This window comes from Pterocles gutturalis, unplaced genomic scaffold (genome assembly GCF_000699245.1).
Source record: "Pterocles gutturalis isolate BGI_N339 unplaced genomic scaffold, ASM69924v1 scaffold8387, whole genome shotgun sequence".
Classification (NCBI taxonomy): domain Eukaryota; kingdom Metazoa; phylum Chordata; class Aves; order Pterocliformes; family Pteroclidae; genus Pterocles; species Pterocles gutturalis.
This window is the reverse complement of record NW_010110209.1, coordinates 1-133,564: the sequence shown is the minus strand read 5'-3', so window position 1 is coordinate 133,564 and position 133,564 is coordinate 1. Positions and strand designations below refer to the sequence as shown.

Below are 133,564 nucleotides of genomic sequence, written 5' to 3'. Positions count from 1 at the left end.
AAGATTCTTTTCCCTCTCTCAGACAGATGAATCACATCAGCCCCCAGTAGACCAGGCTTCTTGAAGCAAGCCCCATAGTCTAAGTAGCCAAACCCCTGGTTGTGGCACCACTCCTGCAACCATTTGTTGATGTGATGTCATACCCTTTCCCTTCAAATGGGAGGATTGAAGAGAAAATCACCTGTGCATCTCATGTCCCTTTAAGTAGTTTTGGTTTTATTCCTTTCTGCTGACCTTTCATATCACCTGTTCCTTTTCTCCTCATATCATGATTCAGCTGCAATGGTAAATACCAATGAGAGAACCTGATGCAAACAAAGGTATTCATTTTAAGTTACAATAAAGTGGTTTTTGTGGATTTTCTGTGGGCGTGCAGGTATGAAGCTGTTAAACAAGACAGTGTTGAAGCATTTATGATTGCAGAGTTATTTTCCATCAAATTAGTTTTAATCTTTTACACTTTTCCCATCATCTAGAGTCTTTCAGACAAGAGCAAATTTACCATTAAACTAGGTAATGAAAACATTGTCTATGTTTCGTAAACAAGGTCTACGTAGACTCTTTTGTATCTAGAAGAGGTTGTGTAAAACCTTATTTTCCCTTAGTGGAAGGGAAATTACTACTTCAGATAGTTCAGATTTTTTACTGGATACCACAATTGATATTTAGAAGGGGTGACCTCTTAACTGAATACTCTCAGTGAACAGCTGGTACACAGTAACATTTTACATCATTGCAACTGTCTTCAGAGGGATTTTATGACTCAGCCTTACTTTGATACCAAGACTAGAAGCTGAAATTGTGTTTAATTTTTCTCCCTTCATACTTCAAAAAAATCTTTTCTTCAGAAATAAATGACCTGTAACTTAATCTCTTGATTTACATAATTCTTGACAATGTGTAAAATTCTAATAAATAATTGCTCTCTTTCAAGAAAATAAATTCCACTCCAATGGAATATGTAAAAATCAAGTTTCTTTCTAAACATTCAGGTGTCAATTTGGTAGGTCTTGAATGTTTTACTGTGAGAAAATCAACTGAACTACATTTTTATTCCAATACAAAATGGCTTCATATTGGTGAATGTAGCACAGTCATTATTATTCAGATAGTCCGTGTCACATGTGCAAAGATATCTTCCAAGAAAGCACCTTTGCATTCCCAAATTCTCAAGCAAAAGCAGTTGTTACCTTGAAAACTGCTCTTAAATTAAAATAGTGAAAATTTGACATGATGACAGATTTATGAGAGAAACACAGTGTACTTACTGACAGGTTTTCAGCATTCCCACTGAATGGACTCGATGATCTTAAAGGTCTTTTCCAACCTAAATGATTCCATGACTGTACTGTGTTGAGGATAAAGACAGAAATCTTTAAGCTGGAGACAGGATTATTAGAAGCAGCCGCTTGGAGGCCACTGTAGAGAGTGGTGCCTTTTATGCCAGATGTATCATTGGAGTGGAATATCAGAGAAGATGAACTACATCTAAAAAATTATTGTTGGTGTCTCTAATATCCCAGCTGTCATTTAAGTGGTCTTGATACTGTTGCGAGTGCTACAGTGCAGGCTCTACACGATATCCCTGTGTTAGTATTGTTTAGTCACATAGAGTGAGTGCAAGGAGCGATAGCTACATCTGGCACTCAGGGCTTATGCTTTCAAATCAATCATGGTGTTTATACATTAAATTAAGAAAGAAGTCTGCCTAGTTCACCAGTTTATTTTAAGACTATATGGGAGCCTAATTGAATTAACAGTCTTTGAAGTTGTACAGGAAACAGAACAAGAACAATCTCAAGCATAAGACTTCAAAACTTTTATTTTCCTCTGTCACAAGCATTGGACCTGCATATTGTCAGTGTTTCCATTTTCTGAAGAATGCAGCAGAGAGGGTGTGCAATTTCATAGTTCATCAAATAACCTTTTTGTCAAAAGGCTGAAGGGCATTGTGGAAAGGCTAAAATTCAGCCTTAGATTTTGTAATACTCTTTAGAGTGATACAATACAATGATTCCTTTACCTGATTAAACTATTTTCCCCTGTTCCCTCCACTCCTATCTGTTTCTTTGCTGTAACCTCCATGAATGCTTTTGTAGTCACATAAGAATGTAGGATGAAACTATATTTTAAGGCTGACTTTTTCTCTGTAAAGTTAGCATGAGGAAAAGTAGATTGTGTAAGTGTACACATGGTTATCTTCTAATTCACAAGAAAGGCATGAGTTCATGAAACAGGTCAAAAATGCCTTTGGTAAATTTCTTCCTTATATCTAGGCTGAATATACCCTTACTGAAAAGTCTGTCCCTATCTTTCTTATAAGCCCCCTGTAAGTGTTGAAAGGCTTCAATAAGGTCTCCCCAGATCTTTCTCTTCTCCAGGCTAAACAACCCCAACTCTCTCAGCTTTTCTTAATAGGAGAGGTGCTCCATCCCTCTGTTTACCTTTGTGGCCCTCCTCTGAACCAGCTCCAACAGGCCCATATCTTTCCTGTACTGAGGACTCCAGAGCTGGATGCAGTACTCCAGGTGGGGTCTCACCAGGGTGGAATAGAGGGGCAAAATCACCTCCCCACTATACACCTCTCACATCTTGATTTATAGTGATACTTCCATAGCCACTATGAAGATGAAATATTTTTACTTGCCCTGAGTCAGTCTCTCTAACTGTCAAGATAAATTAAGGAGAACTCATACCAGAAAAAGGAATTAGAGTTCTTACTTTTCAACAGGAATTCCTAGAGGGTTAGTTTTTAAAAAACATATTGGTCTGCAACTCTTCAACCTGAGATTGTGAAGTAAAGTTGTACAAGTGTGATGGTCTTTCTTTTTTAATAGTCTTTGTCAATTAATTGACTTCAAAAACTGGCAAAAAGTATCAGACCTTGGAAATGACTGATTCATGATGAATCTTTGTCTTTCAGGTGGTAACAAACATTGCTGTGTTGGCTTTAGTATAAGGTATAGTTTAACTGTAGTAGGATATTCCAATTTTAAGAAGCAGGCAGTTACTCTGATTCAGACTTCTGTGCTTCTCTGTGGTGATTACTGCATGTCTTGGGCTGCTATCAAATCATAAAAACAAAGTTCAAATTGATTAGAGATATTTTGAAACCACTTGTAAATTACAAACTTCTAGTCTTTATATTGACAGTCAGACTGTTAGGTGAACTTAAGTTTCACTTAAAATTTACTTTTAAACCTCACTGATCAGTGTTCATATCTGTGAAGTTAATTTTGGTTTGGAAACAATATGCTATATTTCCTCATGTATTTGTAGGTGTATGGGGCTTTTTTAATTTTTTTCTGACTTCTAATAGATATTCACAGAGAAGGTTGGAAGAAAGGAAGTTGCTTTCAAAAAAAAAAAAAAAAGCCTATATCCCTTTTTTCTCTCCACAGATTTGTTCTTTACTAGTACTGTAGCTATCCCAATTCCTTTAAATTTTGGCTTGCCCTTTATTCTTTGAGCAGAGGAGATTTTAATAGCTTAATGCCTGGTTTTTCATCAAAATACTTGAAGAAAATTTAATTCCCTGTTAACTGGGCTATAAAGAGGCCAGTATTCATGTCCCAGGTGGTAGTTCACTCCTTGTTCATTTAAGAACTCCTGTTATTCTCCTCGGAAACACACAATGCGTCTCAATTATTCCCACTGCCCTCATTAGCCTTCTTTCATTTAGGTTGGTACAGACAGGCAGAATAATTAAATAACATAAGCTGGAGTGCTAATAATACTATAGTGTTCAAGGTAGCCTATTCCAGGAGTGACGATCTCAACTTTTTCTGACTCTGCTTCTTTACTTTAGGTGCTTACCTGAAAATATTATGCTTTCAAGATGCAAGTATTGTCTAAATACTTCTTATTTCATCTTTATATCTTCATGAGATTTTTGAAAGCTAATAAAAAATAATAAAAACACTTTGCACATTAAAAAAGTCCTTTTAAGGACCAGTTGTATTTTGAAAATCTCCTCAGAAGTTTCTGGCTTTAGAATCTTTTGTCTTCAGGATGGCTCATTTCTTTTCCTCTTATTCGTACTCTCTTCTCTCTTCCTTTCTTCTTCCTGTCTTTTTTCTTTTCTATTGGTTACAAAAGGAGAGCAGCAAGTGTTTGTCCACTTTTAATTGGAAAAGTGATTAAAATGGTTCATTGTAATTTCTTGTTAAACAATAAAAGCTTTTAAAAAAATTTTTAAAAAAAGAAAGAAGAAAACATCTGCCAGGTTTTGTTCTGTTATCTGTTACAGTGCTGTGTGATATTTGGAGCTGCTAGTGATGCTTGTTTGCTTTTGTAAAGAGAGGAAAAAGTGACTTCTGTACATTTCTCAGGAGACTGTGATCATTTGATTTCAAATTTATTCCAAATTAAGAATATGCTAATTAAAACAATTGTAATATTGTTTCTGCAATTATTTGTTAATTATGATTGACTTAATGAACTACTTCTGCATACTCGGTTCTCCTGAGGGTGGTTGGTAGGTTAGACAATTTTCTGGAGCAGAATTTCATCAAAGAAAACACTGGAAGAATCAGTGTTTTTTCAAAACAGGTTGATCCTCAATGTACACACATCTGTATAGCAGCAACAGAGGCCTTGAGGCAATGGAAGGAATTGTCTTTTTCAGCAGCATAATGCATACCACTGTTAATTTTTCTACAGCTGTTGAAATATACAGTTGTTTTGCAATCCCCTGGAATCATGAAATATTGGAACAATTCGATTCTACTACGTGACTTCTCGGCAGAAGTAGAAATAGCAAAACAGTAATAATGTCATTGCCAGCACATGAAAGACCAGAACAGATTTTTTGGTAACTCTGAAGGCTTATTAAGAATGAATTTGTATGCCATGAATTGCCTTAAAAGTAACAGTGAGAACCAAAGCATGTAAGATGCTCAGTGCAATGGACCCAAAAGGTGACTCTTCTACAAGAGTTTTTGAATGGTACAAGAGCAGAGGGCCTGAACTTTAATAGATACAAGACAGTGGTTTGGGTAGCAATTTTTAGCTAGGCAGGCAGAGGCCACATTTTAGAAATACTCTGCAGGAAGATGTGTTGAGGCTTAAACATAGTATGAAAGTGTTAATCTAACACAGTATGAAAGTGTTAATCTATGGAAGTAAGAAACAATTTAGCACCCAAGTTACAGAACATTGCATATGAGAAAACAGTAGGTCTGCTCTTTCCTACTGTGTTTGTATGCCTGACTGGTGAAGAGCTTAGCCACTCTGTCAGTTTTAATAATTTCTCTTTTCTTTGGGTGTAAGAAGGGGAAAGAAGGAGAGAGTGGGGAAGGAGTGTGTGCAAGAAAACTGAGTCCAAGAGCTCAGACCTTTTTTATGTAGTGACTGAAAACAAATATTCCAGAAGGAACAGTTTGGAGCAGGCCACTCTCACCAAAATTAATGTGTACCTGCTGAGAGTAAGTCCCTTTTCAAAACAGAAACAACAAAAAGAGATATCCTAAAAGCCTAAAAGGAGAAATGTGAAGAGTTCAGCTTTTGACTCTGCCATCCAATACTGAGAAAGTGTTTGAAATCATTGTCTGGGAAGTACTTATATTATGAAAAACACAGAGGTTTGGAAGTTTTTTATCTTGTGAAATGAAAGAGCAATCTTTCTAAGTTTTCAGTGAGACGTGCTGAGAGAAATGTAGCACCTTCTTTCACCTTACCCACACAAACCTTACAGTCAGGACCCACACCATGAATGGAAAGAACCATCTACTTCCTGCCTGACTGCAGAGACCAGAACTAGAAGAATGGGGGACTTTTATACCTGAAAGGCAAATGGTGGCTCACATACCTTCATAGACAGTATTTGACATGCACAAAACTCTGGTGTGGCCAATAGACAAATGCATTGTTCTGAAGAGAACTTCATTGTTTGTTCTTTTTAGTACAAAGGAAGTCCAGGTATCTCCTGTGGATGTCCCCCTAGAGGAAGGTCCTAATTATCCACTGGATTAGGAATAAAATTATTGGTTCAAGGAGGTCCAAGAGATTATGACCTATCCAATGAAAAAAAGTGCCATCTCTGTAATTTCCATTCTCAGTTCCCCTGATCTTTGACGGAGGCAGGTGAGCTTGCCAAATTGTTTCAAATGCAAGTCTTCTAACTGTAGGTTCTTTCTACAAAGATTTTGAAGGGATTCTTCTAAAGAAGAATAAAAAACTTAGATGGTGGTGATCCCCTAATTATTTCTCTGCATTCATACAAGAGTCCATTTCGTAGTAGTCTCTCCGAATAGTAGTCATTACTGTACAAAGCTTTTAGGAAATCTGTACTACTTTTTTTGCCTCTCCTCTATCTCTGCCTTCTTAGATATACAGTCTTCTTTTAAAAATGCTATAATTTAAAACTGTTTCTTACTACAATTCATAAATATGGTTTATTCCATGCAATTTTTGAGCTTTCCTAGTTGCAATTCCCTGCCCTTTGTCTCTTGAGAATCTGTTATGGCATAAAATGAAATCTTCCTTAGCTCCATCTGATGTTTCCAATTGAAAATGGAAGTCCTATGAGATTGGTAAACCAAGATAGAATTCACAACTCCGTACACAGGAGGTATCCATTCATATATTGGCTCACTTGGTATTCATATGGGCCTTCCCTGTTGATGCAGATTCTGCCCATCTGTGTATCTACAAAACAGGATCACAGTGATCTGTTCTCTCCTCACCTGTTCCTCAGGTGAAATGTAAGCACACTTACTTAAACAGCAGAAATACATGTATGATAGGAAGATCAGATCTGGCTGATCTGAGTCCTTAGTTCTCAAGTCAACACAATTATTGATGTCTGTTCATCAGTCTTCCTCATACTGAGTGAAACATAAGCAAATCAGAGCAGAATGAAGTAATAATAACATTCTAGGCCTGTCTTGCTTCAGATATTTCTGATTTACATACCTGATTAATTTGTTATAACCTGTATTGAAGAATATCTTTCATCTGACACTGTAGATAATAACTAGTTATAACTCTGAAAATAAGCTGCTTTCTAAATCAAAAGTATCTAACTACATTGTAAGGAAGTTTTGTGTACTTGTTAAAGACATGCCAACTGGATGGAGCTCTCTGGTGGGGAAGGGTTTTCTACAACCTATTATTCCTGATATTCTAATCAGGCTGTTACCTGAGCAGAATCTGGGCTATTGATTATGAGCCTATAATGGGGTAATTCCTACCAATATTGGTGTGGTTTCTGATCACTTAGACTCACATTCTGTTTTCCTGTTTACAGTTCCTGGACTCTAATTATTTTATTCTTGTGTTTCTACCAGTCTGGAGAATATCTCTGAAAGCTGTACTACCTTAAATCCTTTTGTCTTGGTAAATTAGTCCTCTTCATCAGGAGTATTCATTAAATAGTATTCTCAGGAGATGTAACATTTTTGAAAAGCAGAACTTCTTGGTGCCTTAGGGAGGTACCTACCTGATGTATTTCAGAGAGGAAAGCTGACTCTTATATTGCAGAGAAGTAGAATCCTTCTGTGAATGGCAGAATTCTGTGGAAGTGGCTGAAGATGATACCAGCACCTCCTTGTCATTGCGCTTGTTTCATAGGTGGCCACCCCCAAATCTGGCTTCAGCTGAAGGGTTTCTGTGAGTGCTTTCTAATCCATCTCAAGCAAAATAAGACAGATGAACTCACCTGCCCTACCCAAATTGGGACAGCTGGTTTGTGCTAAGCAGATCAGAGGCCATCCTTATGAACAGCTCTGGCAGTGGAGCAGTTGAATGGTAACTTCTGGCTGAAGAGAAACAGAGTGCATAGTAATGTTTTCTGTTGCTACAGCTATTTACTAAATGAAGCTCTCTCCTCTAACTTTCACATGATCATAACACAAGATAAATAATTCAGGATTTCTATGTGTAGCGCTTATGTTGTGTGAATTTTCCACCAGTTCTGTAAGTAGGGCTTTAATTGGCTTAAACTGCGTCTCTCTGTATCAAACTCTGTAGTTCAGAAACATAGAAGGCAAACCCTCTGTTTCTAACCAAAAGAACTGACCTATATTTGGAAATATCAAATAAATATTTCTGTGGGAACTTGTGACCAGCAACTACTTGATGATTCATGCAGTTTTTCATAATTGTATTTTTTAAATTCACGTAAGTATACAAAACCGTCCAAGAAAAGTATTGAAATGAACTTTTCTTACCTATATCTGTTCTTTTAAGACAAGGAGAAAGTTTCTGTAAGTTTTGGTAAAATCCAGTTAACCAAGATGCTCTGAAAATAGCCTCAAAGAGGCTGATTTGGAACTTTGGCCTCCGGCAGCTGCAGACTAATCATTTCTTTTCCCTTTTTTCATCTGGTCCTTAGGTGCTTTTTGCTCTGTGTTAGTAAGAGATCTTAGTAAAGTGTCATTTGTGATAGAGCCTGAAAGTTGGTAATTGTCTTCCAAGTGCATTCACTGCTCTTCTGTGTCTGAACTGCTATAGTCTAATGCTTGTTTTTCCTATAACTAAATCTGAAATTGAGTTAGTGCTTTTCTGCATCCTGGTAGCTTAATAAAGCTACACATTGACTCTCCTAGCAGTCATAGTCAATTCATACCAGGTTAATTCCATGTTCCAAATGCACATATTTCCAAAATGTCTTGAGCTGATATCTGGGGTCAGACAACCTCTCATGCTCTGTGCCACTAAGGTGATCTGGCTTCTTAACTTGATGACTAGTTTGGTTGAACTATCCAACAATTATTACTTAAAAAGCTGACAAGCTTTCAGTTCCTATCTAAGGTAAGTGTATCTGAGTCATCTGAAGTGGGGTATATGCACAGAATCAGTTCAAGTGATTATTTATTTTGCAGTAATGGATTCTTTGAGATGTATTGCTTACATGGGTCCCACCATCAGTACTCATTGTCTGCTAGGATTTGACCTCTAAAAAACAATTAAAGTGCCTAAGTAGAGATGTCTAGACCAGTTTGGGCACTGCAGATACCATTTCTGGCCTCTAGCTACTTTCCCAGAAAGACCCAGTTTTCCAATAAGTTGTGTGTGACATCTGTCAGCCCTTGCAGTCACCTTGGGTACCCTATTGTGTCTAAAAGGGCCATATAGGTCTGTATTTAGTCACCTGAATCTCCTCCCTTTTTTTCACAGAATCTGCTTTTAAGCACCCTGCATGTGATGTTACTTTTTAAAGTAACTACAGTTATTTGGGAAAAGTAAACAACTTCTAGAGATTGTCAATCTGACTAGAAATTTAATATTCTTAGCTAAATTGTTTTGCACATAATTGTCTAGATTTTTTTTAAGATCATTTATGTTTTGTAAATACTTTTCAAAAGAATTTATATGGTTACCCTTTAAAATTGCAACTCCCCAAAAAAATCATTAGGGGCAAATGAATATAGAGAATCTATTTTTTATTCCTTCATTTTCCCCACCCAGTATTTGTAACAAAAAATATGTAGTGAACTGCAAGCTTGCTAAAAGACTATGATTTTTAGTGATATGGTTTCAAAACAATTACATGCTAGTAATTATATACAATTTCAGTAAATGTCCAACATAGAATTGAAAATCTTTGCAATTCTGGATGTAGTCTTTGACTGCATGTATCTACGTCTAAAACAGGACTGTAATTCTACAGCCAGAGGTATTTTCTAGACGTTTTTAATACTTATACACTTTCTACCCTTGCAGCTTTGTTTCTACTACCTAACAGGAAATTTTGCAAAAATTAATGAGGCCGTTTGGTCTTTATTTTAAATTATTTCTTATTATATCACTGATTCAGTTCTTCCTGGCTTTGGAACATAAGATGAAACAGAGCATAAATGAGCTTGTATGTGGAATGAGAGGAGAGGCAAATGACTTTGTATCACATCTTAGGTATCTTAAAAATACTGCTCAGATCACAAATATATTCTTTATCAAGGTTAGGAAAGATGGAAGTGTACGATGAGTGCAAATGCCAGAACATATATTTTGTATTTTTTCTGCTTTTTTCTCATGCTTGGGGAAACTGTATTGTTACTTAGGCAAATTCTTCCTTCCAAATACATGTTGAAATTCTTGAGCAACATCTCCTTTTAGAAACAGCATTCTAAAAATTATCCATTATTTTTCCAGTCTCTTTTGCCTTGACAATTAGTAAGTTTTGTTCCCAGCTGGTGGAGGACTTTGTTATTCCTTCTTTGCATTTGACGTGTGAAATATCAGGAGTGGAACAATTAATGAGGTTTCATTAGAGTCTTCAACAAAAGGATATGGTTTCAAGAGATCATCTGTCACATTCATATTTCTTTGCACTGATTTTGGTTATTAATTGTCACCAAATTTTCCTCTTCTTTTACTCCTCCCTGCTGTACTACATTGTCAAACTAACATGTGCTTTTTGAGCACAGCCACAGCCCACTCAACTGCTAGCTTTCTCCTGCAAGAAGAGATTACCACAGAATTTCTCAATGTAATTATGTGTGATCTTTCTGCAAAATTACGTTTTGCATCAATTTCCATTCATTTCTCAGAATTTCTTCTAAAAGATTACTTGAGTGTTACAAAGAAATTATGTGTTTTTTTTTTCTTTTTGCTGCATGGTAGAGCTGAAATATTCTAATAGAATTTTAGCTTGAACATGGATGTTGAATTAGTCTAGTGTTCCACCTGGGGGATGTTGAACATTATTTTATCTGCCTGAAATTTGTAGTCCATAAACATGTTAACATGTTAGTTTTCTGAAGGATTCTTGTTTTGATGAGCATGTATACAGCAGACACTTGTGCTGTAAAATGTGATGGTTCATGAGAGGCTGTCTGTCATTAGGACGTCTAGGAACCATGCCTTACATAGTCACATGGAAAGAAATTCTCATGGAAACAGAATTATGGAGGTGGCAGCTGCAGCTCTATATTTTTGTCTAGGTTGAATTTTGCAGTTAAAGTTTAACCCTTCAAGTGATCTACATAGAAGTTATATTTATGTCTGCCTCAAATACAGAATATACTCTACAAATATAAAAACAAATTTCTGGAAATTTATAAGAGAGTCAATACATCTTTATAAGAGTTAAAATTAACTGTTTGCACCAGATTACACTCCTATTGCTGAAATTTCAGGCAAGAAGTGTATTTAGATATTATAATGTGCTTAGAATTAGCAGTAATTGCCAGCCAATATCCTTCCTCACTGAAAGTTTTTTTTCTTCATTAGAGGCTGGCAAGCAATGTTCAGAAAATTCCATACTGAGCTATCTTTCCTCTGAAATCTTTCTCATCTTTTGTAGTTCCTGATGAGTCATTGTGAAACAGATGAGTGAAATGTGGATGGTGAAACTACCAAGAAGGCAGCGATAGTGAGGCATTAAAATCCTTCATTACACAATCAAGTGCTGACTGTGATGTTAAGGGATTGAACTGGCATTTATGAAGCTAGTGAAAGCAAATGCATAAGCCACAGAGACTTCTACTGTGATTTCTAAGGATTATGTGGCTTTGAGAAGCTGTTAATGTTGGAACTTGGGCACAGAGCCTGGAGATCACCAACACCAACATTGCAAACTACCTTCTGATGATTTCTTTAGATGTAGGAGGAAGCAGAAGGAGAAACAGTGATCTGACTGGACACTGTTGCTCCTTTTCTGTGTTGTTGCTGGTGACAGTAGAAGCTCACATTCTTCATTAGTTGCTTAGTAATTGTGTTGTTATATCTCCCACACAGGTTCATGGTACCTTGCTATAGCATTTACTAGAGTGAGAAAACATACACTGCCTCATCAAAGATATCTGCAGCCAACGTACTGTCATCAAAGAGCTGGAGCTTGGTCAGAGCACCATGTTGTTTGCTGTGTGAAATAATGCCTTCTTGAATATTGTAACTTCAGTTTTTAAACACTATGAATTTTCTGTCTTACAACTTTTCTTGATGATCATCTCATTTTACGATATCACTTTGGCAGTACAAAAAATTTCATTGCTACTGAAGGTGTTCTGGTGTGTCCAAAGCAATCTTTACCATGCAAATAAGATGACTTCTTTGCTTACCATCCTTCTGTGAGAGGGTACTCTCCAAATATTACTCAGCTGTGACTGTTAGTTTTATCAGTCAACTGAGTGTGTAGAAAAGGGAATCGAGAGTACATGTGCAGAGTGTGCTACTAAAAACATCTTTCTGGATCAAATGGAAACAGAACTTGAATAGATTAATAACACAGGTGTCATGATACGGTTGTTACCATAGCTATAGAACAAATTTCTAGTGGATTTTTATTTTACTTTAGAAACTTGTGCCATGGCAACAGCAATGCCTGTTAAAGATGTAATTCTCTTTACAATTTATCTATTACAGCTCTTTTCATTACTATTATTAACAACTGTTATTCTTCTGAATGTACTTCAGTTTTGAACATGGAATCTCTTGAGATACAAATGTGAATAAGCTGATTTCCAACTTTACATGAATGCAAAATTCACAGTATTTAGTATGCTCTTAATTTTCTTAATGTGCTCTGTAGTCTTTGAGTCAGATTCAGAAAATAGATAGGAGTTTGATGAAGCATCTGTAAATTATAACTCTCAAATACTGAAAGTGAGAAATGGTATTCCACAGAGTTCTATATATGTACCACAAGCAACTGTGATGGGGTGCATCAGTGTGTAAATAAATAGCTGACTGAATTGCAATCTGCTGCCTAAATGCCAGTTTGGTTCTATATAAACTGATGATAATAGCAATATCTATCTGTGGCTTTGAGATTATGGCAGAACTGAATTTATTTGTAGTTCCAAATGTAAATGTTTTCCATGCAACACAGATAGGGCAGTATCACAGTGATTTTCAGAAGTAATCCTCTCAGATGGGTAAACTGTTTGTGCACTTGTAATAACACTAAAGATCTGTGAAAATTACATCTGTTTATGTTTTTGGTGTTTAGGAAACTATTTAAAAGTAAAAAGATAAGGTGGTAAGAAAAGCAGTATCTGGTAAGGAAGTAAGATCTTCTGTTGGCTTTTTTATTAAGATTACAAAAATAAATGTTCTTGCAAAAAGAAAAAAAATTATCATAAGCAGAAAACTTTTCTCCACTGGGATTTAATCCAAGAACTTGAACTTCTCTACTTATTTTCTCTTCCTGGTATCCTTACGCTCTTTCTTAAATCCATTCTCAGAAGACTTATTCAAAAGCCCTTGAGCAATGGAAGCTTGTATCATTAATTTACTGTTCACTGAGTACAGAACTATGCAATATAATTGCATATCATATCACTTCTTACTGGCAGTTAAATTAGTTGAAACAAATAAAAATAAAGCATCTAATGAGAAGGTTCAATAGTATATGATGAAGTTAGGGGACAGAACAAAACAGGAATGTAGAGTCTGAATTTCTCAGATATATCAGTAGATTTAAGATTAATTCTAACCACACAGGACATTGATCATCAGTACAGACAACTTAATGAAAGTATTTTTTTCAATGCACAGTGGTATTGAAAAGAACAAGAATAATTTTGATATGTTTAAAAACAGACAGAAAATAATACATAAAATATCACATTTTATGCGTCACTACTAAGCCTCAGAAAGAATATCAATTTTAGTATCAGTTGTCTTAAAATTTGTGGCAGAATATGCAACAATTAAAAGACACCCATCTCAGATATGGGTAATTATTAAAAGCTAAGGAAGGATTTTTTTTTTTTTTTTAAGTAAAGTTGCCTATTTTTGCAAGGATACAGAAAAGTGTTATATTGTCCTGTTTAGAGTTTTTCATGCTTTAAGTTTTTGAGACTGAGATCTTGGACATTCATATGAGCAGTGAAGACATGTAGTTGCAGTTTTAGATACGGTGCAGTTTGAAGAGGTTACTTAATGTGTCATACTTCAGGTCTTAGGTCAACAAATACTGACTTGGAATAAGAAAGAACAGTGTACTCTTGCAAATTATTTTATGACTATCTATTGCAGGGATTATTTTTTTCCTCCTCCGATTTCTTTAGAACAATATAGTGAGTGGTAGGCTACTATACTATTTGGAGCAGTGGTATGGTCCATCTCTGTACTCTCATTATTCTTTCAACATAGAAGTACTAAGCATTAACTGCCTTAGGAAACTAAAATAAGTATTAAAGGAGCGTTAAATTTAACAGTTATCAATTCAAAAGTCAAAAGATTCAGAATTACAATTGGGTCACTGAAGTGTTGGTTGGAATGGACATCTGGAGGTCACCTAGTTCATCTTCCTGTTTGGAGCAGGACTGTTATCATCAGATCAAACATGACTTTTCCTAGCCAGGTCTTGAAAACCTCCAAGGATGGAGATGCCATCTCTCTGGATAACCTGCTCTAGGGCTGCAGTGCAGCATGCACTGCTGCTTGCTTCTTAACCTTTGTTATGGCCACATACTACTTTTTCCTGATGAGCCCAGACTTTTTCATTGCTCAATATAGATGTGGTTTGCATTGCTCAAAATCATGTGGTGAAGAAGGCATAGCTATGAGATCTTTGCTTCCTTTTTCATGTAATTAACAAAGCTCTTAGTTAAAGCAAAAGGTATCAATGGAAAATTTTACTTAGCAGTATAGATGTAGCAAAGATATTAGTGAAGATAATACAGATATTAATGAAATCCTTGCAATCCAGATTTCTGTAAGCTTTTCTTTTTCCTGATTTATTTTTCTTTCTTTGCCCTGACAAAAACATTTATCTCTTAAGTAAGTTCTATAGACAACTGTTAAGACTCATCTCTGGAACAGCAGAATCGAATTAAGTTCATGATTAAGACATCTGAATGCATATTGGATGCCATCTCCCATTATAGTCATTGTCAGTCTAGACAATACAGTTAACAGAGTACAGGGAGTGATTCAGCTGACCAGTGACAACATACAGTGAGTGGCATCACTCTCTAGGATCTACTGACTTTATCAACCTTATCTCTGACTATTGTGGGAGCTTAAATACTTCTTACCTACATAGATATGTAAAATGAGATGTCTTAATCTGGAGCTGCATCCCAGCTACTGAATTTTTCATGTAAGGGAAAAACACCAAAGTAAAATATTATTTGCATAATTTATTTTTCATTTTAAGTTCACCTTCAAAACTGAAGACATACAATTAATTCAGCAACTTTCAGAAATCAAAGAAAGTGAGAATGCCCCATGTCCTCCTTTTCCCCTGCTTTTTCCCCCCAAGCCAACTTTTCTGGCATTATTGATTCCTTAAGCTCTGTCATGTCCCACATTCAACATTTCACCCACATGGCTGTAGTTGCAAAATGTCTTAAATATATATTCTAGTAAGTTTATATTCTAGACAGTTGTTTCCCAAAGAAGACAAGTAGATTTTCTTAGGTTGCACTCCTAATCCTGATTAGAATTTTATCCTGATATTTTAACAATTGAGAAAAACACATAATTTTACAGTTTTAAGCTGCTGACCTGTAAAAGAACTGATGGTGTTTTGAAGTACACACCAAAGTCTTTCTTCTATCATTCATATAATCAAATACTGCCCCCTTTTAGAATTTATATTTGGAGATTTGTGGAGTTTTTTTACAAACAGATATTTTAGCAAATAGGAGGAAATTGTTCCATTTCTTTGCAAATGATGACATGATGCTATGTTTGATTCCTCCTGATAGCTAGTGCTGTGCATGCTGTCCTGCGGTTAGAGTCTACATATGAACATACAATTTCTAGCAGGTTTGAGAAGAACATATTTATCTTTGATTAAGTAGTTATAGAGATGCAACTGTTAGTGGGGATGCAGTTATTCTGAGTAGAATATACAAAATTAATGCCCTGTGAATAGAGTGATGTTATCTACACCAACACTTGAAATTAGGCAGCACAGGTAGAAAAATGTTTCTCTTTTTTTTTTTTTTTTCTTCAAGTCATTACAGAAACTAGCATAAAAAGTGCTATAAATTTTTAGTAATCCATTCTGGATTGTGCCAAAGTGTATTTTTAATGTAGTTCCTTTTTTTTTTTTGTCTGTGCTAAACTGCACATAAAACTTCTTTCAAAATTACTTGATTTCCTATTATTTTTTTCAAAGGGTTACTGTTATGCAAAATCTATTCTCAAAAGTTCCCAGAAATAAAAACAACACTCAGGTCTGTTCTTTAGAGACTGTCAGCAAAAAGGCATCATAGTGTAAATTCACTATTATTATAATGACTATAAAAAGAAAAATTACAAACAATACTCCTGGCAATACTGGTTCTTCATGTGTTTTACTACCTATAAAGTAACTAGCTAATTAATCATGCTAAACTGTATAATTTGTACACATTTCAACTCAATAACAAATTAAAAGAGAAACCATCAAGTTGATGGAATAGCAATGACCTATTTTATTTTATAAATTTGCTTTTTTATCCTGGAATTTATTTGTAGTAGTGAGTGGTTTTGACTGTTTTTCAACCAGTCAGGATGCAATAGTCAAGTTTAAGACGAGAATTGTTTTTAATGAGACTCATAAATCAATTCACGGCATAAGTATCTTTTGTTTCTCTACTTAAGAAAGAACCAAGCAGCATACAAAAGTAATTTTGTGGAGAATAAGGGTTTTGTTGTTTGCAGCATTTTGTCACCTTAGTTTTTTTACAAGGTACTCTCTCATTTCAGAGCGGCTTTGCCAGGGAGAAACATCCACTGAAAGTGAGCTTCCTGAAGGACACCCCTCTGAACAGTTTGCAGGTTTACTTCATGGATCATCACCTGCATGTGACCCACCTGATAATCCACTCCAGCTGTACAGCAAAGCAAACCAGTGCAGTGGTCCACTAGAGAAAAGCATTTTGAGCAAGAGCACAGTGCAGCAGATACAGCTACGGAAAGAAAGCACCACTGATCCTCCTGTTAAGAAAAAAAAGCCACCAGTTGTAAACAGAACCATATTTCATACTAAAACTAAACCAGTAGAAAATCATACATTGGTTGGCACATCAAGGATAAGTGAACAATGGGTTATTACTACTGGGGGATTTGTGGAGCGAGCATGCACACTTGGGAGAATACGATCTTTACCAAAGACTTTGCTTGAAATGCATTTGTGCAAAAATGTTTCAAAATCTGATTCTAATCTTATCACCCATCCACCAAACGACAAAAAAGCAAGAAGCAACTGGAGTGAACCCACACCAAACCAGCAGTGCTCAAAAGGGAATTCAGAGAGAACACCTTCCTTCACATCAGAATGGGAAGAAGTAAGTTTTGTTCATTTTTAAGTACAAGCAAATATATGGTATTGTGAAAATGCTGTTGTTGTTTCCCGTTTCAGAGATGAAATAAAAAGTGAATCTTCCACACAGCAAATCCTCAAAGAGTATATCATAGTGTAATGCATGGTAGTTCATCAGCTGGCGCAAAATGCAATGCCTTTCTGTTCAGAATGCTGCACACTTGATGAAGTCTATTGTTTCCATAGTGAGTGAAGTTAACCAGAAGTAATTCTACAATTTTTTGTGAGATTGAGATTATTTTCTTCTAAAGCCCTCAGCACTGACACTAATAAAATTGGTAAAATCCTTTGTAGCTATCCCTATTATTTATATATTTGCTAATTATTTCCCACCATGCAAATGCTCGCCAGCAAGAGACAAGAGAAAATGGCAGAAAAGGAGAGTCTAGGATTTTTAGGTTGATTATGCATTCTGCAAACCCTCCCTATATAACATATCCTCTAACTGGTATGTAGCCTATGTACAGAATGCTTGGCATATGCCTGACTCTTGTGCGAAGTGGGGGTAAACTTATGGCTACAATGAATTTAGGACTATTAAAAGAAATATCCACAATGAGTTTGTAGTGCACAAGATTGCTCATACAAGAGACTTTAGTTTTAAAAATATATTTTAAATAATTTTTAGGCACCTTATTTTTAATTTTTTTTTTCTCCTGTGCTAAATTTCAAGACTGTAAATGGTTCTTCATAGACACAGAAATCTCCATCTTACTTAGGTAAACAAGAGTGGGAAATGTTTACATCTTTACTGCTATTAAAGAGAAGCAAGAATTTATCTTTAAAATTACTGCTATGGGGTAGCGTATGTATCTCCAGAATGCCATTTTATTTCAGAAAGAACCCAGAGCTTGTTTGTGCAATTGGTTATTTTTCTACAAAAAGGTTTCCAGCTCATCTAAATGTCTGATTTGATAGGGCATCTGAGGGTAGTTGTTGTTGTGAAGGAGGTACTATCTCAGTGGAAAGGTACTTAGGAACAGGTTTTGATCTTAATAAGTTGTATAAATTGTTATGAAATCGTGAAATGAGTCAAGTCCAAGTTTGCCTTTTCAGGGGGACATCAAGGTTTGATTGTTCTTAAGATCAAGAAAAATGTAGTGTGTGTGTATATATATATATAAAAGATATGAATTCTAAATCTGCAGATTCTGATATAATTCCTAGATTTTCTCCTGTCACCAGTGACTAATATGTAGTTCTTAAAAGCGAGACAGTTTTTCTCCTAGTCCTAATATTAAGCTCAGTAAAACCTTTTTCTCTATGTCTGCCTTCCTAGACAACACCAGTCTTTTGTTTTGTCCTGTTCTTATGAAAAATAAAATAGGTATAATAGTTTTGACATAGTAAGTCCAATGTAATTTAGAAATGTGCATATGATTTTTTGGATCAATGTAATGATTTTTCACTGTCATTCTGTGGTATGTGGGGCCACAGCTATGTTTCATACCTATTCAGTGGGGCACATGGAAAAAAGGGAGCTAGGAAATTCTCTGGAAACCTTAATTGAACAATTGCTTTAGTCCTTTATAATACACAAAGCAATACTCTTATGCATTAATATTAGTGCTTAAATAGACCTCCAGTGGTTCACAGTTAGCATCAAATGAAATGAGCCTATAAAATTAAAATCCATTCCGTCATATACTTTCATAAATGCATTTTTCTCCTTTGTATTTATATACTGAAATATGACAAAGTGGTTTCAAAGAATGGGATATACGTAGGTGACCAGAGTCCTCAGTATGAAAGGAACTGTACTGTAGAAAAAGTTCTCTCTATGTAGAAATAGTAGTCTCAAGCTTCAGCTTTTGATAGTGTACAAATGTTGCAAAGTAAAAATCAAAGTGGAGAAATTAGTTGCCTACCTTTGATTTTTGCGTTTTGCAATATTGACAGTTGTTTTCCTAATGAGAGTAATAATGCCATAAATTTATGCATGAAAACCTAAAATAAAATAACAAAGATGGGTCACATCAATTGTTTTCACTTTTCTCTCTTTTGTAGATTGATAAAATAATGAGTTCAATAGATGCTGGAATTAATACTGGACTGGGAGAGATGAAAGATCGCACTACAAGTAAGGAAAACAACTAACTATTGTTTAATTTTGACTTAATTGTCTATAGGAAAACTGCAGATAAGACATTGATAAGTAACCCAGGGTGCTGAAATAATTTGTAGATATTTGAATAACCATGGACAGAATCAATGTTGTTTACTGTTAGAGATGCATTAGGCCCAGTATCCTGGAGCTGTTACTTTAAATAGCATATTGGAGTCATTAATGTTGTTTTGAAATCTTCCTAGAAAAAATACTCCATTAATGTCTTCATACTGAAGCCTTTCTACCAGGGGAATATTTTCCAATCCTTTTCAGCTGAGTTTTTGTTTGGAATGATGGGACCCTGAGCATATATAACCCAATAGCTGCTGACAATTTTTAAAGAATTCTATCACCTAGTGCTGCTTCAAGCAAATATTTGGCACAGGGCTGAAAATGTTGCTGACAGCCAGTGACTGGTGTTAGCAATGATGGGAAAATTTGCAAACCTTCCCTACCACGGTGGATTCTAAGAACTCTAAGTTATGATTAGCCTGTTGGTGTGTCAGCATAAACCTATGCAACTGTGCTGATAAGAATTTTGAAAGTATTTTACTATGTCTTCTTCCTAACTTGTGGAAAGAAAACTGACTTGTGTGTCTGAATAATTTGGTCTTGATGCAAAGCTATGTTAACTCACCTGTACTGGTACATCCCTGCTAGCAATTGCATGCAATTACTTGGGCTTATGTGTTGGGAAGGAGACTACATACCTTATTGCTTGAAATTTAAAAGAAAAAAAAAAAGTTCTATTTCAGGGAGCACTGTATCTGTACGGGATGAAACTTTGTCTTATCAATTAAATAGGGTTGACATAATTATTAACAGTAGCTAGACAGTGAGAAGGGAATCTAGGAAAAAGAGAAAATAAGTGATTTGAATACAAATGCAAATGCAGGTGAAAAAAATTCGGATTTTTTTCTTTTCTAAGTGAATAAGGGGCTCATGAAAAGTGCTAGGCATGTTATCCTGGCAGGCTATTTTTTCCTTCTGAAACTTGCAGTGTTGGAAAGGAGAATTATTCATAGAGAAACTCTAAGTTATGATAGCTAATAATTTCTGTAGATATTATAAGTAATTCAGGATTTTCTGCTTATTATTTTTTATCATGGTAGTACACAGGTAGTACACAGCAAAATCAGGTGTCCATTAAGAATTTGTGCAGCAAGTAAGAGCTATGAAAAGGAGCCAAAAGCAACAGTATGCATATGCAAATTCGCATAACTTAGTGATGTTTAAATACTACTCTGTCCCTTACTATGGCTGGCCACTGCTTTTCTTTTTCTACTTTTTTTCTTTTAAAATCAGAAAATATTGCACAACTCTTGACATCAGCCATTTCGTGGCTTCTACTGCATGCACTGAGGTTTTTTGCCATTCAAATTTGGTTCTTCAGCTCTTTCAGTTGGCAGGAGATCTACTCTTTTCTTCACTTCATCTTTTCCAGAGGGGACTCCAATGTGCAGCTTCCTGCAAACCCACATTTTTTCTTTTCTGTCAACCCCTTAGTAGTCTTCAGCTAGTTTAGAACAATAATCTGATTTTGCTCTTAATGAAGAAATCAAGCTATGTACTATTAATCAAAATACAACCACTTTTCTCTAAATTTAATAAATTTTGCTGCACATGTAGACTTCAATAAAGACATTTCTTTCTGTTATAGAGCTGCCTGTATGCAGTTTCACATGTACATTTTCCACTTTTCATTCCATTTTGCCTTTTCCAGGTTCAGTCAAACAGAGTTTAGGCAGCAAAGGAAAGGGAACTATTACATCAAACACATTAAATGCATTATATCAAACATGTTATGTTTCAAGTATATTCTTATTTTTTATTGACAAAGCAATAGGGTTATCTAGCAGAAAATAAGGAGTCTTTATTTCTCACTGTTAGCAGACTGGAATAACATCAAATGGAGCCTTATTACAGTGATATTTATGTAGTTAACATCAGATTTTACTTGACTTAAAATTTTAGCTTGTGTTAATTACCGCTTATTAACTATCACAAGGCAATATACAGGCTTTTCTTACTGATAATACAACCTAAGAGATTTTTGATAGGTCTTTGGCCCCAGTGAATTGGTTCGTTTGAAGTTTTCTGCAGAAAGTCAGTTTTTTGTGTGTGTGGTTCTTCTATTTAAGCAGCTATGGTTTATTGGCAAGCATCTCAGGTGCCCCAGTGTTGCTCAGAGGTGTGTCACATAGCCCCTGTCTATTTACTTACAGATGGCTGCAGTGTCTGGATCTCTGTGTGTTTTACTTGGGGTTTTATCTGCCCAAGTGTTGTGGTACTGAGGACCTAAATTCAAAGAAAAAAAGCATACCACAGCCAAATGTAAAGATCTGGCCTATGCTTAGGAATAAAAATTAAGCAGTATGGTATCAGGTAATATAATTTTGAAATACTTCATCAGTTTATATATAAATATATGAGCTTTGTTAGTTTTATTTTAATATGTTTGCATCCAGCTCTGGAACCCTCAGCGCAGGGCCTGTAGCAATAGGACAAGGGGCACTGGTTTTAAACTAAAAGAGGGTAGATTCAGACTAGATACAAGGAAGAAATTTTTTACAATGAGGGTGGTGAAACACTGGAACAAGTTGCCCAGAGAGGTGGTAGATGCCTCATCATGAAAACATTCAAGGTCAGATTGGATGGGGCTCTGACCAACCTGATCTAGATGAAGGTGTCCCCCGTGGGAGGAAGGTTGTACTAGATGACTTAAAAAGGTCCCTTCCAACCCAAATTATTCTATGATTCAACATTTCTACAAGATTCTGTAATGTTCTAAAAAGATTATGCAGTAGAGATTAAAAGAATGTGTTCATTGTTCAGAGTGTACAAGTCAAAGAGATTTCTCTTAGTGTTGAACTGAAAGCATCTAGATAATTGAGCACTGTATTCAGGAAGCTTAACTTTTCTTGTCTAATAACTTTTTAGCAAACAGCTAAAGAGCAAATGTAGCTTGATGTGGAATCTTTCATTTTAGTATTTACTTAGTCCTGTGCTTCATATTATATTTCAGTGTCTTTATGAACTGTTAGTAAAAACAAAAATATATTAAATTCAAGTACAAATATTCTTAATTTACAAGGCGTGAAGAGCTTTTTATACTACAAAGTATCTCATTCTCAGTGAAAAATATTTGAGAGGAAATATGTCATACACTGATAATTCAATAGCTATACTTAAAATTAGACAACTATGACATCTTGTGATTAAATCCTTGAATGGATTTACAGGTACTTTGGCCTGTATTTTACTACTTGTGAAATCTGGAAAGATTTCTTTTGGATCTCCAGGAAAATGTCTTAAGAAGAAATTAGAGAAGCAGTGAAAGGAAAGATATCAAAACTGGCTGAGTATGGTCATGAGGACTTCATCCACAGCATGCATTTGGAAACAAAAAGTTATAGCAGAGCTTTCACTTTAGTAGCCAGTGCCAGTACTGGAGGAGTAAACTTGAAACCAGAGAGAGAAAGATTGCTGACGATGTTCTCTGAGGGCATGTGACATTCAACATATGAATATCTTACCACTGCAATAAAAAGCAGGAGTGCTGACCAAGGAGCAAGTAAGAACTGATTTCAATTATGACAAAAAAAAAAAAACCTACCCCAAGGAGTAGGTAAAGGAGTACAAAACTTCTGTTACCAAGAAGAAAAAAGATGGTGCTGGCTATTGACCTTCTGCTCTAGCTGGTGTGGAGACGTCTGCACCACCTGGCACTTCATTGTGGCTAGTGTGTTTCTTCACGAGTCCAAATTTGCCAAGTTGCAAAGGATTCTACCAATCACTAATGTGTGATAAAGAATGCTGATGATACTGCCAAGAATGATGCTAAGCAAATCAAAAGTCCTTAGAAGGCTCTGTGGCAAGGCATAAAGAGGTTGAAGATTCAAGAGATATTATTTTCTCTCCTTTCTTGTAAAAGGCAAGCATCAGTCAGATACACCCTAAATATAACTACATGGCTCCTATTCTGAGGGAGGAGAATTTTAAATCAAGAACCATGTGTCAAGGACAAAGATCTTTATCTTAAATAACGCAAATCGGACTGTTCTGCTTTTGGCTGGGACAGTTAGCTTTCTTCATAGTAGCTAGTGTGAGGCTATGTTTTGGATTTGTGCTGAGAGGAAGGCTGTTAACATCCTGATGTTTATAGTTGTTGCCAGGACAGTCAAGGACTTTTCAGCTTCTTTGTTGTGCCAGTGTCTGCAGGTGCAGGAGAAGCTGGGGGGGAGCATAGACCACAATTCCTGGCTTAGGATTTGACTTGGGGTCTAGGATTGAGACACAAATTGTCCAATGATATATTCCATATCATGCATGTCATGCCCAGTATATGGATGAAGTTCTGTCCAGAAGCTTGATCTCTCTTGTTTGGCTCTTGGACTCTAGGGCTCTTCTCCTTTCTGGGATTGCGGTTTTGGGACTCTCTGCTTCAAGATCATTAACTGGGAACAGGCTGAACCTCAGTCATGGGGTGGTCAGCAGTTGCACTGTGTATCACTCATTTTATATTTGTATATATTATTATTTTCCACTTTACTGTAGTTTAGAATTGTTCTTATCTCAACACATCTCTTTTCCCTTTGCCCCTTTAATTCTCTTCTCCATCCGGGGTGGGGGGGGATGGGGACGAGGGATGGGGGAAAGAGGGAACAGCTGTGTGGTGTTCACTGCTAGCTGCATGGGTTAAACCACAACGTGGCCATAGGTCTAACCCCTGAGAAAGACAGGATTCTTTAAAAACAGGATTAAAGAAGTGGCTAGACAAAGAGTCATGGGTAAGTTTGCCAGGTACTAATGGTAAAAGAAAGAGGAACAAAGAAGAATTAACAGAGGAATTAATGAAGATAAGAATTAATTTAAGATGACAAAATTGTCATTGTAGAGAAATTATCATATATATTACACTAGTAGTCCAGTCATGAAAATAACTTCTTCAGTAAGAAGGCAAGAAGAGACAAAATGTTGTCTTGTATTTCAAAAATACAATGGTTGCTTTGAGATCTCAAAAATAGGATTAGTTAGAGCTGTTAAGTATCTGTTGGTATCCAGAAAAGCAGAAAAGAACATGGTTGTTCTTGGTACGTATCCAAAGCCATTGGCCTTGATATTAATGGGAGATTTTAGTTACAACAGCACTTGTGGGGAAAGAAATTACATTAACAGACTGCCCAGGAGAAAAAAGTCTCAGGAAGGTAGATCTCAATAAATTCAGATAATTTATTTTAAAAAATCTCTAGGGTGCAAGTTAGAGAGAAATCTATGTGTTCTTCAACAGAACATTACTAAAGACCATAGTACAACCTTCACCAATGTGAAGAAAAGAAAGTATAAGAGACCAGCTTGGCTAAATTGTCTCCTTTTCTTTCACCTTAGATATAATGAGAAAAATATCTCTATTTACTAAGCATGATAGAATAATACACACGTGTAGATACAAGTCAAAAGTGCCCCAGCACTCAAAGTGATGCAACTGGAAAGAGAATGGAAGATTTAATGTAACATAATTATATTAGTACATTAACTGGGAGAAGAAAAAATAAATGTTTAGCACCTAAGAGAAGTACTGCAGGAAAAGAGGAGCTGCTCATAGTAGGTACAGAGAAGGCAAAAATGTACAATGACTTTTTATCACGTTTACTGAAAAGGCCATCAGTGAGCGTATGACATGCACAGCTAATCCTAGGGCTAGGGCCTCAATTGTATATAAGGAAAGAACAGGTTATATAGGTTAAGTATCTTAACATTGATTTAATGAACTTAATTTTGTGTTACATTAACTGTCTGAAGAAGTTTGACCTGTAAGTGGGTTTCTGTGAGAATTTTTGGAGGATGGATGAGGTAGCAACAGACTAAAAGAGAATGATGTAGAGTTTATCTTTAAAAGGGGAAAGAGAGGAGAATGTGGGGAATAATTTTCAATTCATAGAAAAGTAATTGAACAGATAAACTACTTAAAGTAGCTAGAAAATAGCAAAGAAATAAGAGACAACATGGATTTGCCAAGAGAAACCTATTAAAGCAATCTAAGTCCCTGCTAAGAGCAGATATCAGATTTTGTAGATAAGGAAAGAGTAGTAGATGCCCAGTATTTGGACTTCACTTTGTCTCCTGTGTTCTTCTTGTAAGCACATTAAGGAAACATGGAATTGATGAAAATAATGGTAGGTCAGATGAATCTTATTCTTAATGTCTAAATTCAGACTTCTGCAGTGTAGACTGCATTCAGTACGTCTGAGCCATTAATGAGTTAGACAAGCAGTCACTTCTTTGGTATCACTCATCCTATCTAAATGTCTGAAGCACTGCAAATGGCACTAGAGTTATCTACAAAGGGAGAGAGAAAACCTCCTCAGATGTAGCTGTCTAAACCTAGCTGAAATTAATCTACTCCTCTTCTCCACAGGATAAAAGTATAATAGCAATATAGTGTAGCATCCAAATAGATTAGTAGGGAGATTATAACCTCTGTTGCATTCAGCAGCATCTTAAAGACTTCGGGATATTTGACAGAATTAAAATAAGTAATGGTTGGGGTATAACTGACCTTGGCTTGAGTCAGTTTAATGGATTAGGCCACTGTTTTAAGTCACTTGGAGTCTATTTTGTAATTATTCTGTGACTACTGTGATAAGATGATGTAGATGGAACCTGTCTACAAGGTAGAGTTTAATAAATGGAACAGCTGTCTTTTTTTTTTGTTGTTTTTTGGCATATTAGATACTTACACTGATGAGTAACATACATTTTGCAAAGGATTTAGAAAAGCTAATATGTTTAAATATCAGCCATCTGCACTTCTCTGGTGAAAAGAAAAAACATTTCAATTTCATATTTTCTTTGTCTAATTATAAACAATTTTTTTCCACAGTAACAAGTCTTTCAAGGCACACATAGAAGTATTTCTGTGTTAATTGGAGCCCAGTAGCTGTTCACAGGTGTGTGATTCAGAGTTTACTTACACTTCCAAGTCACTTGAAAGGGAATAATCAAGAAATAATCTACTGCAGAGATAATTTTTTTAACATGGGTAATAGGTATCATGTCATCATGATTAAAGTAAGAATTGTTTCAAGTCAAAGCAGTTAAAATATTGACAAGGAAAATAATTGTTGAAGGTCATTCCATATCAAAATAATCTACAATCAGTTTAGGACTGAGATGGGTTTTTGAGAGAATCACTTCTGTCGAATATATTTTAGCACGTGGAGAGTGATTTACAGTTTTATAACTCAGACCTATCCTTGAGTGCCCTCATTTTTCCACCTAGAGGTATACAGGGTACAGTTTCCTGAATTATCCTTCAGTTTCTAGATCTAAAGCTTTGGCTTGGAACATGATATACTGACAAGCCTTCATACAGCTGAAATAAACTAATTTCTTATTACATTTAGCAAAGGATTTTACAAAGTTTATTTGTTGCCCCTTTGTGAGAACAGTGCTTTTCCCTATGCTTGGAGATAATCCCAGCATCACATTCAGCATCTATGCCTAAATATCAGTATCAAGGCTCCAAACTTTGCTCACTGAGTAGCCATTCAAAGATTAATGCTGCTTGAAAAAATCACTTTTAAGGAAGCTATGAAATCTTCTGAGGTATTTACTTTAGCAGTATGTATTATCATGACTACTACTTCAGAGACACCCATGAGTTGGCTCCTCTAGAGCTACTTTGAAACTAGAAGGACTCTGGAACACTGACAGCTATGCCTGGGTGGACTCCACAGGAGCCACAACTCATTTCAAAGTAACAGAGCTGCAGGAGGTTTTGCTGGATTCAGAATATACCCTACAACTCTGTGATTCTGTGAACTCAAGTTTACATCCATTTTCTACGCAAGCAACACTTTATTGCTTCTGGATGTGCCCACTACATATGCATGTTTCTATGTCATGTAGTACATATTTAATGCCAAGGATTAGGAGCACTGTATTAGGATACTTTTTATAGTGTACTTCATCTGATCTTTCATACTGGGATGCAACTTGTAGGCAGTTATCAGACAAAAGTTATTTTTGTTGTTTATTTTGCCTTCTCTACTGACATGACCGAGGCTATTGTTATCAATGACTCCTTCACAGTGTGGGGAAAATTGCAAGAAATTTTTCTCCTCAGATTTGTGAGGGACATGAGTTTGAGCACAAAGGTTGGGAAAGTAAAGCAGACATGACTTCAGCAGACTAAGAAAGGATGGAATCAGGTGGGGCCACAGCCAGAAAAGCTGAATGAGAGAAGTAAGAGTTCATGTTATGCCATGTACAGCTGTAACATATAATGGAAACTGTACAGACCCTTTGACTGACAGAAGCTACGTGCTCAGTTTCCTACCTTTCTTCCATCTGTTCCACTACCACTACTCAGACATGAAGCCTTCATCTTTCCTAGTATGGTCCTGCCTATAGTGACTAAAATTTCACTCAGAAAAAGTCAAACTTCCTTTTAAAAAAATGAAGCCTTGCTAGGCTGGCCCTTTGCTATTCGGGGCCATATGGTTGCAGTTTTGGCAAAGTGGTCTTCCTCCGAAGCTGTTGATATCCTCCCTCCTCCAAGGGCAGAAACTGGATAAAATATAAGTACTTAATTAATACAGAATTTTAATTAGATATGTGTAGGCATGTTGGCATAAGGCAGTTTTCACAGTGGTAAGTTATATACTTGAAAGTATATACTTTAATTGTAATTTAGTGTCTGTTTTGAAGCAGTTACTTCACCTTTTAAAATCTCTGTGTGGTTAAACTAAGCACTTTGATAAAGTGGATTTAATTCATAGATTTTAAGAAAATGAGCCATGCACCCTCTCACAAAGTGGGAGACCTCTTAAGTTTACAGTTTTGAACCCACAACTCTAATTTTTCAGCAGCCAGCTGCAACAACCAGACTGTAAAATAAGGATAACATGATTTCCTTCCCAACTCCCACCTTCCCATTGAAGCTGATACGCTGTGTAAAAAGAACAAAATATCTGTAACATCATTAAAAAAAAAAAAAAAAGAAAAAAAAAGAAAAAAAAAGAAAAGGGAGAGGGAACCTGACTCTGTAGTTGACAGAAGAGGGACCTGATGAGAGGAGGCAACTCCAGCACCTGGTCTCTGCTCCCAGTGCTGTTTGATGCCTCCTCAATAGGAAATGCATATGCAGTTTGAAATCTTTAAACTGCAAGTCTGTGAACTCTTTATCATCAATTATAGGACTGCACTGTAGGGAACAGAGCCACACATTTGGGTTTAATACTGCACTTCTTTGTATCTTATTAACAACTGCAAAGTGGTGCTCATTGGTTTTGATTCCTTATCTCGGATATTTTAGGGCTAGAGTCTGTCTTCATTTTGGAATAACAGGAAGATAAATATCACATGCAATGTGCTGTAATGTTGTTGCTGTCCTCGTATGTAGTGTAGAGTCTTCTGCTGATAAATCATCTGTGCCGTTGTTTTATCAGAGTACACTCCTCCTTTTCTTAAAAGAAACACATTCCTTAGTGTTTTACCACTGACAGCTGTGTCCTTAGTTGTCAATACAGACCACATATTTAACCGTTCATAGCACTGTTTCTTCTGGTGCTTTCACCCATGCATTTCTATTCATGCATTATTCGTACCAGTCTTCAAATTTCTTTTACAAATCTCTGCATTTCAAATTAATCCAATGGTAATTTAAGTGTATGTAATCAACTAGGTTATAAAATAGTGGAGAATAGAAGCCATATAGCTGTAAAATATGTAGAAGAAATATTTTCGGTATTTATTTACTGAGAACATAATAGTAATAATGCATTGTACACCACTGAACTTACCCAAAGATCATATAAATTCTACAGAAGAAATCACAAATAATTTGATTAATGTTTTGTTGCCTTCTACATTGTAACAGCCTAAACAAGAGATAAAGATGCATCTGCAAACCTTACAGAAGACTGGGCAAACTGCAGGATAACTGTAAAGCTTTTACCTATGTTTTATAATAAACACAATGGGAGTTGGATGCAAAAAGCTGCAAGCATTTATTTTATTTTCTGTTATTCATTTATTCTTATTATGTTGGAAATTTTACCCTGTAGTGTAATAAATGTGATATTCAGCTGTTCATATACCAATTAATCAGAGATGGTTTTGCAACAGCCTACTACAAATGAAGACAAACGAAATTGAAAATACAGTAAAGATGTAAGTCATCAAACCATATTTAGCCATGTAGTCTCTAACTCTGATGCATTTTCTTTTTACATTTCCACTCTCTCTATAAGTGCCTATCAACATATACCTTTTATGTCTGTCCATGCATTTAGTGTTCAATGTTAGGCTTCTTCTTCCAAAACTGTTTGTAAAAAAATTAAATCATTATATTCACAGACTTGAATATGTCTTCTAGAAGGAATAGAGAAGATTGACTGCAAACAGAGAAACTTAAGAAAATGGAACTATAGTGTCATATATATTGACCTTCTTCAGGGAGTAGATGTATAGCCTAATTCTTGTCAATTTTGTTTGTAGTCTACTTGTGACCATCAGATCTTGTCATGCTAAATTTAGATACTCTGCAATAGGACTGCTTCAACACAGAGATCTTCTACAAACTCTCTTTTAATTAACATGTAATTTTGACTGACTTAATACACTGAGACTTTTCAGAGGTATTTTGCCATATCAGATGTAACATTTTAGTGAAATAGTATAGGAGATTCAGACCTCATTCCAGTACTGATATTTTCTCCTTTGGAAAAAGTTTAAACCTTTGCAATCTGGTCAGTTGCACTGTTATTTCTGAGTAATCAAACTATTTTTTTTTTGCCACAGAATTAATACAGAAGATATATTCTTCCTTGGAGAGCACATAGTAAATGTTTGTCAGACCTAAAGATACTTTTTTTATGTAGTAGAAAGACTTAATCTCAGAAAGATGAGTAATACATACTATATCGCTACCATCTCTTTCATTTTTTTACTAAACTAATATCTGATCCTTGCACTCTACTGTTAAATATAAGAATATAAGTCTATATGACCACAGACACAAACAATTTATATGCAGCTTGAATATAGTACTCAAATCTATGAAAATTCAAGTAGTATTTGAATTTCTGTTCCATCACGGTTCTTAGAGCATTGTTTCAGTATTTTTAAAAATTCTCACATTAAATAATTTCTCTTCAGAAGGAGAGATACTGAGTTATAAAGAACACATGGATGTTAATAATTACATATGGCATGAGGTAGACCTATACCATATTCATACACAGTAATAATATTTGAGACTGAGTGCAGAATGGTATAAATACACAGAATGCAAAACTCAGAAAATCAGATGTGCATTGACTTCCAAGAATGTGAAGCTCAGAAATATTTACAACTAATAGTAAAATGGAAAGTGACATAGTATGATGTTTAAGCATGCTTGGGGACAATGCTAAGAACTGTGTACATGACTGTACAGAAAATAAAATTAAGTGAATAAAAGTTATTCTCAGTTTAAAAGTTTGGATATACTTTTTATAAGGCCTAGCCTTACGAAATTGCACTGATACAAACAAAACCAGCCAGAACTCAAATAAATTTGTTGTGAAAGTTGCTCAAAAATATTACTCACATTACCTCCTGGATTCTGTTGGTAGTAAATTTGTCCCTAAATCTCAAGTGGATTTGAAAACATTTCTGAGGATGATAATGTTCATGCTGCAGTCTACTTTTCCTGGTCAATTCTCCTCTGTCAGACCTATCCCTGAAGTCACTGAGCTGTACATTTTCACCATGGGGTTGAATATTGCTGAGCCATGCCCATCTAGATAGGAGATAAAGGGATCAACAAAGGTAGATTGCAGGCTTCAGAACTTGAAAAAATGGATTAAAATATTTTTCAAAGTTATTTTCAGTAGGGCTGAGGTTTTGCCTGTTTCTCCACTGAAAAACAACATTCCAGGGGGAATACTAGTAATCTAGGTCATCTCCACAAGGACAGTTTGGCTGTATTCCACAAAGTTAATGCCAGAGTGTTTCTTGGTGTGCCTAAAAAGTGTTGATCTATAATGCTCTCATAATCATCCTACTGTAATTCCAGAGGTTAAGATTTTTTTTTTTCAAGCCGTGATATATGACATGAAAAGAATGATCAGATTACTTGAGAGTTTTAGAATTCACCTGCTTAGGTTCAAGTTTTTCCTTGCAGCTTAATCTGAACCTTGCAACTACGTAATTATTTGCACCCATGTATATTAATATTTAATTCAATTGATGTCACTAAATTGAATAGTATTTATTCCTTAAAGCAGAATAAAGTTCAATACCAGGTTAAAAATGCATGCAGAATAGTAATTAGCACCTGAGTGGAGATAGAAGTATCTGATGAAAAATGAGGCTTTCACAACCTGTGGCCAGGAAATACTTTAAAGAGAACAGAATATTCCTAACTCCTCAAATAGACTATATGAAAACTATGAAGTGATTAATAAGGGCAAATCTCTAAAACTTTGTTCAGTATCATTGGTGGTCCTTTGTATGAGTATGAGGGTATTACTCTTTACAGACAAGTTAGGGTTAGAGATGTTGTGGCAAGTGAGACTATGATGAAGTTTATCTTTCATAAATTATATAGAGATCTAAATCTACTAAAACTGAATTAATAATGATTTCCTGAAAGTTCAGTTGATTAACTAATTTCCTTCTTAACCTAGTAGTCTTTAGATTTAAATAGATATGAATCCTTGGAAGCTCACATTTCTAGTAATCACAAGAACATCACATGCTAGTTAAAGATCTTTGGCTTATTATAGAATTTACAGCACACAGTTCTAGTTTTAGTTCCACCTACAGAAAATGAAGTAATTTAGAATTTTGAACTAACTAAAGTGTATTAATTTGCTTTCTAACCCAGACTGTTAAGCTGAGTTCATGATTGTAACTCCAGAATCAGTATTTTCTTATTTCATTGCCCTATATTCAGGAAGATATTGTATTTGAAAGCTTTCAAATGCTTCAAGAATTATTTTCTATTTACTGCTTACCACCCTTACATCATAACCAATGATACCAGGAACTTCCCAAAACTGTTTTTCTACTTTTATTCGCTGCTGCCTTGGGCTCTTTATTTTAGGTTATTGCATTATTACAAAACCGAGAAGGCTGTGGTTAAATTGTTGATTGAGAATATGAATTTGCTTTATGTGCTAATAATAGCTTTTAGTGTAAAGTTGTGAATTGTTTTGGTATCTATTTCTAAAGTATAGTTATTACTCATGCAGGAATTTAGATAAATATTTTTTGTGAACTTTGCAATTTGACTGTTTTTCTATTTATGGGATGTGATGGACCACCTCAGTTACTTAGTGCTACTTCTGTTTTCTGGTAGGCTATTTGAAATGTTTTATAGAGCAATTATCTTGTCAGTACACAAATCCCCCTATTTGCATATGAATATGGCATTCATATAGACCAGCCATTCTTCTCAAATTTATGCAAGCAAAATCCATGTTCATTAAAGTTTTCAAACAGCAAATAGCAAGGAATGTAGCTAAACAGCTCTAGAGCAGAATTTAAAAGAATAAGTGTAGGTGTTCTTTTTGTTTATTAAACCAGCTCTAGTTTTGATCTGGTTTGTGGTATAGGAAATAATTGTGAACATGTTACAAAACATTAGCAAAACCAGTCTGATGAGTACATTTTCAGCTAACCTGTACCTGTAGGACCACTTGTGCTCTTGCTGAGGTCAATTAGTCTTGACAAAGGAGTGATGCCTGGAGTACAGTTTATTAAACTTGTCTGGAAAGTTGCATTTCTGACATTCCAATTTCTAAAACAAAAAGCCCTGCCGGACCAAGTACAGTCCTACAGGTACCATGAGAGGTGTTTGTACTGTCTGTAGGCATCAACATAGATTCCTGAAAGAGGAGCCTAAGCTCCATTTGTGGGTAGGGGAGGCAAGTTGAGAGTTCCTACTCCAGAGGTGGGAGAGTGAGAGTTGAGCAGCCGGCATGGGGGAGCCCACAGACAGGATGAACAGGTTTTATATAACCTCATCCATATGCAAACAGTCCAGTGAGTTGCCAGAGCTGTGCCAGCATGCCACCCACTCAAGTAACATCTTTATTATTCATTGAAAGATGCTGCAGTTTTCTTTTGGTGTTGCAGAGCCTGTGTTAGCAGGGCATAAATATTACAGAAGGTGGTTATAGAGTTTTTATGTAATTAAGCAAGTTACTATTGAGAACCTGACTTTTTGTCAGGGAGCAGAGAGAGCCAGTTGTTCCCTTATGGCAGTGAGCTGTGCCCTCACCCTTGGGGTTAAGTTACGATTGCCTCAAATACCTAAATCCAACGTAGTCTCAACTCTAGACAAATCTCAGGGGGTAATTTAATCTCAGATAAGTAATCTAATTTTAAAATGAACATTTTTTACCTGTTTTAAAAGGCTTGAAAGGGGAAGTGGGAGAAATAAATAAGTAAAAGGAAAAAGCTGGATGTGAAACAAAACAGATTGTTGTAGCTGCAGATGAAGGATGACAAAAGAGCAAATGATCATAATTTACAGGGAGAATAAGTCGGACTGAGATAAATAAGGTGTGTAGAAAAGGAATTTTAAAATTAAGCTAGAAAGAAGAGGAAGGAGAGAAGGGAATTCAGCTGATCAGATGTTCAAAGGAGGAGATCACTCTAAAATCTAGTGCATTGGGGGCAAGGGAGCCTCTGAGCCCAGCTAGGCAAAAGAAAACGGAAGACAAAAGTGGCACAGTCTCAGGTTGAATCTGATTTGTAAAATAACCCCAGGAGAAATCCTTAACCTTCCATCATGTACACTTTCAAGATTCATAATTTCAAAGATATGATAGTTTACTGCAGTGACAGTACAGGTGTCTCGTTTCCACAGCTCTCCACAGAACCTTGCAGCAGTTACCAAATCTATGGAATTATGGTTGATCTTTATTTAACAGCTGTATTTAACTTCTTGAGATATCTCTGTGCAGTGAGTGTTCTGTCAAACCTTTTTTGAACAGTTTCTCCAAATATTTCTCTGTTACCCAGTTCTGCTTGCTTGTTAGTCCAGTGTTGCTTAGATTCCTCAAAATTTCCTCAAATTTGAAATTACATAAATTTGGTTTTGTGGTGCCAGGAATTACAGCATAAAGGGTTGGGCTTGCATAGTATTTTTAGCAAGACTATGTAGAATACATTTTTTATATATATACACACACACAGAGTATACTAGTTTTTAACAGTAGTCTAAAATCTTTACTGAATTAAATAAAATATTTTGATTGTTCATGGAGTTAAATACATTTTCAAGGTTTTTTTTTTCTTACTAGACAGAAATAGTGAAAATGATTACTCATAGGTGGTGAGTGTAGTGTTACTATTATCCTGTAAAAGTTCCCGAGGCAAGCACAGAAATTGCTTTTGAAAAACTTAACTCCTCTTTTCAGAAAATGTTAGTAAATTTAATTGAAGCCAGAATAAGGATGTACACATTTACCCCTTGGATGTGAATATGATCCCTGGAAAAATGACAGGCAACTGAAAGCTCTTTGTCCTACCAAAGGGATTTGTATTAAATAGAATAATTTCATAGTATAGTGGGGATCCACTGAGATGTTGATTCATAGCACCTGCTCACCACTGCCTCCAGCAGTAGGAGCCCCTTCAGTGCTCATGAAGAGGGGGTAAAAAGCAGCTTAATTCTGATTACATCTTAACTGTATCTTTCCTGAGTGCAATACAAGGTTACAGGAACTTTCTGCTCTTGTGGTGGCACCCAAAAGACAGAGCGTCACATTCACTCCATTTCCTCCATTTCCTATGGAACAGAGTTACAGAGGGGGGGTGGAAAATGAATCCAGCTCTTCCTGCAACCCTCTTACTCCCACCATATTTTATCAACCACAAAACTGTCTAGTTTTTCTCTAAAATTAGACAAAATTATGGCAGAAAAATCCATGAAGGACTATTAAGCATAAAGACACTACTTCTCTTTCAGGAAGGCATTGAGGTGCAAATTTTTGGAAACTTGGAAAATGCTAGGAAAGGATCACTGCATGTCCATCTTACGCTCCTCTGTACACATCTAATAGTAGCCAATGTGAATGAAGTTGGTGAATGGCTGAAGCTAGATGAAGCTATGGTGTGATCGAATGCATTTGATCCTTTGGTCTCACAGTGAAACAACCATCTGTTCTTAACTAACTCTTGCAATTCAGTAGGTTGCATCTTGTATTTGTTTTCTGTAGCCCAAGGATATAAATCTGACTGAAGTAATGTCTATTACAATTCTGTATAATACCGTTTGATTTTTTTGTTGTGTGTAGAAAAAAATTATCCCCCCAAACGTATTATTTTAAAATACAAAGTCAGAATCTAGAAAGACTTACTGTATCTCAAGCAATCTTGCTGTATGGTGATATATGTTACCATATATCACAAATATATTGCTCAGCATCATAGTAATGTCAGTCTTGAATAGAACAAGGTGCCCAGAGTCCTAGTCCAGTGGCTGTGCTCTAGAAAACAGATCTTTTGGTTTTCCAGTAAGATCTGACCCTCATTCACTGAACAGGATGGGTTCTGAAGGAGATTAAATCGAAGTTGCCAAAGCAATCAGCTGAACATGAAAAATATCCTAACTTTGAAGTGGCTGTAATAAATACATGTTTCATGATGGAGTGGAGTACTTCGACTGAGCTGTTCCTGGGTAAATAATACATCAACAGGCAGAAACACAAACTCATAGAAAGGCCAATGGGGTTCACAAAGTACAATTCACTGCTGACAAATCATCTGTCAAGTAAAATGAATTGCCTTTGCTGACTTCGTAGCTATAGTTCTTATAGATACAGTTATTGTACTTACATAGTGGTAACATAGAGTTATAATATATATTGATATAAAAATCAGAAAAGAACTGTGAGGATGATTTTCCTAGTCAATGAGGGTTGTTACATTAGTTTGCATTAGCTGTGGTCTGAGAGTTATTTTTATGCTTTCTGAGCCACACATAGGCAATGGAATGTAACCTTTAGCTTACAGACATTAGACAGTGTTATTTAAATTCAAGCTGTTGCTATTGTTTTGTTTTGTTTTTCTATATGCCATTAAAAATGTATTTAAAAGCATTTTTGGGAAAATATTCCACATCACCAAACATGATCCTCCAAAGTGGCGTCATCAACCAAAGAGCTAGGCTGCTGACAAAAGTTACAGATTTTGTGTAAGGCATCCAGGTTTTTCAGAATTTAATGGAAAAGATTATTTAAAATGTAAGCATTCTGAGTAGCCTAACAGTATAATAGAAATGCATAAGATAAAGCAGAACCTTGCATACACTTCTCGGAACCTACTATACCTCTCCATAATAAACTTTATTTGATTGTATTGGTCTGCTTCATGTTAGGCATATCAGGACCATACAAAATCCTGCTCCTAGCTATTTTTAGCTTCTCTTCAGGATTACATGTTGTTAGATTAGTTTATTCACTAAAACACCCAGTCACGCTAACTCTGCTGTAATGCAAGTTCTGTCGCAATGTCGAGGGATAACATTTTTATCTCTCTGAAATCATAAATACAAAAAGGAAAATGATATCCCATTTAGTGTTGGACAAGGCTTAAAACTTTAATTGAAAAAAGAAATTTACAGTACTTACTCTAGAATCAATTTCTTCTCCAGCTCTACTAAACTGGCTGCCAACTTAAAAGATTCGTCCTCTCATCCTGTGGTATAGTCTTCACTCAGAAATTTCTTGGTCAGCAACTACTAAAATTCTCCAGTTTTTGATTCCTTAACACCAGAAGTGTTTATCATTGTTCAGCACATATTGACCTACCTAAGAAAATGGTTTATAATAATCTATTCATGGGGAGCACCTCCTCTATAAATAATCACTACATTTCTTTCTTTTACTCACTCGAAAAATAGAATCATAGAATCATAGAATCATTAAGGTTGGAAAAGACCTCAAGGATCAAGTCCAACCGTAAACCCAACACCACCTAACTCACTAAACCATGTCCCTAAGCACCACATCCACACATTTCTTGAACACCTCCAGGGATGGTGGCTCCACTACTTCCCTGGGCAGCCTGTTCCAGTGGCTGATTACTCTTTCCGTGAAGAGATTTTTTCTAATATCTAGCCTAAACCTCCCCTGGCACCACTTGAGGCTGTTTCCTCTTGTCCTATCACTTGTTACTTTAGAGAAGAGGCCAGCACCCACCTCTCTACAACCTCTGTTTAGGTAGCTGTAGAGAGTGATAAAGTCTCCTCTCAGGCTTCTCTTCTCTAGACTAAACAATCCCAGAAAAATCCACATTAGTAACAGTAGAGACAATAAAATAGAGGAGACCTTAAATTCCTTTGCCTTTAGAGCAAATCTGCCATATAACATGTTTGAAATCATATGTTCTCTAATATCCCAGATTCAGTCAATTCCAAACCCTACAATAAAGATATTCTGAGTCTCATTGGGAACGAGACGTCTTGTAGAAATTATCATATAGCATACCAGATGGCATCTTTCTTGCAGACATCACTTCAATGTGCTTTTTCTATTGCCTTAGAGAAGAACAAACCAAGTATTGCTATCCCTCTAAGAGACTTATGTGTCAGTTTTCCCATGCAGGAATGGGTACATCTTTTTTGATTGTGGTATTACAGAAGGTTTATCATGGGATTTATGTTCCTTGAAATCAGAGGAAAGCATGGTAGTATGTAAATGTGTTGCAGGTGAGACCATCTGATACAGGCTGTATGACATTTTTCAATATCGGCACCAGCTTTAGTCATAGGCAAAGTAGGCACTGCCTGCAGCAGCACACTGGTGGGGCTAACATTGCATCATAGACTAGCAAAATGAAGATATAGCCTTCTAGTCCCAAAGCAATAGCACCTGCTCCAGGTGCCACCTGCACTGGCTCAGAAAAACTGTCCAAGCAGCCCCCTAAGTCACCTGGACTAGCAAAGAACAAGATCTAAAGAGCTGCAAGTCCCCATAACAAAAGACTTGACCCTAATCCCCACATTCTTGGCTCTGCTCTGTGCCTTTCTTTGCCTTTACTTTACTACTGCCTTTGGTGGAAGAAGGAGGGGAAAAAAAAGTCTTTCAGATAAGAGGATACTATAGCAATGAGACGATAGTAAGGGATGAGGACAAGGCAGCAAGCTGACTCTGTTTCTCCTCACTTTCTTTCCTTTCGTGAGCAACCTTATGTTGTGTTGATGGGCTCAGTCATGTAGTTACACTGGCAGGGGACAGAGTTGGAGGAGAGTGCGCAGTGGGACCAGCAGTGCTATAATCATCCAGTGCTGAGGCCATGGAGATAGTTAGACATAGTACCAACAGCTACATGAGGAAGTGTGTCTGAGGAGCCACTCAGACACTGAATTTTGCCTACACTGTTGCTAGGCATTGAGCCAAGAACTTCCCATCACTGGCAGCATAACTTCCATGCTGTTTATAGTAAGATAAAGAAAAAGCAGTTTGACAATGAAACTGGTATATTGATTATTGTCTGTGCCTTATTGTGGGCAGAACATTTTTGTTGGTGGGGGACACGAGATGCAGACACATTTGTATCTATGCATGTATGGGAAATACAGGAGTCAATCATGCATGATCCTTTCAAAGAGTGGGATTATGCTTTGCTAGGTCTCTTTCCAATATCAGTTTTTCTGCTTATGGGGGAAAGGGGAAGACAAAGTCAGGAATCTTTTGCAAAGGAATTAATGATTTCTCAATCAACTAAGAAAAATTCAGGAAGGATTTAATTCTCATCTTTATAAAGATAATTTTGTTCTCCATTTGTTGTCTGAAGAACAAAGCATTTCAAATTTGCTTACCCAAGGGAAATCCACTGTATTTCAACTCAACGTAGCCTGCCCTCCTCCTTATAGCCTTGCTACTGCCTGGGCACAACCCTGAAGGGATTATGCTCCATTTATGTAAAAAGATGTTGATTCACATTAGAAAAAAACTCTGCAAAATAAGGAAGATTTACAGACAGGTGTAAACAAATGCATTTGTACCTCCATGAGACCTAGATTTCTATCAATTTGGTGTATCTATTTTCTCTGAGAAAAATGAATTATCTGTCAATCTGTCTAATTGAAGTACATTTAGATATGTATGCACACTGTCATCTTACCAAAAACGTACGCTCTGTGTTGCACATATTCACATATTATTGCTACTAAATATTCGAGAAAACTCCTAAAAGCTTCTTCAGCAATTGGAGATTTATCATTACATGCCTTCAGTATTTTTTGGAGAGACATAGTGAACCTTTCATACTTCAGGTAGTAATGTGTCAAATCAGTAAAAAGATCTGGACTAATGTAAAAATATCGTAACAGACCTGTCTTAGGCAACTTTCCAACCTCTTGAAAGATCTTCTATGGCTCAACTAAAATTATTCTGCAAAATCATTATGGACTTCGGTTTTCATGAGATGTTCCGCAAATTGAAGCAGCAATATCAGAGTGAAAGGTCATCCAGTTTTAGTCCAAGGTCTAGTAAGGCTGGAATTGAAACTCTTACAATATTGTTAATTTTAAATATCTGACTAAGTTTAGAGTCTGTTCTGTGACTGCTCAGGTAGCCTCTGCATGTCACCTGGAGAGACTTTGTATTATAACATGTCAGTCAGACTGTAGGTTTGGATTTCTGTGAAACAGTTTTCTGACATAGTATCATCAATCCCAAATGATGCTCTTGATAGATATCTGTAATTTCTTTATGCCTGGAATCAAATTCCTCCTTAGAGATGGTCATTGTTTGAGATTCACAATGGACAAGAAAAACAAAGAAAAGTAAGTCATGTGTTCAATAAATGAAGTTCTACTGGACAGGAATCTTCGTAGAATTGTACCCTGAATATACCCATTTTCTGCCTTTTTTGCTAAGTCCTTTGATACTGTTATGAAAAGCTAAAGTTTAGTAAACATTCCTCTCAGAACAAAGGTGTGAAATATTTCCGTCTTGAGAGAAACTGTCTCAAAAATGGAACACTGATGGAAAATACATCATGAGGTACTTACTCTCTTGTGCAGAAAATGAACTTTGCTTTCATTTTAAATTCATCATCTTGTATTCAATTTTTTCCAGTTATAGTTGATAAAATATACATCCTCTCCAGAAATCATGCAAATCTGATATGTCTACTTGCTATCATTCGCATTTTTGTAAGAAAAGGATATACATTTATTTAGTAAAAATACTCTTTTAATTATTCATTTGAAGTGGTGACCTTTTCAAGTTGAATTTTTATATGTTGCCATGAAGGTTTTCTTATGTCTTATAATATTTTACGGCTGAAGAAATCATGCAGATAATCTAATTACTTTGACTAAAATTGTTGTGCTGTTTATGTCTTTTGCTGTACTACGGGAGAGAAACGGAGAAATGTATTCATTATCAATGCATTAAAGGGTTTTGCTATTATATAAGCAGAGATGCAGACCACTACATATCTTGTATGAAAAAAGGAAAGGGGAAGGCATAGTAAACCATGCCATAAGCTATGGTTTATGTATTGCATTTCTTAATGTCTTGTGAAACGTAAAAATCTACAACAAATAGATATGTAAAGCGTAACTGGTATGAAGATTCTATTCAGATTTAAGTGCTCTAGGTTGCTTTTGAATCTTGCTATTTTCTGCATTTGTTTTGACTGCTCTCATCATTCAAGATTGACGCTTGGATGGGTGTGTAGGAGGAAGCAGCAGCAGCAGGCTTACAGCTTGCAGACAAAAAAAAAAATCTGCCTTATCTGATGGCTATTATTGAAAATGCGAGGTGTAGCCTAGGCTGGGTAATGAAGGGGAGAGAGCGAGAGGGAGCAAGAAGCATGGAGCTGCATACTGATTAGTGTAGGAGTACTTGATAAAAAGAATTCTTGCTGCTGGCGGTGCATTGCTCATTGTGGAGTATTCCAACAATCTCATATAACGGAGAACAGCTTAGCTGACAGCTTGATATGCTTTTTTTTTTTTTTTTCCCCTACTGTATGACGTACTGGTCTGTAGTAAAGATTAATAACTAAGAAATGTAGAGCGAGGATCAGATCTTAAGCTATATACTGCCCTGTAAACTATGTTTTACTTCTGACTTTTCTGCTTGCTGAAAACATTAATCTATCAAGCTGGCGGGCTCTTTTGATACCAACTTTCCCAGGAACACAATGTGGCAATGCCACCTCTCAGCCCAGGACTACCGCTATTATCCAGTGGATGGGTATTCATTGCTTAAACGCCTCCCTCTTCACCCTCCTACAGGACCTCGATGCCCTGTCCAGACAGTGGGACAATGGTTGGAAAATATTGGGCTACCTCAGTATGAAAACCACTTGCTGGCTAATGGATTTGACAATGTGCAATTTATGGTAAGAAATCTTCCGTGCATAGCCGTGTGTATACACTGTAGCTGCCTTTTTTGTCTGTCTCTTATGTGCTCCTAAAAACCTTAGAGCTATTTTGCATTGCACTAAGATCTGTTTAGTGTTTCACTTTTCTATGTCTAGCTAAATTAATATATGCTGTCCTTGTATAAACTTCCAAACTGTACACGTTACAAAATATTCTATCCAGAAATATAGTGAAAGAAAAACTGAATATTAAGGTTGTCTCTCCCCCTTATGAATCTTCAGATTAAAAAAGAAAAATGCACAGTTCTAATCCATTGCAGGATTTTCACAGTATGTAAAAGCTGTAAACTCCCCTATCGGCAATACATCATGTTATTACCTTTATTTAAACATTAAAATCATTGTAATAATAATTAAATAACATGCAACACCATTCTTGCATTGAGAGGTATTTCAGTACCAGAAAATTATTTAATGAAATGTGCTCTCTCTGCAAGTGATTCTGGATGCCTCAGTTAAATGTTTTTGCATCTTAAATAGTCAGGCTATGGGATTCACTTGTTGAAACTTGTGCCCTGTGTGGAAAAGTAATGCATTTCTTTTAATAGTTCCATTTTCATGTTTTAACTCTAGGCATTTGTCAGGAACATATGAATGAAATAAAGTTTTATGTACTTCAGAATTTACAGTATTACCATGTGATGTAAAGTAACATAGACCTGTCAGACAGTAAAGAGAGAAGCTTACTTGTAAGGTTGTTATATAACGACTTTTCTACCTGCTTCAGTATTCCCATTACTTCTTGCAAAAATCCTGACCACATTTCTTATAAAGTATCAGAGCTTAAAATATTAATCACCCCCTTTTAAAGATATTTTTAGTAACCGGGTATATCTTGGAACAGTTCTAACTTTTCCTAACTTACACTTGACATATAAGAAACAGAAGTGAAACAGCATGAATATTATGACTATAAAATCATCACGAGTTGCGTTTTTCCTATTTATTTTGCCAACAGCATTATAAGCCTATGGGTTACTGATCAGAAAAAAAAAAAGGCACAGATCTCTGCCATTTCCACATTATAGTTATGTAGAGGTTTCTTACTGCTTTTACATGGCTGCCATGTGATCTTTTGCTTATATCAGTAAAAGTCATTAGAATTGTACCTTTAAATGTTCTTGAAAACAAAGCTGAGTGTGCTCTCAGCCCAGCAATGTAAAAAAAAAAAAAAAAAAAAAAATCCAAAATGTATTTCCAGCTACAGTTTCCCAAAGTGTAACCACATATTCTTATATATGTCGTAGTGTTAGTTACATAAGTAGATGATAATTTAGTCTTAAAGAGATTACAGAGGGAAATTGCTCACAAGAGGCAGTAGGTGGCATAACAAATGCAGAGGGGACACCTACCACAGGTAAATGATGAGCACCTGAGAAGGTGAAGAAACTACCCCAGAGGGCTTTCCAGACGTCCCCTGGCTCTGGAGGGGCCTGAACCATGTTCTGGGAGAATTTATAAGAGTTTAATTTCCTACATCTCTTATTAATATACTTAGGTAAACATACAAATTATTTAGGAGATTCTATTATTCAAGAGGCGATTCAAACTTTTCAGGTTATCAGGCAGATTAAGTTATGCCTGCATACTTGTGTGTTAGCTAATGTTTTCCAGTCATTTTAATTTAAACCTTTTCTGAAGTGGTTTTTTTTAAGTATATATCGTAGGTAAAATACATAGTTAATATTAGTTAGGGTAGTATGCATATGTGAATGGAAGATTAGACCCTTAAATCCAATGATAAGCAAAAAGCTGGAAAATTGACTAGTAATTAAAAATTTATAATTTCAGTAATTTAATAATTCCTAATTTATTGATTTCACACTGTTCATCATTCTTTTACATATTTCAGTTTTTATTTGTACCAGAAATTGAATAGTTCCCTTATTTTATTGGAAATAAAAATTATTAGAAAACTCCAATTTCTTTATATATTATTCATTTCAATATATCAGCATTACATAAGGAAAGCCTTTCCTGAAAATGTAAATGGGTATTTTAAAAAATTTTTTCTATTCTAGACAAAATATTAAAGATAAAATTAAACTTGGAAAGTACATAGGAAAATGAGAGAAGCCTGCTATGCTAAAAGAAGAATTGAGATTACTCCAAACTTAAATGTGTTGTAGTCTTCCTTAATATGAGAGAATTGCTTTACCTTTATTACAGTGGTTTGCATATAAAGCTATATTTTACAAGCATATTAAATTGTTTGAGATAGGTTAGCTACTTTACATTGAACAACTCTAACACTTCAGTGCAGTAAAAATCAGTTAGACATATTCATTTTTTTTTCCGTACCATATTCCTGCTTTTGTTTTTCTGGAAGCACATTCTGACCCGCATTTATTCATTCTGTTGCCTAAGCAACAACCATCACACTCCTATTAAGTATGATTTAGTAGTACAGGTCTTACTAGATGTTCAGAACAGGAGAGGGGATATCACAATGGTGTAATTAATGTCCATGGAATAACACACAGCTGAGAACAAATATATCCTATTTATACTGCTCTCAACAGCAAAATTCTATTAATTAAATTAGCATTCTAATAAAAAACTGCTTTTCAGATAAAAAGATTTCACAGTTAATCATTCATTAGATCATAGAAATTAACTCCTTGTGTTTAGCTTGGGCATTAGGAAAGTTATTGGCTAGACTATGCTTAGAACAAGATTTGTGTATGTTACCTGAAGTGTGTGGACTTTACAGTAAGAAACAGCCTGTTTCCTATTAACTTTACAGTATGCATATTTTTTCCATAGTTCCTCAATATATATGTTTTTAAAATAGGTTGAAACATAGTATTACAAAATTTGTTGTTTTTTCATGAACTATTTTATATCTACTTACAGCGTATTTGCACACGTAGCAAGTGCAATTCCTACCTACTATTAGTGTCATGCAGGAATGACACTTGCATAATATTTAGTAGGCCCAAGGCAGATTCAGTCCCAAGACTTGGTTCATGTGTGCTTGTAGTAGAGTCATACTTGAATACATACATATATATATGCAGTCATTATTAACTTTGATAATCTGTTGTGTCAGGCTACAGTCTCCTTCAGATTTAAAAATTTATAGTGACTTTATGCAGAGATACTCCATATTTGAAGATGTAGATGATACTACAGCTTCATAAAGCAAAAGCTAGCTTGCAGTTAAATTAATTCTAAAGTGCAAGAAAACAATTAGATCAGTTGCAAACTGCAGTAGATAAATTAGATATAAGCAATAAGGAAGCCTAATGAATCCTTGAACACTTTTTGATGCATAGGTCCCACAGATATCACTGGGACAAGCTGTAATCTTTATGCAGACTTGCAGGTCTACATGATTCAGTATACTGAGAAAAAAACTTAAAATTGCAGAGAAAAAGATGAAAATATACAAATGTGCGAGGTCACTTGATCCTTGCATGCAGCTTTCTACAACTCTGGAGCTTCATCAAAGACTCCATTCTGGATTCACAGAGATAAAAGCAGTTCAATCAAATCACTGCCCAGTGGGGACTAGTTCTGATTAGGAACTGCATATGACTATCTATTTATAGGTTGTTCTAATCGTTTAAGATATTCTGAAATTTTATCACTTGCTTAATATTGCAATTCAATGAAGATAGTATCTCTTAAAAAGATTTATGAAACACTATATGAGAGAAACAGGGATCAGGCAAACAAAATGAGTTAACAGAAAAATAGGAAGCATTATATTTTTGATATTCCAAAAAATTGTTCACCAGCAACAGTTAATAACCTGAATTGGCATTAGACACTAGAGTTTCATTGCTGCTGTGAACTTACAGACATGCACCTCTATCTCTTCAAGTACTTAAATGGCTTGCATTGCCTGAGGATCTAAGTATTTTTTTAAATTGTCTCTTTTTCACCGTTGGGAAACTGAGGCATAGAGTGACTGCAGGGTGTAATTTAAAACTGCTTATACTTTTGAGATAAAAAGCACTAGTTCTTAAAATAGCTACTAACATGTTTAACAGATGGGTTCAGTTGCTTAAATGTAGGTATCTAGTACCAGCTGAGGTACTGTGGGGAATCCAGGAGATCCAGACCATGTTGACAGATATGACTGAGTACCAGAGACAGCCAGACCCTTCATAATTAGTAGCTGGAGTACCACTGAGCATCTCAGATGGCTCTAGAGTCCTGAGGCTTATGCAGCTGAAATGTATCTTAAATGTTGTAGGTCACACAGAGCTTGTGACATTACTAGGAACTGAATATAGATGTTCTGAGTTTGCACCTAGTATCTGTTGCATATGCATTTATTTTCCTTCTAATAATTTTCTGTATTTGTATTCAGCCTGTGAACTTACCTGCACAGGTGATTTGCCTGGTTTCACAGTGCTAGGCATGGACTACCTTCTCAATTCCCCTCAAGGTGCCTGTTTTGGATTTAGTTTTGAGTTGAATTTTGATTATTTTTTTCTCCCATCCTCCCTCTCTTCCTTTCTTCCTTTCTTCCTTTCTTCCTTTCTTCCATTCTTATTTCCTTCTTTCCTTCTTTCTTTCCTTCTCTCTTCTCTTCTCTTCTCTTCTCTTCTCTTCTCTTCTCTTCTCTTTTTTCTTCTTCTTTTCTTTTCTTTTCTTTTCTTTTCTTTACTTTTCTTTTCTTTCATTTTTTACTAGGTCTGGAGGTTTATTAGTCAGCTGAAATTTATCTGGAGACTACTCTCTCTCAGGTATCATGCCTGGGATTTGCTGTCCTGGAATACCCAGTAATTCTTCTTGCCTTTAATCTCTCAGGAGGATCTTAAACTTTCTATCAAGTGTAAAGGACAGAAGGAATTTTATTTCTTCAGAGTGAAATGCACCTGAAAGAATTTTCTATGTATATGGTCTCCAGGTCCTGCACTTGTAGAAACCACCACAGCTTTTATCCAAAAATACCTGGTGCAGAGATTTATGATTTGGGCATTAGATGAAAGCTTGAAAGAGTGAGTCAGTGTGCCAACACCGTTCTTAAATTAGCCATGCTGCAGGTGATGAAAAAGAGGGTTTTGACAAGGGTTCTAGTCTCTAGTGACTTTTGTGATTTTCAGAAGCTAGTTAGGACTAGTTAGAGAGCAAATCAACCTTTGCAACATGCAGGCTCTGAGCTCTCCAGGCCCATAATGGCTACTGCAGAGACTCTTCAGGGCATTTATGAACCATCTGAAGATTTAGAGAGGATTGTGTGTGTATAGTTTACCCAGAAATAAAGAACTGTTTAAGGCAACCTTAAAACTGGCAGTCAGTGATATGCAGCAAGCCATATTTTTAGCAGAGTAGAAGGAATATGAATCCCACTGATGCTGGAATAAGCTGTGGTCTAAGATTTCCTGTACATCTAGTAAAATCCTGCAATATATGCCTGGAACCATGAGGTCCAGTCCCCTTATCTGGACCTCACTTGCAAACCCCAGGCCTTGCTTTTAGTTTCATGACAGATCTACAGAACTTGACGCTGAAACTGTGGAGCTCTTCTCAGCACAAGTGTGGTCCTGGCTTCTTCCCTGAGCAAAGTGACTCTTTGTTACTCTGCTCTCTTCTGAGACTCCCTCTCCTTCACCTCGGTAACCCTTTGCAAATGTTGCTCTTGAGACAGACCAACTCTTCCCTTAGTCCAACCTGTTAGCCAAACATAGAGTGGGGCAGAGTTAAAGTTCAAATATAGATATCTGCATGTGTGTGAGTCAGTAGATGTTTAGGACTCAGTTCAGTTGCCCACATATTAGGATCACTTGAGACTCATCTGAGACATCTGTGTAGGCCTGGAATATACGATGCAGGATCTGTGGAAAAACCATGCGCATCTGGAGCTTCAGTTGGATTCCAGGCAGTGTGCATTTGCAGCACCTCACATAACTCTAAATTCATATCTGTGGGCAACTAGGTGAAGCACCTAATCAGCTATTAAAGCCAATGGAGCATAGAATGCAATTAAGCTGACTGGCTAACTATTAGGGTACTTATTTTAGGATAAGTTAAAGTAGATTCATCTGGTCAGCTGAATCACTGTCTAGGCTGCATTGATTTTTTTTTACTAGGTCTCCTTAAGCTATCATGTAGACACAAAAATTTTGATGGCTCAATTTGGACTCAAATCCATCCAGGGTTCACCAGAAAGGAAACACAAAGTATTTTTATTAAAGCTTTTTCTCCTCCCTCGGAACATCCAGCCCTGAGGCTTCAAGATCTTCTTTTTCATCCTACTAGGGATTCTCACTATAAAACTTGCAAAGTAGAGCTCAGGTGGGTGCCGGAGATGAAGATTGTGCCTGTCACCCTGCAATAGCAGCAGGTCTAACAAATAAACCCATTCCACAAGCTCCAGTTAATGCTTCTGTCATGGTATTCCTCAGGCTGGTCAAGAGACAGAAGGGCTTATTAATGTACTCCTCAATATCACATGTGTAAATACTAGCTTGCAGTGTCTTTCTGTCTTGAGGTCTCAAACCATTCTTTGTCATCCTGTGTGAGTACATGCAGATCTGAAGAGGCAGTGCTCATTCCCCAGTGGAAAGGGATTTTAGAAGAATCTGCTTCATGTTTATATATCACTATATGTAGCACGCGTGTGTGTATGTAAAACACAGGTACTGTAGGATGGTGATGGATCCTGCACTTGACAAAGGATTTTATGAAAATTTTAGCAGTAATGACTTCTGAACAGAGGAAAGAAATAAAGGATAGAATTGTTGTGTATTTCACTTGAACGATTGATTCATAAGGAACTCATCTGCAAACGGACTATTGACTTCATTAAGGCATCCTGTGTATGGTGAGAGTTACTCCTCTGGTGTGCTTTCACCCAAACTTACCTTTACAGCTTGAAGGTATAATCAGGGATGGGTCCATCTGCCTGTCTGCTGTGTTCTGCTAAGTTAACCTTTAGGTGAGGGTTTCTCTGGTTTTTCTGGAGTATTTGGCCATATCTATTTAAATTTTGCTCCACACAAGATTGCACTTACAAGGCACGCAGGCAGGACTTCAGGCTGTTCACTTGGTAGACAACTGAGGTGCCAAGTATATGCAGTGGAATGCCCTGCCACTCACCTCTGCTATTCAGGTTAGTGACATACAGTGTGTATGTGCCTCTTTGGAAAGCTCACTCTACAGCAAAGAGCTTGCCCAATGTACATATCAATGTATTGGACTCAGTCTTACCCTCACTAAGAACAGAGGTCCAAATCCAGATGTTGAAAGCCACTGCATGTACAGTCACCACTAAAAGTGAAACTATTTCATGGTACATGTCTGTGAGTATGGTACTTAAGAACTGGAATTAGTACCATCTGTTCTAACAATATGTTAAATGTTAATGTGAAATGTTGTGCTTGAGCTAAAAGCCCTCCTAGTGCAGAGACTGGCCTTCAACTTGGTGTACAAGCACTGATGAACTGTATTCTGAGACTACATATATGAGGAGACTACATATATGAGGAATTTATCTATTGGCCCTAAATACAAGTTTATAAGAAACTAGTAGCAAATATTTCATCTGAAAGTTAGGTTGATAAAGCGGGTGAAAATTCTAATAATGATATAATAAAGCATGACATTTTAATAACTGATAAGAGATGTAATGCCAAAACCGTGTTCTTTCTATGTATTTATTTAAGGCCAAAACCTTTTATCTGATTTTGTTACCAAAAAGTACAATGCTAAATCTTCAAGTATTAGAAATGTTTGTCTATAGAATTATGTGTATAATGCTGTTCTTCATAACTTATGAAAGATATGGAAAACATTACAATATGTAAAGGTCATTAAAAGTAATAGAAAGTTTAAACTTTTGGAGAGGCAGAAAGTCTAAGAGTTTTTACTCTTCAGAGTGAAAAATGGAAGATTCAAAGGACAATTGTATTTACATTGTAGGTAAATAATGGAAAGCTTTGCAATGGAAGGCAATGGTAGACTTAAAACCAGTGACATGTATGTAATAGAAATTTACAGCTTTTTCTTAATTATTTCATGTGGGAATACTTCTTAATAAAATTTTTAAAAATACATAAAAGGATTTTTAAAAGAAACACAATGTACAGTTGTGCATATTACTGTTTTAGAACAATATTGTCCAACAAGAAACAATTAAATGGAATCTGGATCAATAGGTAAATAGGTAAATTAATCTCAAACATTGCCAGACTTCCCTGACTAAGTTAAAGATGTTTGAAGGACACAGCAGTACAGAGGAGCTTGATTACAGATAATTACATTGTGGGATCCTGAAGGAGTTATCAGATAAAGATTAATGGGTCGTAGCAGATAACTGGAAACAAGCATAAGAATCTTGGAGATGTTATCCTTTTTGAAGGAAGACTGGCTATTGTAACAAAAGCTCAGGTGTTTACATGAACAAGTGCTAATGCAGATGAATAAAACTGAAACAATCTAAAATAAAGAAAAAAGATAATACATGATGAAAGAATAGGTAAATAACCAAAATGCAATAAGGAAAACATTAGGAGAGAAAGTAATATTTCATTAACTGAGTAGAATACATTCAGAAAATGTTTTATCAATATACTGTAGCTAAAAGGAACATTGAGAAAGTTATGACCACCACTAGAAATCAAATAAGAGTAATATTGGGAAATGAATTAAATATTTAAGGGAAACCAGTAAAGAAACAGATGCTTTGTATGATGCATTGTGCCTCATCACAAAGATGAGAAGCTTTACTTCCATCAAAAATAATCAAAATTTTGACAAGGGAGGCAGGCTTAATTTTGCTAGTAAAGCTACAGCTACCTTTTAAAAGCTGTTCTAGAATATGGTGTGCCAGAATTGCCATGCAAGCAAGCCATTCCTGGTATAGAGTTTGCCTGACTGCTTCTAAATGTCCTGGGCACTTAAACTTTCTCTCCTTCAGTTTAGAGATCTTCCGTTTCCCCACACAACAGTGAAAATGTTTCCCTCTCCCATACCCCATCCCCATATATTTTTATGGTACCAACACCCCAGCATCAGTTTTAACCTTTCTAATGACAAAAGCAATGCAACCTGTGAAGCCTTTATCAACATGCTGTCCATTCTGCCTGCCCTTCACAATGTGCTGTCTCTTCTGCCTGTTAACATGTGCGCTCACACACACATGTATGCACACACATACATGCATTACACAAAAAAAGGTAATTCACTAAAATGAAAAGTTCCATGTGCTCAGAAATAAAGAACTGGAGAGTTACAGTACCTCTGCAACCTCAGTTCATCCCTCACATTCGTAGGCCTTATGATATAGTCTTCAATCACAGGTTTCTCTGCTAATTTTTTTCCCTTGAAATTCCTTCCTCATTCAGTGTACTGAGGTTTGAGTATGCACATGCACACATTTCAAAGAACTAGCAGTTAAAAGCAAAACTTGTTTTTATTTTTCTAGTGTTGCATTATTTAATGATTTTACAACTTTAAACCAATGGTTGCTTAAAACAATGAAGAGACCCCCAAACTGCCTTATCTTCTCATGCAGCAGTGATTTACACTTGTCTAGTATTGTTCATCTGGAACATTAGAATTGTGTTATCACTCTGAAGTATTCATAGATTCAAACATGCTTCTCGTTTGCATTTGTATTTAAAAAACTGGGTTATAGTTGGAAAAGATAAAAGGATAACACTTCATATGAACACTTTAGACAATTAATAATGAATATATTCAGTTAGAAACACTTTTGTAATTATTTTTCCGAAGCTGAGCACTGTGCATCAGAGGTCACCTCCAAAAACTTTGCCCAAGTATTTCACATGGGTCAAAGCACAGGTTCAGTTCTAAGAAAGTTTGATGTTCTTGATTGTCACTGGGAAAAAACATAAGTTCTTCAACTGCTGAAAATAAGGTAAAGGCCTGGTACAGACAAAGAAAACTGCCTTGTCTTAAACATAATTTTATTCCACATAAGCATAATTTATTGAATTAACTGCATGCTTTTATTGATCGTAAATACAAGGTCACACAGGTAAATTCACACCTGGTCTCTGGTCTTCTTGGTCCACACTCCGGACTGAAATGCATTTTCAGGAAACAAGTAATACAAATGCTACTTTGCTCCCCAAATTAATTTACTTCTGTAGACTTTAAAACACTGTGTTAAACATTTCAAACATTTTATTCACTGTGGAACATATTATATTCTGTATCTTTTGCTGTTCCTCATTAAGCTCCAATTACTGTGCATGTGGGATAAAATCTCCATGCAACAGTACACTGTATTGGTTTTAGACAGGCTGGTACTGATGAAACTGATGGTATATACACTTGTTGTAAGTACAACCCATGACTTAACTGAAATCTCATGTTTCAAATGTTTATTAGTATTATCTTATGCAGTATTTTATTTAATTATTGGAAACTGAATGATTTTATAGCATTACTGATGGGAACAAAAATGGGTTAAATTTGCAAGACGTACCATACCTGCTCTAGACTTGGGTTGAAGATCTTTGACTGGACAGTCATTCTTTGAAAATTTTTTGATTCAAGAACCAGATCTAGATGGAAGTTTTGAAATATAAAACCCAAAGTATTTTCACAGGTGGCAGATGTGGAGGAATAAGGTTACTATGGATACAAGTTCTAACAGTCAGTTTAAGTATTAAAAAATGGAGTACCATGAATAGAAGTATGCTGGATAAACACCTGTTAAATGACCTTTCTGATACAAAACCCAAACAGTATTTTCTCTGGCTGCCTAGTTAGCAGCCATGAATTGATAGAGTGGCCCTCTGCACGTAATCCCCATTTGCAATTTGGAAGAGGAGAGAAAAAATTCTGCATCTTACTCACTAGAACCTTACAGCTCATGCTAAAAACAAATATATGTGCAGCTGTTTACAGCTCTTAAAACCTCTGAAATGATTGATAGCTTCTGTTCTTCAGTAGCCACACTATTTAACAGCTTTTTCACTACTTCAGGTATGGTCTCTCCAAACAGCTCCCCTTTTAATCACATAGAAAGCCTACTTCTTGAAGTTAAGATGGCGTTTATAGAGAAATAATAGTTCCTAGCTGCTATGCTGCATTAGGATAAAAGATTGCACAATACTGAGTGGGTTTTTAGCCTTGATCCATTTTTAAATATAGTATGAATATTATAGTTCTGTTAGCTTCTATGAGCTCCCTAGGCATCCCTCTTGTTGCCAGAAAGGAATTATAAATTGGCAATGCAAGTTATTTTATTTCGTTTTCCATCTCTCTTGGAATTTGGAAATGTGTCTGCTATGTCCATGAACTTTTTATTTCCTGATGATCTGATTTTTTAAGTACTTGTTTTATTGCCTGTATAAATAGTAGGACTTCACTTTCTGCCCAGAAGAATAACTTCATGTAGCAAGAGTGGAATATTGTGCCAAAGAATACAGATACAGACAAATCTTTGATTCCCTGTAATATCAGCAAATTCTGCTGTTCCTGCTTGAATTGTTTGATTTCTCTCTGTCTCTTAACTCTGCTATGTGTATAACAGCATTTTGCTTCATATATGTATTTGTTTAAAGTGCATGCTGATTTTCTTCCATCTTGAAAAATAAGACTCAGGGGAAAACAGAACAAAGAAAACACTTGCTAGCACATGCAGAAGAAGCCTGGCATGTGGAGAATACATAGGACAATATACCTAAGGGTCTTTTCTGTAGTCAACCTTTGATTTGGATTATGAGTTTGTGGAAGATGCTTCTCTATTCCCTTAATTATCTGGCTACAAAGTTATGTAATATTGCTGGCCCAAATATAGGAAATCAAGAGGATCCTGAGACAGAAATATCTGTATATTAAGAGCTATCTAGTGGCCACTTATCTGCTTGTGTCTGTCCTTTGATAGTACAGGTTTCTAAGTACCTCCAGTTGGAAAGCACAGTTTCTCAGGAGGGAGCCAGAGGTAACCAGATCACGTGAGGAATCTCACTGGGTACCTTCAGTTGAGTTCTGAATAAATTCAGTGGCAATGATTGGACTCAAGCTAAAAATAGCACAAGAAAACAAAACAAATATTTAATACTTACTGATATTTTTATGCTCCAAACAAAATGAAGCAGGAACATTTTCTGTGTATGAGCTATGTTTTATGCAATTTATCATTTCTTTAATCTTAAAGTCATGCATTTTGTTGCTTCTATAAGCCAAACTCATGGCAGAAGCTGTTTCTTAGTGTTCCTCTTTTCTCTTCTGGAGCTACCTGGGTATAACTCTTTATTTCTCTTTATTTCTGAGGTTGTCTATGGCTGACTCTCTCCCCTAAAATGCATTTATGTTTCTGAGCTCTCTCCCTGCCACATTATCCCTGCAGGCTGGACTCTTCTTGTGCTTCCCACCTCCTCCTTTTCACCATTTCCTCTTTCCTCAGTAGAAATTACTGTGTGTCTTGTTTGTCTCCAAACAGAAGGAAGGAAGGGAAGAAGGGAGAAAGGGAGGAGGGGATGAAGGGTAGGAAGAAAGGGGAGAAATAAAATAAAACAAAGAGGGGCACGGAGGACATTGGCTTCACTTCTAAGTTCTTTTACTAACTTAAACCATTTTAGGGAGCCGGAACAAAAGCAGAGTGACATTTAACTGGAGGGTTTTCCCAGAGATCTTCTTGTCATTCTGTGATTGTCATGGTTTAACTCCAGCTGGCAACTACACCATACAGCCACTCATTCACCCTCCCCACCCAGCAAGATGGAGGAAAGAGAACTGGAAGGGTAAAAGTGATAAAATTCATGGGTTGAGATAAGAACAGCTTAATAATTGAAATATAATAATGATGATGAAAATAATAATAATAATAATAACAATAAAGGAAAATAACAGAGAGAAATAAAACCCAAGAAAGACAAGTGATGCAAATGAAAACAATGGCTCACCACCAATTGACTGATGCCCACCCAGTCTCCAAGAAGCGGCTCCCAGCCAACCTTCCCCTTAGTTTTATTGCTGAGCATTATGTCATATGGTATGGAATATCCCTTTGGTCAGTTGGGGTCAGCTGTCCTGGCTGTGTCTGCTCCCAGCTGTTTGTGCATCCCCCCAGCCTACTTGCTGGTGTAGCAGTATGAGGAGCAGAAAAGGCCTTGACTCTGTGTGAGCACTGCTCGACAATAACTAAAACATCTCTGTATTATCAACACTGTTTCCAGCACAAATAAAAAATATAGCCCCATACTTGCTACTATGAACAAAATTAACTCTACCTCAGACAGAACCAGCACAGGGAGACAGGTCTGGCCCAACAGAGCTGGTGCCCAGTGAGAACTATTTTCCTTGCCTGGGCTTAACCTGACTCCTTGCAGAAAGCTGGCCATGCCCTCCAACATGCTTTGTAGTAACATATTATTCAGATTTTTTCCATTTTCCAAGGTGTCTCAGGCTTATGATTTACCTGGACAGCTAGCTACAGATTGTGACAAGCTTTTCTGATAAAACTATTGCACTGAAAACCCTTTGATACACATGTGCAAGGGAAGGAACAGAATTTGGATGTGTTGAAGTAAGAGTGCTCACAGCTAAAACTGAATTTGACTACAGTTGTCCTTCAAATACATATGCAGATAGATACTAAGTACTCATTGAAATGGAAGAAAACAATCCCTGCATTTAGGCACTAAATAGATTATTTTTTTAATTCTGGCCCTAATTAATCCTACTTTAATTCTTTATCTGTATAAAGGGTATAAAAATGTCAGCTTGCCTTGAAGGAGTCTTATAAAATATATTAATTCCTATTTTGGAGCTGTCTAATGTTATTTCAGTGAATGTCTAAAAAAAGTCTGAAGAAAGTGAGTCATTCTTACGGTTGAGGTCTTCAATGGAAAAATACATATAAGACATGGACCCACACAGAGAATGATAAAGGCTAAAAAAAGAAATACTGGCTATCTTATTTTGTAAGTACTATCCATCCCCCTGCACTGAATTCATGGATTATTCATAAATATAATTATACCGTGTGTGTAATGCCATGTAGAATATGTATCCTGGGGTGAAGGGTGGTAAGCCAGTTTTGAACAGTCTTAGTTCTGGTGTTTTGTAGCTTTGTGACTTTGCAAAATTCCTTTAATGTGTAGTGGGGACCAGGAGCTCTTATTTTGTCTGTTTTATTTATTGCAGTAACTTTCCCTTTTAAGAAGGTGTACTGAAATATAGAAATTATATCAGGTGAAGCTACAATCTCTCACAATCTTGTGTCACTAGATCAGGAGCCCACAGTTTTATTATCTGATTTGTTGGTAGCGCTGGTCTGTTTTGGACCCAATATTAGAGGCAGAAGGGGCCAGTGAGACTCACAAGTGTTCATCAGGACTAGAAGGAGCATATCTTTATTGCAAAGAAAAGTTAAATTAGAAAAAGCTTGCTCACAGATAAATCTGCAAAGCATCAGTAAAAGACATGCTTGAATAGATAGGAGGAGGCCCCAAAGATTCCCTAAACATTAGTTGTCAAATGCAGTATCCTTGTATAGGAAATGGATTGGTGTGAACACTCATCACACTAGCATCAGGAAGGAGGCTGCTATACGAGGTGGACTGACTTGCACGTAGGTTTCCTGTGACTGAGGGAAATGAGGTACTAGTGTCAGATTGTTGGACTCTGACAGTAGGTATCCCAACATGCATACCTTGGAAAATCAGCTGTGTAGCAACATTGCAGAATCTTTCCACACTGTTTTGGGACTGTATCAGTCTGCATACAGTTAACAACTACCTTAAGAGTATATCAAGCTGTCCTCTCGTTAATTCTGAATGCTATAATTCAGATTTTTAATAAAAGTCAGCATGTCTATTGGAAGAATAATCAGCCCCTCAGATAAATAACAGAACAAGTTTACCTTTACATAGAAGATTCTTGAAACCAAATGCTATTTGCTAGGCAGGAAGAAGAGTTCAAAGAGCTATATTAAGATGCTAGGAGTGTCTGTACAAGACCAATGTGTGACTTTAAGCTTCACAGCTAGTACTTGCTTTGGCTGGAGACAAGTTACATAGTTCAATTTCTGAGAACAGACTTCTTCAAATGCATGGTTTTTTTCTTATAGTCACTGGTAATAAAAGATTATGCCTGTCATTATGTATGTAAGTAATTGATGGATTGGTATAAAAATGTCATGTTGTGTGAGTATTTGTAGCTTCTAACTACTCAGTTATAGGTAGAAAACATAACTATGGTAGTCACACTCATTACTGCTTTTGTGTTATATCTGAGATAAACAAGACAAGAATATTTGCAAAAGAGTGAAAAATATGTAAATAAAGCAGAGAATGTGAACAGTAAGAAAGGTCACAGTATTTGAACTATATCTGAATACAATGTGTGGATTATGAATAAGTTGCACAGGGAGAAAAAAACAGATATGAAGGGAGGAAGGGAACAGAAAGTAGGCAGCTTACTTCTGGCTCACGCAGCCAGAAATCTGATTTTGCATTTGTTTGTTTATTTATTGAAGGTGTTTGTTTATTTTTACATTTCAGAATTATAAATGTTATTGTTTAATGGCAAGATACTTAAAAATTGTGGGAAAACTCTTTTGATGCCTGTGGTAATTAATATTTTATACGGTATCCAGTCAATAGCTCCACAGGTTTTTTTTAATAGGTTCTGGGTGACAGTTGCTGTATTATTGGTGAGATAGCTAGACCATGCTACATGAAATGCTACTGTTTAGTATTAAAAATATGCTGTCATGGGTTGACAAAGAAATATTAAGACATGCAGTGATCAGTGAATCACTCCAGAGTGCACTGCTTATGTATCAGTGGCTACTCAGTTGCTTTCCAAAATGTAACCATCGATTTTTAGATGAAGTTAGCATAAATGGAATGTCTTTCCCTCACTCTTCAGACTCATTGTCCAGTTATACTTTGTTCAAGTGTTTTAGGGATCAGTAAAGGACAGAGAGTGAAATATCCCCTTCATGCATAGAAGGAATGCCATCAAGGGGCCTTGACAGGCTTGAGGAGTGGGCCCGTGTGAACCTCATTAAGTTGAACAAGACCAAGTGCAAGGTCCTGCACCTGGGTCAGGGGAATCCCCAATGTCAGTGCTGACTGAGGGATGAATTGATTAAGAGCAGCCCTGCAGAGAAGTACTTGGGGATACTGATGGAAGAAAAATTGGATATGAGCCAGCAACATGCACTTGCAGCCCGGAAAGAGAACCGTACCCTGGGCTGCATAAAAAGAAGCCTGGCCAGCAGGTCAATGGGCATGACTCTCCCCTTCTACTCTGCCCTGGTGAGATCCCATCTGGAGTAATGCGTCCAGCTCTGAGGTCCCCAGCACAAGGAAGACATGGACCTGTTGGAGCAGGTCCAGAGAAGGGCCACATAAATGATCACAGGCCTGGAACAACATGAAGAAAGGCTGACAGAGTTGGGGTTGTTCAGCCTGGAGAAGAGAAGGCTGCAGGGAGACCTTATTGCAGCCTTTCAATATGTAAAGGGGGTTTACAGGGAAGACGGAGACAGACTTTTTACCGAGGCCTGTAGTGACAGGATAAGGGGCAATGATTTTAAACTGAAACAGGGTAGATTCAGATTGGACATAAGGAAGAACTTTTTTTTATTATGAAGGTGGTGGTATGCTGGCACAGGTTGCCCAGAGAATTTGTGGATGCCCCATCTCTGGAAGTGCTCAAAGTCAGGTTGGATAGGGTTTTGTGTAACATGGTGGACAGCAGGATGACCATGAGCCAGCACTGTGCCCTCGTGGCCAAGAAGGCCAATGGCATCCTGGGGTGTATCAGAAGGGGGGTGGTCAGTAGGTCGAGAGAGGTTCTCCTCCCCCTCTACTCTGCCCTGGTGAGACCGCATCTGGAATATTGTGTCCAGTTCTGGGACCCTCAGTTCAAGAGGGACAGAGAACTGCTGGAGAGAGTCCAGCGCAGAGCCGCGGAGATGATGAAGGGAATGGAGCATCTCCCTTATGAGGAAAGGCTGAGGGAGCTGGGTGTCTTTAGCCTGGAAAAGAGGAGACTGAGGGGTGACCTAATCAATGTTTATAAATATGTAAAGGGTGAGTGTCAGGAGGATGGAGCCAGGCTCTTCTCTGTGACATCCAGTGATAGGACAAGGGGCAGTGGGTTCAAGCTGGAACATAGGAGGTTCCACTTGAATATGAGAAAAAACTTCTTCACGGTGAGGGTGACAGAGCACTGGAACAGGCTGCCCAGAGAGGTTATGGAGTCTCCTTCTCTGGAGACATTCAAAGCCCGCCTGGATGCGTTCCTGTGTGATCTGATCTAGGTGTTCCTGCTCCAGCAGGGGGATTGGACTGGATGGTCTTTCGAGGTCCCTTCCAATCTCTAACATTCTGTGATTCTGTGATTCTGTGGAAGATGTCCCTGCCTCTGGCAGGGGAGTTGGACTAGATGATCTTTGAAGATCCCTTCTGACCAAAACCATTCTGTGATTCTGATTCTGTGATTCTGGGTATCCTTTCTCCCATGCACTCTGTAAGTTCGGGCTTGTCATCATAGCACAGTTTTGAAGGGAATGCTCTTATTTTGATTCTTGTGGAATATATCATCCCAAAGTTAATTTATAAGGCTAGTCCAGGGCTTCTGCCATCTCTGCAACACATAAAAAGAAATAAGGTTTGCAGCACAGGGATGGTTTGCTGCAGTCTAGAGAAGGGATGGTAAACCAGCTTCTTCCAAATGCTAAAGAGCAGCTGTGCCTTATGTATCCATTAAAATCTATGGTGGATTTGTATTTAGCAAAATCAGGTCTTCTGCCTGCTATATATCTAGCACTCAGTCTCTAGTGTAGCTAAATGCCCATCTGCTTAACTTTAAATTAACGCAAAGATGAAAGTGAAAAAATTATATGACAAGTTATTTACGTATTTTGCTTTTCTGGGCAGTTTTGGCCACTAGCAGAGACACTGAACCAATGAGTTAGAGAGACCTTTGATTGCACTTAGTATGGTCACACTGATGACTCTTGAGAACTACAGCCTTGATTCAGATTCCTTAGTTTCTGAAGAGCAGCGTCTGCTTGGTGCTGGACGTAAGCTTCATGGTGCAAACCAGTCGTTCTTGAAGTCACTATATGTGAAGTGAAATGCATCCTAATATGATGCTATAGTCCATGTGTGACGTGCAGGATGACCATCCAGTGAAACGATAATTAATCCTCCTTCATGCGAATAGGGAAAGGCATCTCCCAGTTTGTTACTGGAGAACAATAGTACCATGTAGTGACACAAAGCACATGGGATCATATCACAGCGATCTGATGGTTGCCGTGGTGACAGGAGTGGGCCCACAAAGCCAGACGCCTGGCTTCTGAGTTGGATAAGAAAAACACAACCCACTTCCCGTGTGAAATGAATTACAAGAACAACCAAAGGAAGAAAATAAAATTGCCAACCCTTAATCAAATGTTCTCATATTTTTAGAAAGGGTTGGAAGAAAATGGAGGCCATCTCTGCTTACCTCTTGTGCTTCAGGGACCTGGCTAGTAATACCTCTGTACATAGCATGGAAATAAATCACAACAGTTTGTATAAGAAAAATCACATGTAAAAGAAATCTCATCTGTGTACCATGGCAGATGACAGTACCTTATTCAATTCTGATTTTCATTGTGCCTGCCTCAGCAAACGAAATATGTAGGAATGTCTTAAAATGGGTCTCAACATAACGACTGCATTTAGCAGGCAAACCTTATTGCATATTTCCCCCCACCCTTTTAATTTTCACCTAGAGAAAGTTAGTATATTCCAGTTCCTTATTAGCTTACCAGCTCTCGTTTTACCCCTGCTTCACCACTACAGGTCAGAAGCAGCATGGTGGAACATGAAATGCATTTAAGCATAGCAAATCAGTGATGCAAAGAAAACACTTTTCATTTTTCAGTATTTCTCATTTCTGGGAGCTGCTTCATATTTTATTATATGTTGTAATATAATATTGAACAAAATAACATCCTCCAATTACTAGCATCTAGGTCCTGAAAATTGTTTGAGCACCTGAAAGTTAGGCAGTGCCTTCATTTTGCAGTGCACAGAGTGGACTCCAGCCAGGTGAGGCCTTCATGACCATATTAAAAATGCAATTAGCTGCAGCAATGGTGAGCATCACCACGCTTGACTTCACAGTTCCTGTGTCTGGGAGCAGGATCCCTATGATTGAATTAGGCACATAAGACCCTGCATAACATAGTAGGAAGAGAAAAGCATTTAAGAAAGGGGTTTGCAACGCTAAGAAGAAGAAGCCAGTAGAGTACTCCAAAGCAGGAATTATATCTGAAAGTTTTGCCTCTCTTTGTAGCCCTGCATTAGACACCATTTAGAGGCTGGATTTCCCATGCTGCTCCCTGGATCTTGGCATCCAAGTCATCCCTTTGGATGAGGACAGCTAGCTCACTGTTTCTTTCAAGTTACAGTATGAACCAGAAGCATGAGTCTGTAGCTCAGAAATTACAATACTTGGTTGAAAGAAATTGAAAGTCCTGAATTTTTAGCTTTTTCTCTGCTTTTTATATTTGGCAGTCACTGGATGTAAACCAGAAACATTTCTAGCAACAGTCCAGGAAGATTGATTTACCCCAGCCAGCTGTCACTGATCTAAAGGATAATTTTCCTTTCTGGCTTACTGTCTAAACTTCACATCAGCAGGACCAGTGAATGATTCCTCCTCAATCCCAGAATGCCCTTTCCTATCTGCTGTTGCATAGCTTCCTCTCTTTTTAGGAAATTTGCATTTGAGATAGACACATGAATCTGATCTCCTGCATTCTGCATGAATCCTCTAATGGCAGGGCTGTGCTATGAGAAAGAAAGATAAAGTAATTCTTCCTCCTTGCGTTACGTTCGTCAGAAAGAGTAACTGCCAATTCACACCATGGTCCTGTGTTTCTGCCTTGGGCATGCTCTGAGACTGCCTACCAGATCAAGCTCTGATGGCATCTAAGAGGAGAACCTACTTTCTAGTCTCACCTGAAGGTCTGACATGGTTTCCAAGCTGCTCTGTCTGCTCAGAATGGACAACTTGAATACCAGGCAGCCCAAAGGTAAAGCTGCCAGTGTGAGCAGGATTCAGCTGCAGGCAGGAGACCTACAAGTGCTTCCAAGACCTCAGTCATAACTTTAGGCTGAAATTGTGTGAAGGCTTAAGTATTTTATTGGGTGTATGTTTTCCTTGCTGCTATTTCACAGACCCTTTCTATGAAACCTGTTTTTAAGACATGGATCCTGCCCAGAATTTTACAGTTGAAGTCTTTGACTCTCTGTTTTGTACTCTCCAGGCTGATTTGGGTGGCTCACATTTTAAACAACATGATGAGGGTTGATAAAAACATGAGGAAGTAAATACCTATGTGAAACATTCTTGGAGGTGAACAGAGTTTTTACATTACAAAGCACCAGTGTTAGCTCCAAGGTTAAGCAGTACTCCATGTTACGTACAGAGCAGGTATTCAGCATTTTTGTTATCTCTGAAAATATCATGTTTACCCCTTCCTGTACTCCACAAACTTACACTTGTATTGGAGAAAGGAATATTTTTCAGAGAGTTTAGAAGTCTGTTAATTAGCTCACAGTAATACTAATTTTAAAGTGGGTCCTTTGAGAAATTTAGCATCCAAGCTAACTAGCATTTATCTCAAGTAATCTGAATAATGGTACAATGTAGACTCTCTGGAATTTTCATTACTCAAATGAAGTGAAATTATCTTCACAGTATACATTCAAGACATTAAGATGTAATTTAGGTAAGTATTAATAATTATTTTATTGAATTGTTATGACTAAATAGGCAGACACAGTTGGGTCAACAGCATTAGTAATCAAGTGGGCCAAGTGTGACATTGGAGGTAATTTTTTCAATTGCCACCTTATCTGTGAAGCTAATTTGCATGTGACAATTGTGTTGGTTGTAATGAATCAGTGCTACAAGGAAGAGGGGATAAAAATAGCAGAAATTCTTCCTACAAGGATTCTTGTTCCAACTATCAGGATTGTTTAATTATCACTATTATTAACTATTACTGTTGTGTGAAAGGTCTGTGACTATATGTTCACTTGAATATCAGGTTCACTTCTGGAAGAGATGAATGTGAATCAGAGAGAGATCTTCAGAACACAGGTGGCATGGGACTGGGGGTCTATTGGGACTCCTTTTTAAACTGACCCTACTTTTAACTTTTTGACCCTACTGTTAAAACACCTTGTGTCTTTATGCATAGTTTGTAAATTAGGGCTCTGAGCTGCTATCACCTCAGTCTTAATGTATGAGTGAAATGGCCTTTTTTAGTTAACATTTCAATAGTAGTTTATTATTATTTCCTGGCAAAACTACAGTAAGATGGAAAACATGTCTCCAGTTTTCTCTTTGGTTTTATGGGCTTTTTAATTGCTAAGAAAGTCATAAATGTAAAGACCAACGATAGAGAAAGGTGAAGACTGAGAATGAGTATCAGTAGCAGCAGTTTAAAAGCAAAATAATTTTGGAAGAACGTTATCAAATGATTGTTTTGCAACATGCTCAGTCCTTTCTTCCTAACATATTTTATAATCAATCTCCTCTCCCCAGGGCAAAATTTAATACTTCTGCAGGAGATTTTTCTAACATAGTCTTGTGAGGTGTGTAGGTGAAATAACAATTTCTGCAGTATCTCCAGGAAACTGATAAATCTTTCTGACCTCAAAGTACAAGTTAAGCATTTCACTCAATAATCATTCTTACAGATCTTGTCTTCATGTTAACAGTGGCAATACTAGCGAGAGGCAACCTTTTCACTCATACTGAAGCTTGCTAAATTCTGGTCGTTTGCCAGTTCTTGTTTGGAAATGAAATGTGTGACATATTGCCTGATATTTTTGCACTAATAAGAAACAGTTTTCATTACTGAAAACTACATTTCTCTAGTGATTTCTTGCAAGTCTCTAAGAAATAAACTCTTTTACCTTGTGGAAAAAATTATGTTGTGATGAAACCTTATAGACCTTCTGGTGTATGATTTAGACCATCAAAAAGAAAAGTCCTGGTTATTCAATGTGTCCTTAAACATTTTGTGAGATGTCTTTAATTTGTTCCCAGCCAGAGGTCACTTTAGATGTCAACTTTTTCAAGGGGATGCAGTTTGGAAAGATAGTAGGATTAAGTGGGCAAGAAGCAAAGCAATCCAGAATTAAGAGGGGGCTGTTTTAAGTGAGCCATTGAGGATGTACTTCATAACAGTTCTTGGTCCCATTGGTACCAGATGCCTGCTCCCTTCCTTGCCAGTTATGCATTTGGGGTGGAAGGGGTAAGGAACAATAGAGCTCTTTAATGCTGTTGGTCTCAGTTTTCTATCTCTGACTTCAGTCTCCGACCATGTATGATGGAAGAACATTCCCATCTGGCCCTGCCCTGCTCCCACCTCTCTTATCTGAGTGGCAGGAGCAATGGTACTCTCATCAGATACGACAGCTAACTGTACCACCTCCTAAATTTTTTTTTTTTCCTTTCCGTGCCAAGTCATATTTTCAGCAACCCTGAAAACCCAAGTATGAGCCCTGTTGCCTCAACTCTATTTAGATCCCCAGGGCTGTGCTTGTGCAGTGTGAAGTCTCAGTCAGACAGAATGAGATTGAGTGCAAATACAAAATGTTGATGGTGCAGCAGATTACTACTTGGGCAGCTGGGAGAGGGCAAAGGAGAGCGTATAGTGCTCCCCAACCAACAAGACTAATGCAACTACCAGTGCTACCCCATCAATACTGTATTTACCTCAGAAGTCATCCTTCCCTTACCCACACCAACCCTGCTCTTGGGCAAACCAATTTCCAGTACACCAGAAGCACAAACATGTTACCAGAAGTTGTTGCCACTTCAAGTAGCACTTGGAATATCCAGTTGAACTTGATCTCAATAATGGCTGCTCAGCAAATGAATTCAACTCAGCCTCATGGGTAACAGCTCTTACACAGTGTTAGGTGCCAGATTCACTACTTTTCCTCCTCTAGCTGACGTAGTTGAGCATAGAAAAAGCTGGGTTAGTTAGTATTGACAGCCTATAGCCAGAACTCTCCCAAATCTTCCATTTCTTATATAACAATATTTTCTTTGTAAGAGAGAAAAAAAGGTTCAAATGCAAAACTAATTTTTTCTTTCTTTTTTTCAGCCAGTTTTACCCAGTTTACATAAAGTGATGCATACTCATTTACCTCCCCATAGAGGTTTTTTTTCCAGAACTTTGCTTGCAATGAAAATCTATGAAACCTGCCTCCAACCTTTCTCAGGCTTTCAATCTATTGGCCAAGGTGAAGAGCAAGAATAAGACCACAAAACATATGCAGGTGGTTTGTTCCCCACACCCCCACTCTTCTAACTTCAGTGGTTGAGTTTTCCGATAAGTCTAGTGGTACATCTTCCAGCTGTTTTAAAGCTTCTGTACCATTTTTATGTTACTTAGATGACAGAACAAGACACTGGAAATTTTCACCATAGGTCTCATACACAGAAAATACATAAAGAAAGATTAAAAACACAGGTACAAAAGGGGGGCAATGAGAAACATACAGTCATGCCTGCCATCCTAATATGTTCTTCTAATCACCATCTTTTATTACCTTCAGGGACAAATCTTCAAAGTGCTTTTGTTCCTGCAGGATGTAGAATGCATATTGGTCCTTTTTTTTTTAAAGAATCTTGAAAGTTTTTCTCTTTTGATAGTAAATGAAGTTGTCTACAAGTTTATGAATCTTTTGCTTTGATAGGATTTTAGAGGTTCTTTGAGCTGTTTAATGTATTCAAATTAGGTTATTTTTAATAGAGTAAATTTTTTTGCTATAAACCTGACAAATTCCAGATTAAATTGTTTTCTGAAGATTCTGTATATATAAATCTGTACTTACATACATTTGGAATCTGGTATAAAGGTCTAACCCAATATTTTTGGAAAAGGCTATATTAACTTCAGATGAAGAGTGCCAGAGGTGATTTTGTGTGGAACAACACAAATAAATGCCAGTAAAATCTTTATCTCATAGTGTACCATTATGTATTTTGTTCTGAACTTATTTATAGGAACTATCTCAGATTTTGGCAAAATTTCTGGGTTTTTAAAACTGTGTTGTTTTTCATATGCCTCCAGTCTCCCACATGCAGAGTCATTTTTCCTTCCTTCTTGAGCCCAACTGTTCTGTGAAACTGCTGCCTTCTTACTCAGGAGACCGGCTTCCTGTATGTGCTTACAGGGAAGAAGATTATATTCCTGAGAGTCGTGCAAAACCACAAACCCTGGGGCGGGGTCAGGAAGTTCCTAACTGGAACTTCAGAACCAGAATCTTTCTAATTCATAAGATTGTCTCTTATGCATTAAAAAGACAGGAACTTCAACAGTGCAAGCTCAAGTGAATGAGATCTGAATCTGTCCTAGTATAAGCAATTTTGATATATTCTTATTGCTTTAATTTCGAGAAGTTTTCCTTCCAACTAAGTTTTCCTATAAACTTAAGAAACTACAATATCACAAAGCCTCTTATGTTTTTATTACATAATAAAAGCATAATGACTCCAGTAGAGATTGCTGTCCCATATTTCCTGTTATAAGAAGCTGTTCTGTACATAAGTGTATCAAAGTTAAATCTTTGCACTCAAATTCTCTATGTGCCTACCTGAACAATTTCTTTTTGGTGAATGTTTCAGCTAACATAGCTTAGCTATTTTTAAGGCTGAAGTAATGTGAAAAGACATTCTTGCATTAATATTCATTTTAATTACATTTACCATGTCATGTCTGTAAAGTTAATTGAGGTTTAATTTGGCCCAGCTTGTAATAAATGTGTGCATAGCAGCTCAGAGCAGGGAGAAAATTTCTCCTCTTGTCTCTGATCTGCTGCAGAAGGAAGTGAGATTTTTCTCACTCTCAACGTAGGAGCCTATAGAAGGAGACTGGAGGAGTACAAGAAGAGGAATCAGGTAAAAACAGAATCAAGGATTGGGATTAAAGGGAGAATGGGAGCAGACACCAGGGAGCTAGGAATAAAGAGGATTGTTTCTTTCTCTTCACAAGTGTGGCTGCAAACCAGACATCAGCTTTCTATTACTGTCAGTTTACTTCTCTATGTTAAGCAATAGTGGGTACATACTGACTATCTAAAGTTTCCTGGTTTGCTCTTGTGGAACGATGAAGAGCTGGTTTAGCTCCATGGCAGGAGACAATGAAGTCTGTTTTACAGGAGGGATGTGCCATGGACGGTAACATGCAGGAAAAGATCCAAAACCCAAGCACACTGAAAGACCAGGTTGTTGCCTTCTCAGACAGGGGACAAGGAGGCAACATGAATTCCAGGCTTTCCTGAGTTTTAAATATTTGATTTTGTAACCTTCACATACTTAAAAAAATATATAGTACCAACTGCAAAGAAACAAAACATATGAACTAATATATAAGTAAAAAACAATAGTAAAAAAAATAATAAAATAATGCTTTCTCTGCTATGCAGCAACTTTGTGCAAACAGACAAGATTTCTTCTGTGCCTAAGTGTTAGTTGAAGCAGGTTTTAAACATTGCAATATTTGAAGCTGGATGACAAGGTCACTGACAGCAGTAAACAGTGCGTAGTATCTCAGCAATGAGTATACTGTGATTGTGTGTAAACATCACACAGTGATGAAAGGTGAAATATGAAAAACAGTGAAATGAAGTGAATGCAATAGCTGTAAACAAAATAGCTGCATTTAATAAAATTAACAATGGTCTTTGTTTTGGACTGGATCCTCAGTTGTCTCAGTTTGCTTAAATCCATTTATGCTAGATATTTCCAGCAGCTAGAGAATCCAGCCAAAATGCAGGGTTTTTTCCCTGGGTCTTCCTCTCCTTTAGGTTACTTATAGGAGAAAGGAGGAAAGGGGAAATTATATTTTATATGTGTCTTCCAGGGAGATGAAGGTGATATTAACCCCACCTCATCACTATCACGTTTCCACAGCCTGTGCTGCATGCACTCTTACAGCATGTGATCTACTTAAACCAGCATGAGCGTGCAGCTTCTCCGTTTAGAGCAGGTCTCTGCCTGCCCCTGTTCTGAATGATGCACACAAATTCTTTCAGGATATGATTTGCAGACTTGTAGTATTAAATCATACCACTTACTGTGAAATATAGTTTTAAATGTAATAGCTTTGCAAAGTTTCCATGATTGCCTTAAAAAGACCTCCCCTAGATTTTGCAGGATACTCTGCAGAGTAGCACTTGAGAGTCCTCAAGAGTACATCTGTAAACTAATCAGGCCATCTGAAAAGAGTGAAAATTTAGCAGCTGAACAGGGTGAAGCATTGCATATTCCAGTGTGCTTTTTGAAAGAAAGCTATGTTGCTTTGGGACAGGAGATTTGATATTCAGAAATAATTCATATCCATTATTAAGCCCTAATTCAGCAAAGTATTTAAGCATGTTCTGTTATGGAGCTATTAGCTTTTCATTTTGCCGCTGCTTAAGAGCTCTACTGAGTCAGAAGCAGCAAGCCAAATGGAAAGGTGGAGATTAAGTTTTTCATGGATTTACTCACATAAAGCCTATTTCTTGATGATGTTAAATGAGTACAAATAATAAGAATTTTTGCTTCTAGCAAATTAGTGTCATGAGACTCCAACAGGGGGAAGAGTTCAGCCAGGACATCTGGTTTTTTTTTGCAAGTTTTGTTCACAGCTGTAATAGTTGGAAGATTTTTAAAAATTGAAAAAATAAAACTGAGTTTTTATGTGCAATGAGGTAGTCTAAAAAAGCAATACAAGATTGCTAGCCTACTTAGAACCATCTTGATTTGACCCCTCTCTGCAATTCCCTTTTTGAGCTACTTTTGTGCCTCCTGTGATTCCCAGTAGTCACTGCCAGGTAATCAAGTCCCTTAACCTTCAAATTCTGAACTTACTATCTAGGTGGTGCCAGACTCCTTGAACTTAGGAGTTGTATTATCCTCTTTGCAGAGCTATAGGTCCTGCCCTACTGGTAGCAACTCCTAAGAACAGAGGTTTGAATTGTGAAATCTTATTGTATGGACTTTTGTGGGCACTTATTTTGTGTATTGTTTGAACAGATGGTCTTTTTCAGCTGTTTGCATGTTAGGAGTTATTTGACCTTCCCACAAGCAGCGAGATAAGAGCAGTGATGGGTAAAGTTAGGACTGCTCTGGTACAGTTAAATTCAGGGGTTTGGGTACTATGTGGGGTTTGTTGATAACACTCCCCCTCTTTGTGTTCTTCACCATTTTACTAACAAGGAACTAAATAATTTTATCCTCATCTGCTCTGTTCATCTTGTTCTGTGCTAAGTGTGGAGAAAGATTAACATCATATAAAGCTGGGTGAGGTAGGAGGGTAATGAAAAAATTAAGTTTCTGAATATTTCTCTAGTCATGTCCTTGGTTTCAATCAAATGAAAGAACATGCACATCTGGTATTTGGCTTGAGTGAGAACTTTAGTTTCTCCCCTGGCAGTGCTGTCAGCAGTATAAAAATTGTCCAGAGTTCAAGCGCCTTCCACCTTATTTTGTCATCATGAAAATGAATACAATCATCAGTAATTTATGATTCTTGTCAGATACTGTAAGTTAGGCAAAATGTTCCCTTCTAAACACGACAGAAGGGCTTGTTTCAGGCTATTGAGGGCATCTGCTGTTTTTTCATTTTTATTCTACCTTTTTTCCCATTTTCAGGGAAGCAATGTAATGGAGGACCAGGATCTCCTGGAAATAGGAATCCTTAACTCTGGACACAGACAGAGAATACTTCAAGCAATCCAGCTTCTCCCAAAGGTATAGTTGCTGTTATTATCCAGCCAAGGGAACTAACGCCTACAGCTTTCCCATTATTTAAACACTTCTTTGAATGAAGTTAAACAGAACTCTCTACTGGTTTTGCAGACATGTTTTTTGCATATGCAAGCGTGACGTAATTTAAAATCATTGCATTGGACTCACTTTGTATAAATGTAATTGACAAAGCAAAGGAGAGTAAAATCTGTAATTTGAAGTGATGACTGTTTAGAATTTATTTTAATTATTTTTGGTTTTTCAATCCGTTTATAGACTGTCATTACATATGTGTAACTGAGGCTGGCACTGAATCCCAGATGTTTGTCTTTACATAGCAGTTGGCCTCCAAATACTATTCTTAAAAGCCTTGGATGAAACATTGTTTTCTTAATACCTACCTTTCATGTAAGATGCAGAGACTTCCCGCAGGCTTCATATTTGATTTGCTGCTGTGTACATGAGTTTTGCTTCTCAGCAGTGGACAGAATAACTTGCAGTCATTTTTGCAATCATTTTTGGTGCTAGCTGATTTAAACTATAGATTTTTGAATCAGTGATAGAAAGGATTGTCCTTATATTTTGCATACCAGAATATATCAGTGGAGGCTTCTACTAGCATTCCAAATGAGAGGTAGTGGGCCTAGCATGAAAACTTACAGTTTTATTTTGGAAAGCTGTATAAGGAGAATGAATGAGAAGTAGACACCAGGAAGGCTCAGAAGGCTGCCTTATGTGATACAGATACCTAGTGCAAGATACTAGGGCAGGAATAAAACCTAGTGTAAAGTGCGTGGAGTGTTCTGGGAGCAGCATGTGTAGAGTAATTGACATAAATAGAGATTAGTCTGCTTGCAGTTTGATAATACTGGAGAATGAGGAAAGTTAATAAAGGACCCTTCAGTCTGGAGCATGAGGCTGACATTGCTGGAAGCAGCTTTTTGATACATCATGGCTTACTGGATGGACCACTTGTAAAAGCAAACAAGGGTTTCTTTTGTATGGGAAAATTAGAAGCTGTGAAAAATTTCTGTATCTGGATGTGTCAGTCAATACATATATACTAATATCAGTCTGCAATGAAACACCAAACATTATTAAAGACAATAATATTCCACATACCAAGTGAGACAAATGGTACAAGTAGTGAGGTATACAAAAGTAGCATTTGACTAATTACAATAGATATTTAAGGTTTAACTATGAATTTATAAATTTTTCAGCAATGCTAGCATTCAAACAAAATTTTGTAATCCTAATCTTTGCTCTTAGATGATGAATTATTCTTTCTGGTTTTCATACTTAGATCAACTTTCTTGTATTCTTGTTTAAATTTTTCAAAATTAATGAATGGATTTTTAATAAAACATAATTTTAGTGCTATCTACACTCTGTAACTGGTGTTTACAGAAACATTGTTAATAATGTCTATTTTTAGAGAGTATACTAATGCTGAGACCAGCTTCTGTCACAAAACTCCACCTGAGGTCTTTTTAAAATGTAATTAATGGGAGAAAGGAGGACAGAATCAAGATCTAGAAGTACTCTTGAAACCAGTTGAGAACAAGATGGTTATGCATTTACTTGGAAGAATCAACATCTTCTGAACCAAAGACAATTAAGTAACACAGAATGGCTTGATGGCTTGAAGCATGGACTGAGTAATGGTGAGGTAGTCTTCAGCAGCTTCCCTGTTGAGCTAAAAAAAACAGTCCTTAAGGACCACATTTTTAATGTCTTTGATGCAAGAATGTTACACCAAAACAAAGGCAGTCGAAAGCTGAAGCTATGCATCACATTTCTTCACTTAAATGACTCAGCAACACAAGAGAGCTTACATAGTAAAATACATTTTTTCCTGTTGAAGTTCTCTTGAAGGCACAGCTGTCGAAATAGTTATGGGGCCCAAAAATTGGGATCATGGTGAGTTTATCTAATGTAACCCACCCTTGCGGTGTTCACAACTGCTTGCTGAAGATCTAAAAAACTTTCACATCCTGCAGGGAACCATGAAACATTTCTGTATATCTATTTGTTTGTTGATAAGTTCAGCTCTGTCATCATGCATTCAAAATAGTGCATACTGTTGAAATATTTTAAGATCTCAAGCCATAATTAGTCTCACTAATTTGAATCTCATTAGATAAAAATTCTTTTAGCTTGTTTGCTTTGAAATTGTACCTCTTTTCTGTTCATCATTTAAAACTTGATGACTCCTTGTATTTTAGTACTTAATAACATTGCTGATGGTGATATTTTTAGTTTTACCATTAATGTTTCCTGTCTTGTGATACTTTTTAACTCAGATTTTGAGATGGATGTTAAGTGCTTTAAGAAACATCTATGGAACAAGACTTCCTTAGCACCTTATGCTCAGGCAGTATTGAATAAGCTTAGAGGGTAAAAATCAAGGAAAAAATCTATTGTCAAGGTTTTAAAATACTTTTTTTTTTTTAAAGCTCTTTCTGTTTTTCTCATCAGTATTAATCTCTGCAGCCTGAAAATGCAGAAGGCATTTAGTGGCTGAAAAGAAAAACTGTCTCATATTTGCTCATAGTTGCTAGCTTCCTAAAGACTGATGAACTTCTATATTTCAAACACCAGTGGCCTGTTTAGGAACCACTTTCTAGAGGTTGAATTTGTTTTAAATAGGAAGAAACCCCACATATCCATCCAAATATAGATGAATTAATCATTGTAGTTACTTATGCAGTGTTTAACCAGTATAAAAAGGTGTGTTTATTCAGATTTCTCAGATTATTTTTCCCTGATGATTCTGTATTTGAGGAGAACATTAAATAAGAGGGTAAGCTGGTATGTTAGTAAGAGATAGGCAGAGTTGAAATCTTTCAGTTAGATTTCTGCTTTTCAAAATGTCCTTTATTTTTGTTGAATTAGAGCTAGTATCCCAAATTCTCATCTCTCACTAATGTAATTTAAGTTATTCAAGTTTCACATTAATATTAACTAGAGCACTTTATGGCTTATTATTATTAGATAAGGAAAAGACACTCCAGTAGAAATATCATTTGTAAAGTTAATTCTTGAAATGGAAATATTTTATACAAGACATCAGTCATCATGTATTTAGGATTTTTTTGTGTGATAAGAATGAAATCAATAAGTGTTTGGAGAAGGATTTTATATGTTTTACTAAAAAGAAGTTCAGACATGTCGAGAGGTAGAGACAAGGTCTGAAAAGATACAGAAGTTGCAACTACAAGGACTTGAGGAGAAAAATTAATACGGAGAAAATAATTATGAGCAGGATATGCTTAATTGACTAAGAAAATAATAATAGTTGTGATGTGTGATGTAATGTTCTAGCCACACTTAAGTGACATAGGAAACCTAAGGAGCATTGTCAAGATTTTTCAGCATCCAAAACCTATGTGCAAGTGATTTCTGAATGGGTTCATCAAAAGCTAAAATGTTTTTTAAAATAAGAATTATCCTAGCTTATCTGAGAACTTAGATAAGAAGAAGGATTTTTTTTTGTGTGGGATGCACAGTGTATGGCTTCTTCTCCCAGCACATAATGGGAACACATTTTCTCATTTGACAGATGGAAGAAAGATGTTAGCTGAAAGCAGCTTTCTCCTGGCTTCAGAGCTATTCTTAAAGTATGCAGTTTGTTCCTTCCTGCGTGGAGCAGCCTCAGCACAAAGGAAGTTTGGGAACTTTGTAGAAGTGGTGTGCAGGCAGCCAGCCTCTTTGGTGGGTGCTTTGCAGAACAAGACAAGAAGTAGGATATGAGCAGGCTATGAGCACATGCTCTCTGTGAGTAGTGTTATATTAGCAGTAAAGCTGTGCTTCCAAAAAGTGCTGGATCTATTACTCATATGTAACACTCCTTTGTGCAAGCACAGTAAAGTATGGCATTTAGGAAAACAGAACCACTGTGCATATGCACATTAACTATGCTGTGTATGTAACAGAGAAAGACCACATCATATTTTTGCTATTGCAAAATTGTTATTGCCTTAGACATCCCAGAGTTTAGCAAATTGATTTGAATCCTGGTGTTTAATTCAGCACAACTAAAAGGTAGGTCATTCCAACTTCCATTACTAAAGACAGTGTCCAGACTTGGAAATGCTGCAAAGTGGATATCATAGTGTTTATGACCCTTTCTGGCTATGACTGCTTGGTTCTGGTCTGCTGGAAGTGAAGATGAAAAACAGAATTCAAAGGAAGTGCTTTCTACCCTGTTGTTTCTCCTCCTTCTAATGCCTGTGGGAATTACTTTACTGATTTGGAAGGAGGCCACTCACCTGTTCATTGCACTGCTTATAAGACCTTTAACCATAAAGAGAGAAAAAGTGTTAGGCGCCAACATAACACGAGCTTTTAAACTCTGAAACACAAAGGCATAGTCTACATTACTTAAGTGATGCAGCATAATAGGAATGGATCAGTAAAACAAGGCAGTTAGATACATCCATGCTATAATACAGGATATTTACTTCAGACTAGCTTCAGACTGGTCCCATAGACCAAATGTCCCCTCCATGCATGTGCTTCAAAACTGTCTGATGAAAGCAGTCTCACAAACATTTTCCTTCTTAACTGAGCCTACCAGTGAGTCAGTCTAGACATGACATGCTGTCATTTATCTGTATCAGTGGGCTATAACAGTAGCATGTCACTGGTCCTGCCACCATTGCCCATATGGTAAGTCTTATTTCTCTTCCTGCTTCTTTTGTACTTTCTTATTTGTGGTTGACTCTGCAATGCCTACTGCCTGCTCTGAGAACAGTCAGCAGGCAAGGAAATGTGCTGTAAGAGAGGAAGCGCTATTCGCTTTCTATAGCAACTACTAGACTAGGACGACAACATGAATGAGCTGACTTAAGACTTTCTGCACATCCTTTTGTCTGAGAAAGAAGACATGGACAATTGCTTTCTGGGAGTATGTCCTGGGTTAAGCTGAGACAGTTAACTTTCTTCATAATAACTAGCAAGAGGCTGTGTTTTGGATTTGTGCTCAGAAGAAATCTGATAAAAAGTGATGTTTACGCGGCTGCCAAGGTCTGCAGACTGGAGAAGCTGGGAGGGAGCACAGCCCCAGTTACTAGCCCGGGATTTGATCTTAGGTTCGGGATTGAGACCCAGAGTGGCCAATAGTCTATTCCATAACATACACATCATGCCCAGTATATAGGTGAGGACCCTCCAGAAGACCATCCCTTTTGGTTCCGGATCTCTTTTGCTCCGGGTCATCTCGCTCCAGGTGGTCCCTCTCCCAAGGCCTTTCCCCACCCACCCTGGTCAGCTCTCGGTCTGGGACGCTCAGACTGTTATCTCCGTTCCATGAGTGCGGTTTCGGGACTCTCCCTGCTCCAGGATCATTAGCCGGGAACAGGCTGAGCCTTGGTCATCGGGTGGGGGGGCAGTATCACTGTGTATCACTCATTTGTATATTTGTAGATAGTATTATTTTCAATATTATTGTAGTTTAGTTATTAAATTGTCCTTATCTCAACCCACAAGTCCTTTTTTCCCTTTACCCCTTTAATTCTCTCCCCTATCTCGGATGGGGGTGGGGAATTCTGTGAGTGGGTGTGTGGTTTGGCCCCCAGCCAAGGGCAAACCCATCACAAGAGTATTTTCTGGTGTAGCTGTTCTGCCCTAGGCCTTCACCCTTCAGGTGTTCATGAGCTCCGTAAGGATGGGATCCACATTCCCATCTGCAACATGTCTGCAGGCAGCTATAAACCACAAAGACTACCACTCAGTTGTCCCACACCATTGAGGCATATTTTTGAACTTATTTTCAGGTCATCAAAAGGACTTCTGATACCCATATGGTCCAGTGCTGGATTCAGAGGGAACACTAGCATCTTCTGTACAGGCAGCAACAGTGTTTAGCATCATCTGGATACTGCCTGCCTCATGGGAAATGCTGTGCACTCTCTGCATCGCCAGGTCATGAGACCATACATATCCAGAAATGGAGCAAGTGCCCAGTTTAACTGTAACTCTGTCACATGCTGTGTAAAAGGACACTATGGCTTTCACCATCTGCCTGCCAAATAGCAGGCTGCACGACAGACTGGACACAATTGTTTATAATGTTTCCCAAACTATAGGTCTGTTCTGTGTTCTGCACAGCCTCTGTGAGGACACAGATCTTTAACAAAGACCAGTTTCTTCAACACCCATAAGCACAGCTGTCTGTTCTCTTTGCATCTTCTCAGAGCATCAAGGGTTGTGCTTGTCTCCAGGCTGCTGCATCTTCCCAGATGAAGGGAAGACCAACCAGGAGTGACTGGAGTAAGACAAGGAAAATGTGATTAAGACTGAATGTCTTCTGCAGTGTTTCAAATGTAATGGGAAGATTACAAAGAAATGGATCTCTGTATCCTTGTGTCATTGAATTTCTGTCCCGACTCCCACCTCCACACAGAGGGAGTGAAGATGTCTTCCTGGCCTCTGAGGCTTACTTTCTTCACCCATTCACTCCTCTATGGCACTGGGTTGATAGATATGTTTATTCTGCCTACTGATGTGTGGCTGTTAACTTCTGTCTCCACTGCCATCTGGAAACTATGCAGGCCATTTCACTATAAAAAAAAATCCAGTTGGAGCTGCTAGAAGATGGTTGGTGAGGTGGGAGGTATGAAAGGCTAGCAAGGCCTATGTAAGTGACTGTCATGACTCGTGGAGGGAGGAGGAGTAAGACTTGAAGACAACTAGAGATTCAGGGCTGACCAGATCAGAGGGTGCTTTCCTGTGTTCCCTCTCACCAAGAAACCCTTCTCTGTGTCCTCTTCCCCCTCCTCCAGTGAGATAAGAGCTTTTGTCCCATCCCCTCCCACTTTTCATCTATCGAGGGAAGCAATTAATTTCCCCTGTTTCCTCTGGTTGAAACACTAATTCAGAGAATGGCTCTCCCCTTTCAGTCTTATGATGGGGTGTTAGTACATTGTATTCAAGGCATTGTGCCCCAGAGGGTCCCTAGCTGTACCTCTTCAGTCTCAGAAACAATCTCTGCCTGCATGGCATGCCATGGCCAAGTTCTCTGTAGCTGTCTCACATGCAGAGGTTCAAAGGTCTCCAGAGAGGCACCAAGCTGCCCTCTGGAGGTGCCATGAACAGCTCATGGCTCGTGATCACTGCTGCCCAGCCCCAGAGAACACACTTGCTTAGAAGACATCCAGTGTTAAACAAAAGCTAAAAATCTTAGTGACTAATGACTCATTTTCCTGAGGGGTGGCACAGCCCACTGTGGACTAGCAATGACAGAAACCAGTCAGTGTGGCCTAACACAGCAGGCAGGAGCAGCACTTGCAGTTGTGGGAAGAACAGAAGAGGTTCCAGCAGTCACCACAGTCTGTTGTAACCTAGGGGTCTGCAAGAATGAGATACATAAGAGTGCCTACACATGGAAGCAGCGTTTCTTCCTCAGGACTGGCCCTGCCTCCTTCATCTGTCTCTGGTTGCTTTTGCAGCTGGCCCACTGGTCACTGCACAGAAGGATAGTTACACACCCCTGAACTCCTCACAGCAGTCATGAGGTCAGCAGCCTCCTGATACTGACACCAGGTTACACTGCTATCAGGAAGCTTTCAACTTTCTCACAACATAGGCTGATGAACAGTACAATTTCCTTGGGGCTCTAGTTAGCACCCTATAGGATCTTCTGTGAAGCTGAGGAGGTTGATGGGTTTTCTGACCATCACAAAAAAAAAAAAAAAAAAAAAAAAAAAGTGGATGATAATAAAATCATTATAGATGCAGCAAGAAATTCAGCAAACACTTCTAAGCTAGGCAACAGAAAGTGAGGCAATTAAATCAGAAAAAGCATCAAGGAAGAAAATGATATGAGTCATGAAGAGTTAGAGGCAATTGGCAGCAAATACAAAGGTATACCTCCACCATTTGGTGCATGTGTACATGTGTGTTTTCTTCTACTGAAGATGGTAAGGTTGCCAATGACTCAGTTCAGATCTTTGTGTCCCTATCAGGGGTTGAAATGTTTTTGGTGCATGACTGGTGCTGATCTTCTGGTTTATTCTCCCCCAAAAAGAAAGATGGATAGTGCGTACCCAGACTATTCTGCAAAGCAAATGAATGCAAAGTAGATTACTTTCAAATCGTACTGTGGCACCAAACCATAGTGCTGTTTGGCCAAAAAAGATAACCAATAGTTCAACCCCTGAGTGGAATAAAAAACTAAATGCGCAGTTGATAGTGTGTTATCTAAAGTAAATCAGGCAGAGCTACTCAGGATCCAGCAAAGGATGAAAGTTTGACTTTGGAGATGTCAGTCTGTGCTAATACTCAGTTCTTGAAACCATGCCTGTAAAGCTCCAGCTCTATGCACAAATACCCAGGGGATTGGTTTTAGAAATTATACTCATAGAAAATCTTAAGAACAAAGGCCATAGCTTCCATGTAGTCCACAAATTCCAGATTTAGGTCTTCTTAAGATCTTGTTATATGCAATTGAAATGTCCTGAACTGTTGCATACATCTTCCTCAGTAATACTGAACGAAACCTGTTCTTCCCTTGTCCTAGACATTGTGTCTGATGAAAAACTAGGTCTTTTCAGTCTTCTGGATGTGGATCTGTTTAAATTTTTCCAGAAAAAAAAAAACAAATGTATGTGCGCACATCCATTTTCCTTTAAATTCAGACAATAGATTCCAACTGCAAAAAAATCATAGAAAGGGTGCCCCTTGCAATGCTGGCAGTCTTAGGCAGGAAACTCTGAACTCAGTTCATGGTATTCTGTATTTGCCATCAGGGCAGGATCCTGAATCAGGCAGTGATGTGAAGTGAATGTGCGTGTACTGATTTTTTATAGTAAGTTCCACAAGAAGATGGAGGCTTCTGATTAGCAGAAGGAAAAGTCAAACATTATTAGAACACAAGCTTAAATAGCTAGCTTTTTAAATAAGTGACAAGGTAGACAGAATAGAAAACCAAGAGGTTTATATACAGCTCTTCCTCACCCACTGTGTCTTTACAGGCAGGTCACTGTTTTCACTCAGTGGTTTTCTCAGCAGCAGCAAATGCAAAGTCCTCTCAGGTCCTTAGGGAGTTGTTACTGTCCCCTGGGAGATCTGCCTCTCTGCCCCTGACTGCGGGCTCGACTTCTGTGCAGGCGCTGCAGGCAGCAGCTTCTTGTGGTGCCCCTGTGCCAGCCAGGTGCTCTGGTCTTCAGAAGTGTCACCCTCTTGAGCCTCTTCTTTCACTGCTCCAGAGGAGGAATGCTCTCCTCTTCCAACAACATGAGTCCAACTGATCACATTTGTAAAGCACATAATATATAGCATACAACTCACAAAGACAGGAAAAAAAAGAACTGATACCTCCTCCATTACAGTCATCCAGAATTACTCAGATTGGTAGTTGATAGTTTCAAGTTCCCAAAAGTGCTGCTTAAATCTCTCAGCTAGGTCAGCAGTTTAAAAGAATTAATTCTGTGCTTGCTAAAAAGATCTTTCTTGCAAACCAAAATAAGCATAAATTCCCTGTAATCATAGCCATAATTTAAAAATCTGTGAAAGTCAAGTCATCTCTTTCTCCTTATACAGAGAATAAAAACTTGATTTTAATACACACAGTGTTGAGATCCACCAGATAGTGGTATTACCTGTGGAGAAAATAGCATTAGTTCCCCATCTGTCTGAGAAGATCAGAGAAAACTGGTAGTAGTCCATGTTACTGAATTCACCTTGATGCTTCTGGTGCATATATGATTACTTTGAAGTTCCGTTCATGTTTATTTGGATACCTTTCAGAGACAAAAAGTGGAGTATCTTCTATAGTGATGTAAAATACTATATAGATATAGGGGTGATGCATCTGTAAAAAGGCTGATGTACAGACAGTTTCTTGTAAGGGGTCTCTCAACTCATTAGGATGCTGCTTGACATTACTTTTATTATGAGAAACATCTCTTTCTGGCCTCTGCTTGCTACTCATTTAAAAGGAAGTGATGCTAGTGACAGACCAATAGGACCTAGGAGTGAAATCTCCTATGCTTTGTGTCTTCTTCCATGCTTCATTTATATCATATTTTCCTTTTTCTCTAAAACCTATGGGCTTCCTTCGTAGCCTTTTCCATAGTCAGCACACTAAAATCATCTGCGATGAAACAGTTCACAACGATATTGTTCTTTAAAGATAACAACCAAATGAACTAGTAGCAGTGTCTGTGGAAGAACAATACTGCCCCTATTTGTGAGCAGTTAATAGTGGAAGGGCTGTCATGACTTGAAGCTTAGAGATTTCATACTGCTCTGTGTCAAACAGTGTGCATATAGCTGCTTAGATGTTTGACACCACTGGTGCATGTGTTGTAGCTGCTGCAAAATGATTGAAATGTTATACATGGAAATACAGTCAGTATATAGGAGGGGTTTTTTCTTTAAAAAAAAAATCAGTCAGCGAATAGCATCGGCAAGGAAGACTACAGGGTGTAAAAGATCTCTGAGTCTAAGATTGTGTAGTATAGAAAAAAAAATACAGTCTAAGAACCATGACCTATTAATGAGAACTGAGATAAGATGCAACTAAACTGAAGCTCTAATAAAGTAAGGCAGCAGCACTCCCAGACAGATATTTCAAGGTGGGGGTTTTTTATTTAAAAACTCCATAACATTTTATATAATTTTATATAAGAAGCAGATACTATTAATGATACTGTCACGTCTAGATAACCAATCTGTCTGTCAATAAATATGTCAAAGGAAAGCATTCAGCCAGCTATGAATGACAGTTAATAAGCTAGTTGATGGTATTAACAGACAGAACAAAACTTTCCATACAAGAGGACGGATACTGAAAGTTTATGACTTTTCATATGTTAGGCCAATTTTAGAAAATCTGTTTTATGTAAGAGATTTGTTCTTGGTTCATGGCAAAACAAAATACTGGTTTATGCTGAAACTGCTGGCAAATATTGTAGTTCTGAGATTCATTTTCTGCAATAGGAGCAGCAGGGGGGGCTGCCCAGCCGGGGCAGGTGTGCTGGGACCTGAGTGGGGACAGTGGGGCCGGCAGGAAGCACCCGCCCAAGGTGAAAGGGGCAGAGACTGCAGACAGCCATGTCCCAGGACAAATCCACAGTGACAAGGATGGGACAAGGTCAATTCAGGAGGGCAAGTCAGCGGGTGAGGATCAGCAAGGTGCATGGCCGGGCACAGATGTACCTATGGCATAGCTTGAGTGAGTGCGAGGGACATGGACCTGAGCTCACATGCAGCTCCTGCAAAAGGTGGGGTGGCCCCAGCTATGCTTCTCACTGCTTTGTCTCACATGGGTCTGATCCAAGGCTACACAGCTGCACCATCCCCGACGTGGCCTTGAACAGAGGAAGACAAATCTCTGGGGCAGGGAAAGGGAGAATGCTTGCAGAGCCTGCTGCTGCCCGACAACAGGCCAGTGTATTTTCATGCAGGCTATTGAGTGACGTGATGACAATTCTGTCTGTTGGCACCAAATCCAAAGCCACATGCATTTCAGTTGTTCCTGGCCTCTTGCTTATTGGATTGTTTACCTGTGGTTTTTTGCCTGCAGCCCTTTGCAAGACAGAAAAGTAGAGTGATATCTATTTGAACAACAACCCTTCTGAAGGAGATCTCCAGTGGGAATTAAGAATTCAGAAACTTCCCATGCTATGTTTGCTTTTCATAGAGGCTGAGGGTTTACCAGTATTATGGACCAGACTGCATGAGTTTTCTCAATGGGCAGGTCAAAAAAAAAAAAATCATGTTAAAATCAGGATTTATTAAACATAAAAACCAAATAGTAATAAACAAAAGAAATAATTTGCATAACATGCCCCATCTGGATATGTTGAAAATTGTTTCAAAGGTGCTTTGCTTTTCTTTGCTAGAGAAAGGAAACAAAAATACCTTATATCTTTCAAAAGGCATGTGTTCCCTATGGGCCCTGTACATCTTCTTCATGTCTTCTCTGTATTAGATTTTTATTTTTCAGTTGATTGGGTCCTTTCTTTTCAAGTGTCAGTTTTTTAAGCATACCTCATTTCAAATCGGCTCTTGAAATAAGCTTCCCAGGAGTCAGAACTACCAGGGTCCTTCAACATTTTTGCAGCCTGCTGGACAGACTGTGAATCTAAAATTTGAAGAAAGTCTGAATGACATCGAAAGAAGAATTTGCTATGCTTTTGACATCTAAGAATTTCATTCTAAATTAGGATGAAACTAAATTCCAAAATGTCAACTTCAACAACAAAACTGGTCTCACTTTATCACATGACTCCTTTGTTAAGTGACCTGGAAGGCTACAATTCCAATTGATAATTGTGTGATTTCTCTTGTCTCTCTTTTATGATTTGAGATAATTACTACACTACATCACAACTTCATTTAAATATTTCCATTAATATTTTTATTCAATATCTGCATCAAAAGATCAAAGAGTAAACTGTCATATCCATGATGCAATGTGCCTGCATAACTCCTCTCTGATACTGCAGAAAACCAAGATCAAGATCATGACATGCTGGCTTTCTGGAGTTAAAGAGACACATCAGTGAACACTACTGCGGCTTTCAAATGCAGACTTAATTTTATTCTCTGCTTTGAATTCAAATTGTATTTCAAAGAAACTGTGAGAAATAAATTGGTTCAGGCAAGATATTAGGATCAGAATTCTCTGTTTTAAATTACTTTGTCACTCACTTCAAACTTAAGCTCAGAGCATTATGGTTCTGTCACACTTCCCTTGTTTCTCTTTTATAAGCAGGCAGAAATGGGAGGCTCCAGCCATGTGCAGTGTCACCCTTGCACAGTCAGGAGATCCTGTGGAAGACACAAGCTTTCTAAACCTCTAAATCTTCTTAACAATTTACCAGTTCAGTGTATTATCAAGTTAGCAGTAGTTAACAATTCTGTACAAAGAAGATATGCATATAATACTGTTGAAAATTGAGGCTATTGTGTAGGTTATTTTACTTCTTTTTACTTCTACTTCTGCCACTATTGCAAATTACTTTAAAATTCATAGAAACAGTATGGCGTAACAAGCTGCACAGGTAGAGGCTTTATACATTTTTATCTTTAATGGCTAGCTTGAAAATCTTCTGCCACTGAGAGGCAATTGTGAAAGATAAATTGCAGCTCTTTACTTCTTAGTACCTTAACAAAATTCAGAAAAATAAGATGCCAGTGGTATTTCTTAGTTTATTATAAAAACAAGATTTATGTGATTATACTTTCTGTGCCTGTGTATATAAATGCAACTGGTGTGCTTCTGCGTACATCATTCTGTCAGTTCCGTTCCAATAATATATAGTTTGATTCTCCAATGTCAAGCAACTTCACAGACAGAGAGCAAGCTAAAATATGTTAAATTCCTAGGAGTTCCATGAAAAAATGTGACCAGGTACAGGGAAGAAATTTTTTTAAAACTCCCCTGGGGGCAGAAAAATATAGTGCAGCTTCAACCATTATAAAATATCAGATAACCTAGTAGGAGAGATAAATTAGGAACTATATAACCAAGGCAATATGTTTCATTTGCAGTGTGATACCGAAAGATCTTCAGTCTAATTTTTTCTCCTACTATGAAATCTTAGGTGCAAATCTGACATATTTGTGCAATCGGGATATTAATAATGTCTCTTTCACCCTTTTGCCTTCCCTCACTTATGGATTCTCTGATGTTTAGTAAGAGTTGAATTCCAACTACAGTCTTAGTATAGTCTGGTTTAAAAGGTAAGCGGCCATAAGAAAAAGATCCATTGAATGCTAAATTTTATTAGTGCTTTCACTCACAAAATTGTTTCATGTTGTACTAATCATTAAAAGAACATTGATCAGAGAATAAGATAACTCTGACACAAAGAAAATAGTACACGTACCTGCTGCTCTGAAAGATGTTTAATGAATATTATCAGTAATTCTTACTCATTCTTGTTTTTCAGATGAAGCAGATTGGTCATGATGGCTACAACCCCACCTCCGTAGCTGAATGGCTGGATTCCATTGAACTGGGTGACTATACCAAATCCTTTCTAATTAATGGCTATACATCGATGGACCTTGTGAAAAAAATCTGGGAAATTGAATTAATTAATGTAAGTTGATCAATTTATAGTAGTAGTTCCTTTTAAATATAGTACTTGTCCTTACATATCAAAGAGAAAGCACAAAAGCAAATTGCACTACAAATACTGTCATTAAGTACTGTTGATGATTACAGGTTTTGTGCCTATACCTAGATTGACTGTACCCTTTGCTTCCATTTGTTTTGCCATTGTCTTTAGCATGATATTCAATCAGCATGATTGTGTCTGCTTTCAGGATGCTGAATGATGTTCAAAAATATATTTTGGTAGTTTATAGCTACAAAGCATAAGTCTTTGCTTTTAAAGTGCCTAACAACAGTACTTCTTGTAAAGATACTTACAGTTTACTTTTTTCCACATGCTCTGGATAAATTAAACATAAAATAAGGAAACCTTAAATAAATGGTTAATAAGCTATGCTAAAGGATATTATTTTATTTAATATTTTAATATTAAATATTAAATTTAAACTACTTGTTTAATATTTTATGTAATTATCACTTCTGCTGGAAACTTTATCTACATGAGTCAGTTAAATTAGATGCCTGCATATGGGCAACCATAAACTTTAATGTGGACTGCACTGCAGAGTAATTTGGAATGAGCTTAATTTTGTACTATTACAGTGAAGACATTGACAGTACAGCTTGCCAATGGAATTTTCATATAAGTTATGTCTCTGAAACTGAGTTGTTTCCTTTTATAAAAGATAGATTATTAGAGCTTTGGATCTACTGTGCCTTTTGATCAACTGTATTGTCAGTTTATCTGAACTTTAGGGCAATCCCTACATGGAGAAAAGCCCGTGGAGAAAAGGTTGTGCTCTTCCTTTTCGTATAGCAGATACTGCAACTCTGCCTCTAATTAGTGCCTAACTTCCAGGTCAGTCAAAGGGCTACCAGTAACCATAGACAATCAAACATAAGACAGAGCAGCTGATACAGCTTTATAATGGGAAACAGTTCCCAGTGTGTACCAGACTGGAGAAATGGAGAATATAACAATGATGCAAAGCCATGTTTCAACACAGTAACTGATGAATGAGGCACAAGCAGGTATAGCTCAAGACCAGCATAAAGAAAAGAAAAGAAAAGAAAAGAAAAGAAAAGAAAAGAAAAGAAAAGAAAAGAAAAGAAAAGAAAAGAAGGTGAAAGACAAAACCATTGCATGTTAGAATTTCTTTTCTTACTGTCACATCACAGTTAATGTTAACTAGCACAAAAATGTAGAGTAAAAGTAAGGACCAAATTCTGCCTTACAGGTTACGTCTGTTGCATTCAATGTGTATTGTAGGTGTACAACTAAAGTCAGGATATGATTGATGCTATTATGGGTATCTGCTGCTGTTATGGGTATCTACTGCTAAGCTGTTTATAATGATTCTTTATATGATTCTTTTTTCTATAAGTAGCTGGAATTTTAATAAGAACTGGAGACCCCTTGTTCCAGAAGCTAATAAAGATTAACAACCAGCACTGAAATGAAAAAAGTCGAAGTCTCCACTCACATTGTCTTCTGTAACTTAATTTTGTATCCCAAACATTTTGCCATAATCAATTTGGAAACAAATTGCCCTTTAGCTCCCCCAAGTGGATCATTAAAACCTCATTAAAGGCTTGTGGTTTGATTTCAAACTTGCTTAAGCTGATGAAAAGGGAAGTACCTGCACTGAAGTTAACAGGAATACACTTCTATAAAATTAGTATAAACCAGACCAGTATATATCCCTCTAATATATCCCTCTAACTTTACAGCTTATCATCGTGTTCTCATTTAAGGCCTGTACTTCTTGGGAAAACACTCCCTTTTGCCATGAGTTGCAAGAAGAAGCTGTTAAACAGTCGTTTAAATGTTTATATAGATAACTATAGAGATAAATATTTCTCCCACCTGATATATTATTGAATTATGTTGTTCAAGAGCATAGTAAATAAAACAGTTCTACATTCTCAGAATTTCTATTTTAGTCCAGTCAGTACATATTTAATTCCCACCAATCAGTAGTAGCTACCTGTAAGGAAATAATGTTCACTGAGAAAATCTGTAGCTTAGAAAAGTATTTCCTGTTATTTCTCTGTTTCAATTGAGGAGAATCTTTCAGAAATGGACAAGAAATTGGTTTGAAGCATTGTGCAGTCTGACAGAACAAGACACTTATCTCTAACCAGCAGGCCTGCTGTCTGAAATCAATTTCAAAGGTCTCACCTCCCATTCAGGTGATGGCAAACAAGAGCTTATTACAGAAAGTTTTTCATAAAGGAATCCATAAAGGTTAAAGCCACTAGCTGTGGAATAGGACTCCTGACTTGAGTAGGTCAGAATCCAGGCAGAATCCAGAAAAATAAGAGAAAAAACAGACTCAGCTTCCTGAAAAGAATTCAGAGGATTCTTGGTTTGGTGGTTCTTGGTGCTTAAGTTGTCTATGGAGCAAGAAGTTTCATTTGCACTTACTCCAAATATGCAATAAAATGTATCAAGGGTTACCAATATGATGACTTTTTCATTTTAGCCGTCAGTTTAAATAGTTGCAGCCACTGGATTTTACATAAAAGCAATTCCTGCTTTGGTACCAGGAATCCCTTAGTTAATATTTGGTGGTTCTTTCCATTAAGCCATTGGGAAATCATCCATGGCTTCCTGAGGGGTAGAAACAGATTTGAAGGTAGAGATAATATCTTCTATTAGGTAAACTAGCATAGCTGAAAGGACAGGGGAGAGAAGGGGACATTTAATTTTTTACAAGCTATTCTTTACATCTTAAAAAATGAAAATTATTTATTACCTTCTTTCTACAGTTTTTGTGATCATCAACTCACATGCCTGTGGATGAAGTTCATGGAGTTTTAGATTTTTTTCACACATGTAAATTAGTAATAAGGTCATCCTTTATCATAATGCATCTCAATATACTATTGTGAGTCTTATCGCATGCCTCTGAACTTCTGTGTGTGATGCTGACCAAGATACTTTTCTTCTACTTTAGGGCATAAATGAATTCAATTAAGTTATTAAAGCAAACAGTTAATTTTTTGAAAGACAGAAAGAATAAAGCATTTTCTGAAAGTCTGCCTGCAGCTAAATGAAGCTAGCCTCCATAAATTCCCTTTATAAACTATAAGGGATGGTGAAAGAAAGGATCATCCAGAGAATGGTTCAGGGTAGTTAAATTATGTTTAATTATCTGAATTGCTTCCTAGGGGAGTTTGTCTCTCCCTAGTGACATACAGAGATGCTAAGATAAGCTTTAGTACAAGTGTTGATCTTCTTGAGAGCAGAAAGGCTCTTCAGAGGGATCTGGATGGGCTGGATCCATGGGCTGAGACCACCTGTGTGTGGTTCAACAAGGCCAAGTGTTGGACCCTGCACTTGGCTCACAACAACCCCATGCAATGCTACAGGCTTGTGGAAGAGTGGCTGGAAAGCTGCCTGGTGGAAAAGGACTTGGTGGTGTTGATCGGCAGGTGGCTGAATATGAGCTGGCAGTGTGCCCAGGTGGCCAAGAAGGCCAATAGCATCCTGGCTTGTATGAGAAATAGTGTGGCCAGCAGGACTAAGGAAGTGATTGTCCCCCTGTACTCGGCACTGGTGAAGCTACACCTCAAATACCATGTTCAGTTTTGGGGCCCTCACTACCAGAAACACATGGAGGTGCTGGAATGCGTCCAAAGAAGAGCAAGGAGGCTGGTGAAGGATCTAGAGAACAAGTCCTGTGAGGAGCGGCTGAGGGAACTGGGTTTGTCTGGAGAAAAGGAGGCTGAGGGGAGACCTTATCACTCTCTACAACTACCTGAAAGGAAATCATAGGTCAGTCTCTTTTCCCAAGTAGCAAGTGATAGGACGAGAGGAAACAGCCTCAAGTTGCTCCAGGAGGGGTTTAGATTGGATATTAGGAAAAATTTATTCACTGAAGGGTTATCAAGCACTGGAACAGGCTGCCCAGGGAAGTGGTTGAGTCACCATCCCTGGAGGAATTTAGGAGATGTGTAGATGTGGCACTTAGGGACATGATTTAGTGGGACTTGGCAATGTTACCTTTATGGTTGGACTCAATGATCTTAAAGGTCTTATCAAACCTAAATGCTTCTGTGATTCTATGATTCTATGATTAAAGTTAACCTTTGTGAGTTACCCCTTATTCCCATAGGACACTGGACGATCAGAGCTTTGAATCTTCTTATATTCCTAAAAAGAACAGTTCTTACTCTATTTCTAACACTGTTTTACCATCCTTGGAAGTTACCATTTAGGCAAGCATATTAAAAAAAAAAAAAAAAACCCCATGAGGAGAATGCCAAGCATATGAGAGAAGGAGAAGGTCTGAGCCACCAGTGGTAAAGGCCATCTTCCCTCAGCTTCTCTGGTCCTCCAGCTACCTCATTGGCATAGATTGCAAATTATTCCAGCAAGGTAATATCTGCTTTGTCTGACATGCTAGTTTCTTTCAGACTTCGATGTATGCATGTATACTGTGTGTGTTTCTTCAAGCACAATCAAGCAGCAATTACTTAAAACATTTGAATCAGAAGAGTAATTTTAAAAGTTATTCATTTGTGTTTCTTTTGAGCTCCTACCAACATTCTCAGTCCTTTTTCAACAAACCAGACTTTGACATTTAAATTCTGTTTCACTAATAATTTGTCATTTAGATCAAGAACTTTCCCAGATCGATTTGCTTCATTGTTTTCTCAGGTATGTGCTTCCTGGGAAGCATTGTTCTAATTTCCTTATACTAGGATTGAAAATACTTAGTATACCTTCTTCCAGCATTGGCTTTCCCAGCACTTCTGGTTTTGTCTCCCACGTTTCTTGGCTCACTAGAGAGGTCAGATTCTGTACCCAGATTCAGATATTATTTATTTGATGCTGTAGCTATGTGGAACTTTTCTGAAATGCACGTAATCTGCCGGAAAAAAAAAGTTCATTATGTTCTGAAATCCCCTAACCCGTCTAAAGTGTGCACCTGTGCTTTAAAGTATAAATGCTTTTCTCCATGACTAATCGTATTATTTTTGTCTGTTATTCTGGATTACTTACGTAATCCTCCCCCTCAGGGAGTCACTGTCTTCAGGGAACTTTTACCAAAGAGGTTCTTCAGGCAAGATATAAACAGCTTAAAAGCACAAAGCAAGTTATTTATCGTCTAACACACACAATACATTGTAGGTCTAATGAACTAGGCATTAAATCACCCCCCACCAAATGAGTCACTAAGTCTACTGGGCCAGTAGTCATCACTCAGGTAGGAGAGGGCTGGCCTTTGTTGCTCCCTGGAACAGGCTGATCTATGAAGTTGATGAGTTGCTGTCTTCTGATTTCCCTTTTTTTTTTTTTTTTTTTTTTTTGTTGGGATTTTATACATTTTCATTTGAGTGTTGTTATCCTTGAATCCTTGAGGTTCCAGTTTCCTGTCTCAACAATCTTACTTATGTCTGCAACTTTACCTTTCTTTTCTCACATGCTTCCAGTCTGTGCACTCTCTCACAGCACCTTCTCACGCCCTAGCAATTTTCTCAGAAGAAAACTGAGAACAGTTGCACAGCTGCGTTATACTGAAAGTAGGCCTTGAATCACAGATAGCTGGACTCCTGGGAGGAGGGTTACATGTAAGTGGCCTGGTTTACATTTCTTCTCAATTAGTTCATCCTGCACTGTGAGCTTCTTCTATTTTTGTACATGCATCTTTCACATGGATAATTCAGTGCTTGTCTCCTGTAAAATTAATGTCTACCAAATGGTTTCTTAAACCCAATTACTGTCCGGATTTTGAGCTTTTGGAGAAGTGTTCTTTATATTTTCACTCACAAATTGCATTTCTGATTTACGTTAGGATAACGATTGCTGTTCAGCATCAGATTGAAGACAGTAGAGAGATAAAATAGCGGCCAATGGACTGCCTTTCATTAGTTTATAGCTAAATACTTTTGACCCTCCAAAACATTGTCAACAAGTTCCACAATTGAATTTAATTATGTGCTGTGTGAAAAAGTTATTTTTTTGGTTTTATTTAGAGCTGCTACATGATAATTTCACTGCAGCCCACTAGGTTTTGTACTGTAGGAATGACAGAGCATGGAAATGGCCATACTAAAACAGATCAGAGGCTCTACCTAATCCACTGTGCTGTCTGTAAAAATGACCTTAAACAGATAACCCAGGAAGGCTACATGGATAGGACAAGCATATTATGCATTATCTGAATAGCATTCTTCTAGTCAATAATTTTCACCTCAAGGACTTCTGGATTATGCAAGTTCTTCCCAACTGGTCCTTGTCTTTCTTACCTCATTTGAGTTATTATCATCATCAAGTTTTGTGATCTTACTGCTTGTCCTCTTTCCTATGGAATTTATACATGTGTTGACCAGCAGAGGTTCATTCATTGATCTCTTCAGGAATTCACCAGGAATCTTCTTTCACCCCAAAAACTGCATTTTATCTTACAGTTTCCTGTTTTAACCAGCTGTTTATCCATGAAAGAACCTGTTCTTGTGGCTTAATGCCATTATTGTTTGTCTTTTTTTTCTTAAAAGCCTTTTAAGAGTGGCTTCATCAAAAGACTTTAGAAATCCAAGCAAACAAGCAGATCATCAACCTTCTCTGTGTATTTTTCACTGTTTCAAAGAACTCCAATAGGCTTTTGAGATATGAGGCATCTTTACGTACAGTCACTTTAACTCTTCCTGGTTGTATTTATCCATGTGTCCACAGTACACATTATTACTAATTTGCCTGAAATGGTCTTAGTTAGAGGCTGGTATTTCCATGAATCTTCCATGAACTAGTTTCCAAAATTGTCATCAATTTTGTCACTCTCCAGTCCTCAGATAACAACGTTTTAAGGGAAAAGTTACACATCATTGCTAGCAATTCAGCAAGTTCGTCCTTGAATTGCTTCTCTATTTATCTTTTCTGTGCTGTGGTTCATTTGACAGACTTCTATAATTTCTCCTTTCAGCCATCTCATTTGCAGACTGAAGAGTCTTAGTACATTTAGCCATTTCATACTTCCAGAAATCCTTGTTCTGTGTCTTTCTAGTCCTTCTCCATACAGCTCCGATACACAGAGTGCCAGCTATACGTGTGTAATTTCAAAGTCAGAATTACTTTATACATATTTAGCTTGAGCCTATAGTTCTAACTAATAGCAACCACTGTATTAAACTTAGTTCTCAAGGCTCTCGTGAGGCCTTAGTTGACCAATGCACCTACAATCTCAGTGCGACTTATAGTCTCTGCTTAAAGAATTTAAAAATGGACCACGTACTGCATTCAGATTCCTTGACCAGGTTGATGTCTCACTTAGTAGCCTCCCCTTCTACTCCAGCAAAGCAGATAGCAACTCCATTGCTTGATTGGGTAATATACACCAAATGGATGGATTTTGTACTGAGCTCACTTGATGACTTAATTTCCCATGTTCTATGCCATGAAAAAATACCTTTTTCTTAGGAGGGCTGTCCTTCAGTTTCTGTTTCATTAATTACCGTGCGACTCTTCTTCTCTTGAAATTAATTAATTTCCCAAGCATGCCATTCTGCAGAGGCAGACATTATGACTGCAAATCTACAATTCCTGTCCCTTTTCCTTTCTACCTCAGAGCCCCGTGCTAGATTTCAGATCACTGAAAAAAATTAAGAGTGCTTGGAGCCACAGTCCTTTCTGATTTCCCAGAGACATTGCTGACTGATAAAGATGCCTGTAGCTCTTCCTGTAGTTGCTTTCTAAATGGCTCCAACAATTTTGATAATCAGAAGAGCTTTCAAGACTGTGAGTCTGCATTAGCAATAGGGTATGGGATCTCAGTTTATTTTGTTATTAAAAAATAACTTCTATAGTTGTTGAGTTTAGAAAATTCTCTGTATGACCTTTTATTTGTTCACTCTTCACAGACATTCAGGACCATATTACTAGTGTACTTGGTTAAGAAAGTACTTGAAGTTAATTTATGTGAAGCAATAATTTTAAATCAACTACATATATAAACGTGCACATGCACATATGTGTGTATGTATGTATTTTTATAGAAGTGTATATAATTGAAAGTAAAAAATTCTCCAGCAAGCTAAGTGATTGACTATCGCACTTTAAATGCAAATACCACTTCTGTAGAGACAACCATGTTGATGTAGTGGTGCAAAACCAGAAGTCTTGTGTTTCTAAGTTTCTATGTAGCATAAAATGCTTGAGAATCTCTCTGACATCTTGCAAAAACAGATGTGCCTCTTGTACTGAGGAACAGGCATTTCTAGCCTTTGAAAGTTTTATGGGAATCTTTAAAGTTCTCTGCCAGGCAGGCTGAACTTTTGGTCTTCTCACTCATTAATACTGTAGTAGTCTATGTATAGGATGCATTAAGACATTTAAGAAAATATTTTCTACTACATTTGTGGTGTTTTTTATGTTAAATAACTACAATTTTGAAGTGGTTAGTGCACAACCTTGATTGGTTTGAGGAAACGTGAAGGTTAACTTTGAATATCTCTTCAAGTTCCCTGGCTTATCTGTTTGCAAAACTGTCCTAATTAACATAGATAATAGGACTAACTATTAAGCAGTTTTTTGACAACATGATAGTTGCTTATATATTTCAAACCAAATACTTGGAAGATGGGTTTGGGACTGAATACCTTTCATCACGATATTTCTTCATGAGGTAAGACATATATGGATTTGCTCAGTTGCTCCTACATTAGTAGAATGACACTGCAAATGAGATTACATTAATATGTGTTAGCTGTTACTGTTGTAAATACAAAGGATGACTTTCTAAATTACTGCATTTCCCTTTGAAATTGGATCAGTAGGTTCATTGCATCTACAAAAAAAGCTATGAGATGTTATACAAATAGCAAATTTTTCCATACACAATAGGTGTGTAGATTTCATTCATCCAGGGCACCCACAGAAGTCTCAAAAGGATTTTAATAATGCACATCTTTGGGGTTTTTTTGCAAGAATGAAATACTAATTGCAATCATATAGTAAATTTGCTCCATTGGATCTTGCATTTGAAAATGATTCTTCCTGCTCTGAACACTGGTAGCAGCTCCATCAAGTCACTCAGTTCCTGAATAACTGCGGATGTTACTGTTGTTATATTGTAGTATTACAGTGGCTGTTTCTAGAAATCTCGTTGGAAGCTCTTTATCCCCTACAAATCCGTGTGCCAGTATTGTATCTTCATAACATGTTTAACTCTTATGTACAATTTCTGCATGTAGCATTTTGCATAGGTAGTGATCTCATAGCCTTTGAGTGATTTGATGTGCAAGCTTCCATCTGTTCCTCATGGTAATGCAAGATACTTTTTAAATAAGTCATCCTCTTTCCTCTATACTGTCACTTACAAAAGATCAGGAGACGACATAAACCATGGCAATTTCTTCAAACCTTCCACTGTTTACCTCTTCCCACTCCAACCTTGGATCATGGTAGTGCTTAGACTCAAGAGAAGTGGGAGGAAAACCACTTCTTTTAGTTCAAATACTGTGCTTTATTCAGTTTACAATACAACAGGGTAAAGAAAGAAAGAGAAAGCATTTGCACTGTGGACATTTTCACGGCATTTATTTTTTGATAGTATAATGATTATTTTGTAATCTGCCTGGTGTTATTTTGCAGTAGAGATTATTTAAGTAGAAGAGATCATATAAGTACTTTGAAATAATTTCCCTAATTCTATATTTATATTTCCTTATATTATGACAATAAAAAATATAGTTTTCTGATTAAAAAGTGATGGTAAAATAACCATGATTGATCAGCAAATCTAGCCATTGAAATTTGCAGATTTCTTTTAATGTTTCCCATTTCCTGCATTTATTTTTAAATGTAAGGAATTTAGTCATATCAAAAATTATATAAAATATAACAATCACTTTTACCTTTTTTCTGAAGTAAATCTTTGCTCTTATATTAGAATTCCTAAAACCAGAGCTTTTTTCCCCTCTCTCCTTTTGTCTTTTTTCTTTCCCTCTGCCCCACGCTCTCTTCAAAGCAAATTATAATCAGGTAGTGATTGGCAGCAATTTTTAGCACTAATAGTCAAAGCTGAGCAATTTTAGCACCTATTGTGTTTCACCTGCAGGATCATTTTCTTGTCCTGTAACACACTAGGTAGCACAAATGATTGATTTCTAATGCAAGATAATTTTTTTATTAAAGCAACCTACTCTGCCTAGTGCCAGAGAGGGTACTGTCTCTGAAGTATCCTAACAAAATCTCCCTCCATTCAGGCAGCAAATAAATTGCCTTATCATCTGATTATCTGCCTAAAATCTTAGTGTTCCATAAGAAGGTTCATATTTCAAGTTTCAGAATGTGATCTCCTTTCCAGGGAGTACAGCAGAAGCAGCCCAACCCAAGACTTTTTATTCTCTTTTAAAAAGCTAGAAAATAACCTCTCTTCCTAGCCCACGAGTTCTCTGCAAAAACAGATAAAATAAATAGTCACTAAATATTTTGTTGTCCTAGGCAACAACTTGTTCTGCTTTCAGTGGCTTAGAAGGGCCCTGGATAAAGAGTTATATTTTACCAGCTTAACCTTTTCAGTGTTGGTGAGCCTGCAAGAAAATTGGATTTCTATTTTAAAATAATGTCCTTTTTCAGATCCTTTAATGGGATGTTAATTTAGAAATTTTAGACACATCGTATTTTGAATTTGGCTTCCTAAACTTGCAGTTTTAGGATAGCATCCTTCTTTACAATAATAATTGTAGATTGTAGTAAAGGTAGTTCCTCTAAAATAATTTCACTTTGAGTATTTAAATTTTGTTTTCTAGACAATATTTGTGCTAGTTTTGCTGGAATAAATTGATTGTTTCAAATGTTTGCATTTGCTGTCCCCAAACCCTACCTCTCACAGTTCTAGCTTATGGCATTTTAAAACAGATTATGTTGATTGAAGGTCAATGTAAAATGTTTGAAGGTCACGGTAGATGAAAGCAAACAAGCACAGTGATGTTAATGTTGTAAAGCAATACTTCTGCCTTTACTTTGAAGAAAATTCATAGTGATAAAAATCATAAACAAGAATCCCCTGTTTACAAAGAAATAAAGCTGTAGAATTTATTACATAATGTTTTCAAGGACTGCAGTACTACTTTGATGCTTTTAAAAGAATACTGTGTTTTTCAACTAACTCTCCCATTCATCAGTGTGAAAAGGAGAAATCATTCCTCTTTAAATTATTTTAAATTTTTTTTTTTTTCTGCTGCTTCAGGTCTTTGTAGGATATTGTGAGGAGTTGATATTTCCAGTAAAAATTCACAAAATGTATCGGATCTTGACTAGCATAATTCGTCTTCTATTCACGACTGGTGTTAATAGCTGAAGATAAAGAGGACTGAATGGCAGTCATTTTACCTATAAAGATGTTGAAGATCAGAAACATTTTAGAAACATTTTCCCTGTACAGCAGATTTTGTTAACATTCTGAGGTGTAAGCGCAAATGCAGTGCTGTGCCATATAGACCTATCAGTGACTAATGTGCCAGAAATAGGACAGCAGCATTATCCTGGGTCTTCTGCCTGATCCTCCCTTCTCACATTGTTCAGAGCTAGCTTGGATATCCCTGCAATCCACTGCATTTGTATCATACAGACACAGTCCTGGATTTTAAAAGAGTGAGAAGTATTATACTGAGATTATTAATAGAAGTAAGGTCAGAACTTTTCAACAGAATAAAGATGAGGGGAAGGGAAGTATTCTCTTAGCTATAAAACATTCTGTTACAGCCTACAGCCAACAGGGCTTGAGTCCTTAAAGTCATTTTGTCCTTCTTTGTTTTAAACTTTAAAAGTAATGAAGTTTCAGTCACTTTCTATAAAGGGCAATTCAAAATTCCAGCAGCTGTTAGTGCCAAGAAACCTTTCATATTCAGTGTGTATTATTTCAAAATTACATACCATTATCTCCAGTTATCAGTTTTATACAGATGTAAATAACATATTAGCAGCCCCAGTGTTCACACCTTTGAAATAGTTAATGGCAAGTATTTGTGATCCCTTTCATAATGATCAGGTCATTGCAACATTATGTGCGTTTAACTCCTGATTTATTTTCCTACCCCAGTTTATACTTGTTCTTTTTCACTGCTTATGTTAAAGAATGTTCTTCATGTCGAGATCTTAAAAATGCAGCTCTCATCCAAAAGTAGCATGTTGTACAAATTTGAATTCACTGCCGTAATTAGAAAAAGATTTTGAGAAAATGCACTTAAACATGTTTCTGTCTGCAATGATATTCAAAATTATATTCAGATAATGAATTACAATATAGCTATTGCAAATCTGTTACTCTGTTAATAGAAAATGAGAGATGGGGTTCAAAACAGAAAGTTGGTTTTAAAATCTCTTGCAGTGTTTTATTTGTGTTTTTTCATTGATGAATTAAACACCTGATTCAGATGCAGCAATGACAGAAGCTACTGGAAAAAAATAGACCTTACTTATAAGTTTGTTCATGTATTGAAAGCTGGATCAGAACCTGTCTGAGCCATAGTCAGGTTATAGGAACACACTCATCAGGAAAGGACATACATCAGTTTTCCAAAGAGCAATTTTTATCGTTCTGGAGGAGTCAGCCCAAGCTCCCAGCCATCCTGATTTTCTCATGGTCTAGACTCCCTGCTACCACTTAAAGCAAGAAAATCAATAATAATAATAATATTGGGTAGTTGCAGATGAGCTGCTAATGACTGTCCTGGCAGTCCCTATCATTAAAAAGGTTTTCTCATCATCCCCTCTACCACATGCATGATCTGCTTAAAGATGGAAAACACAGTCATAATATCTTCCTTTAAAATACTTATCCCTCCAGTAAGCCACAAAGAAATGCATATGCACTCAGGTGCACACATAAAGCAGAAGAACAAGAATTATGCAGAGCTAAGTATTTTAAACATTTGTGTTCCCACACGCAATATGGTTCTACTGTGTTTTCAGTGAACGTAACCAAACACAAGGTAGTTTGTGCTTCCTGTCTTATGAGATAAATTTATGTAAGATTTATATAAGCAATAGATAAGCATCAAAGCCATAGCCAAGGATAACAGATGACAAAACACTGGGCTAGTTTAAATTTACACTATTAAAGAGTAGGGATGGCAATATTTTGCAAGCAGAAGTAATTCTTCTTACCTGCTTTTAAGAGCAAAGTATACAGTAGCACTAGTACATGACATCCACCAAAAAAAATTCGTTATCTTGCATTATCTGCTCTGTTCTGTGAACATTTTTTTTTTGTTAATTTGTGGCTCCCTGGGAAGCAGAACCACAAAATGTGACTTAATGTGTGAGAAAAAAAAAAAGTGACAGAAGTTTAATATGCCTCCAAGCATATGGAGTGGTTGGCTTTGGAAATTCAGTAGAACTAAAGCGTGGGAAAGAGGAAACTGAGAACTGAGAAGAGTTAGTAGTAAATGAGGGAATTATATGCAAGGATGAGATGTCAAGAGTGGGAAACAACTGCCATTAGATGCTAACGGGCTTAGCAAGAAAGACTAGAAATACATAATGAAGTAACACAGACAGAGTATATAGGAATCATATAAACCAGAAAAACATTAAGTCCTTACTTTATGTCTATCTAAAATGTAAACAAATGTCTACACGGCTATATAGAGAGCTTCAAATATTCAAAATTATTTTCACAGTTGGGTTCTCTCTGTTTTCCTTTGTCTTCAAATGAGCTTGCTGGCTCTTTGCAGCAGGGAATCATCTTCACGGATTGATAGAGAGCTCCTAGATCACCTTCTAAAATATGATCTAAACTTATAGTTTTTCTCGGTATTTTTTACTACTGTTATTAATAAACAATTACAATATATCAAAATTATGATTGACAGAAAATGTGAAAGATGACCACATCTTACATGTTATAGAAGAAATAAAACAGTGAAGTTTCAGGTAAGATTGTGTCAAGAATACCTTGGTGTGAGAAAGAGTTTAAAAAAGATTCTTTGAAGATGTTTCATTTAAGGTAAGGCTCTGGGCAAAATATTTTCCTGGGGATTTTGGTATAATGTACTTCAGCTTTTTACCATAAGATTTCTAATGTCTCTGGAATTCAGATAAGGAAGAGAAGCGAACTGGCTGCTATCTTCTCTGCATTTCCCCAGGGATTTAACACAGATTATTCCAACGTGTCAAGGATAAAACCCCCTCACTGTTTTGCAGGAGGTGCTGTTAAGCAAAATGGCTGAGATTTTGTGTTTGTTTCTGACAATTTGTTATATTTCCATAAGCAACAGCATTTTAGCATTCCATTTGGTTTTGTTCTCAGAGATATTTTTTTTCTATGTAAGTATGCAATGAGCTACTGTGTTTTTCTTCTAAGGATCAAAGGAGATATTGCTTATAATTCAGTACAGACCTATTAATAGGGCAGTGAAGAATTTTGTTTGGTCCTGAAACTCACTTATTTGGTTTGACTATGCATGTAGCAGTTATCAAGACAGTAAATATACTCAGAGAGTCTGAAATATAAATCTTCTGATGGGAAAATGTCAAGGTAAGTTTAAATGAATAAGAGAGTCAAAAATGTGTTTACTGATACTGTAGAAATCTGTCATCAGAGTCACAACAGACATAATTCTGAATATCTGAAATCTTGTATTCAGATTCAATCTACTGTCAGTAGGATGTGACCGTCTTGAAAGGGGCAAAATTTAAAAAAAAAAAAAAAAAAAAGAAAAGAAAGAACACCTTTCCAAACTATCTGTCAAAGTGAGTGTAGGATGATGTGGTAAAGGTGATATCTCTGTATAACAAATCATTTCACTGAATTGTAAAAGAGATGAGTATCACTGATAATACCCATGGTCACTTTTTACTTGCAACTAGTAAAATAATAATAAGAATGTAGCATGCTTTATTTATTTCAGGAGCTAGCTGACACTTGACTTTGAAAAATACCACATGGAATCAATTATTTTTATTGTTCATTTTCTTTTCTGCTTCATCTTTCTTATCTCAAGGACAACATCCAGGAAAATGTTTGCCCTCACTGTGAGTTTCCCACCTGAGTTCCTAATCCTGTTTAGCTGATGTGCTGAGAGTAAGTTGTCATGGTACATAAAGAACAAATGCTGGTCAGTGCAATGTACATTCTGGGATGTATCTGGAGGTTTTGTGCTTTCACCAAGCAGTCTTGAAAGCAGCTGAAAGCTTGGCTTGGCAGTACAGATGTCATGGTGCTTGTGTGCATGTGTGCCTGTAAAAGTCTGGAGTTCTTCTATATGTCCTCATAAAGCCTATTGAGGTTTTAGTAAGCCAACATACTTATTCAGTGCATTGTTTGCTGTGAGGTTCTTGAGAAAGTTTTAAATGTATGGACTGAAGTGACTGTTGCAGTAGGGTACCATGTGGTGTTTAGATGGTATGTAAAGTTGCGTACACAGTAATATAAAAAAGGATTACACAATCATTTAAGAGGGTGATATAATTTAGTATATACTTATCCAGTCTGCTTCCTGTGTTATGTTTAACTTGTTCATGTCCTCCCTTCCCTGGGTTTTACTTAAGACTTTTCCTTTGACAGCCTTCTTATGGTATTACAGCACGAGCAGTAAAAAACAAGGCCAATGTTATCCTTACAGTGTTTTAGACCAGCGTCTCTCTTCTCTTGGGTAAACAGAAGGAACCTCAGTTACATTGTTCAGTATTTTAGAGTGCATCATCTAATCAGCCATTCCCACAATGCTTCAAGTTTATGAAAAGGGTTTTAAGGCACATCTTTTCTAAATTATATCAAAAAAGGGCAATGTTGGGCTAAATTCTTAACTGTGTCTTTCATCTGTGTGTTTTATTAATTAGTCATTTTACATACTCCACTCACTAAGTAGGTAGAAGTGTAGCAAGACATTGCATTGTTGGAAAAGCCTATTCTTTTCATATACATGTGTTAATTTTTAAGTTTCTTGCAATGATTGGTGGTACAGTACTCAATCATGGATATACTGGAAACTTTCCAGATTATTTTCTTTCTGCTAAAACAAATTGGCTTAAGAAAAAAAAACACTGTTTTTTTAACAGTATCACAGTTCAAAAATAAAATTTTGAAATTATTTTTCAAATTTATTTTTCAAAATTTAAAAAATTAAAATTACAGATTTTTTAAAATTATATTTACAAATCTAAAGTATACAAAAGTATCATCTTGAAAATATATTTCACGTAGCTAGGTGATCACTTGAAATTTCAGACAATTGGAATGAAGTCATTAGTGTTTTCTTTGGCATGTATTGAACATGCTAGTTCATATTCTGCTTTAGCAAAAGAGGGACCTATGAAGGGATACAATTGCAGTTTCTGGCCATATCAGTGCAATTCATATTTACGACTCAGACATAGTCATAGGAGATACATGTCTGATTTCTTGCTATAATCATTGAAGATATGCAGTCATTTCTTTTATATGATTCATGTCATCCTAAAGCAAATGCTTAAGTTACATCAAATGAGTCATGCCTTAAAGCTGCCTGTTTCTCTCTGCTAAATTAATGGGACCCTTATGAGAGTACTGAGGTTTCTCCTGTGGATATTTTACATTCCATAAGATGAATATCACTCTAAATCTGAACATGGTTTTGTACACGAGAAAATACAATATAAATTATTGACTAAAAATGTGATATCCAGGAAAAATAACAAGCTATGGTCAGAAAAAAAAAATAGTCATAATATCAAAACTTCTGAGATTAAACCTATTTCCCCTAGAAACTTGTTTCTCAGTTGTGGAGACATACTGGAAAGTCTTGGTGTGTTCTGAGAAAGTTATTGTAGCACACCATCATATACTAACACATTTTATCATCAACAACCACTGGATGTACCAGACTGCTAAATACTGCCTATTCCTTAGGAACATCATGTATCATGCATCCAGGCTTTTTCAGTCCTGCAACTATATGTTTCATTTATTTCTATGGCATTTGTATCACCAAACAAAACAACTTTTACCATATCTTTTAAAATGCACAATCTTGGTTATATATTGAAGGACTAGCCAAAGTAAATAATCTCATTTTTTCTGGCATGTCATTTTAGTGAAAAAGTCTAGAATAATCCCATATAAAACAGATTTTCCGATTCTCTATGTTCTATCCAGGACCTGTGTTTCTTGTTCACGCAAGATAAGTCCCATTCAAATAGCACAGACCCTTATTGTCTAAGGGCTGTGCTCTTTATGACTATGCCTACAGATTTTAACCTATGTGCACTTCCTAGGGATAAGTTTCATATAGGATGATACCTTGTAAACTTCATTGCAAGATAATAAAAATCAATTCTGTGTTTGGCAGTTAAACTGTGCACTTGCTTGAAGTATACCTCTTTATGTCTCACAGGTTCAACTAATATCTCTGCTCTTTGAGACATAGGAAACTTCTACAAGTTACCATTTTTCTAGGGTTCTCTAGAAAATGTGTACACATATGGCAAAGAAGGAATGAAATTTGATTACGCTTTCCTACTCACTGAAAACAGAGGAGCGATATATGCAGAATCACCAACTCCTGCCCATATTGAGATTAGTTTAGAATACAAAAAAGCTTGAATATTTTCTTGCAGTTATAAAAAGACACGCTATCAAAACATATGTTAAGTTGCCCTTGATGTTTCTGTTCATCATTTTTGTACAGTTTGGCACACATCACCAAAAAGATACTAAGATGTGCTTCTGGGAGTTGACAGAAGAAACAAAAAGCTCACCAGGTAGTTGATGAAGCCAATTTAGAAGACATCAGTAAAAGAATACAATACTGTTATAGTACTGCTATGGAGTACAGAAGGGACATGACAGAACTTTATAGGTTTGAAGTGTAAAGCCAGAAAAGTGTTAAAGTATTGTATTCAAATTAAAAAAAAAATACTATTACATTAAAAAGACACTTTAAAATTAATTAAAGGAAAAACTTGTTCATGACATATGAAGAATTAGAAAACTCTTTCAGAATGAGCAGTGTAAACATCATCCCTTGATACATTTAAAATCGGTGGAAAACCATGTACAATAAAGTATTAGCCCTGCATGGTAGGAAGACGGGTCAAAAACCTCGTAGGAGTCTCCCCTGCCCTAACTTCCATGATTCAGTGGTGATACCACATATGAACTTTCCCAAAAAGCACCGTATATTGCTGTACTGCTTACAAGATGGCATTTTAGAGTCATTGTAATAAATGAAAATTCCACTAGGTGGTTCTGGTGCTCTTCTAACGAAGATTGAGAATGTTAGTGCACAGCAATTCCATGTTCTTTTTTTGCTGTATTGTTTTCCTAACTATTCTGAGTATGTCAGAATCCAATCAGTTATATTCTGAATGGTGGTATTAAGAATATATTTCTTGATTAAGGATAAAATACCCTTGGTCATATAAGACCAAAGTCTGAGACTTTAATATTGTGAAATTGGCGGGTAGTTAGTATTTATCAGTTAAACTGCTAGAGCTATGTTTTACTTCAGCCTTTGAAATTACCTTCCTGAACTTGTAAACTTGAACTCTAATCACAATGGACTTGTAATTCGGTTTTTTGTGTGAGGTATCATCAATCTAGTAGAATTTTAAAACAGTATGTTTATTACATGTAAAATATTACTATAATCTAAGGTGGTATGTGACAACAGGACATGAACAAATGTGCAATCATGGAAACTTTCTTTTTCTATGGTCTATTGCTTAAGGTAGAGTATTGATTTAAACACAACTCTGTTCTAGAGCTCTGCTATGGCCCAGTGCAGCCACTCCTGTATTTTTATTAAAATCAGTTTACGCTTTTCACCTTTTCCCTTTGCAATTCCTCTGTTTCACAAATGCCAACTACTTTTTCTCTCAGATGGCCTGAGATATGCAACTTGAGATATGCAGCTTGCATATTCTCAGCTTGTATTAAACTTTAAAGGCTACTGTTGCTATTTTAGACCTGAAGAAGGGCCTTTGTGCCCAAATGCCTGTACCTCCCAAATCACAGAGTCACAGAATCACACAATGGCTTGGGTTGGAAAGGACCTTAAAGATCATCAAGTTCCAACCCCCCTGCCATGGGCAGGGACACCCTCCACTAGACGAGGTTGCTCAAAGCCTCATCCAGCCTGGCCTTGAACACCTCCAGGGATGGGGCATCCACAACTTCCCTGGGCAACCTGTTCCAGTGCCTCACCACCCTCACAGTGAAAAATTTCTTCCTAATGTCTAATCTACATCTGCCCTCTTTCAGCTTATACGTATTACCCCTTGTCCTCTCACTACAATCCCTGATAAAGAGTGCCTCCCCATCTCTCCTGTAGGCCCCCTTCAGGTACTGGAAGGCTGCTATTAGGTCTCCTCGGAGCCTTCTCTTCTCCAGGCTGAACAGCCCCAACTCTTTCAGCCTGTTCTCATAGGGGAGGTGCTCCAGCCCTCTGACCAATTTCATGGCCCTCCTCTGGACTCTCTCCAACAGGTGTCAATCTGGTCTAGTAAAAGGTGTTATTAATTACTATAAATCTTGCCCTTTTGAGTAGGTTTAGAGTGTGTTGCTGGTTCTACAAAAGGGGTTTTTTCATTTAAAAAAAAAAAAAAAGAGTATGGAAAGTTTTTTGTCTTTTTTGCCATTTCTGGTGTTACACAGCTGGTTACTTTTGCTACCATGGTACATGTTATTAATGCTAGGTAACTACTCCAAATATTTCCACAAACAGACTACAGAACTCCATTTGCTTCAACTGTGTTTGCATTTTCATAATGCACCTAATTAATCAGTTTCATAGGAGTGTTCATGGGAGAAATTTACAGAATACTATGGAGAATATTACGGAGAATATTACATAGAATACAACAGAACAGTTATAATAAATTCCAAGTCTCCACACCAGAAAACCAATTCTGATAATTAATCTTTTTTAAACTACTTAAGTATGTGTGCTCTTATATTTTTTTCCAGTGGACATGTAGGCTCATATGCAGCAAATATAAGCCAATTGACAATAGCCCTGCTGAGCCATTAGAAATCACTGACAGGCCCACAGAACTCCACAATGCAACATAAACTCCCATCAGGCCAGAAATGAGACATCATATCTTGTACTACAGGCAATTACAGTTCGTCTGCCATTAGTTTTCCTATTTAAATTTTGAGTACTCACAAATAAGTCTTTAAAAAGGCCCTGGACCACATTTCACAAAAAGTAGGAAGCAAAAAGGCAAGCACATTTCATAAATTCTTCCTTTTCTCCTGCCCTTTCTAGTTCTTGAACCTATGTTTTGAAATAAATTGTCCATTTTACAGTTTGTATATCACAATCACTGCTAAATTTGTGCTTGGGCCATGCTTTTCTGAGCTAATGTTTCTGCTGGTTTGTGTCTAGGGTTTAATAGCACTCCTGTAGTTAACGTGATCATCATCTCCAGAACTTGTGGATACTTTCTACAGGTGATGTTTTTATTTCTTTAAGCCACTGTTAAGAAAGCTTGTAAAATCAGGCTATGCATTTGCTATTAAATATAAAATTGCAGCATATGTACTCATCAGCTATGTTCATCTGATGCCATGCCACACAACCTGTGCAGGGAATTTAAACTGGGTTGGTAACCCAATTTACCAGAATAACTTCTTTTCATGGTAGGTGTAGAATGGAAATCTACTTCAGTCATTGAACAAGAGTAAAACTAGAGGTATTTCCCCATACACAAGGATATCAAAAGTTTGCAACAGCAAACACATCCAAAAATATTCATCAAGAAGAGTAAACCAGTCAGAAAAGCATTATGACATGCTTAAAAACACACTGATTTGGCTGTCACACCTAGAAAGCTCCACCTTTCTATACAAAGGAGAAGGCACCTTAGGAAAATGCTTATCAGAAATAGTGGTACACTTTTTCTAAAACTAATACTCATTCTTTTATCTTGCCAGAGCCAACCATCCATATCAGAAATATTGTAAAGGTGTGATGTAAATGCTTTCTAAGCTCCAGAAAGCTTACCTAAAAATGCCACATAAATAGAAGATCAAAAGTGCAATGGATTGTGATTTATGTGTTGCAATGTCCTTGTGACCTCTGTTATTCTAGGACACAAGACCACTTAGAACTAGGTATTACAACACAGAAATGAGCATATGGAGAGAAATTAATTCTCTTTGTAGCCAAGCATTTAGTGTAATGTAATTAAGCACTTGGTAGCCAGTTCTGTGTGCAGGAATGTGTGGATTTACAACACTCATTTCTGCCAGAGTTTGTTAGTGAAGTTGGAGCAGATGTGCCTTTGAAATACAAAAAACCTTCTCAGTCTTTATGATTAAGCCCCAGAATCTCATGAGTTAACAATTAGTGGAAGTTTACTTTTCAAATATTTTGACTACTGTTGCTTGACATATCCAGGGACTATCATTGCAACCAATACTAAGGCATTTGTGGGAGTGAAGAACTAGCAATGAGCATTTTCATTTTTTTTTATTGTTTTGGTTTTTTTTTCTAAGCAGTATGATAGGTGAAGAAACACTACTGTGCTTCAGTTCTGCCTACAAGCCCTACCTTAAAAAAAGAAATAGTACATACTTCTAGAATGTTATTAATTATCTACAAAATGTATGTGTTATATGAAAACAAAATAAAACAAAATAATTTTCTGCCAACATTTGGACATTTCAAGCTTGTCTTACTTCTTGAGATAAAAACCACATAGGTGAGCCATGTTGGCATGAACAACTTTTTCATACGGTTCGTAATTGATATGACCAGAATTGACCTCAAACTCAGAAGCCTGAAAGTATATTTCTTTTCTTTTGGTATTTCAAAAGAATATTTATATTGTAACTTAAATAGTGTTTGTCCTTGTGCACTTTATTTCTAGAGTACCCTCTTATGGTATGTTGTTTCTCAGGAGAACATATAAAATGGCACAGATCAGCCTGGCAGGTTTTAACTTGTCTTGGTGGTTCTTAACACATCAAGACACCTTAGCACACCTCTAGAGCCAGAAAATTTTAACAAATGGTTTTGATTATACGTAAAGTGTGAGTGTCAGGAGGATGGAGCCAGGCTCTGCTCTGTGACATCCAGTGATAGGACAAGGGGCAATGGGTTCAAGCTGGAACATAGGAGGTTCCACTTGAATATGAGAAAAAACTTCTTCACGGTGAGGGTGACAGTGCACTGGAACAGGCTGCCCAGAGAGACTGTGGAGTCTCCTTCTCTGGAGACATTCAAAGCCCGCCTGGATGCGTTCCTGTGTGATCTGATCTAGGTGTTCCTGCTCCGGCAGGGGGATTGGACTGGATGATCTTTCGAGGTCCCTTCCAATCTCTAACATTCTGTGATTCTGTGATTCTGTGATTAGCATTTGGATTTCACATGTGTTTTGCAAAGCCATTATTGCATGCACTTCCATCGGGACCACCCAGGATACGACCTCTTAAATTCCATATAAGCTTCTGTTATTCCTGATGTATTTGTACCAGATGCAATAATAAGCAAGCAACTGCATAGCCTCTCTGGCTTATGGTACATTACCAAATTAGTTGTGACTTTAGGACAATGAACTCCCCAGCTATGTCTATATTAATAAATTAAACAGTGTTCAGAAAGTGTCTCCAGGCACTATAACAAGCATTCAGAAGGACCTAGGTACACGTTTGGCATATACCAACTACCATTCTTCCCAACAATTCCTAGACACAGATACAGAGCTAGGATGTTTCAGAGGCCATTCTCCCAACAGCCATGCTGTCCCTCAGCTTTGCAGTGTCAGAGTTTGCTAACATTGATGCAGACCATTTCATACAATTTTGCCTTGATACCCAGGAATGTTCTTGGCCATATTTAATTTATTGCTATGGCTATAGATCCACACTTCAGAACTCAGAATGTATCTCAATTCTGACACTGTTATGAACTTACATGGACACTGTCAACCTGAAATTATGTTTTTCAACTTTCTTTTTTTAGAATATTGTCCTTTTTTTTTGTTTGTTTATCTGGCTGTAATTTTTGTTTTTTTCATGATATCTCATTTTTTAACAGTTTGCTAAATGTTCTTAGACCAACACAGAAAAGCCATAAAATTACTAGCATGAAGTAGGTGTTTAAAAACAATTAAGTACCAGTAATTTGTTAGGAAAGGCCAACAATGACACCTAACAACTGCACTTTTCCTCTTTACAGTCCTCTCAAGCTTAGTTCTTCTTAGAATAGTTTTTAAGAAGAGGTGCTTGAAAAAATTAAGATTCTTTTTTGCTTCTTCCACTGTTTTTCCGCTCATTGCATTGTATCCTAGTATTCCAGAAAATCCAGGAGTATTTGTGCCCTCAGCATGATTTTTACCCTAGTACCATACGGTATATACATGCATTAAACCACCTTAAAAATCTCCTGTGCTGTCTGCAATGACAAACATGTATATTTAACTTCCAGTCCTTTTTCTCTCAGTTATACCAAAACTCGTCTTGATTACTGTCTTGCTATAACAACACTTTATATGAAATTCTAACTACTTGGATCTCAACAGGGAGTTTTAATTAGTGCACAAAGTATTCCATTTCTGTCTTTCTCACAATACTGTTGTACAAGCAGCAGATGAAAGGTTTAAATTTTAATGTGTACTCCAGCATACTCCTTTGATTTGTGTTGCAAATACTATTTGGCAGCCTGTTCTTATTACTGTGTTTTAGTTTATTACTGTACATAACTTTAAAAAAATTACTGTAAAAGTTATACAGAGTATGAGTCAGAAAAATCTAGGTTTGTGCTGTGATACATCTTCCACTGGCATCTTGCTTCTTATTTTTGCTCTGTTTTTCAGCAAGTTCACATTCTACAATACCCAGGTTTTTGGATTGCTTTCTAACTTTGACATCAGCTGTAAATTAGAGGCTGCTACTTCTTCCGTTGCACACTCTCTAGACATCACTACATTAATATTGTAAACTCCTCAGAGCAGGGATCACCTTACAGTTGGTGCAGCACTGAGCACAGTGACTTACATATGCCTCAGCCCGTGACTCGCTTCCCTCAGGAATCCTTTGCACATCCCGTGGTACAGCAGAAATGGGGCGGGGGGTGCCTGACACCACGCTGACTGTGCCGCGGCGCTACAGCAGTCAGCAGTGCCTGGCAGGTGGGGCGGGTGGGTGCAGGCAACACCCGCTATCGCGGCTGCAGCGTCTTTGCCTAGTACTGGTAGCACCTGAGCCAGAAATGACTCAACTTTTCTATACCAACACAAGTCTCAAGCAATGTTATTTAAAATTGTAGTATTTCAAAGCTGAATTAAGCTGACAGAGACACATGTTCTGTTTTATGGAGTCACTTTGCAGAAGATTCAAAGCAATGTTTTATTTACCATTGGTGATGAAAAGGAAAGAATGTATTTTGAGACTAGAGAGAGGAATAACAAAATTTAGCCAGAGTCCAGAAGTGTCAGGGTCCTACAAGGCAGGGGCTGGGGTGCCGGGGGCTCCCCAGGGCAGCAGGGCAGGGCCTGGCTGCCCCAACCTATCCATCCCACTGCCCCAGCCAGGAGCAGGCAAGCCTCAGCCCTGGACATCAGGCACCTGCCTGGGGACAGGGACAGGCTGAGGCTGGACTGGGGTGTCAGCCCATGAGTGGGTGTCAGGATCAGGTGTGGTGGGGGGACTGGTGTCAGACCTGGTCTCAGGATGGTGCTGCAGGACCCCCCCCACAGCACTGTCTGGAGCCTCCCTGAGCCCATGGACACCAGAAGGGATGTGCTCTGGGCCCCTACCAGAAGTGCAGAGATAGCTGAATGCCACATGACAATGACATGGTCCGTGGTGGCTCCTTTTCATGCTCCAGTTGTTAAAATCCTCCAGAATGTAATAATCTTACTGCTTATAGAGTTTGCAATATATCAGTAATTTTTTATTTGTGATTCAGGTGGTTTAGACCTTTCAACAAGTTCATAGATTTGGATGCAGTGGTCTACTCACTTGCATGCTTTCTGACAAAACATGGGTATAACAGAGATCACTTTACTGAGCATCACTGGTGCAGAGATGTAGCAGGTTACCTTTTCTGTTGAGAAACTCTTCAGGCTATATGTAAAGGTACAGGAACATTTTAAGTGTTTCTAATCAAGAATAATTTCTAGGATATCTGACCTTTACTTGTCTTTTATTTGTGTGTGACAGTCTACCTCTTTTAATTGAGCTGTATATGAAGCATAGGGATTTTGTTCTTGTTTGTTTTGTCTACATTTCTGTAAATTCATTTCAGACTTAGTCATAGGTTTCTAGCTTTTAAGTTGCTCAGACTATGCTTGCTGGTAGGAAGCTGCCACTTTCCACAAAATATCACATTCTTGCCAGTTCTTTTTCAGTTTCAAGGATGAGAAAATAAGCTATGTTAGATGAAATTTTGTGTTTATTATTAACAAAGCAAGATATTTGTTAGTTATTGTAATATTTGAGTTCATGAAAATGTAAACAGGTTATTTGGTAATTTTACTCTTTGATATAAGTTTATTACTTTATTATCCTTGCTACTTTGTGGGCACTCTCTAAGGTCAATGGAGGGAAATGACTAATTATCGTACGCTACACTGTTTGTTTATTTTGAGATGATGCTTTTGACCTCTACTGTTCAAAGGCTACCATGTGATGGGGAATAAAAATTGTGCTAAGAAAATATCCAGATTCCATGGTACTGATCTCTGTCCTGATGAAAAGTTACCTCATTACTTCTGGATAGTGATCTCCTCTACAGTGTTTGGGGATGAGAACAATGTTTGCATCATAGCAGTGACTGAGTGTTGAGTAATATGCCAGAAAACTACTGAGCTTTGTGAGTCACCAAACCTGAGTGGTGTGGAGAACCTCTAGGCTGATTTGGAGGGAAGGACAGAAAGCATTTCAGAATGTTTCTGATCATTCCTATAATCATCTTGAAGTGACATGGGAGCTTCTTGTAATCAAGTTTCTACTACATCAAATACATCATATATGTTAAGCAAATAAATGGTCTCACTCACTAACAGCAGCAGGCAACAGCCAGAGGAGTCAGAATCCGTATGTTTTTTGAGGTCGAGTTTTCCAAGGATTTTGATCTGGGGAGTAATTCAAAGGGCAGAAAGTTTCTTCTAAAAAGATTTGAAAACAACTTGTCTTATTTCTGAAGCAAACTTCCACTCAGGAAAAAGTTGTGTATACTATAGTTGTGAGATATTTCAGAATTTGAAAACCGATACATCCTCCAAAAGATTTAGTACTGTTTGATATTTCTGCAACTTTCATGCTGACAGTATATAACAAGTTTGTAGAAATCCTCTGGCCTACACTTGCTATCAAGTAGTATTTACAACTTTGAAGCTTGAATTTTCTCCCTTCCTATTTTCAGCTGCCTTAAGAACAACGACAAACTAGCAGAGCATATGAGCTCTTTAAGGATTTAAGGAAAGCAGTTAAGTCGTATGATGAGACAGTGTCTAGATATTAGAAAGCCATCATGGCCATTCTCGGCTGATGGGCTTAAATAAGGTAAGGTAGGTACTGGTAGGGTTAGAGATTACTTATAGGAAGATTTTTGAGAGGGCTAGTGATATGGAGGATGAGTTAGATTGCTAACTAAGCATGGTTAGGGACTGTTTGTGGGCTCTGAAATTAAGTGGCATGAGCTGACTGGTATCTGTTCAGCAAAAATCTCATTCTTGCCCCTCAAAACACAGGTGATCATGTCTTAACTAGCTAGCAAGAACAGTGCCTGGAGCATGCTATCCTGTGAACTATGCCTCAAGGAGTGCTAATTGGCCACGCCAGGGAGAAGGCTATTGGTTAATTAATGTGGATGATCAGCAGTATGGTGCCTGGGTTCATTCCCTGGCTCTGATCCACTGAGCAGTTTATCCATAAACAGAACTATCCTTTCTGGGGTGAGCAGCTTTTCTCTGCAGGCTTCAGGCTCACTAATGCTCATTGCTGATTGATCCGAAGGCAAGCTGTGATTTAGTCTCATTCAGTGCATTGCTTGTCTGCTTCTCCTGCTTCGCTTTACAACACAAATTGATGGGAGCCCCTCTGTTGGAGCATTGTCAGAACTTGGTGCCTGAGACGGAAGGTAAAACAGCACCTTATACCTCATGCTCTTTCATGCATTCTTACTTACTGCATTTTTGTTATAAGATAAAGACAACTTCTGAGCAACCTAGCCAAGTAATCTGGTTCTGTGTGTATGGGAAAAAAATGCCCTGGCACACAGTCACAAGTCCCATTCTGCAGGAGGAAAAAGAAATTAAATATTTGAATATATATACAGCAGCTTATCAAATCCAGATCTCTGATTTTTTTCTCTTGGGTGCAATGGGTGAATTAGATTTGCTGCAATCTGTATTTGTTTTTATGAGAACTATAATTCTTTCTTTCCCTGCTGCACAAAGAGGACTATTTTCCCAAAAGAGCTTAGAGAAAAACACCAGGAAAATATGAAGCTGTAGTCCCAGACTTCAGCTTTTGTTCAAACTCTGACCCAGTTCACTTTCCTGTGCCATAGTCCCAGGACAATATGACTCTTCTTACATCTGGATGGTTTACAGCAACAAGTCCTTCCTGAGCCAGGAGGAGGCAAATGCTTATCCCTTGAGGCTTAATGAATTTATGCTAATTACTTGACGGGGTTCTGCAACCTGTATTATCAGTATTTGTCGGTGAAATTGTTTCCTTTTGACCAGAAGACCTATTTACATGTCAGTAATGACTATATAAGCTGGTTTTACTAAAGTCCTCAACCAGAAGATGCACTAGCTCTCGCATCTTGGAGGAACATTAAGAAACACTCTCAACTTCTCATTTTGATTATTCCAAGCATTCATCAGGTATCATTCAGAAGCTGGTCACAGCAACAAGGAGTGATTGGACTGAATACAAAGCCCTGGCTTTCTAAGTTTGGAAAACAAATGGTAGGGTGATACATTTGCTTTTTCCTAAATTATTTGGAATAGATGGTGAAGTTTTTTGCATTTGCAGAGCCTACCATGTTATTGAACAGCACCAAAGAACAATCTCCTGTATAATGAGGGGAGGGCAGGTATTACAGAAAGCATTCAAAAAGGTGATCAAGAAAAAGAGCACACCTGATGTGGAAGGGAAAGCACCTCTCTGGACCTGCAAGAGAGCTTACTATAAGAAGTGAAACAAAGAGCTATCGCAAAAATTGAAGCCACCAGACAAGGTATCTTGCTTTTTAATGTCACAGTTCTTATGGGTGTGTGTTTTTTGTGGGAATAGATGCCATATTTTGTTACTTCAGCAGACAGCATCCAGGACATATATTTTTTCATTAATGTCTCTACCAACCACCTGCATAAGTCAATCACAGTATCCTTTATAGGCCATTGCTTAGTTTTAACATTTAATTTTCAGAAGCTGCTGTGTTTTTAATATACTCTTCTGATGTAAGAGTAAGAAGTATGCTGGCCCCCAAAGTGAAAATCAAATCTCATTGTTCAAGATACAAAATACAAGCCTTGCAGAATGTGACTGTTCCAGAGAAGAAGTAGAAAATATTAAATCCATTTACTAGAAAGTAACTAGCCTACTTAGTTATTTGTGGTCTATCTACTATTTACTATTAATGGATTGACCAAAATGCATAGATGATGACATCGGAATAGGTGCCTATCCAGTTTTTGATCTGTAATTGCTTAGTTGGCTGCTTCACATGGTCAAGATTTTTTCACTGTGCTTGTTTAGTAAGTTTGACTTTTGTTTACTGAATTTAATAATACTGAAAGCTAAAGCTCACAAGGCCAAGAGGTCTTCCACATCTTTTGTAACTGATGCTAACCAGTGCAATCAGGACCTTCTGGATTAAGACTGAGTTTGCAGGTTTGCAGTATCTACTGCTGTATGCTGATTTTGTCCTCTAAAAAGGAGCATTTCCATAGAGGTGAATTATCAATATTAAGGTTGAGGTCCTCAGAAGATCTGAATTAGTGTTGCTTCACTGCCAACTTATCTTTCACATATCACATATCTAAAAATTTATGAGAAACGCAGTACACAATATCACTGCTAACCCCCTCATACCTTTCATTTTTTTTCAAGATGTTGCAGTTGAGAGTGAGAAGACATTACATATGGTCACACAACAACAGAAAAAGGACAGAGGAGAGGTCAGCTGCATAGCAACTGAACTTTTGGAAGAACAGAAGACTGAGGGACCATGTCTTCCTCCTTTTATGCAAGGAATCATGAAGATAGCCTCAATTGCGAAAACCCAGGAGAATAAGGAAGGGGAAGAGACTAAGCAAGAATAGGATGTGAACCCCTTTGACTTTCCATAGAGATTGCATGCTCAGCATATCAAAACAGTACTGAAAAAAAAGGAGATCAATAACAACAAAAAGAAATACTGCAGAAGAAAGTAAGATAGAAAGAGAAAATAATCTCCTAGGATTGTTTTTTTGAAGAATGAAGACACTTAGCATAATACTTAGCCAAGTTTTCAATTTTCTTGTATTGTCAGTGTCCCTGGTCAAGTGTGTTATATCAAATCCGACTTAGCAGAGAAGCAGAACGCTTTTGTCCCCTGTAAGAGTGGTAGTAAAATGAAAAGTGAAGGTGGAAAAATACTTTATTTAAAACCAAAATGCCTGTTTTCCAACAAAATATTCAAAAATAACATGCATAACCATCTTTTAATCTGCAACATGTGATATTCCATTAGTATCCTGGTTCTGCTTTTTGAGACTAAAAAGCTTTGAGAACCTTCTGCAGGAATCTTTACCCTCCAGAAGGCAAAGTCCTTCAAGCTCTTTTAACGCTTCCTTATTGGCTTCTCTCATTAGAAACAAAAATACAAGCAACACACTTCTTTCTTTCCTGCTGTCATACAAACATAGGTGTCTGTATTTTAAGACATTCAAGTGTAATATGTCTTTTTGCTCTTTAGAGAGAAAATATTTCTCTGTATTTGTCACCACACTGGGCTTTTCTGCCAACATGCCAGTCTGAAGTGGCATATGCCTGCCTCTTTACCATGTATCCGACATAGTGTGTCTGGCCTTTCTTCAGGGAATAACAGTAAGTCTTTCGAGCTATCCTGAACTTTCAATTCTTGGTAACTTCATTCACCTAGGACTATAGGAAAGGTAAGCACAGACTCACTCTTTTTGCTGGAGTTATGTCAGGACTGTAACAAAACATGAGAGAGGGAATCACAGATTTGCTGCTAGTGAGTGAAGACTAGGTTTTCTCTGAAACTATTTATTTATCTCTATAGACTGCTTGCCCTTCATATTCTGTATTCTCTTGGAGAAATAAGGGTGAAGGAGGAGAAGTAACCTGTTGGCAAATTTTCCTGTTATTGTTTATGACCATTGGTGAATCATGAGGCTGAATAACAGGACAGCCCTGAATTACAGAAATATCAGTTTTCACATTTCACAACAATTAATATCCATTTTTAATAATTTAATCATTAATAAGTGCCATCCTTGCAGTGCATTGCACTGCCTTCTCTCTCCTTACCTTTTACTCCAAAAAGGTTCTGCCTGAATGAGATGCCTCATATCATGTCTCTTCTTCTTCTTGCGTTACTGTGTGTCTCTCAGGCCATCCTGAGTCATCTGCTTGAATTATGAATGTGAATTTAAAAATTGCAAGCACTGAAGATTACTCAGACAAATTGTTTTTAATGACTACTAATCCAGCTGTTCCACCTTGCAACTGTATGTAATACTGTTTCATAGACTTGAGGGAGAGCAGTATCCTCACAATTTCTTGGGTAGACAGAGAAAATATTCAAAAGCCCTACTGTGGGCCATCATCCCCAAAGTTCAAACTAAGGTCTTGGCTCTCAGAACAACTTTTCTCCTTCCTCTGGAGCACATCTTAAATCGTATTCTTTTGGGAGAATTCACAGCTTCTTCTCAAAGCACTATCACATTAGCCATTTGCTATTGATTAGGTGCAGAAATATTAGCACATCTCCAGTTTAAATGTTGCTCTTCTCACTCAGGTTTCATTCTGTCTCTAGTGACTATGCAACAGGGAACAGTTTTAGTGGGTGTTGAGTGATCCATGCCCAGACCACTTAATTGATTGTAGGTCTAAAGCCATACTATTGAGTTGGTGGAGCATATCTGCTTGGGCTTACGTTATGATTTAAGGCTTCACGTTAAATTAACAGTTTTAAAGGTTACAAGTAATTTTTCTGCACGTTATCAAATTCAACAAGTTTAAGTTTTTCTTTTGCTACTTCATGATCTGTTTGCATAGAACTCTGTGACCCTATGGTTTATCCAAATATGTAGTGCATTTTGGTTATATGCAAATAATCAATCACTTTGTTGTCTTTTTTTTTTTTTACAAGAAATTGCCAGAAAGCTAAAGCAAAAACATTCTTACAATAGACTCATTGGCACAAAGTTAATTTTTTCTGTTTGTACTCTAAGTCATGCAGCATGCTTCCAGCAGTTGTAACAATGCTGAACTCTTAAAAAAAAATAAAAATGGAAGACTATGTAAAAATTACTGATTGTATTCTGTCATACCTAAAAATATATGTAAATAATATACTCATGAGGAAGGGTGTGAACATTGGCTACTATGAATGATACTATTCTTGCTTTAAAGTATTTTTACTCTTGCTTCACAAACTTGGTACCTGATAATGGGGATGACTAGAAGTTTCAAATAATTCATGGTGAATAATGGATTTAATTAGTTTTAGCTCTGTTTCTGTGATTTTGTCATGAACATCTTATAATTGTCTCAAATGTATTCATGAGATAATTTCTCTGAGTAAGTTTTAGTGTATATATTGTTCACAACTGCAAATATTTGAAATTCAACATCTAAGATGTTTTAAAGAGCTTTGATTGGATGTATGAGTCATATAGTATTTTTCTGTTCCACGACTGGTTGAAAGAAACTTATAAATTTTTATGACTAGTTACATTTACAAGTTCAAAATTTGCTATGTTCTTATTCTCTAGTATTAATTTTAAAAGGTCCTTTTCTGTAAACTATTCTGCTATTTGACTCCTTTGCCTGAATAGGCACACAAAATTTTACTCAAAATGAGTCCAAACACAGCCACAGTAGAGTCAGTATTTTCCAAATAAATATTTCTGGAAATTCTACCCAGATAGATATGTCTCTCATCAACTGGCCATTTCAAATGTGCTTTGACATACTTTGAAGTGACTTTTTGACTGGAGTATTTCGATCTTAAAAACTGAGGGGTGGAGGGAGGGTAGAAAAGGTCATTTGCAATTCTTAGGTATTTTGTGCTGTGGTTAAGGAAAGGCATTTAGTGTTCCTTAGAGTCTGAGTTCATATAATCAACACTGAAAACTAGCCCAAAATGTCTGGATGCAACTATATACTCATTTTTACATTCACAGTTTGCCTTCTCTGGTACCACTAAAGGAACTAGCCCTTCAACTAATACTTGATTCTAGGATAGGGTTAAGAAGTATATGTTTCCCTTACTCTAAGTTCTATAACTAAATCAAAAGTGTATTTCTGACATGTGAGTAATTATATGTAGTGATTAAAAATTAAAGCTCAGAGCCACTAATACCCCAAGGCAGCTGCTCTGTTTTGCTGATATATCATGCTGAATTAAGCAGGTCACTTTTGGCCTGCTCACCTAATTCAAACACTCACTAATGGAATGAAAGGTTGACCTGCCCTTTACCTCTAATAATCTGTGGAAGAGATAGAAACAAACAAAATCTATTGATCACATATTCCACAGCTGTGTAGTGGTTAGCATAATTTTAAAAGAAAGTTATGCATGAGAATATGTTCATTAGTGTAGACTCTTACTCCTGATGTCATTAGGGTCACATCCAGAATGGCATTTAATATTATATACTTTAACCATAAGTAACTAAATTTATAAAAAATACTTCAGTGGGACTAATTCAAAATTCAGAATATGCTTAAATTCTTTGTAGGCTTAACACGTATAAGAATTGCAAATACTCTGTGAGTTCCACCATGGCTCTTCCTGCTCTGTGGTAACTAAAAACAAGCATATACTAGTCTAACCAGAGGAAATGACATATATCTTACAGCAAGCTTTAAGTGTTCCGTGGAGTTCATTTCAACCCAATCAAGTATTCTGTAAGTTTGCTAAATCAGAAACATTTATTCATACATATTAATTGCCAGTGATCTTAAAGACTCTTTTGAAGTACCATTTCTAGGGCTACTATTATCAGCAAGACAATTAGTAAAGTGGTATCTTAAGTATCAGTCAGGTTTACTGAAGTTGGTATGTTTTAACTTCCATTTTCATCACTTCTGTAGTCTCAGGTAGAAATTAACAGTGTGTTTCCAAAACATATAGCAAATACTGCTTTCAGTTATATATTCTCATTTCAGAGTAACTATTAACTTTCTGAAGAGTTATTCTGGACCTACAGGAAGGTAACTGAGGGCAGAGTACAGTCAGAGTTTCCACACATCTATGTATCTTAATTGCCTGGTTTTTATTTCAAGTAGTTAGCAGATACTCCTCCTTGCAACCTTACACAAAACTATGAAGCTATTCCCAGTAAATAAATGGTCTTCAATATCCAATAGACACAATTAAATGCATGTTATTTTTCCAGAGCTATTTCACCATTTAGAACAGGGAATGCTCTGACAACAAAAACTATCTTTAGAACAAGATGGACTTTTATATTTTGCCTTCCATAGATGTGCTTAAAGCATCAGCAACACTATCTAGCAAACAAAAAGAGTAATTATAGCTTTCTCCTTCTCTAACTATGTAAGTTCATTTAACAAAATAAACACAAGGATATCCCTTATGTTTTATGATGGCTTGTTCTTCTGCCTTTTTTTCACGCAGAGGGACAACCATACCTTACATAGGATCCCAGCAGGAAAAACCCTAGAAATTCCTGGAAGCCCTGCCATCTCTTGGAGCATAGCAGAATGGGAGCTCTCAGATATATAGGAGGTTTTGGTCCATCACCTCTTCTACACTTTCTGTAAAGAACAGAAGATAACACACAGCCCTCCATTTGAATTTTGGGTAAGCCCCTTTAACATGGTTCTTATACAAGGATGTTGCTGGCTTACCTGACGCCCTCTGAGATCACCGGTTTGTGATCATCATTATTTTATTACATTAAGTAAAAATGAAGTAGTGAAGATGTAGCAAACTAAATGTCACCAAATGAGCACAAGTTTTGCAATTTCTTTTCATGTATGAGCTTCATATCCTCAGACAATAGCTAAAGATCATTGTTATTTATCGGTATACAAATTTGATAGCACAAAAGGAATATAAAGGTTATTTCCTCAGTGAATAGCTTTGCACAGTTAGTATCCCACTGACAATCCTTTAACAAATAGAGCAGCTCTATTCAATATTCCTGGCCTTCCCCAAAAAAATAACTTATGTCTGCTTCTTTTTTTCCCTTTTCAAAAACAAAGGTGGAGCAGATAGAAGAGGCAGAATTAAATTACATAAAAGTATTTCCTGTGCAGTCCCTTTCACTGTACTACTTTAAACAGATTATCGTAGATATCAAGATAACCCTTCTCTTTTTCATTCTATATAAAGAGAGATATAAGGCATATTTGTTATGAAGGAACATACAGATTAAAAACAATCTTCTGGCAAACAGCACAGTAAAATAAGAGCAGAAAGGTCACATTAGACAGCATCTGGGTGGATTGTGACAAGGAAGAAATGGAGATGAATGACTGGTCTTAGATTAAAGATTCTCAGAAGTGTCTTACAGTAGAGTAATCATCGTTCCAAAGGTGATTAAAATAGCACGCTTAGTCATGTTGTATCCAGTAATCTGGAGAAGGAACATTATTATACAGCACTTATTCACATATGTAGTGCATGAAGGCAGAATTTTAAAATGGTACATCCCATTCGGCATGTGAGTCAAGCGAAGATTACAGAACACCCATTTAATTACCTCTGTAATGCTGCAGCTGCAGGACGTGTATTTCTGCATTCAAATACTGGAAGCCACTTTCCTAACTATTTTAGCTCATTTTACCTTAATTCTCTTCACTTCTCTGCTAAATGAGCTGCCCAAGGCCTACAGTGAAAAATGGTTTTCTGCAGTCTTCCAGAGGAAGATGCCTCTTGCACCCAGCTGGTCTGCAGTAAATCAGAATCCTCCAACATTTCTTGTTGAGAGGGAAAAAGCTTCCATACTCTGGCTGAAGAAAACATTGCTGACATTCTTAACAGACCAACAGAGACCAATCTGCTCATGAAATCTTCCTAAATTATTTAATCAAATTTTACTTAATAGTTATGCTATCTAATCTATCCAACCATCTCTTATAATTCATGGAACTAATTTATCTGATTCTTAATCAGGTGCATGATCCGAAAATTCCTGCGTGCAGCTTGCTTGTTGGAAACTTTAGACTACCATACTGTTGCATTAGTTGTGGTTTATCTTTTTTCACATCAGTTTTAGAGATTCTTCATTTGTGATAGTTCCTGACCTGAGGGGAATCCAGCCTGCTTATTCTCCTTGTAAAGGCAAGGTGACCCTGAATATCCTGCAGCTTCTGAGAAATCTAAGAAAATAGTTAAGTATTAAAAGAGAGTTGGTCCAGATGTCTCCAAGGTGAATAAACTATCTCACATGCACCTTTTTTATCCACTTTATGCTCATATTTTATTGTGCACACAGAGGCTGAAGACAAGATATGCATTTAACTGGAAATATTACCACCATAAGTAACTTATTTAGAATCTGAGGATGCGAATATAAAATGTAGCAAGACTGTCTTATTTTTGATACTTTAAATTTGTGAATTTAGAATTATCTCAAAACTAGAAGAAAAAAATTGACATTATTGCAAACATATCTATAACATTAAAAGAATTAGAAAAAAAAATGTGCATTTTCCTAAGTTTAATACTCCTGTTTCTTGGTTAATCAAGGTAATAGTTAAACATGGACCATATGCTTAGAGGGAGCTGCAGTCCCTGATGTAGATGGCTTTGTAAAGCCCTAACCTCTATGGTATTTACAAGAGACAATGGCAACTTACTTAGCAAGAAGCAATATAGCTGCCTTATTGCACTCCGTTTACTTTAATTTGTTCTGCCAAGTTGTACATGTTGGACAAGGCACGTCCCCGTGTTGGTGTGACTATGATGCTGCTAGTCACCAATCTACTGTGTGCTGAATTGTGCTGCATAGCTATAACTGAAAAGGTTTCTTCCTGGATAAAAATGTAAAGATGAGCAATTATAAAATATTTTCTTCCTTCGTACATTCTGAGTAATATTACCTGTTCCTCATTCTGGTCTCCTTTGCTTCAGTCCCATATACAGAAAAATCTGGTGTAGTGTCTGGGAAAATGATTCACTGGGTGTCATCACTTTCAAATCCTTTGTGGTACCCAGAAGATTCTTCAACATTATTTTTCATAATTTCACTAATAAGGGACAGGTGCCTAGAGAACACAACCATAAAAATTAGTCCTAAATTTTTATTTATTTCTTTTCATTGCTCCAGTTTAAATATTGAATAATTACAGATTCAAATAATTTATGTGACAGACTCAGGTAGTCATGTCCTTTTAAGCAAAGAAATAAGACTATTACTGACATTTGCTAGCCCAGAAATGTCAGCCCACTGTAGGGAGCTATGCCAAACTACTTTCCTCAACTGATAATATCCAGGGTAAATAAGCAAGATCTTTTTCTCTCTTCTTCCTCCTCTTCATCTGTGAAATGTATTCAACTCAAACAAGAGATTGGCCTCTTCCCAGGGGATCCAGAACTTCATATCCCTAGAAGCTAAAATTCTTCTCAGCAGTATCATGAATATTACTCAAGAGTCAAGATACTGTCTGTTCTGCCAGAGAAAAGAAGGACTTTGCCAGATCTTAATCATGAACCATATAACCTAATAGTCTGTGTTTAGAAACTTCTCTTACAGATGGCGCACATTTCCTTTTCTCATCTTAGGATTTCTTCTACTCAGCTGCACTGTTTATGTTATTCCTTCCTGTTTTTCCCTCCCTTTTTCTTCAAATAAGAGTCAGAATTAGTCAATACAGTTACTATAAAAATTCAAAATCATTCTCAAAGTCTCTCATTTGCAATAGGTAGTCTGCCTCAGGGTAAAAAATCAGTATTTTTAGATACCATAGTGCTCTTTTTCCCAGATGACTCCAAAAATATATCTGATATTATTTTATAAGTACCCTGAATGTTCTGTTATTGCCTTTTATTTGAGGTGGCAGTAATTTTGATGGATTCATATTGCAAGGTTACATTTTAGACTTCCTTGCACTGATAGAAAACAGTAAAGTTTTGAAAATGAGAAGTTTGAAAGGCATTGTTCCTTAGAGACCAGACTGGCAAGAAAAGAAATCATAAATCACTATTGCATAATTGTAGGGCATACAAGAAAAGAAAAAAAGTTCAATAAAACTCCAAGCTTACTAAAAAAAGTTCATTAGAAAGGAAGGAGAGAGCTTTTTGTTGTTGTTGTTTTCATAGGAGAAATCATACCATTCTCTTCCTTTCAGGGGTGTATAATTTCACCAGGAAAAAAACAACCAAGCAGCAGTGAAATGAGTGTAAATACTGCCAGGTATACAGTCGGACACATTTGTCTCTCAGGTGAGATAACCCACCTCAGACTTTTAAAGGTGCACTTGATCACATAGTAGCAATGCTGCGACGCTTATGAGACCCTTTCTTTATTGCCATCTCTTTGCCAAAGGGAAAGTGCTGTTGTACAAGAGCACAATGCACGTAGCTTTACCTTTGCTGTCACTCTAGGGGCTGTAGGAAGAACAGTGGTACACTGAACATCTGAGAAATCATGGAAGCATAGAATCACAGAATGGTTTGGGTTGGAAGGGACATTAAAGATCATCTAGTTCCAACCCCCCTGCCATGGGCAGGGACACCCTCCACTAGCCCAGGTTGCTCAAAGCCTCATCCAGCCTGGCCTTGAACTCCTCCAGGGATGGGGCATCCACAGCTTCTCTGGGCAACCTGTTCCAGTGCCTCACCACCCTCACAATAAAGATCTTATTCTTTATATCTAGTCTAAATCTACTCTCAGTTTAAACCATTACCCCTTGTCCTATCACGACATGCCCTTGTAAAAAGTGCCTCTCCAGCTTTCTTGCAGGCCCCCTTCAGATACTGGAAGGCTGCTATAAAGTCTCCCTGGAGCCTTCTCTTCTCTAAGCTAAACAGCCCCAACTTTCTCAGCCTGTCTTCGTAGAGTGAAAAGTAAAAATAGACGTAAAGATAAGCAAAAAAATATTTCAAGAGAGAGAGAAGTGGGAGTAGGAATCAACATGAACCAAACATCCTTATTAAAACCTCCATCTATTCCATTGCTTAGGCATTGACACTGCATCTACTTATAAAAGTAAAAGAGTGTTGCTTAATGTTAGAGTGTTATTCCTGTTTCCATTCCCTCTTTAATGCTTAATACTTGTAGCAAGATATTCTGATACGATAATATAATTGTGGAGCACGGCACAGTAGATAAGCACTAGTATCTTAGAAGTGCGTCACCAGATTAGTAGTGAACTATATAATTTGATGCTGTCTATTGATAAAGATGGTAACAAAAATTAATAATGGTAGCCTTGAGTTATCACAGTTCTATTAAATCTTTGGACAAAGAGTCACCAAGGCTTCAGAGGCCATAGGTGGGACTTTTTTTTCTCTCTCTCCTACTGTCCAACCAGTCTCATCTCAGTGGACTAGGATCACAGGGAAAATTTACCATATGGTCAAGGCTGAAGTTAGTGATGTTTGTATGCTGTTCTTTTACTCTCCTCCAACACTCGTTTCCTGTTATATAGATTCCTAACCCTTTTTCACTCACTCTCTTCTGTGGCTTTATGACACCAGCTCACAGCTATTATCTCTTCAGCATTTGTGAGGGAGAGGGAGGAATGCTGCAGGCCACAGGGAGCAATATGTCTCGGGCATTTTACATCCCCTTTGCAGGGTTACTCTGGAGGTAGTGTCTCCCCAGCTTTCAGGAAAAATTGTAATAAGAGGCCAAGGGAGCAAAAGCAGATGAACAGTATTGGACTCGGGCATACTGTACAGAAACAAGAACAAGATTCATGTTGTGGTGACAGTGATGCTACAGTAATATCAGTGCCTAATAATTCTGGTACAGTTTAGTATTCGTAGAATCATAGAATGGTTTGGGTTTGAAGGGACCTTAAAGATCATCTAGTTCCAACCCCCCTGCCATGGGCAGGGACACCCTCCACTAGCCCAGGTTGCTCAAAGCCTCATCCAGCCTGGCCTTGAACATCTCCAGGGATGGGGCATGCACAGCTTCCCTGGGCAACCTGTTCCAGTGTCTCATGGCCCTCACAGTGAAAAACTTCTTCTTAATGTCTAGTCTAAATCTACCCTCTTTTAGCTTATACCCATTACCCCTTGTCCTCTCACTACAATCCCTGATAAAGAGTGCCTCCCCATCTCTCCCTGTAGGTCTCCTTCAGGTACTGGAAGGCTGCTTTTAGGTCTCCTCGGAGCCTTCTCTTCTCCAGGCTGAACAACTCCAATTCTTTCAGTCTGTCCTCACAGGGGAGGTGCTCCAGCCCTCTGACCATCTTCATGGCCCTCCACTGAACTCTCAGTGCTGTTAGTTGTATAGTATGGTAATATACAGTGATGTTATGTCTAACACTGATGAGGATATTGGCAAAGAAGAGTGAACTCCTTTCAGATCATGCATACACATTCACATTTTCTTGCAGCTCGATAAGCTGAGGAATTAGGAGCATCATACAGAGCCTGTTCTTTCTGGATGTGAAATCCTTCAAAGCTGACACAAGCTGTTAATAACAAGTTGTTAATACTGCCATTTGATGACTCTGGAGTGGACGATGTGAAATGTATTTCATGGCTGCCATTCTATGTTCTATATTTGTCACAAATTGTCAGTGGTGTTGGTTAAAGACTATGTGTACTCAAGGGCAAAATTATTCACGTGTCTGTGGAGCTGATGCTTCCAAAAATGGTTTGAAGAGTGCTGGCAGGGCTGTGGGGAAGTTTGCAATGGGAACTGATATACTTATCTGGTGGGGCAATGTGAGCTTGAAAGAATGAGCAAAATGACCAAAAAAAGGTTTGAAGAAATACACAGACAGTTGGAAGCAGTTAAAAGAGAAAAGCTGAGTTAAGTGTGAACATGAACAAAAAAAAAGAAAATATAATAATAAACTGAATAATTACTATAGGGAAAATTAGAAAGAACGATTCATAGGACAATGAATAATGAACAGGATCAAAAGGAGGAAAATTTCAAAATTACTATATAATTAATTGCTACTTATACCCCTGAGAGAAGATTATTTTTAACTCTATTTTCTTCTCTAAGCTAGTTACTGACAGGTACTGTACACCTAGATAGCTGGATCATCTTTTTTTTTTTTTTTGCATTTTTATCATATCTGGCAAAATAAATTTCAAGTATATTTTAGATATATATTAATGATAGTTTTTTCACCTTCCACTTATTATTTGACAACCAAAAATTATTTTTAAAAAGGTATCTTTTCTGGCCACAAAAGTCTGTTTACATATTTTTGAAGGTACTGATAAGGTGATAGTAGTAAAGTGATAGCTGATGATAAGATCCAAGTATGGGACATTACTTTCTCCATTACTAAAGATTGATCAAGTTTCATATTGTAAAAGTCATTTTCACATGTAAATAAACTCACACTTAAAATTAGCAATAATGTATTTAGGGGATATCCAGCAAGATTACTTTTTTTCTAACGAACTAATTTTACCATGTTTCAACTTTTGCAGGCATTTCTCCTCCTCTCATTAGAAATTATGATGTTAGGAAGCTGGTATCTCTTGAAGAGTGCCTTTAAGAACAAATACATAGTATTCTGGACAGATATTGGCACATTAAGAGATTTTTCCATGGTGAATATTGATATATATACTGAATAAAATTCCAGAAATTACAATCAAACTCCACTGATTCCTTCATTCTTTTCCCCTGTTTCAAAACAGATTTCAAAACATTATTTCAAAACGATGGTAAGCAGCAGGTGGGAACACTGGGGTTAAGAGTGCAATTCATACGAATAGGTTGCTCTGAATAGATTAGCAATCATGATGACTTGAACCTTCATGCATCAAGAAGAGAGTGGAGGTGAGACCAGGTGTTACTTCTACAGGATATTTTTCTGAAGTGGCTTCAGCTGGTGAAACAAGATTATTTTTTTGACACTACAGAACATAGAAGGCTGAACACAGAACATAGGCCTGGCAACCTAGATGAAGCTGTAGCTTGAGCTGCAATAGTGCATTTTGTACCTTCTTAAGTGTGAAAAGTGTTTAGCAGCTGCCATCTGGAAACCTGCTTTTCCAGTTGCATCAGCCTATAGTCAGACACTTTAATATTGGTAAATCAACCACTGAAGGTGTTTTAATAAGGGCAGGTATTATATAAGTCAAAATATGTCTGAACTGGCCATAAAACTTGGAGTAAAAAGATGAATTACAGTTTTTAGTTCCTAAATTATATAGTCATATATCGCTAATATTTGCCCTCTCCCCACTGGGCAAAAGACACTGCAAGTTCCAGTTGATTAGGTATGATTGATCCATTAACATTAATATGTATCTGAAAAGTTCCATTGTACCATGACATTTTGAAATTTCATCCTGCTCCACACAATGAAAAATGAAACTCTTGCCTGATATAGATATTAATGGTGCTATAATTCCAGACCTTATTCTAAAAGATCGACCTTGTCTCATGCTTCCCTGTTTCACTAAAATTATTGCTATTCATATGCTGAATGACATTAGTTGTATCTAAATTACAGAGTGATATTCATTTCATATGGTAGATGTTTGTAGTGTTTGCACATCAGAAAGATGTTTACACAGACGTGATGGATGGAGACCAGGTATAGTCTTTCAGAATGCTCTCAGTAGGCTGCAAAGCTGTTTCTTGGACTTTGGGGTCATGACCAAGTAAACACTGTGCCTTAGTTGTAAAGCAGATTTTATGTCGTGAAAGGTTAATGTTGTGTATTAAATTATTACACACTATCATATCTGCTTTGATTTTGTTAGTAAAATACATTATTAGGGAAATACGCATCTTAATGGCATTTTTCAGTTAAATGCAATTCTAAAGTAATAAAAGTATAGCTTTAATGTATAATAACATAGTAGACTGTAGAACTAAAGTAACATAGAAATAGGCGATGTGCAGGATGAATGCATATTTGCACAACTGTGGACCACAACAATTTGTAGGGGGGACCATAGCTGGTTTTGTGATTCTTAACATGGAGAGGGTCTGTCCATCCCATGCAAATAGAAGAATGAAAAGGCTTTCAGTGGTCTGTGTTCTCAGGAGTCTTCAGGACCGGGTTAGATAGGACACTACACTCATGCATTTTCAATCACTGTTCTTCAGTGAGCTTACCTCTTTTGGAGCATATCCAGCATCCATTCCTGAATATATCTCTTTCTGTCCAGTCTTCCTTTTCTTGACTATTATGGCATTTTTCTATTTTCCCCTCATTCTTCTCTTCTAATATGAGTCTTCTTTTCTGCTATTGTTCAGGTGATGACTTGGAGGCATAGCTGGGTTTTGTTAAAGCAACATAATTCTCCTTCTTCATTCCCTTTCTCATCCCCTAGAGATATAGCAAGATATTAACTACTGATACCAGTTTTTTCCCTTCATGTTGTGCTGTGATTGGTGCTAAAAAAAGACTCATTTTTGATTCCCTTTCTGTAGTGTATTTTCCAGGAAGAAGAGTAAGATTTTAAAGTTGGGGGTTTTTTTTATTCTAGTATGTTTTCCGTACAATACAGTCTAACAATAGCCTTTCAATGACTACCACACATCTTCCAAAGCAGAGGCAAAGGATTCAAAAGTAGTAAGACTAGTAACTTCATTTTAACCCATCCAAGACAGGCTATTCTTACATTTAAGACAGTACCTGCCAGCATATCTCCAGAATTAAAGTATGCTCATAATCAAAAAAGCAAAAATTAGAAAGATGCACTGCATTTGTGCTGTTTGAGTGTCCTCTGCACAGTAATGATCATGGGATGCACCATCAGAAAATTACTCTGTTAGTTCCTGTGAATCCTTTTCAGCTCTTCCTTTAAAATTCCGCAGTGTCCTGAGAAGGAATTTAGCAAATGGCATAAAACCTGAGAGTGACCAATGAGTGCTTTTTGTAGGCAAGGTTAATGACATAGAGGATCAAGTCAGCAGGGAACAACACATATGCATGAATAGGGTCAAAAAGATCTAGTTCAATGAGATATATTTAACCTTTTCTTCAGCCAAAATCTGCCAAGGATAATCTGCTATTATCAGATTCTTCTGAACTGGGGGAAAAACACATTACACTGGATAAATTATCTTTCATTTTAAACAACACATGATTAAGATATATTACTAATTGATTCTCTACGAACAAGATAAGAGATATGTGAAGTTTCTTCATTTCTCCATCAGTGTTCTGCCAGTGATACCAGATGCAGTTCATAAACAGGACAAAAAAATTTATCACCCAGGCTCTCTTATTATACAGGGGATAAAGGATTTAAATAGTCCTTGAAAAACCTTTCTCTTTGAGATGTAGAGTTTCAGGAAGATATTGTGGGAACTAAATGTTTAAACTAGACCCTGACCAGCATCTTGATCCCATGTGAGTATCAGTACAATGCATTTCTTCATATTTACTCTATTTAAAGGGTCTAAACAAATTTCTGTCTTCTGTCAGAATATCTCTGAGAAGCTGCAGCACATTATACCCCTGCAGACAATAAATTTGCTTCTGCACATGATATAGTTTAAAAATGTATGAAAGGTCTTGTTAATTTGTACTCACCAGTAAAAGATGAAGGTCTGTCATGGGAACTTAATTTGTAAATGATATAGTCTAGATCCATTTGAAAAAAATGGTGGATTATTTTTTATTTTATTTACCTATTTTTCAACAATTTTTGTAAGACTCATGACATCTGCAAGGTTAGAGGAATTTGTTAGCTATGGTGGCAGCTGCTCTTTTTCAAAAAGTTAACCTCTCCTAGAATGCTTTTGATAAGGCAAGCTCTGACTATTGTATTAGTCTTATCAATTTATTTGTGATTTATCTTTCTAAGACCAACTATTCATAAAGGAGAAGATAAATACACATTTCAGGTTAATCAGCAGTTAATTTCCAATATGAGTAAGAGAAGTTTCTAAAACAACATAGATTTGTATTTCATATTATTATGTTTTATCTCCTATTTTTATGACAACTGTAGAAAGATATTATTTCTCAGTCATTATATATGTGCATTAGTCAGGATTTAGAAAAGGGATATAGGGCAGTATCACTTTTTCCTTCTCCGAGAATTTGGATTAAATTAATGACAGAAGCAGTGGACATACAGTTAGCATGTCTCTGACCTATTCGTGTTCTTGAAGGATCTCTGTCCATACTGTACAAAACAGTATTAATTAGATCTGGCTTCTAGGTCAGCCTCTTAGTTTGGCAGAACAGTATTTCAATATTCCTTCAACAGTGATTCAAATGTACTGTGACTGGCAGTGTACGGGGAGGACACCTGAAGAAGGAATGGATGTTACATATTCATGTACTTTCAGGTTCCACTCACCTTATCTTTCTTGGGTGGGAGGGAAAGGGATTCTGGCCAGAATGTTAATAAGGTCAAATGAGGTCCACAAGTTGGCAGACAAAAAAAAAAAGGAGCTGAGACATTGGAAATACCATGGCCTTCCTTTAGTGGCCTGGCTTTCAAGATAGACATGAATTCAGAAGGGAGGGCTAATAGGGGCACACAAGCCTGTTAAAAGGAAGTCTGGACAACAGCCATTCTCTGGAGTATGAAGCTTCGACCTCTCTCTTAATTCTGATTTAACACTGCAGAAGCAACCTCCAGTTTCACAAGATGGTGATGAAGTAGGGGAAAGACTACTGAGGCAGCATGCAGCCAAGCCTCTAGATCTCTTTGCTTGAACTTTTCTTTTATAACCCCAGCTCCAAAGCAAAGTGAAATAGTAATATCTGTAGTAATTATTTAGTTATCATGATGTATAATCTTGGCACAAACTTAAGTGTTACTTACAAGTGACTTTTGGTTGAAAAAACAGTTATAATCCATGCTATAATAATATCTTACAGCATTTATATGCATTTAAAAGAACACTTAAAATAATTTAACCTCAAGTGTGCCGTTTAATTTCATTTTATGGATAAGAAAATCTTATTATCACTAAAAGTGCAGGATACCACCAAATTTGTGACCTTATGTTAATTTTCTACTGGTATATTTCTTGTATTTTTTCTTTTGTTTTAATATATGGCCATGGTAAATTCCAGGGCATTAATATTTATTTCTGAATGTGTTACGTTGCCAAGTGGAAAAAATGAGGATCAGAAGCAGTTATAAGATAGGAAGTAGTCAAGCAAATCAGAAAAAGGAGGGAGAAGTAGTAAATTTTGATTTACAGATAAGGGATTAAAATATGTAGTGGGGAAAAAATGTCACCATTTTTAATGCTCTGTTTTCTTGCTTGAGTAATACCCTGAATCTGCTACAGCATTAGAAAAAGACCTAAGCAGCTGGAGGATTTAAGGGCATTGAAGTCTTGGATATATCTGTCTTCTGTCCTATCATTACTTACAAACCATGGAGGTAGCACAGAAGTTTTCAAATCCTATTTGACAAGTACTAATGGGAGATGGAATTATTTTAAAGCACTTTGTACCTACTGGATTAGAGACTTTTTGCACTACTGTTACTTGGCTTTCTCATAGGCTATCCGATGTTGGGACTCTCACTGGATAGATAACAGGATGAAGACAGCTGAAAACAGATATTTCCCTTGGCTGAACTCTCTGATGGCTTACGTGGTCTCAGAGGAATGTTTGACATATTGCAGGTCAGATCCAAAATATTCAACAAACGTCATGGTTCTGTGGTGACTGCCAGTTAAAAATCTGGTTCAGCTTCTCATGCAGTGCATATGGAAATATACTGGTGCACTAAAAAAGTTTATTTTGACTTAGGTGTTTGGTAATTCACCCTGGTCACTTTGACAAGGAACTGTGTTTGCTCCATTAGCTGTAATGTGCTAGGACATGCACGAAACAGAGTTAAAGATGTGCCTCTTCTCAAAGGCATGAAACACCAGCATCTTGTGTCACAGCTGTTCAGAAGTATAGGACTTCTGCATGCAGCTGATTCACTGTCGAAGACCTTGTCATGAGCTGGAATTACTGACTGCCAGGTTTTGAATATGTCTACATTTAAATAAATGGGTTAGGATATAGGATGAAGGCAATCATAGAACGGAAGAGAATACATAGTTCTTTAAGCAGAGCGACCAGATGTGGAGCAATGCAGTTTGTTATAGTGGCAAGGACTACTTGAAGACATAACTGAAATAGTCATAACAACCTAACCCAGGATGAAATAGATCAATGTAGGACACAATTTTACATAAGGTGAAAATGATCACTTTGTTTCATTAAAATCTTCAATGTATAGAGAAGAACTGCATTTTGATAGAAAAGACTCCATTTGCCGAAAGGCTTATTTTTAATTTTTTAGGGGAAAAAAAAAAAAAAAAACCTCTATAAGTTTGACATAATCAAATATATACATCTAATTTCTGTGCATAACAGATTTTCAGTTTTTGGTAAAACTTCACAATTCAATATAATCATTGAGGAGAAGCCAGCAAAAACACTTCCACAACTTCAAAAGCCTCTCTGAAATCTGGAGGAACTGGCTATCAAAGAATGTCAGCCAAAACACTAACATAATACTGTCAATTCAAATCATGATCCAAATAGAAAGTAATGTTTCACTTTACTGCACTTTGAAGTAGTTCCTCCTTCCTCACACTGGATATGCTATCTGATTAGCAGAAAACTGTTAACAATACAGTTCTTCATTTCAGTAGTTAATCAAATAATATGAAAATTTTCAGCAATAAGTATCACTGTTGTGTTTTTTAATAATTCAATATGGGCATCATCCAAAGCCCATGGCAACAGGAAGGAGAAGTAATGATATGTTCCTGAAACCCATCAGCTCATTATGGAATTAGTCTCCCTGGAGATGACATCTGAACCCCTTTCTACTGAGTTTTCTATTGCAAGGATAAAGTGAGGGTAATAATAAATATAGCTGTTAAAGAAATTGGTCTGCTTTATCAAATGCAAGTTTGTTTACTTTTCATTAGAAAAGCTTTTCTGAAGAAAAAGGTCTGTTTATTCTTTGTACATCATCCATTTTTTTTGTAAATGAGCCTCTGTTAGCGTGCTCTGTCTAGTTTCTTAACTAACTCTTGTCATGCTAGCAGCTGAATGTTTCTATTCAAAGACATTCTCTACTGCTGAAATTTCTGGGAGAAGGCATGGTAGTGTATATTTTATTATGAAAGGCTGCATCCCAGACCTTGAGCTAGCAGCTGAAACTATTGAAGTCCCTTCCAGTGACATTCTGCCCACTACATGCCCTGGAACTCTTTTTGGAATTAGAAAAAGACCCACTGAAATATTACTGTTCTAAATCCATAAAAAAACATAGTTCTTCTTAAAAATCAGTATTAAATAGAAAAAAAATTCTGATTATGAACTTAACTAACAGTCAAATAAAGAAGAAGAATTCTGCCTGCTTTAATAACTTTTCTTTTCTTCTTATTTTTTAGGTTATTGTTTTCCTGCTTCAGGACATCCCCTTAATATGCCAGAACTGCAGGGCTTAGTCATCCTTTCCCCTTCCTCTCCTCCCCCAGTGACAGAACTTTTCATTTATGCTTTCATTCTTCGAAAAAGCTAAAGCAACATTTGTGTTCTCCTCATGATTTATCCGTAATCCCCTGAAGTTCAAGGAAAACTTGAGCAGAGTATTTTTCAGGATGTATGGGTAATAAAATGTGCCTCAGAAGAGCTTCTCAGGTTCCCAATTTAAAATTCTTGCTTTGCTCTTCCTGCTGTTGTGGACAAGACCCTAAATAACATTTTAATGTTGATCACTGACTCCTGATCTAGGAAAACAGGATTCTCCTGAGAACCCATTAACACCAGATAGTTACCCAGAAGAATTACTGCTGGGCAATACAGACACCTCCTCACCTGTAGGGATTAAACATTTAGCATCTGCAGTCCCTTTCATATTTAAATTGAGAAACCTGGGCATGAAGTTGATGATAAATCTTCATGATAAGGCAAGCAAAGTTATTATCAGTGGGTCATGGGAGCAACTTTTTTTTTTTTTTTGCTGCATGTGCATGTTTTCAGGTAAAAGCAAATAGTTGCTTGGAGATTTTCATTTGTTCAAAAATGTTACCAAGCTAAAGCCATTGATCTTATATCTTAGAATGCTGCTGCTCAATTTAAGCTATTTTAGAGGAGCCTTGCTCTTGGGGTATCCAATCCAGGTATGAACAAGTGTCATTAAAACATAATGAATTAGAACTCACTGACCATCCTTTTAAAAGCAGTGAATTGATTAAACTAAGCTTATTAGAATTTGGTCCAAAGGGGAGGAATTCAGGGTCACCTGCTTCTCGATGGATGTCGATGGGGGGGGACTGGACCTTGTGTTCTAGTCTGATGGGAGGTGGATCCCTTAGGCATTTAAATCACTGTTTTCCCACAAAATATTGCTGTTTTCCTTTGACAGTTATGTAAGAATAAACATTTCCTATAGTAAAGGGAGAGAATGTGGCAGAAATTCAGAACCCAGATACAACAAAAACCAAATGATAGAAATCAGATTGATTTCAACTAAGCATGCCACGTACAGATGTACTCTGTAGGGATGACCACCCGTACTTCACACTGTCAGAGTGCTTGCCTGGGAACTCTTTAATGACTTTAATGAGTTTGGCAGCGTGTTAAGCAATTTCCTAGGTACCTGTGGCTCCCATTGGCTTGCTTTGGGTCACCCCATTCAGAAGCATAAACCCAGAGAGAGATACTGCACCCCTGCTGAAACTGGGACTGGCTTTCTACCATAGGAAATTATCTGGCTTGCTTGATATGTTTTGTGTTTAGTATGCACCCTGGTGTTTTGAGTGCTTCCTTTTTATGGGATATTTTTGGGTTGCAAAGGGCATTGGTTACTCCCTATGCGTCTGGAAGCATAAATGACAGATGTTTGTGATTATAGGTGGGTTATCATTGATTACTATATTCAGTGAATGATGAACCAATAATACTTTACATATAATAGTTTACAAAATAGAGTCATTGTGGCATGCTAGTGGACACATGAGAAATAATTTCTAGCATCCTTTAAATTTGCATTTCACATAGCTCGTCAGTTTGTGCCACTGGATATTGATTTTTTCAGCTTGATTATTAAGGCATTTATGGTCACTGGATATATTAGCATTTCTTCTGAACAGCTCTTCTTTTCTAAAAGTTGAAATTTATTTCACAAAACCTATAGCCCTAAAAGCTGTGTGGAAAAAAAATCAATATGTGAAATATAAGAAAAATGATGCAGCAAGTCTACCTATGTTTGCACAGAGAACTTAAAAGAAGTTCCAAGTTTGATTTTCAGGTTTGAGAGCTATGAATAGCAATTTACCTGAGTCCGTAAGTCCATCAAATGAAGAAGAAGGGAAGTGAAGGAGGATAATCTGAAGGTTATAAATCTTACCCTGAATGGCAGCTCATTGTTGGTACAGGTATTTGGGCTTATGAATTACTTCTGCTTTTTACTGTCAGTCAAAAGGAATAAAGTAAAGTCCAGCAAACCATCTGAACTTCACTGGGGAAAAGGTAGACCAGTGCTAATTGGCAGAGGACAGAGAACCTGCATGATTATAATTTAAGAGTACCTTCTGCTGAAAGTATTATATTACTTTGTTTCCCCATGAATAGATACTCTGAAGGGCCAAGGCATTTTCCCCAAATTTCTTTACTGCCACGAAAGTATTTTGAATTACACAGACTGGTGGAATTATCACAGTAAATTTTACATGAAATCTATACATTACTGAAATTAGGAAAAAAAAAAAAAGTGAGTTATCTGTTCAGGTAGAAGCATTTGGCCTTTAATAATTTATTCTGACATATCAAAAGCTTCACAGAATCACAGAATCACAGAA

At 37.1% G+C, this 133,564-nt stretch overlaps 1 protein-coding gene across 1 annotated transcript; it reads left to right on the top strand.

The window, feature by feature from the left end:
* Window positions 1-41,480: 41,480 nt before the first annotated feature.
* Window positions 41,481-93,391, top strand: LOC104461609 (ankyrin repeat and sterile alpha motif domain-containing protein 1B-like; the record flags this gene model as incomplete). Its single annotated transcript, XM_010073252.1, has 4 exons — window positions 41,481-41,681; window positions 69,339-69,437; window positions 83,342-83,494; window positions 93,322-93,391. Coding segments are annotated over exons 1-4 (523 nt in total), but the record flags the coding sequence as incomplete, so codon positions are not given.
* Between the last annotated feature and the right edge of the window lie 40,173 nt (window positions 93,392-133,564).